We start from the raw sequence: 144,179 nt of genomic DNA, 5'->3' as shown, positions 1-144,179 counted from the left end.
TAGACATAGAATTTTCAAAAATCCCATAGAGAAAAAATCCTAACTATATATACCTACTGGCGACCGCCAGTAGGTAATATATATATATATATATATATATATATATATATATATATATATATATATATACATATATATATATACATATATATATATATATATATATATATATCCAACACGAGTTGCCTGGTGTAAGGGAGCCACCTCAAGTCGGTTTCTTTACGCCATCAATTTATTGTAGGGAACAATGTTCAAAACAGCTGAACTGCCTCGCACAAAGTGGTTGGTGCCGACGCGTGTCGTACTGTCCGTACTTCTTCATGGGCTGCAAGCAAGTAGCAGATGAGTGTCGTGGCAATTTTTGGGGCACCAATTAAATGTTCTAATCCCCGCCCAGTTGGGTGTGGCCACTCGCGTGGCCTTGTGGTAACTGTAGTGTCTCCTGTCTTACTCTAGTGAGTTGCCACACACTTGCTGTCTAATATAGAAATGAAACCCTCAGTGGGTTGCGATGACACCTCATGCCGTTCGTCATGTATATCACCTTCCCACAATCAGCAGACTTGTACTGTAGGCTGCAACGCCGGTTGGCGCAGCAGCCAGACCACACCGAGGCATGGCGGGGCATCCCTCGCGGCTCAGGCGAGGCCGCAATAACACATCCAACACGAGTTGCCTGCTGTAAGGGAGCCACCTCAAGTCGGTTTCTTTAGGCCATCAATTTATTGTAGGAAACAATGTTCAAAACAGCTGAACTGCCTCGCAAAAGTGGTTGCTGCCGATGCGTTTCGTACTGTCCATACTTCTTCATGGGCTGCAAGCAAGTAGCAGATGAGTGTCGTGAGAGCCCCAGAAGGGCAGGGACTATTATACATATGGCAGTGTCGAGATTATTGCCGCTCCGCCACCCCAGTTCAGACATGGCTATATGCAAATCAGTCTGACTAATTTGCATATAGCCAGGTCGGAACTGGGGTGGCGGAGTGGGCTAAAGAACGGTGATGGATCAAACCCAGATCTTTTGACTGGGTGTGAGTGTTTGATTAGTTCAGATGCTCCGTCCATCAACACCCCCTTTTGTACCGTTATCCTTCTCCCAGCACCCCGCCCTCCTCCCAGGACACTGAAAACTCTAGTCCTGGCTCTTCGATGGAGACGTCACATGCACAGCACCCAGATACTTGCAGGGGTGACAGTGCTGCGGTAATTAAGTGCTGATTGATTATTTTAACTCATGTACTGCAAAATGCTGTTCACAAACCCTATTCATAAACCTATGTGCAGAGACCTCCAGCTCCCCAAATGTCCTGAACAGAGAGTGGAGAGCTCTGCAATCAAAGGTAGTAAACATGGACGAGTGGCTGAAAAATACAGAATATTTATCTGCAAATGGGAGGGCTTCAGGGAAATAGAAGGAGGAGTTTAGGGAGAAATATGCTAATACAAATACGTACCCACAAAAGTGCAAGACTATGGCTATTCACAAATTACACTCCTAATGCTATCACAGCCCTAAAGTTATCAAGAAGTGTAAATGTACTCCAGCAAAAAAAAAAAAAAAAAACCCAAGAAAACAAGATAATGAAAGGAATGCTGCTTGAATGAATCTTTGGGGCCGCATTCCAGGTCATCGTTTTTTACCCACTGTGCCATTCCCGAAGAAAGACTCACCTTACGTCTTAGTCCTGCTCAAAGAGGAAGGAACTGTCCAGCCCATGCTGCCAGGGCAGATACCATCCAGATGGGAGCACAAGTAACCCTAGCCCAATTTCAACCTACTTATGTCTAATCTGTGAGGTATAGCTGGAGTCCTAAATCAAAATGAGCCCGGGATCCTCATCTTGGCATAGCCCTCTCAGTTATGGCATCTACTACAAAAAACAAGGTGATGGAGGAATGTTCTAATGTACTCCTGCCAGGCGTGCCATGCCCATAGGGCTAAAGTGGCTTTAGGCCCACCCCATCGTGTATATCAGACCAGGCCGCTGCAGCTTGAGCTGATATGGCATCGGCGAGCAGTGCCTGGAGCCTTATCTCCACCACACCCGAGCTTTTCACAGGCCTTTAAAAGGCCATTTACATATTTACGTGTCTTTTGTGAACTGGTTAACAGGCCTTTGTTTGTTTTGTTCACTGTATTCAGGACCCACTTGATCCCCCCTCTGCCTATTCATTATATTTGTATTTTATTTTTACTGCCACAGTGAAGGAATGCATTTAGTGAAAAGACATCTCATGAGTAGGGATGCCACCTTTCCAAAATTAAAATACCCGCCATTTGCTGCTGTTAAAAGAGTCTGCAGAGACCTTGCCTTGACACTAAAGTGGGCTGTAAATAAAATGGTGAGTATTCACTTGTAACATGACTTTTCTTTCCTTGTTTCCTTTTCTTTAATTAAACTTAAACTGTAATTATTAGTCATGGGTCATTAATGCAGCCCTAGAACACATTTAAAACTGCTTTCTATTTCTATTTGCTGTTTGAAGTATGCACAGAAAAGTGCTAAAAATACCTCCTTTACGTGAATTTGCTTATTTTTGTACTGGCTAGGTCATCAAATTGGTGTTTGTAAAAATCTGATCAGCTGGCAACCTCAATCAGGAGACTGAACGATTGCTGCAGGATCAGCACATTATTTATTTCCTCCACCCCTGATTGATGCCGTGATAGCAATAGTTTAACTTATATGTGAAACCCTACGCTAGCTGTCAATACAATGCTGAGCAACTCCAGGTGTCTGGTAATACATCCTGCATTCAAACAATTCACTTCTCATTCTCACCGCTCACCCTTCATTCACAGCAATCACACTGCACTCACACTGCTCGCCATGCTCACACTCCATTCACCCTCCTTCTACCCTGCACTCATATGACTGTGGAGGCACATGACACTCCACTCACTAGTCACTTTCTCCGCTCACCCTACACTCACAGCAATCACACTGCAGTCCTGCTGTTACCCTGCACTCACACCATTCATCCTCCTCCTACCCTGTACTCACACAAGCACACCGCTCCCCTTGCACTCAAAGCGACCACAATGCACTCATGCCCCTTGACATGAACTCATGGTGCTCTCACTTCACTTACCCTGATGTTATATGAGCACACCGCTCACCCTGTATTCACATTGATCACATTGCACCCACACCACTCAACATGTACTCATGCTTTTCACCCTGCATTTAAAGAAGCACACTACTCACCCTGCACTCATGTGACACTTCACTCACCTGTCATTCACTGCTCACTCCGTAATCTCACTCAAACACAACGCTCACCATGCATTCATTCCTCCCACTCTGCACTTTCACCCTCACCCAAATGTCACATCACTCACCATGCAGTCACTCGTCTCACCCTACTTTTATACTGTTGCATCGCTCACTATGCATTCAAGTATCAAGTAGGCACTCCTGTCACTCAGACAGCTCACCATTCATTTACATGGGCACATCACTCACCCTGCACTCACACCACACAAGCAAGCACAGCACTCACCTTCAAGTCACTCTGCACTCACACAGAGAAACCTCTCAGCCTGCATTCATTCAGGCACACTGTTCATGCTGCCTGTTCACAGGGACAATAGTTTGCTGAAACACCACTCCCTCTGCACTAAATCCTCTCACCATGCACTCATCAGGCACTCTCACAGATCACCCTTCACTCTTGCTGCTCACCCTGCACCATGCACAGGCACACCACTCACCCTGCATTTACACGGCTCACACCACCATGCACTCACTTCTCTCATTCTGCAGCCATTCCTCTCACACAGCACTCACATTGGCCCTTCTCTCACATTGCATTCATGCAGCTCACCTGACACTCACATCAGCACATTTTCCACCCTGCACTAGCGCCACTCACTCTGCACTCACTCACACTACTCAACATCACTCAGCACTTACATAAGCACACCTCTCACAAGTTCTACAAAGCACCTGCTCTTTCTGTGGCACTAGATGCCTACCTAATTCCATCTGCAACAACGGGGCTGGTGCCAGAGAGGCGAGTGAACTGAGAATGTGGAATGGCGTGAGGAGGGGCACCCGGGCTGAGGCTTTGGGGTATGGTGATGGATTTAGGATCGAGTGATACCTTCAGCCATTCCTGGCTTTCCATTCATCTCAATGCTTCATTTTGGGGCATTTTTTATTTATTGTACATTGGGTCTCAAAAAAATGCAAAATGTTTCTTGAAAAAATCCATGGTTGCCGAAGAAGTTAAGCATTTCATCAGATCAGTGTGATGCTGTGATATTACTTGTTGGGATCTGGACTAGTTAATTTCCAATACTGTAACTGCTTCATCCATCTTGTAACCAAATATAAGCCCTGTACAGCTATTTATAGAAAGTGCACTTTTCATTCACATCATACTTGTAACAAATCTTCAACAAGGCAATATTTTATTGTTTTTTAATAGTGTATAGAGAATGTTTTTTATTAAGCTTCACAAAAATGCAATTCAGTTATAGCAGGAGCAGCAGGGCAAGCTTTTCCAGGGTAAAAAAAGCAGATTGACTAATGGAAGTGTGAGTGACAGTGTGTCAGTGTGTGATAGTACAAACGTACAATAGAGTGCAAGAGATATAGCGAGAATGTGTGTGTGAGTGAGTGAGTGTGTTTTGCATGCAGGTCTGGCATACTGGAGTTTGTTCTTGCCTTATCGACAAGGACACAAATTGAATATGAATGGGAGGTGTTACCTATGGAAAACAGCAGGCTCTGTCAAAGCACAATGGTAGAATGCACACAAAATAGTAATAGAATTCAATGTATTGCGATATTCAAGGCAGTGTGTGGGGCGTCCTACCCTAGAACACGCTCCATCCGTGTACGAGAATGTAGCAGTAAAGTTGCTGGTGCCTTGTTAGGTCCCGCAGTCCAGGATGCACAGCTAAATACATGAAACTGATCCAATGATGTTCAACCAGTAACTTCTTATTTTAATTCAGTTTATTCCGCAAGTGGTCCAGATTCAACGTCTAGGTGTTGATTCTATTGCATTTTGGGCTGATATGACCTTCCTCAGGGGTTACTATAGTAAAGAAGAAACACATGAGAACCACGTATCATCCAGCAAAAAAAACATAAATTAAAATAAATGTCTGCCTGAAATGCATTGGGATCCCCACCTTAACGTCGAATTGTATAGGATTGTGAATTTTTTGTGTCTTGGAGTAAAGCCTAGATTGAAACTCGTTGAACTATTGGGAAGTCTGAAAGATGAAAAAAATGATGGTCAAAATCTGGACACTTGCTCAAGAAACTGGATTAAAATAGGAAGTTACTGGTTGAACCTTAGTAGATCTGTTTCACATATTTCGCTGTGTATCCTGGGCTGCGGGACCTGATGAGGCTCCAGCTTCTTTACAAACTGCTGGCCTTGACGTACTTCTATTAAGACACCATCGTTGACTGTGAGGACTTGAACCATCTAACTGAAAAAGCCGCTTGTCCAGTCATACCCAGTGGCCGGGACACAGAGCACGCACCACCACACCTGGGCGAACGCCCTAACATGGTGCACTCAATTCTTAGCATATGGGTGTATCCAATGCAAAATGTTGCAACTGTTATTTGACATAACTCTTGTCATTTGATTTCCTGTACTCATTTTAAAGAGGGTGTCAAATGAAAAATGCTGACCCTTGTATAACAGAACTAATTTTTAGAGGTACCCATGGCTGTGGCTAACGTATCCATGGTACATTTCTGGCAGTGTCTAATTAAATTTACTCCTTGGCATAAGGGTCTCACACATGAAAAAACTGATAACCTTGGTGTAGTGGAAGTAATTTCTGACTTAAGACAATTGAAAAAAAAACAAGATTTACTCCTAGGAAAGGCCAGGCTTCCCTGGTGCACCATGGAAGTACTGGAATATTTCTTGAATGCCCATAAGGATCTGCGGAGTTTCAGAAATCTAATCCTAAGAGTTTCAAAAAATTCTCAGTTGAAAGGTCCAACCTCCCTTATATCATGTACAAGACATCTGTTAAATTGTTTTGCTTGCTGGAATTTGGAGAAGTATCTCAGCCTACCACTAACATAGGTCTTTTCCCTCATATTATAGCTATGAGGTTAGCAGCTTTAATTCCATTTCTGGAAATGCTTGCCCTGCCCCATAGCGGGGAGCAGAATTGGCTTTAGAGCAGTGCAACCAGTTCAGCCGCACCCGGCGTTGACTTTGGCGGGGAGCGCTGTGTTTAAAAATTATTCTTGGTTTGAAAGCATATGACCTTCCATGTGTATGAAGCAGTGTTCAGGCAAGAATAAAACTGTCAAGAAAACTCTGGTGACTATTGTTCCTATTGGTGAGAGTTCGGAATTTTGTCTGGTCACAGTTGTGGCTCATTGTAAAGTAGCGTTGCGGGTTAATGTGCCTGCTGCAAAGAATGTGTACCATGCAGATCGCAGAACTGGGTGTGAGTGAAGAGAGAGGCTATGGAGAGATGAGGTGCACTGTTGGAGACTGGTAGTGGTAGAAGAGCGCAGAAAAAGATTGTAGCACCAGGGGACACCAGCACTAATGCAGGCCCTGGCTGGGAGTCCTAGGCCCCTCCAAAATTTGGGTAAGGGTGCACCCCTGACAATTTCTGTAACTGTCCTCTTGTAGAGAACTTTTATACCCCCACGTGATGTCTGCACTAAATAAACTGCTTTCAGAATTCAGATGATATAAACAGTGAGCATGCGCAATACAAAGGCACAAGTCTAACATAACGTGTCCTACTTCGGAGAAGGCCTGGTGTGTAATTTACAAGTTCTCTCAGAAATAGGAGGCCCAGGTAGTAATCCCAACTCATGCACTTGGTGGAAAATGGTGTCATCCAGGACAAACCATGTATCGGATGTGGTTCAACAGTCAAAAGGGCATATTTACAAGCTCACTGGGCAACCAGTGAGTCACTTTTTTTTAGGCGCATGCAGCGCATTGGGCTTGCATAAATTTACAAGGCCACTTAAAGTCACCCTGAGTGACTTTCCATGGCCTTGTAAATATGGGCCCATTTCATGCATTACACTGCGTGAAAGGGTGTTCCATGGGTGTTCCCATGAAACATCCATGGAACCTGCGGCAGTCCCGGATCTACAAGGTTTTGTAAATCTGGGAATGCGTCAGATTCCTACACCTCCTTAAAGAAGACATAAGGAGGCACAGCAAGGAGAAATACCTGTATTTCTCCTCCTTTTTAGGTCTCGGCCTAGGCAGCGCATGTGCTGTCTCGTCGAGAGATGCTGTATACAGTATAGTGGGGGAAGCTCCGCCCACTTTCCGGCTATCTTTTTAATTAACTGAAATTGTAAATGCCACATTCTGATTGGTGTTCGGCATGTTAGTCCCGCCTCCTGACGGCCATGACGTCATTTTTGTCCCTCCATGCCTATCGGCCCTTTTACTTTCAAAACAGTTCTGTTCCTCTGCCACCCCCGTTCCCTCCCGCAGTCCGTCACTTTTCTGCCCACCACAACACCCACTCCCGTTCCTGCCTTCTTGCACAACCGCAGTTTTGTTTACAATGCAATAGGGCTCGCGTAAATACGAGTCCTATTGCATTTGTAAATGCTTGTCTTCTCCTCTGATTGGCTGAGTGGATTTGCACTCTTTTTTGCCTGACCTGTCCAGTCTCTCGTTTAAGTCATGATTCACACGGCTCCATTACCCGGAAGTGGAAGCATGGGGGCTGTAATGCAAATGCACATCCTGCTTTACCGATGGCAAGCAGGAGCTTGCGGCGCTCTCCATTACAGGACCTCAATAGCAGCTGTAATGCAAATGCGCATCCTGCGATGTGCTTTACAGAGGGCAGGCAGGGGCTCGCGGCAGATGGGGGTCATTCTCCACGGAAAGGGGGTATTCCCCTCCTATTTGGGCACCCCCGGAGCCGCTCTTCTCGGTAGTTTAAGATGGATAATGGTGTTATATATCACTTTCTGCTAGTTGCTGACTTTTGTGTTCTCAGTTTGAAGGTGTTTGGCCGACATCGGTAGTATGGCACCTATGCGATTGTTTTGAGGATTGTCCAAACAGCATGCCTTTTTCCTAGTGGCCCTAACCTTCGGGCCGATGAGGCACGATGAGAGCATGCGGCGGAGAAGGGTGCTGTTGGATTTGTTCCGGTGAGGGCATGGTTTGTATAGTTTCCGGGCAAGGAGTGTGATTTTCCAAGATGGTGTATGTTTGCGGATCGACATGCGGGGAGTCCTTAGGTGGTTTTAGGAGCCCACCCATTTCGATGGGGACCAGGAGATATGGTCCGGCCGTATGTAGTATGCCAGCAGTGCCGTCTCTTGAGTCGGCCCCCATCACTGCTGCAGCTGCACGGGCCCCTTGGAATGTCTTTAGCTGCTGGGACCGCAGGGGTTACCGGAGTCATTCTGTGCATGGGGAAGTTGGAGTACGTAGGGCCATATTTAAAAAGTCCTTTGAGCCACCCGTACATCTCTTTTCCCATGTTAAAAATGACGCAAAAGTGGGGCAAGTGGCTTGTAAATATGCCCCATAGTGTTGATGCATGTGGGTGGGTCCACACCCTATCACCGTAAGCTCCTCGGCATAAGGGGCCATCGCTAGGACAGGCAGAAGTAAGGGCATGAAATCTGTTGCGCGGCCGAATAGGAGACCATGCAGCATAGTGGTGTTTCCATACACACTTTGCTCTGCTCACAGCGTATTTCAGGGTAGTGGCGCATTTGGATCCTGTAGTGCGCACGCCCCTCCACTTCTCTAAAGCCGACTTTTGAAAGTGGAAGTTTCACGTTGGCTTGAATGTGTATGGTTTTCTCTTGGCTCGAATGTGAATTATGCCTGCAATGCTGAGGCAAAGGGCAAAAATGGCTTGATGGGATTTGGGTTTATCCGGCATCTTTTGTGGTAATAGGGGTTGTCGTACCCCCCTCCCCCCTCCAGTCCCCCATGGCTTAAAGGGTGTGGCCAATAGGTGGCACTGCTCCTCTCGTCTCTCAACCAGTCCGAATATTGTCTGGTTTTCAACTCCCAATTGTCCGGTGTATAAGGCTCGCAGGACGTGTTCTTCAGTGTAGCCACTCCAAGGAGGAAGGTTAGGAGATAGCAGCAGTAGGAGGGTTGGCTGTTAGCTAAGTGTGTAGTCGGTGGCTCACGTTCTGGGTACACGGACGGAGTACCGCGCCGAGCATGTTGAATTTTGTAGACCGTGTGCCGGTGATGGAACTGTTGAGTGACTGATCATGAGCTCGCACAACCTCATTTCAGAACTGACGCATGTTCAGTATTCTGACAACGGAGCCACAGTGGTGGCTCACTTGTACAATTATCGCCCAATACAGCTGACTGGCAGGTATGGTGTACTGTTGTGGTAGGTAGCTCCTGTCAGCGTCAGAAGTTGTTGTTAACCGGTCGGCACCACGCTAAGCTAAGCCCCAATTTTCAGCTGGAGGAGCCCTTGTTGTGGCCTTTACTTAGGCAACTATCGCCAACAAGTTTGACTTGTAGATGTGTAGTGTTACTTCGTAGTATGGATCTCAAGGCAATGACAGAAGCCACACATTATCGGTCGGTGGCACACCATGCCCAGAAGAGTCATTATAAGGTGTGTGGTGCGAGGTTATGATGCGTGGACGATTGAGGGCACACTCTATGTCATAAGCCACATATTGCCAATGTCTATTATGATATCTGTACCTGGTTTAGTATCCAGGCTAAGGAGGGCTGAGTGACAACCTGGTGTTTTGAGGTGGTGGCAGGTGGTGCTCAATGAGTGAGCACTAAAATGTAGAGGTGGGTGGAATTTGCGTAATTCACTTTCGCAAACTATCGCGCAAATGTCAAAAATCTCCGCAAACATGCGGAAATATCGCGAAGACGCAGTTGTTTTTTTCCCCGCCTGTTCGAGATATTTTCTGCGTGATCGCGTTGAAAAATGTCTCGCCAACTTGCCCATGCGGTTGCCATCTTGTTTTCACTTGTCCCGCCTGCTCGCGATACTTATTTCCTGTTCGGGGTCGACTCTGACGTGTTCGCGATCGAAAACTCACGCGGGATAGCGCGACCGGCTACCAACAATCCAACATCTCGAGGCGAATGGATGGGAAAACTCGTCGGCGAACGCAGGGATCCAGTAAGTCGCTACCGCGCACGTGAAAACGTATTTTTAAAGCGCGAGCAAGAAAAAACTTCTGTTTCACGGCAGATTGATGGCGCACACAAATGGCGGAACATCTGAGTCAAATAAGGGAGCCTCTCTCAGAACGAGTGCAAGCTAACATTACTAGGACGGAATGAAGTTTGTCATGGGTGCTAAAGTGTGGCTGAGCCAGTATACTGCGCAAATAGATCCCTTCATTCAGCCTTAAAGGCTATGCCGTGCAGCTGTTGCCATTGGCCTAGCTTGCGATTTTGTCCTCAGGTTGAGGTCACTGCGGGCTGCATGGTCTGGGCCCAGTCCAGGTGTGCCTGCGCTGTGCTAACTACACCCTGCCTTTTGGCGACACAAACAGGCTTCGCCCGGCTCGTGTGCCGGGATAGAGGGCAGCTCATCCTGGATGTGCGCTTTCTTCAGCCTTCCCTTGGGTATTGCCAGGCTGCGCTTGTTGGGTGCGGCAGCCCCTTCCCTGCCGGTAGCAGAACAGGGTAGCGCGGCCCAGGAGCCGTAAAATAATTTTACGCCCATATGCATCGACCGTCACCAGTAGGGTGACCAAATCACATGGGTGCAAATTCAGGAGGTTGAGTGTAAAAATTCAGGACAATGGGTCAAAATTCAGGACAAAAATTCGGGACAGGAGGTGAAAATTCAGGACAAAAGATACGTTTTACAGACACATCAGAGGAGGTTGCGCAATAGTATATAAGTAAGAAAATAGACAACCACTTAAGTACAAGTGAAAATAAGTTTACATTAGGTTGAGACAATTGTGCACTTCATGGTTTTTCAGTATGTCCGCAGCTTTAAGCAAATGTGCAGGCCTTTTTCTGGTAACAAAACAGCCCCCACCCCACCATTCCAGCTCCCAGAGAAAACGCCTGAAGCCCGGTCCGGACAGTCTGGCCTTGCTACCACCCGCCAATGGTGCCCCTCATCTTCACATAGAGCCTCTCTCATTTGTATTTAATTTCTTCAATAGTGCTACTCATCCCAAGTATGTAGGGCAGAGTGTCGGTGTGCGTTACAACACACACATATTATATAGAGACAATCACTCATATAAATGTGAAAGTCAATGTATAGGAAGTGTTGCTTAATATAATGGGGCTTGCAATGTGTAATCATACTTTCATCCATCATTCAGTTTTTCACCATTCATTCTTTCCTTCCATCTGTGTGCCCATCCATGTCCATATTCAACCATTTACAAACCTATCCATCACGTACTTCCATCCATCATTTCACTCATTCATCCCTCTATCCACCCTTTTACTCATCCATCCATTATCCATCCATCCGCCCTTTCACCCTATCCATCCGTACACTCATCCATCCACTCTTCCGCCCATCCATCATCCATTCACTCATACATCCAGCCATTTACGTATCTAGCCATCCTTTCACTTAGTTATTCATCCACCCAGTCACTCATCCTTCCACCCATTCACCCGTTCAGTCATCCATTCACCCATCCTTCCTTTCTCTCTCCATCCCCCTTTCACTTAGTCATCCATCCTTCCATCCTCCCACCCATCCATCCACTCATGAATCCATCCATTGAACCTATCACTCATCCATCCTTTCTCGCATCCATCCGCCCTTTCAGTCCTTCACTCATCTATCCATCCTTTTGCCCATCTACCCGCATTTTCACTCACTCATCCAGCCTTACATCCACCCTTTTACCCATCCGGGCATCCATTCACCCTTTCACTTATTAATTCATCAATCCATCCATCATTTCACTCATCAATCCACCCATTCACTCACCCGTCATCCACACTTGCACTCATCCATCCAGCCTTTCACTCATCCATCCATCCACCCATCCCTTCACTTACTTACTCACTTTTTCACATTAATTATGAGCTGAGCCTTTGTCTGCAGAGTTGCAGACAGAAGAGGCCCATCAAGAACTCCACCCTCGCTGTAGTTCCTAAAGCAAGGGGGGGGGGGGAGGGTTCACTATGCCCCTGCACATAGGCAATCTGAAAAAGTGGAAGGCTTGAGTCATGCATGATGCACAGTGCCTGGACGTGAGGCGACTGTGACATGGTGTTATTTCCAGAGCCTTGAGTGGAATTAAAAAACTGGGGGGGGTCTCTCCAACGGGGGTGTTCAATGCAATTAATGGTGTGGATTAAAACCCCTAAGCTAAAATCTGTGCTTAGTATTATGTGCTGCCCGACTGGCATCTTTGTTGCTTCTGTCATTGGATCCAGTTATATAATACAACAAGTAACGTTACACCTAGAACAAGTATCGTTACACCTACAACAAGCCAGGATTATTGGCTTTGTCAATGGTTGTTAGTTGCATGAAATAAAAGACTAGCAACTATGGCTTCCTTGAATATAATATTGAAAATGCGTCAGTTCTAAAATGAAGAGAGACTGAAAGAACTATAATCCTTTCCTTTGAACTTCTTTCATCCCTTCCTTTGATGAACTGGATTCTCACATAGCAGCAGCATGGGCGTTTTTGCACTTCCATGTGACAGAATGCCCTGCCCTAGATGGAGGCTGGAGGAGGCCACCACATGCTGTACCAGCCCAGACTGACCCATTGTTATTTTGTATGTGGCAATCAGCGGCATACAGAATGACAATGGGCGGGTGGGGCTGCTATTGTGCTCAGAGGAGTGCGTGGCTCCCCATCACAGTAAGGGAGCTGAGGCCTTCCACCGGGGAACAGCTCTGATCCCTGAAAGGCCCAAAATTACAGACAAAAGGCGTCTGTAAAAGGGATCCTCATGGACATCAGACGTGAGGTCCATTTTACGGACGGTCCGTGAAATTTACGGATGGTTGGTCACCCTAGTAACCAGAGCAGATAAGGCTGGTGCAGCAGGGCAGGGAGGGGTTCAGTGATGACACACTTATTATTTATTTATTTATTTATTATAGAGTTTTGTATAGCGCGAACAAGACCCGTGGGTATCAGAGCGCTTAACATCAAAGTAGGTTACACATTGACAGTCCAATATCAAATCTAAAAAAAAAAAAAAAGGTATATGGTAAAAGGCGCTCTGGCTATAAGGGGTGCCTAAATAAATATATTCCAAACACATGTGCAGTTAGTAATAAAAGGTGAGAAAGGCCTAGTTCATAACACGATCCATATCAGTAGATAAGGTGGGCCTTGCGAGACCCCAATTGCATGAGGACAAGGGGTTGAGATTGCTTGGTTAACCCGGACTCGTTAAGTACTGTTGCTTAGGAATGGATTAACCATCTCAGCACACTACATCACATTACATCGCGGTAGGTTACACATTGACAGTCAGATATCAATTCTAACAACCACAGATATAAGGTAGAAGAAGCAGGACATGTCACAGCTTTTCCCTAGTCTCAACCTGGTACTAGTATCAAAGCAGCTAGCTCAATTTTATTATGATAATGGAAAGCCAGGGCACCTTTGTGTCAGATGGGTTAACCTAAGGAGCCATTAGCTACACTCTCCAAGGTTATTCAGAAACACTCTGCAGGGCATTCTGGAAGATCCTATTATTATCTACGTAAGGAGTCTTCCAAAGGTTTTTGGAGAGGGATGGAGACCATGTTCACGTTCAGTATTTTAAAAATTATTTAGCTTGTACTTGCTGGGTTCCTGCTTATATTGATAACAGGCAGCCAACACGATCTGCCATGAGAGAAGCATGCTGTATACATGTTGAAGAACAGTAGATGTTTCAGCACCCAGGCTAAGGTGCTGCATAGCTAAAGGCAAGACTGTTTGCATTGCAAATGCTTGTTCCTTTTTTCAATTTCCGTGTTATATGTGTGCTGCATTCTGCAGCACACATAGAAAGAGGAAAACGTCCCTCGTGATTATTTTTGTGCAGGAAGGTGTGCACAAAATAATCACCCTTACAACACAGACACCCTTGCACCATGACACAAAGGTGCCTGCGTTGGCGCATGGCAGCCCATTGCACGCTAGTGCAGGGGAAAAGGACAGGAATGTGCCATCGTATAGATATGGGGCATCCCTACCGTTTTTTACGCATGGCAGAATAGCAGGAAGGCTTGCTGTGCTGCCGTGCTCCAAAATATTGTAAATGAGGCCCGGGAGCGCCTAGATAGGGCAGAAAACCACTATCTAGCACTATGAAGGTAATCTCATACCGGTGAACCTATAACTCGATCCTGAAGCAAAGAGATTTCTACCAAAGTTGCCCCTAAGAGTATTATTAAAGATAACAAAAAAAAAGATGAGGAGATTCTCCTGTAAAAAAAATAATTTGTGCAGTTCTGTTATGAACGTGAGGGACATTTTATTTCGGACGCTCTGTGTACCCTCTAGATACCAGGACGTTCTGTGGTTTTCTCTAATGGAGTGTGACTGGGATACGTAAAACACGAGTGACATTAATTTTATTTATTTACTTTTTAGTTTTATATAGCGAGAACTCGACCAGAAGGTCGCTCTAAATGAGCACCAGTTACATTACACAAGGACACATTCTTTTTTGGTAGCTACGGGGAGATTACGGGATTTGCCGAGAATCACAGGCTGTTGAGCCGACGCCGCGACTCGAACCTTGTTCCCCAGTTCCGAAGTCGGCAGCTCTGGCAGTTGCGCAACATCCTTGAGTTTGCTTCAGTCTCTAAGAGACTATTGCCGTTAGGTTGATTTTAAAGGAAGTTACTGCGTATTTTAACAGTCAGTAGTTTATAGAAATGCTGTATGATAAATGTGCATTAAATAGATTATAGGTTTTAATGCACTAACACTGGTAAAGCATGATACCTCTTGTATTTTGTTTGCTTTTGATAAATGCACAATTGCCACCATTGCCTCACGTAATGTAACGTTTGTTCTTGTGTTTTGAGTATCTTCCATTTAGTGCAGTATTATACCTCTGTTTGTACTTTGTACGCTTTTGTAACATACACACATGTCACTTTTTTCCTCTAGTAACGTATCCTTTGCTACCTCTTGTATTTTGTTTGCTCTTGATACATGCAAAATTGTCACTATTGCCTTATGTAACGTAACCAGGGCTCGAGTCGGGGTACCACGCCGGTGGTCGGCGTCCCCCCACTTATTTTACCAGGGGGACACCGTCCCACCTGCCAAACAGCTGGACTTATCTCTTTGGCCTCTCTGGGACAAGATCGAGCCATGCATGTGTAAGAAAATCCCCACTGACGCATGACGTGTAAGTTTAAAGCCAGGCCCGTCTGACACTCCCAGAGCTGGCTTCTAAGATGCAATCGCATCTAAGGGGAGAGCGAGGGGGTGCAATGATTCCGATGGTGCAAGCCACCTTCCGTGATGTCACTTCCTGTCGTGACGTCACTTCCGGTGACAGCGTCCTCCCCACTTCTTTTTAGGTCTCGACCTAAAGCATTGCTTTGTTTGTCGAGATTTCTAGTAAGCGGTACGAAAAGTCTGCCAAAACGGCGGATTAGCCACAGTTCATGGGATCTATGCGCGTGCACAAACCAGCCACGTCACAAACCACCATTTGTCTTTGCCTCGCATCAGACTTCAAAGGCTGCCGCTCCCCCGCTCCCCCATCAACATTTGTCTGTGCCTCGCATCAGACTTCAAAGGCTGCCGCTCCCCCATCAGATGTTCTTACACGCTACATCCCTTTCCTTCACACTCTGTCACATCCTTAGCTGAGCTTTACCTCACCCCTTCCTCTGCCCTGCCCCACCCACCTCCTTTGCCCACCCTGCCCACTTCCCTCCCTAAAATGTCTTCCTAGCTCCCTCTTTCCTCTCTCGCTCCCTTGTTTAATATTGCCCTCCCACACAATAGCAGCATTTCCCTAGTTGCTTTCCACCGTTGATGCTTCCGCCCGCCCACCACCCTCCTACATAAACACAGCATTTCACTTATTAGATAGGCCCCGACACAAATGCTGTGTTGCGACGCGCAGAACTCTCAGCACACATGGAGTAAGCCTGTTTGTCAACAGTCCTGCTGTGAACCTTGCCTCAGTTTCTGTCCACTTCCTTTCTTCCGTTTTCTGCTTACTGCCTCCGAGCTCCAAAACTGTAGCATGGCGTCCTCATACTAGTTCCGAGCTGCCTCTCTGCAAGCCCGCAGATGCTTTTTGTTGGGGGAGCCCTACCATGGTACTCATACAAAGCTCACTCAGTTGAGAGAGCACCTCTGCGCACAAACGATAAAGACCAAAAGGTCTGGTTCATTTTAAACATAAATGTAAGGACGTTGAGTCAATGTAAGTTATTCATCAGCTTTCACATTTTATTCATGGTTTTGAAAGTGAGAATCCAAGAAGTAATCCAAACGAATATCATTCCAACAATCAATCTATCGTTAGACTAGTAGTCACGCATTCCGATGCATTTTGGGCAAAGCCCTTCTTCAGGGGAATACTCTATGAAAACAATCCAAATGAAAAAGATTCAGTTTGGTGTAAAAATAAAAATGAAAATAAAAATAAACTATACTCAGTTGTATGCGTCATTCATAGTGAGAATAATATATATATATATATATATATATATATACAGTCATGCAACGAAAATTAAACGGCCAGACTGGTAGTGTGTCCAAGTGAATGAAGAAAATAAAAACCTAATGTTCACAAATGGTGCAGACAGTCGGTGCTAAAGCTGTCAACGCTGTTAACACGCTTGGTGAAAAGAAACGGTTGTAAAGAGCCCTCGTTTGCCCGTTGTGATGAAAGTCGGTAAAGAACCGCATGCGTGATAGAAACTAAAGGTCCGGAACGTTAAAAAACCGTGCTCAGAAACTAAAATAAACCAAAATGACATGCAGCATAATATGTCCCAACTAGGGTACTTACATCTAGTAGTCGTTGAACGAGCTCCGCGAAGAGCCGTCAAGTCCGTGAACTAACAGGCGAGCCGATATGGGAACATTCAAATACCGAGGGTGACCCTGGGAAAAAAACCAGAAATAGACGAAGGACTTCAAAACGAAAATAACACCAGGAAGAGTGATAACTAAGGTGAGGGCCATATTGGAACGGTAGATAAAGCCACAGAAAGCCCAAGTAAATATGAAAAATAGGGTGAGGCTGAAGCATGAAAATAACAAACCAACAAATGATGAAACACAAGTTAATGAGTCAGACTGATATGCATAAATCAATTACAGATAACACAAAAATTCCATACGGTCATTAAGACCATGCGGTGCCATCGTGGACATCAAGCGGATCCAGAAGTTTTCTCTTTTTAACAACGTATTCTTGTTGTTCAAAGTGATCTTGACTTGTTCGAACACTTGAAATTTCAATTGATTTTTAGAATCTGATCAAGCACAACAAAAAGAGCCCGGGGGGGAAAAACCCGCCGAGGTAACCGGAAAAAATCAAACAACAACGAAGCCAAAGAGGAATAACCGCCTTTATCCGCATTCATTTTTAGTTTCTGAGCACGGTTTTTTAACGTTCCGGACCTTTAGTTTCTATCACGCATGCGGTTCTTTACCGACTTTCATCACAACGGGCAAACGAGGGCTCTTTACAACCGTTTCTTTTCACCAAGCGTGTTAACAGCGTTGACAGCTTTAGCACCGACTGTCTGCACCATTTGTGAACATTAGGTTTTTATTTTCTTCATTCACTTGGACACACTACCAGTCTGGCCGTTTAATTTTCGTTGCATGACTGTATATATATATATTATTCTCACTATGCATGACGCATACAACTGAGTATAGTTTATTTTTATTTTCATTTTTATTTTTACACCAAACTGAATCGTTTTCATTTGGATTGTTTTCATAGAGTATTCCCCTGAAGAAGGGCTTTGCCCGAAATGCATCGGGATGCGTGACTACTAGTCTAACGATAGATTGATTGTTGGAATGATATTCGTTTGGATTACTTCTTGGATTCTCACTTTCAAAACCATGAATAAAATGTGAAAGCTGATGAATAACTTACATTGACTCAACGTCCTTACATTTATGTTTAAAATGAACTAGACCTTTTGGTCTTTATCGTTTGTGCGCAGAGGTGCTCTCTCAACTGAGTGAGCTTTGTATGAGTACCTTGGTTTTCACACTGCCAGCGCAGACAGTGTTCCTCTCGCTGCACACTCACTGTTAAAAAGACATTACCTTGATCACCTACAGCTGTGCGAGCTCCTGTTCTAATTTAGGAGCCCTACCATGCCCAGAACAATAGCCAGGTAATTAAAACTTCTAAAAAGGCTAAGTTTAGCAGGTCCGATACGCAAGTACAGAAAGTCAGTGTTCAATTCATTTCACACAAAAATGCAAGCTATGTGGAGTGCGATCTTTAACCCAGCTGACATTCTCAAATCACAGCCCCTTCTCTCATGATGGCGCTCGGGGGGCTGCTAAGTAAGTCTGCTGTAATAGAAGCAAACTGCCCCACTGCAACTAAATACTCCACAGAAGCAGACACATGTCACATGTGCACAGCCTGTTTGTTGCATTTTGATGGAAACACACAGCCGTCACATTCGTGAAAATAAGTTAAGAAAAGCAAATTCAGTGGGTCTGCAAACATCCACATTCACTTTTTGAGGCAAGCAGCTTGCCCTCTACGGATTACTTCCTTATTTCACTGTTGACTCTTTTCTTTCACTCTTCAGTGTCACACAGGGGCTGCACTGCACTAGCCGTACTGAACCATGTCTGAGCTCTGTCAGCTGCAGCTGAATCATTGTGGTGTCAACTCCACCCTCCAACTCCACCCTCCAACTCCAACTCCACCCTCCAACTCCACCCTCCAACTCAACCCTCCAACTCCACCCTCCAACTCCACCCTCCAACTTCACTCTCCAACTCCAACGCCACCCTCCAACTTCACCCTCAAACTCCACCCTCCAACTCCACCCTCCAACTCCACCCTCCAACTCCACCCTCCAACTCCATCTCCACCCTCCAACTCCACCTTCCAACTCCAACTCTACCCTTCAACTCTACCCTCCAACCTAGAACTCCACCCTCCAACTCAACCCTCCAACTCTAACTCCACCCTCCAACTCCAACTCCACCCTCAAACTCCACCCTCCAACTCCAACTCCACCCTCAAACTCCACCCTCAAACTCCAACTCCACCCTTTAACTCCACCCTCCAACTCCAACTCCACCCTCCAACTCCACCCTCCAACTCCACCCTCCAACTCCACCCTCCAACTCCAACTCCAACCCCACCCTCCAACTTCAACTACACACTCCAACTCCACCCTCCAAATCCACCCTCCAACTCCAACTCCACCCTCCAACTCCAACTCCACCTCCACCCTCCAACTCCACCCTCCAACTCCACCCTCCAACTACAACTCCACCCTCCAACTCCACCCTCCAATTCCACCCTCCAACTCCACCCTCCAACTCCAACCCCACCCTCCAACTTCAACTACACCCTCCAACTCCACCCTCCAAATCCACCCTCCAACTCCAACTCCACCCTCCAACTCCAACTCCACCTCCACCCTCCAACTCCACCCTCCAACTCCACCCTCCAACTCCACCCTCCAACTACAACTCCACCCTCCAACTCCACCCTCCAATTCCACCCTCCAACTCCACCCTCCAACTCCAACTCCACCCTCCAACTCCAACTCCACCTCCACCCTCCAAGTCTAATCTCCAACTCCAATCTCCAACTCCACCCTCCAACTCCACCCTCCAACTCCACCCTCCAACTCCACCCTCCCACTCCACCCTCCCACTCCAACCTCCAAACCAAACTCAACCCTCCAAACCAAACTCCACCCTCCAACTCCAACTCCACCCTCCAACTCCAACTCCACCCTCCAACTCCACACTCCAACTGCACCCTGCACCCTCCACCCTCCAACTCCAACTCCACCCTCCAACTCCACCCTCCATCACTCAGGAACACCATCATATTACTCAGGGACACCCCCACATCACTCGGGGGCACCACCACATTACTCAGGGGCACCACCACAGTACTCGGGGGGCACCACCACATCACTCAGGGACACCACCACAGTACTCGGGGGCACCACCACAGTACTCGGGGGCACCACCACATCACTCAGGGACACCCCCACATCACTCGGGGACACCCCACATCACTCAGGAACACCACCACATCACTCGGGAACACCACCACATCACTCGGGAACACCACCACATCACTCGGGGACACCACCACATCACTCGGGGACACCACCACATCACTCGGGGACATCACCACATCACTCGGGGATACCACCACATCACTCGGAGACTCCACCACATCGCTATGGGACACCACCACATCGCTATGGGACACCACCACATCACTCAGGGACAACACCACATCACTCAGATACACCACCACATCACTCGGGGACACCACCACATCACTCAGGGGCACCACCACATCACTCGGGGACACCACCACATCACTCTGGGACACCACCACATCACTCGGGGACACCACCACATCACTCGGGGACACCCCCACATCACTCGGGGACACCACCACACCACTCGGGGACACCACCACATCACTGTGGGAACACCACCACATCTCTCGGGGACACCACCACATCACTCTGGGACACTACCACATCACTCGGGGACACCACCACATCACTCTAATACACCACCACATCACTCTAATACACCACCACATACATCATCACTCAGCACCACAACAGCACTGTCCTTGCTTGCTACCAACAAGCATTGCCATAGCCAATAGGACTCACGTTAGGAAAGTGTAAGCTATTGGCTTTGTGAATAACGATGCTATTAATTTATATAATTTCAAAGTCAACACATATTAAAAACATTTGTCATTTACAATACCAATAGCTCATACTTCCCTAATGCGAGACCTATTGCATTGCAAATGCTTATTTTAGGACTTGTGCCCTGAACGTAACGTTTTCTTTTGTAACATGCTCACTTGTAATTTTTCCTTATGTTTCACTACTGTTCCTGTTGTGAAGCGCTCTGACACCTTCAGGTAAAGTCCGCGCTATATAAAAACGCATAAAATAATAAATAAATAAATAAATACACGAAGTGCATTCTTTGCTAATCGATTCGCCTCCCAAAATGACGTAGCTTTGTAAAACTCCGTGGACATTGAATGCACGGGGCCAGATGCATTAATTAGAGGTAAGTCACCGTGTCCTAAAAACGCGGTCGGGGGTCAAGATTTACTAAAAGTTTAAGGGGAAAGTTTTAAAGGACCGGCTACCTGGAAATGTGAGCGCTCCGCTCAATACAACCAGGCAGAGCATCTACTACTATTCATCGTCAGTTCATTTCACGGTTTATATATTTGTGGTAGAATGGCGCTCCCGTGTGGACGTTTACGTGAAATTCACGCGTCTACAATTCTACTACTTTGAATTAAGAAAACACAATCGAGTGTCACTTTTCTTTAATTTATGTTTTTGAATTCCTGTTTGAAAACTATCACTTTATAAAAATAAATACGTCTGTATGCACTGATATGATTAATATACTAAGGTGAAACACTTCTGCATATGAATAAAATACACTTTTTGAAATTTGCAGCCACCTTATCATAGTTTTACTCTTTAAAATGTAAAGTGCCCTTAAAGTTAAGCAGTGCAGGACAACCGATATACTTCCTTTCTAACTTAAATTAGCCTTTAAACAAAGGCGTGCATTTTTATTAGCAATCTTTTTTAAAGTTAATTCTGAGCCCAGTAAACAGCAGCTCAGTGACCAGGACAGGAGGGACGAATGTGGCCCCCGGGCCGTGCTTTGAGCATCACTGGTTTATATCATAATGTGGAACCCAATAAAGGTGCAGTTTGAAATCATGGGGGATGGTTCAAAGTATAAAAAATGTAACATAGATACGAACATACAATGAAGTGGCAGGTACATAATCCGACGGGATGACACACTGAAAGTTGGGACGCTCCAGTATCCTGCATTCTTATGCAACCACCATTGGTTATTGGACACAAAGCTCTGTTTACGAACAGTAGTAGACAGCACTTTGCACCATAAAATAACACTGCTTTGACATTAGCTTGGAGGCATGCTTTTATTTCTCAAAGGTTTTCCAACTTTGCATGTGTGCTGCACTGCAGTGCACACCAACCTCCCCAGAGGGAATCCAATCAATCATTCATGACCATGGCTAGCAAATTAAGTTTCAGCCAGTAGATGCAGGGTTATGAAAAGTGCACTGAGGTTTCCCCACAGGTTTCATGACTTTCAACGCGCTCCTGATTCCTGGTGCAGGTAAATGAGAAACACATTCTCACACTTGAGGATCAAGAAGCAAACATTACTGGCTGTTTCACTCAGGCATCCTTTGGGTGAAAGTAACATTTTCTCTGCCTAAACAGTTCTAAAAAGGGAAACTTTGCCAGTTGGCTGCAGCATGGATGGAGCTCTGTTGTAGGACCTCAAACTTTGGCCCGGCTACAAACCAAACACAGAAAAAAATGTGTGTCTTCTTTGAAGCAGACCTGTTCTTCAAATCTCAACTTAACTTTAAATCACGCTCTTGCCATGCACAGCTAATTACCATAAATACTACATGATTCATGACAAGTTCTATAACAACATTGATAACATGACCCCAACATTTGAAATGGCATCATTGACAAGAAGACTGTGCATGAAGGGGCGCGAGTTATAGTTAACGTAGGGCGCAAGTTATAGTAGTTTTTGTAGTGTACATTATGTTGTCACAACATTTTTCACCTATATACATACACATACATTTTCACCTAGATATATACACACATACATTTGTTAAAAGTTACTGGTTTGGGACCTCCTTGGCTGTAGTAACTTTAGAAGTCTAGTCTGTGAAAATGAAAATGAATGAGATAACTCTTTGTTTATGAGTGTTTGTATTTGCATATCCCTCCCTATACCTCTCCTTATTGCTCTCTAAACCCCTTCTATTTTGTACTAAGCATTCCCCATTTTCCAGCCACTCCCACCTGTTGCTCCCATATTCATTATTAAAACACAGACCTACATGTGTGGAGATCTACGCACATGTGACAGAGGACTCTGTATAGTGAAAGGTAGGAGTGGGGGAGGTCTTCACAAGTAGGTAAGTGAATAGCATTTTGTATTATGAGAAGCACTACTTCACACAGTACATAAAAACTGAGGGACATATTATCAACAACTAGAGATCTTTATCACTAAATACGCTTAGCGAAATTTTTTCTATCGCCGTGCATTGCCGGATTTTATCGCAGAGATAACGTGCTATTAGCAACGTTTATCACAAATGCAATAAAATATCCGGCGAAATGCATGAATATCGCTGGAAATCCAGCGATATTCAGGCATTATCGCTAATAGGGTCTTAACCTGAATATCCACCTCCCATTGGAGTGGTCTGAGCAGGCGTTAGGTGTTGTCGATATTCGCGCATAGCGCAAATTTTTTTATCGCTACTCCTGTGTTGATTATAGGCGATAGCGATGTTAGCGACTGCTTTCATTCGCTAACAGGTTGGGTACGCCCACTTTGCATGTCATTAGCGATAAATATCGCTGAAATGCAAAGAGGGCCCCAAACCGCTCGCTATCACCTAAAAGCTGTCGCTAACTAATGTTAGCGACAGCTTGCTAATAGGGCGATGAAAGTATTGCTGCTTTGCTGCCGAAAACGGCCGCAAAAGCGGCAATAATCTCATATCGCCCGCCTTGATAACATGCCCCTGAGTTTGTGAATAGGCCCCAATCAATCAGTATTTTTATAGCTTAGCACTGCTGCCCCTAGCAGTATCTGGCCATGGAGGGTGCCACATCTCCATTGAAGAGCCAAGTCTAGAGTTTCTTTCTGAAGTTGATCAGGAAAGGTGCTGTTCGTAGGGGGAGGTGTAGGTTGTTCCAGCAATGTTGGAGGAGGTGCTCTCAGTGCGGCCTCAACAGATGTTGGGCGGGTGCGCGGTGGCAAGCGAGGAGGAGCGCAGGTGTCACGCAGTTAGATGGAAATTCACCTGCAAGACACCATTGGTTGATGTAGGATGGTCCTTGATCGCGCAGGGCCTTGTAGGTGTGCATGAAGATATTAACCCCTTCCTCGCGGGGCTAATTCCCCCATGGTGCGGGGGGAGGGGGTCCGCGCGTTGAGCCGCGGAGCTCGTGACGAGTCCAGCTCGTTATGCTGCACAGTGGAGCTGTGCTCATGACGAGATGAGCTTGTCACGACTCCGCCCACTCCTGTGGAACGTCCGCGCAGGAGGGGATTTAGCCCCGCGTGGGTGTTCCGCGGCAGTTATGACGAGTTCAGCTCGTCATGAGCACAGCTCCACTGGTAAACTGGCATCTCTTCTAGATGAGGAGCCAGGGGAGGTTTCTGGGGTGAAGGGTGGTGTCCAGGATGAGTCACGCTGCAGCATTCTTTATGGCCTGGATGGAGTCTTCGGAGTAGCTGGGTGGAGATGCCAGCGTAGCAAGCATTACCATAGTCAAGACTGCTGGTGATGAGGGCCTGAGTGATGGTCTTTCTGGTGTTGACTGGGATCCATCTGAAGATTCGACAGAGCATGATGAGGGTGTGAAAGCAGGAGGAGGCGACTGCGTTGATCTGTCACGTCACAGACAGTTCACCATCGGGGATGATGCCTCGTTGCGTGCGTGGTCTATGGGAGTGGGTGATGGTCCGAGGTCTGCTGACCACCAGCTCTGGACCCAGACAGGAGTGTTCTTCCTGAAGATTTGACTTTAGTCTTGTGGAAGTTGAGTTTGAGTCAACTGTCTTTCATACAGTTGGCTGTGTTGGTCCTGGTATCACAGAAGTTGGTTTTGGCGTTGTAGGCGTCCTCTGTGAGTGAGAGGATAAGTTGGGCGTCGTCTGTAAAGGAGAATATGTTTAGGCCATGTGATGACATCTGTGAGGGTAGAGGTGGGAGTGGGTCATTAATGTGCTGAATAAGGTGGGGCAGAGGGATGACCCTTGGGTTTAGAGCTAAAGGGAGGCAGCCGGACGCTCTGTGTGTGTCATGTAAGGAAGGAGGTGATCCACTTGAGGGCATTTTGCTGTACACCCCGAAGATTCCAAGAGCTAACACTGAGGGATGTTTCCAGACTTACACAGACATCAAAACATAATCTTCTCCCATTCAGGAAATGGCTGAAAACAAACCTGTTTTGAGATTAGTTCAGCTAACTGGATCCAACCTAACCCAATCCATAGCAGATGAATTGCTGAAAATAATAAAGCGTGCCTGCAAAGACTAAATTAATCCTCACAAATATACACTGACCAGTCAGCCCACAGTGGCAACAAATGATTAAAACTAAGGGGCACATTTCCCACTACATGAGAGACTGGTTATATATCTTGGGCCTGATTACGAGTGGGTCTGTGGGTCCTGGCCCGCGAGTAAAGCCTTGTCCGCGCACTGGTTGAAATCACAAATTAGAAGGTATTTAATGTATCCAATAATTATCAAATGTGCTAAGTCCCTTAATTTTGGTTCAATTTTGGCAGGTCAACCCTGCTGCAATTTAACAGAGGAAAGTTGGACGGTATTTACAGCATCATGAAGAGTTTGGTGCGTTAAACACCAAAATCTTCATATTATTCCCCAGAAACTCATAATACGTGCTATTTCTCATACCCAACGGTATCGTCATTTATCAGGTCTGATTAGTAGCACCCATACTCATAAATCAGGCACTTTATATTTGTGCCAGACTAGATACAAGTTATTTCTACCAAGAATTGCAGGTGTGACCCCGTAAGAAACATACTAACACTGTGCATATTGCTCCATATATAATTACCACTCTGTAATTGAAGAGACCTGCCAGCATGCTGCAAAAGTCCAAGTTAGCCTGGCCATTTTTAAGCATGGCATAAAAGCACCCCTTGACCACACTCCCCCTTCTCCCGCTCCCTTGTGCTAAGCCCTTCTTTGGGTGTTTGGGGATACCACGCACTTAAACATTCATTCATTTTATTCCACAAAAGGTATGCATGCCAAACTTGTGCCCGTGTCTTGCAACACCCTTGGGATTTTAAATGTACCCAGGGTTTGTAGATTCCCCTGGGGAGAATAGAACAAATAGCCAAAATATAGCTAAAGTTTGTTTTTTGTAGAAAAAAACATTGTAAAAATGTGCTGGGAAAGAAAGCATATTTTTATCCAAAAATTGCATCAACGCTTTGACTTGCTGTGTTAAGGTCACATTTTGCCAGCTTTCAGGTCAAGCAAAAGTGTGCCAAAAATGTATTTTAACCAGAGTTTTAGATTTTTCTAAGAGGTAGTCCATTTTTACTAAGTTTTGTGATATCAACCTAATTGCAACTTGAGGTAGAAATAGATGTGAAACCCATGGGTGATCCGGGAAAGCTATACATTTCCGAAAAGTAGATAAAACTCAGCAAAGGTCATTTGTGTAGATCCCTCAAGGTTTTCCCCGGGTGTCTTGTTCTCAGAACTGTGTGGGCTTCGTTAGGTTTCCCCAAGTGGCCGCGAGCCGGAGCAGTGCAGCCATTAAGCATGGCAAGTGAGGTGATAATGGAATTTAGCCCCATTCTGCTCCCCACTATGTAAAAACAATGCCCAAAATGTACTCTTGCTTGCCAGAGGGATGGGGAGGCTACAGTCCAAAGGGTAGCAGAACAACTGTCAGGGGGTGGAACCTAATGTCATGATGGGCCCGCACTCACTCATTTATTTTACACTAATAATAAAGAAAAAATCCTGGCATCCAGTGGGCTTTCTGCCTTTGCCATATGAGGGAGGGGTGACAAATGCAAAAACAACGATGGACAGAATGCAGAACAATGTCATACATTATTATTATTATTATTATTATTATTATTAAACCATTTTATAGCGCGCTCTGCTACTGAGGAGTATCCTGGCGCGGTACAGAGATCTGGGCCTATCTCCATCGTTTTTTTGCTCACCATGCCATTCCAGTTTGAACCCAGCCATATGCAAATCAGTCTTGACCCTGTGCCCCATAGGAACAGTCCAGCCGGAACTGCCAAGCTGGGGTAGCGGAGTGAGCTAAAGAACGGTGATGGATTAAACCCAGATCAGTTGACTGCGGGTGAGTGCTTGCATTGTTCAACACTCCGTCCATCATCCCCTTTGGTATTGCTTTGTTTGCCCTAAGTTGGAAGGGTATGCCCAGACGTGGGTCCCTTGCTCACTTTGCCACTGGATTCAAGCTATCCTGGCTGAAGTACGAACCCTCCTGAGGTGGAAGCCGGGAGTCTCTCTGTTTGTCTATTTTAAAAAGTATTATCTGTCACTTACTGCTGATTTTAATAGCACTTACTTGTTTGTTTACATCAGGACTCTGTCCTTTTAGCACGCCGCACAGCCGATTTCACGCTGGTCACGGACACTTCCTAAACAAACTTTTCCTGCCGGGGAGACGCGAGGCCACGCCCACTCGGAGGCCACGCCCCCCTTTATTCTGCTTAAAAGCGCCAATCCCTGCGCCAGCAGCTAGAAGTACGAACCCTCCTGAGGCGGAAGCCGGGAGTCTCTCTGTTTGTCTATTTTAAAAATTATTATCTGTCACTTGCTGCTGATTTTAATAGCACGTACTTGTTTGTTTACATCAGGACTCTGTCCTTTTAGCACGCCGCACAGCCGATTTCACGCTGGTCGCGGACACTTCCTAAACAAACTTTTCCCGCCAGGGAGACGCGAGGCCACGCCCACTCGGAGGCCACGCCCCCAGGCCATCAGCACTCCCTATTTAGAATGTGCTTGTACCGTACGCGCAGCGGACGGGCGCAGTGGGCACGCCGATTGCGCGCCTAAGGCAAGCCCGTCTGTGCCCGTCATCGCCACGACATCGCCTTTCGCCAGTCCCCCTGGTCAAACTTTGCCTCGGGTACCCTTTCGATACAATAGAGATCTCCTCCTTGCCTTAAACCCTGGACAGAGATGTGTTGACATGACAGGCATTTTTTGCCACACGAGCCTCCAATGCAACTCCTGCCACTTCACCGCTGCAAGCCCAAGTAACATTCAAGAAAAACGTTACGCTCCTACCACCTCCCCCCTCACGGTTCTTCAACTTAATGTCAGGTCGCTCACCAAACACCATCTTGTGGTTAACTCCCTCATATTGGACGAGAACCCTGACATTCTCTTCCTCTGCGAAACCTGGCTGCGGGATGGAGCGTCCGCCATTCCCAACCTCACGCTCCCAGATGATTACCACATGTCAACTATAAACCGCGATACGAGAGGCGGTGGCATCGCGGTCATTTATAAAAAGCAATTCACTTGCTCATTTACTAAAGAAGTTCTTCCTGATTGTAAATGTGCCCGATTCAAAATTGCAACTAGCCCACACTTCACATTGTCTGGCCTCTACATCTATCATCCACCTGGCCCTGCTTCCAGGTTTATCGAAGCCCTTCTTGAGATGGTAACCGCTCTTGTGACCAGATCTGCTAATTTTACCATCTTGGGCGACCTCAACCTTCATTTTGACTTACTTGATGACCCCACCATTAGAAATCTCCTTGCTGATCTCTCTGCCCTACAACTCGATTCCCTTATTCAGGCTCCAACCCATCTAGCCGGGCATACTCTGGACCCGGTCCTTACAAACATTCAAGAGGCCACTACAGAGATGCCCATACCAATGGGATGGATGGACCACTACCTCATTAAACTAACTATCCTGGTCTTGGAACGAGCGCACAAAATCGAATCTACCCGCCGCTTTAAAAGACCATGGCACAAATTATCCACTGCTGACTTCCACGACACCCTAGGGAAATTCCATCGGGGAGCTAACCAAGACATTGATACGACCTATAACGCTTTTAATGACTGGATTAAGGGTGGACTTGACACTCTCATTCCAGCGAAATGGACCAAAGGACGTACCACACCCTCCAACCCCTGGTACAATGACACCCTCAAAACCATGCGCAAGGAATGTAAAAGAGCAGAGCGTCTGTGGAGAAAAGACTTTGACTGTAAGGACAAAACCAGCTATATATTGAAACTAAAATCGTATCACAAAGCTATCCGCATGGCTCGTGCAGCTTTTTATGCTGACAGAATCAATGCGAGTCCCAACCCGGCAAAAACTATCTTCAAACTAGTCCAAGAACTTCAGAGTACCAGGTCACCCTCCCCTAATATTGCATCTACTGAACAATGTGAGGAACTCGCTACATACTTAATAGAGAAAGTTCAAAATATCTGCAAAACTTTCTCTCAACCCCCCCTCTACCCTATCAAACCTACTGACTCCACCTCCGACTTCACCCCTTTTACACAAATCCCTGATATCTCTTCTGAAGATCTAATCAAACTTTGCAGAAAGGTGAAATCAGGCTCCCCTGCGGACCCTATGAGCCCTATCCATTTTATGGATTCGCTTGATTTCTTCCTGCCTCCCATGTCTGACATTCTCAACCTCTCCTTCTCCTCCGCTATTGTTCCGGCAGCCTGGAAACAGGCATGGGTGTCACCCATAATCAAAAAACCCACCCTGGATCCATCTAAGCTGGAAAACTTCCGACCCATATCCCTGCTCCCCTGGATGTCTAAAATTGCAGAGGCCCACGTTAACGGCGTCCTCTCCAAACATGTAGACCTGAATGGCATTCTGGACCCATCCCAAAATGGGTTCAGACCAGGCCACAGTACGGAGTCTGCCCTACTGGCCACCTCCGAATATCTCCGGACGATCTTAGATTCCGGTCAGAGTGCTGCGCTGATTCTTCTTGACCTCAGCGCAGCCTTTGACACGGTATCCCACGACATCCTTCTTAAACGTCTGGAGATGACCGGAGTATCTGGCCTAGCTCTGTCCTGGTTCCGCTCCTTCCTTGAGGACAGATCCTTCCGGGTGTCAGCCCTCCCATTTCTTTCCAGACCCCGTCCCATCGCACAGGGAGTCCCTCAGGGCTCAGCGTTGAGCCCTTCCCTCTTCAACCTTTATGTACAGCCTCTTGCTGCGGTGGCCAAAGAATGGGGGCTGACGCTAGTGTCGTATGCCGACGACACCCAGTTGGTCATCACCCTCACGGAAAGCCCCTCCATCGCGGCCTCCAGGTTTAGAAATGGCCTGGCAGCAGTGGCACAATGGATGACGGATAACTATCTGCAATTGAATGCGGGAAAAACAGAGGTGCTGCTCCTTGGCAAAAACACCAGCCTTTGGAATGAGCACTGGTGGCCGTCTTCCCTCGGCTCCATTCCCCCCCCTAAGTCCCTTGTAAAAAATCTAGGAGTTTGGATGGACGCCTCACTCAGCTACCAAACTCACACCAAGAAGGTGGCTGCAACTTGTATAGGCCTATTAAGAAGTCTCAGCTCTATACTTGGCTTTTTTGACCCGAAGGTCCGCCAGCTGATCGTCCAGGCGACTATCCTTTCTCGCTTGGACTACGCGAATGTCCTCCTCCTAGGCGCAAACAAAGGAGAAATTGCTAGACTCCAACGCGTGCAAAATGCAGCGGCAAGAGCTTTGGTCGGCCTTCCCCGCAGATGCTCAGCCAGAGCCACCATCCGCAAACTTCACTGGCTGCCCGTTGATTCCAGAATTCAATTCAAAGCCCTCATCATGATCTTCAAAATTTTCAAACTGGGAAGTCCTACTCTCCTTCAAAATCTCCTCATTCCCTACGTCCCTGGTCGTGACCTGCGCTCCTCTAACCAATATCTCTTGAGCGTTCCCCGCATCTGCATTGGAGGTCGCTCCTTTAGGGTCTTAGGACCTAAGCTTTGGAATGCTCTGCCCCCCAACATCCGTTCCCTAGAAAGCCTTGCTACCTTCCGGAAAGCTATCAAAACCCTCTTGTTCCCCTCTGGTTAGTTCTTCTCTCCCCTTCCCCCTCTTGGTAGGTTTCTGTTACTCTTCTCAGCGCCGGGACGCCTCTTTGCCGGGGCAGCTGTTGCCCTTTACCAAACCTTAGTATAGTATAGTATGACGGCTGATTAGCCAGAAACCGGTCCCTGGATGCTTGTTTCCGGTCCAGGGAAGACATGGCTTCGCAGTTCGGGCTGGACTGTTCCCATGAGGCACAGGGTCAAATTGATTTGCGTATGGCCATGTCTGAACTGGGGTGGAGATGTGAGCTAAAGAATGATGAATGATAGTGGATTAAACTCAGATCAGTTGACTAGGGGTAAGTGCTTGCATTGTTCAACACTCCGTCCATTATCCCCTTTGGCATTGATATGAGGGAGGGAGCATAAAAACGTAGTTGCATCTTTTGGGGTGGGACTATAGCACACTGCTAGGGTGGAACACCCATAGCCCTTTGTTTTATCCAAATCTAAAATCCCTGGTGTCTAGTTGGCTTTCTACCAACCTCTCCCCTGGCACAGATTACAGCATATCTCCCCTATTAGAACATACAACCTATTTACCATAAAGCAGGGCAGAAGGACTCTATTGTCCCTTCTGGGGTAAGGGGTCGGCCCAATGCCAGAGTGGGCCGCCCTATACTTTTGTTTGTTTTGCCGCCATTTTGTTTGTGTCTACTTAGCTTTCTGTCCCCCCGGAGCCATACCCCTTCCCAGACACTTTTGGAGTGGGGGTATGGCCCAATGCCAAGGTGGCACACCTTCACCCCTTTACTTTGCCCAAATGTAAAATTCTTGGTGGCTAGTGGGCTATCAGCCTCCCCGAACGGTGGGTCAACAGGAAAATAGTATTAGCTGTAGGCCAGGGTGGGTCATCCCCTCCTATTTTTTTCATAAATATATACCTGGAGTCTAGTGGGTTTTTTGCCCCTTGGGTAGGTAGACTGGGAGTAACATGCCCTCATCTGCCACTCAGCGGGGGTGGTGTTGGTGCAAAAAGAATGACAGTATTGGGGTGGGGGGGCACAGGTCCTTACCTAAAGGGCTACACTCTCAGAAAAAAAAATGCCTGCTGTCCAGTGAAAGTGCCAAGTGACCACATCTCACTGTTATCACCTGCCACTTTGCAGGGAAAGAGAGGTATGTTTGGGAAGCTGAGAAACTCAGCTCTCCAATCTCGCTTTAGGAACAATCTCTGGAAGCACGGGAAATGGGGTCCTTTTAATCCCCATCGGCACTCCCAGGGAACTCAGAAAGCAGTTTCTTGGGTGCCTGCCCTGCAAATGACATGCAAGAACATACCTGCTACCATATTAGGAAGTTTTGTGATTGACATTGTGCATATGTAAAAAAAAAAATATATATATATATATATATATATATATATATATATATATATATTTTTTTTTTTTTTTTTTTGTAACGGTTTTGTAGAGCACGAACCAGACCCTTGCGGGTATTAGAGCGCTTTACACGGCAAATATAGGTGACATCACGACAAATCAAAATATCACAGGGTACAGTAGAAAAACTTAGAATATTATAGCTTAGCAAAAGTAGCAAATATATACACAAATTGTTTGAGTAGTTCAAGTGAATTTGGCCAAGAGAATAGATTTCACTTCTTCTTTGAAAGATGACGTGGAAGGGTTCTGTCTTGTTTCTGGGGGTAAGGCATTCCAAATCCTGGGAGCCATACCTGAGAAGGATCGGTTGTATGTTTTCTTCTTGTTAAATCGTTGTGGTTTCAGTAGCAGATTGTAGGAGCTCCTCGTGGTTCTGTTACCACATGACGGTACCAATTTCTCAGCTAGATATATTGGCGTTTTGTGATGTAATGCTTTGTGCGTCATACAGGCGATTTTTGAGTGAATGCTAGCCTCTTAAGGAAGCCAGTTGAGGGCACGCAGGTCAGGGGAGATGTGACAGTTACTTTTGGAACCTTTGATGAGTCCAGTTGCTGCGTTGATAGAGGCTCTTAGAGGGGCCGTCGTCGATTTGGGAAGGCCACAAACAGCCACACTACCATACCCCAGTCTAGGAATTACTAGAGCTTGAACTGCCTGTTTAAAGTCATTTGCGGGCAGGAAGGGTTTCAGTGTTCATATGAAAATGTGCTCCTTTTGTAGAGGTACTGATGTGTTTCTGCATGTTTAGCTTATTGTCCATGGTTATTCCCAGCTATTTCGCTGAGTTGATGATGAGAGGTTGACTGTTGAGTGTTGTTAGGTGCTTCATCCAATCGAGAATGATGTTAGATTGGTTTGGGGGGCGATTAGGAGGAATTCAGTTTTGAGGCGGTTTAGTTTTAAGTGGTCACCTTAGGGCTTGAATGTGTGCCACATGTGCACACATGCACATTTCAGGGGTGCAACAGGGTGGACACCCTGGCACCCTTGAAATACCTCCCGGTAATACTCAATGTCTTCACATTCATTCCTATGGGCCTCCAAGCCCATAGGAATGAATGGGTAGGTATTCCTTATTACCGAATCTCAATTACCGATTCAGTAATAAGGAATATTAAGGATTCTGTATTTTTACAGAATCTTTACCTACATAGGAAATACCGATTTCTTAATAGCGAAACGGTAAAATTCGGTATTAAGAAATCAGTATTTCACAATAACCTACATCGGGCCCGAAGTCTTTTAGGTAGTTTGCAGGGAGCGGGTCTGTGAAGTGGTTGGAGGGATTTAGGGCCATGAGCGTTTTTAGGATAGTTTCTTCATTGTAGGTGTTGAAGGAGGCCCAGTATGCGTTGTTTTTTTAGGTCAAAGTTTGCCGAACAACTAAGAGGGGTCCTCAGCGGGGTCAGTGAGGAGATCATAATGGGGTCTGTGAGGGATAACAGATCCTTATTCAGTTCAATTTTTATGTTTTCTGTCTTCTCCATGAAAAAGGAGGCAAATTCCTCACAATTCGGTAGTGTGTCTTGCTTACCTTGGGGGTAGTGGGAGACAACCTTAGATTGAGATTTGAATAGCTCGAATAGTCTTTTTGGACGATTCTTGGCTTGGTCTAAATGTTTACTGAAGAAGTCTGCTTTTGAGCGTCTAATCTTTCTATAGTAGGGTTTTCTTGTGCTTCTTAGTAATTTGAGGTTGTCATGGGATGGTGCAGATCGCCATTGTCGTTCAATTAGTCTTAGTGATCTCCTGTCTTCATTTTGCCTACCATTGTACCAGGGTTGTGAGTCTTTTGTGGTGACTCTTTTTAGTTGTAAGGAAGCAAGATTTTCTAATACCATGTTCATGGAGTGGAAGTAATGATTAGTCAGGTCTTGAACCTCGTCTAAACCGTCAGGTGGAAGGCAGGTGATGGGATTAGTGGTTGCGAGTAAGTTGGGACCAAGGTTTTTAAGGTTCCTCTTCCAGATTTTCGTTCTTGTGGGTTGGACAGAGAGTGGATTGATTGATTAATTGATGTAAAAGGTGATGATGTGATGGTCCGACCAGTCACAAGGGAGGAACGATGCAAGCTGGGTGGAATCCCCTTTGGAAATTACTAGTTTGAGGGTTGAGCCTTTGTCATGGGTGGGGTTGTCACAGATTTGGGACAGATTAATGTCAGATAGGAAGGCTTTGAGGCTATTGACCTCTGGGTCATTAGAATAATTCCAGTGGAGGTTAAAGTCCCCCAGTAAAATTTTAATGATCTGTTGTAAAACATGTGTAGCTAGTATATCCATAAGGTGTTCGAAGAAGGTGTGGTTATCTCCTGGTGGGTGGTAAAATGAATGTAGTGGACAAATTGGTTTGTTAATATGAGTGATGTCTAAGCATAGGTATTCACAGGACGAAAGAACTGGGGAATTGGCGCGGTTCACAGATAGGTAGATCCGATGAATACAAGCAATACCACCCCCTGGCCTGTCAATTCTATCTAGTCTTGTGATGTGATAGTTTGGGGGAACTAGTATGTCGAGGATAGGCTTGGAAGATTCATTTAGCCAGGTTTCAGTTAGAATTAGGTCAGGATCCTTAGTTAGTAGGAGGTCAGCTATATTGGCAGTGTGTCTTGCGGCCGACATACAGTTTAGCAAAATACATTTTAGCTGGGTTTTGGTAGGAGAGGTTTTGGGTTTGTGTAGGAGTGGAACTCGTGTGAGGTTGTTTTCAACTATACCTGTAGAAATATGTCTTGTAACTCTAGAGGCATTGGCTGGGATGCATTGGATTAGGGATGCTTTCTGTGAGTTATCTGAGTGCGCAGTATTAAGGGATGGAGACTGGAGCTCATAAGAATGGAGTAGGGAAGTTAAATCAATCGATGATAGAGGGTTTTCCTCCTAACCGGACGGGATGAGGCATTGGGGTATGGTACTGTTCTCCATTTGGGGAGAACCTGTTTCGGAGAGCTTACGCGTGGTTGATATGCGAGATTTGAGTGGTTGAAGTGGCTTTATGTCTTCGCTTTTACTACGGTGGGCATAGAGTTGGGTTGTTGCAGAATCATGTCATGCTGGGATTGGAGGTCCTGTTTGATTTGATGTAGAGATAGTATTTCATCTAGTCTGGGGTCAGGAGTCTGAGTTAGCATTTTTAAAGCATGGACTGTAGTTAAGGGAGGGGGGGGTTCATCCTTGTGTGACATCCTGGAAGGAGACGTGCTCTGGTTCCCAATGTGGTAGTTTTTCAGTGTGGTAATCAGTAGGGAGGGGGAGTAACGAGGGGACGAGGAGGGGTATTGTTGTGAACTATAGGTGGGACATTCGTGGTAAGGGGAGAGGGTGGGAACACAGGCTGAATGAGTGTAGGGGTGCTGGTGGAAATTGGGACAGTGTTTGTGTTAGAGTTGCTGGGGGTGGAGTGGGAAGTGGGGAGGATAGTGTTGTCTCGAGGGTGAGGGGTGTGTATATAAGTCCTAAGGGAAACCGATGGAAAGTTCTTAATGGAGAGTCGGGTTGGGAGTAGGACAGAGAACTGGGATATTGCTTTGTTAGGGAGGTGTGATGGGGTCTTACAACTTTCTCTTTGAGGAGGGGAAAGATGTTATCCAATAGGTTTAGGTTACAGTCCAATGCTTGCAAGAGAATGATCCCATTATGGTAGATGGTAATTGTTGCTGCAGCATTGTAGAAAGGGGAGGGAATGATGGATAATATCAGACCATGAGCAGTTTTCCTGGTGGATACAATTAGAAATAGGGCGAGAAAAGCTTTCCGCCATTGGGCTCTTCTTTTGGTAAAGAAGATGATGTCGTTGGTTATATGACCTTTGTTGTTTGAAAAGTAGGGATCAGAGATTGGAGTTTCTGGGTGGGCTTTTATTAGGTTATGTTTATATTCTTTGGCTGTTTTTTTGTAAGGTTAGGGGGTATTTGATAGAAAAGGTGTGTAAACCAGTTTGCTCCATAGTAGGGGCAACACTTTTGTAGGATGAGGTAAAAAGTCAGGGAGTAAGAGAGGTGGTGTGTCTTGTGAGGTTAAATAAGAGCAAGGGTAGAAGAGAAGTAACTCTCACCTGTGAGCTTGTGGAGTATGGGATCAGTGATGATGTCTATGTTGTGTGTACCTCCGTTCAATTTGAGTCAGTCAGTCCAAGATGGCCACCACGATTGCTAAAAGTGCCTGCTCCTTTGGGTTAGTCCTTTCACCCTTTCCATTTGTGGGACCTCTAGGGTTGAAGCCCTATTTCTATTTCCCATGTGAAGATTTCCATGCTGGACCTCCAGGGGATTAGTCCTATTTCCCTTTCCTTTGTGATGAATTCCCACGCGACGTGAGAGTTATCGATGGAGTCCTATGTCTCTTTCACCCTAACATCCTTGTCCTGGCAATTCTTTTCATCTTGATTAAACTCTAGTTGCCCTTTTGTGTGAGTTGAGAGGGTAGCTGCTTTCGAATAAGCACAAAATGGTATCCTTATGGAAATTAAGGATATAGTGAAAGCTAATCTTGAACAATGTTCTTGTCTGGGGCAAAGATCTCCCTGAAGGGGGGGCAAAGATCTCCCTGAAGGGGGGGGCTAAGTGAAGTGTGTCAATAGCCTTCCCAGATGTCAGCGCGCTACTGCCCATTAATGTTTAAATCAACGCTTGAGACCGCACTCGAGACATGTTACTATCTTTCTCCGAAGTGGGCGCATTACTGCCATTTAATGCTTAAATATTTGTTTGAGACAACACTCGCAACGTGTCACTGACTTTCCCCAATGAGGGCGCACTACTGCCATTTATTTATTAAGTCTTCATTTGAGACCGCATCCGAAAGGGCGGGGGAGGCGGTGTACCTTTGCGTTGTCGGATTGTTAGCGTGCCTGTCCGCGTTTATGATTGCGGCATGTCTCCTCATTCGGGTTCTTATGGTCCCTTCTGTTTCTGGGTATTAGGCGTGTGGGTCCATGTAGGGGCTCGTTGGTTGACAGTGTTGATCTCCTATGCTCTGGATAGTCCGCCGGTAATCTCAGCACACCCAGTGGGACCCGTGGTGAAGCGCTTCTGTGAAGTCGTGGGCTTTCTGCCGCTCATGCTGCTCCTGGATCTTTGGCCGTTTTGGTCACTCTCAAAATCCTGGTACACTTCAAAGGTTCCGTTGAGAAAAAAGATATCTGTAGATGATGCAGGCAATGTTACTACCGGTTCCTCAGTAAGTTCGATCGCTTTGGTGATATTCAGGGATATTCAAAATTTCAATCCCAAGCCATCAGAGCTCTCGCTTTGAGCTCCTCACCAGTCGGCCACTATTCTTGTTTCCGCATTTCAAACATTTGAATGTATGCACTCGTCTTTCTGCATCTCTCACCGCCCCTCCAGCGCTCGTCTTCCTAAATTGTTCATATCTTCAACATGGGCAACTGTGCAGCCCAATTGTTCTGTCAGAGGTCACTTACAAACATTTTGTCCTGCTGCAAATGCCCATAGCTTCTTTTTTTTTTTAAACTTTATGTCATTAGCATGCGTGGGATGACTTGTGGTGCAACAGTGCTTGCCACCTTTGCTGTAAACAAGATAAGTTTCTATTTTTTTAAGAACACTGGCTCCGCAGGGGCGAGCGGCGCGAGACGTCTCCCCCTGCGGATTTTTGCACAGATGGTAGGGTCCAGGAGCGCGAGGCAGGGAGAGCGTTAGGGCAGATTAGACAGCGTTTTTTAGTGAGGAGAGCAGGCGTAGGTAGATAGAGAGGGCATTTTTTCAGTAAAAACAGAATAGCGAGGGTAGATAGTGTTTATATTGACATTACGGTAGGAAATAGTGTATTTAGTGAGAGAAAGGGAGGTTTTTGTTGAAGGGGAGAAATGGATATGAGTGGAAAATTTAATAGCTGCCTTAAGGGTAATACAGCAGGAAGGCAGGGAGGACATGCTGACACAAGCAGCACTTGAGGAAATGCTTCCCCCGAAGCGCCCACCACGGAGACAAGCGGCAAAAGGGGTTCAAATTGCCATTGAAGCCTGTCAACCGGCTTCTGTCAAGAAGAAGAAGGTGAGAGCTCGGTCCTTGAGCGCGGGTGCGGAAGCAGCCTTAAGAACTGTGGAGACAGAAAGGGGTACAGAGGAGCGAAGAGCGTCTTCCCTCACACGGCAGAAGGCAGCAAGTGACTTTGGAGCTGAGGTAAATGTGCAGGTGGCGGGGGTACCTTCAGGAGCGGCTACGAAGGGTACACAGGTAGCACCGAAGAGAAAAGGGAAGGAAAAAGCGATTAAGAAGGTGGCCCTTACGCAAGACAGAATAGGTGAACAGGGGTTGGCATTACTTTCCCACCCCTTTAGCTGTCTTCCCGTGCGGGATGCGACGGGCAATGACTATATGCAGAGTTCTGCCAGTCAGAACTTCATCATGAGAGGTGGGTTGGGTTCTTTAGTGGCGTATTCAAGCGACAGCGAAGAAGAAATAGTTTATGACACGCAACCCACCAGTGCCCCCCTCATTCAGCTGATTCCTATCCCTATACCTCAGAATAGTGCCAGGTTGACAAGAGTGGTGGAGACTGGAGCGAGGAAGCCTCCATTGGATTCGGCGGTGGGGCATCAGACAGGTCAGCGAGATGGCTCAGGTCAGGGGACTCAGGATGCGAGTGATTCTGAGGTAGAAGAAGAATATTATGAAGAGACTGACTCAGAAGTAGAGTGCGAGCAGGACCAAGGACATGGACTTTTGTTTAGGGATCAAGACGCCGGGCAATGGGACACTCAATATGTTTTTCCATGTGCACGCCCTTCACCATATGGTATTCCACACAGGAAGAGCGCGCGGGGCGAGAGCGGAGACGGTCAGTTGCTTTGGGTGGAGCGCCCAATGTTCACTGACAAACAAGATGTGCGCCATGTTTCCAGAGAGGTGGCTAACTCGAGAGCACAGAGCGACATGGTTGAAGCGCAAATGGTGAATTCTTTGAATGGGCCATTTGTTAATGCGGCTGCCCCTATAATGTCAAGGGATACTGGGGAGCTTGATCAAGTTTACTCTAGCGAATCCAGAGCGGATTTTGTGCGATCAGATAGGCCTCAAGAGCGGAGTTCAAGTCTGATTTGGTCACAGTTTGATGGGGGGTGGGAGACGGGGCTTGCCCAGGGACTAGTGCTGGTTTTCAAGGGAGTGGTGAGTTTAGTCAGGCATCCAGGAGTCAGGCTAGGATTTTCAAGAAAAGCAAAAAGAGTGTAAATTCAAAACAAAGTGTTGGGGGCAATGTGGGGAAAGAGGTCAGGATTGGGGAGGGGGCGACGAATTCTTCTTTGTTGTTCCAGAGGTCAAGTGCGGACTCTTCGGTTCAAAATGTGACACCACGGGACTATCAAGAGCGGATGGCTCCGATGGAATTACAGCGGCGGACAGGACAGCTACCATGCGGTAAGCATCAATGGTGGGCAGTGTGGGATGAGGGAAGGAGCGACAGAGTGAATGTCAGGGAACTACCTGTGGTGGAGTTGGTGGGGGGAGGAGAGGGCAGAAAGATTGTGGTACCGCGTGCAGCGGCAGTTCCAGGTAAGCTGCCGTCCAGTGCAGCAACAGGTACGCTAGATTTACCCCAGGAGTTACCGGTCGTGGTGGGAGGGAATACGAAGGAGGCGGCGTCCGATCAAAGAGTAACTGTTAATGTTGGGCAGAAGCTTCCCTATATGGGTCTGGCGATGCCTTTGGGTTCCCACTTATCAGAAAAAACTAAACAGCGAATTTGGAATCACGAGTTTGTGGACATATTCAAGTTGCTTCACCGAGATCTACAGGCCAAAGAGGGGTCAAAAGAGGAAGAATGGGAGTTGGCGCGACGTCCCAGGGTGCCTCGCACGATTGAGAACTGGACCTCAGCTTTCTTGATTTATGCGAGCATCTACTGTGAAAGGTATCCTGAAAGATCTGTGGCCTTGTACAAATATATGGACATAGTTAGGAAGGCACATTCACATTTTGGTGGATACTCTTGGCTGAAGTATGACGAGGAATTTAGAGCTCGTATTAGCATCTGTGTAGAAAAGCCTTGGGGTGATGTGGATTCAGAGTTGTGGCTTCAATGGATGTCCACGTCTCATCCATCAGCTACGACGCATACAGCGAGTGGCTTGCCAGTCCCATACCGGCACTTTCTATGGCGTCCCGCTCAATTCGGAGCGGGTACAGGGGGAAGAGGTTTCTCTTCAGGTACAGGAGCCTGCTGGAATTACAACAGGGGCATGTGCAACAGGCCATTATGCCGTTTCAAACACGACTGTTCCCATTGTGGGGGACGGCATCCGCTTACGCAATGTAATGCACCGGCAGGGAATTTCGGTGGGTACAGAGGCGGTGACCAGCAGCGGTTCCCAGAGCAGGGGGGCTGGGCAACAAGAGGCAGAGGTGCCCCTTTCCATACTTTCCCGAAAGGCGCCTACTCCAATTAAATTGAACAACTTAGTGCCCTGGTTGAATAGATATCCTGATACTGATTCAGCAGCTCGATTGTTCTGGGGGTTTCAAGAAGGTTTTAAACTGGGATACCAGGGACCCAGGCACCAGAGGTGGGCTGACAATTTACGTTCGGCGAAGGAATTGCCGGAGGTGGTCCGTAAGAAGCTTGCAACTGAAATCGAAGTTGGTAGAATAGCGGGCCCTTTCCGGTATTGTCCTTTGCCGAATCTGATGGTCTCCCCTCTTGGAGTTATTCCCAAGAAAGCTGCTGGAGAATATAGGATGATACAGCATTTATCCTGGCCAGAGGGGGGGGATCTGTCAATGATTTTATATCAGAAGTCGACACATCAGTATCCTACACAACAGTGGATGAGGCAATGGAGCTTGTGACGAAAATGGGCAAGGGAGCTGAAATGGCCAAATGCGATATTCAATCTGCTTTTCGTTTAATGCCAATTCACCCTACTGACTTTGAACTATTAGGAATGTTCTTTGAAGGACATTATTTTGTCGACAAGGTATTGCCAATGGGCTGTGCGGCCTCTTGTGTGATTTTTGAAATGTTCAGCACATTCATACAATGGATTTTTTCCCCAGACGTGTCCTGAGAGTGTCAGTTGTCACTACTTAGATGACTTTCTGTTCGTAGGAAAAGCAAACACTGGGCAATGTAAACAGGCATTGATGCATTTTCAGAGATGGGCCGAAGTTTTGGGGGTCCCGTTAGCACCAGACAAGACCGAGGGACCGGATACAGTCATAACCTTTTTGGGCATAGAGTTGGATACCACACAGATGTATGCGCGCCTACCACGGAGTAAAATGTGTGAGATTAAGGCTTTTCTCCTCACGATTATGGATACCAATAAGATTGAAGTGAGGCAGGTGCAGCGTTTGTTGGGTTATCTGAACTTTGCTTGCCGGGTGGTGAGGGCAGGGAGGACGTTTTGTCGACGTCTAGGCATGGCTTTATCGGGAGCGTATCTTCCACACCACAGAGTGCGAGTGACGAAACACATCAAGGAAGATTTGCGAGTGTGGCTGTGCTTCCTGGACAATTTTAATGGTGTACCTTTACAGTTTGTGGATGACAACTTCATTTGGCAAGTTCAAATATACTCAGATGCAGCGGGATCCAATGGTTTTGGTATCTTCTGGGAAGGCAGGTGGTGTGCAGAGGGTTGGCCAGTACATTGGAAGAGTCAAGGCAGGAGCATAGCCTTTTTGGAGCTCTTTCCACTGATTGTAGCATTGCTAGTGTGGGGCAAAGAATTTCAGAACAGGTCAGTGTTATTTCATGTTGACAACATGGCAGTGGTGAACTTGATAAATAACCAAAAGGCTAAGGATGTTAGAGTGTTGCAACTACTGAGGATGTTTATGCTTTTAAGTCTGAGTTTCAACATGATGTTTAAGGCTAAACACGTCCCAGGGGTTAATAACTCCATCGCTGATGCTCTTTCCCGATTTCAGTGGCAGAAGTTCCGCGAGCTGGCGCCAGGGGCAGATTTCCACAAAACATCAGTGCCGCACAACATATGGGCCCTAGGGGAGTGAGGATACGTCAGATAGTCGAGCAGTCCATTGCCCCTTCGACAAGAAGAAGCTATGTGCAGGCGTGGCAAGAGTTTGTACAGTACACACAGAGTTTGGGCAGAGCTGAGTCAGTGGGGAAGGTCAAAGGTAGTATCTGTGATTTTGTTTTGACTCTCATAGATAAAGGTTTGTCACATACAACCATAGCAGGAAAACTGTCAGGTTTATCATTTTACGGTCAGTTGTTCTGGGGTTTTGACCCGGTTGAGGACCAATTAGTTAGAAGAATGTTGAAAGGGGTACAGAGGGGGTCAAGTGTTGTTCAGCAGCCGCGAGCTCCCATCACGTTTGACTTATTGCAGAAGTTGTTAGATCAGTTAGGTTTAATTTGTTATGATCTTTGGGAGGTGGGGCGTTTTAGGTTAGCTATGATTTGGATGTTCTTTGGGGCTTTCAGGGTGTCGGAAGTTTTGGGGGTGGGAGAGGACACAGGTTTATCCAGTGCTGAGATTTCGGTAAGAGAACACAGATTGGGAATTTGGGTGAGGAGGTCGAAAACAGATCAGCTAGGCCGAGGGACGTGGGTCTTTCTGAGCAAGAGTGGGGTAGCAGATTGTTGCCCGGTGCAAGAGTGGGTTCATTTTGCTTCTGGGGACAAGTTTCAGAGGGGACCGATTTTCATACATGAATCTGGGAGGAAGATTACAAGTTCTCAATTCTTAGCGGTGTTAAGAAAAGCGCTGACCTTTATGGGGGAAAACCCGCAGTTTTTTGCCACACACTCTTTTCGGATAGGGGCGGCTACAGAGGCTGGCAGGTTGGGTTTAGGTGTGGATGTGCTGAAACGCATAGGCAGATGGAAATCTAGCAGCTACAAACGTTATGTTAGAAAATGATTTTGCTGTAGTTTTAAAAAAAAAACAAAAAAAAAAAAACTGATAGGTTGTGTGGGTCTAATTTTCATTTCATTCCAGGTACAGTGCGGGGTGCAACTTCGAAGTTTAAGAAACAGACCTGGATGGTGGGACATTCGTTTATAAAGTGGGCAGCCCTGTTTGCGGAGAAGCAGGTTTATGGATGGTCATTGGGTATCCCTAGCGCGACGCACGAGGTAGTATGGAAGGGTAAAGGAGGAATGAAGTGGGTTGATTTGTTTCCTACTCTATCGCAAATGTTCCACGTACGAGGATGCCCGGATCAACTGGTAATACATCTGGGTGAGAATGACTTGGTTAAAAGGTCAGGACTCACGCTCATCAAGCAAATGCAACTTGACTTGACAGTTTTGAGGATAAATTGGCCGACCACTCGTGTGTTTTGGACTGAGTTTGTTTACAGACAATCGTGGCGGCAGGCCAGGTCCCATGGAGCAGTCGAAAAGGCCAGGAGAAAACTAAATAAAGCCATGCAAGTTTTTTGTAAGGTTATGAAGATTGGGGTTTTGCGACATGAGAGCATCTCGGGTAGCGAGAGCCACCTTTTCCGGGATGACGGGGTCCATCTGTCCCAGATAGGCATGGCCTACTATTTAGTGGAAATAAGAGACGTGCTTGCACAAGAACTACAGGTCAACGTTTGGTGCACTTCCAAGTTATAAACAAGATGTTTGTCCTATTTTAGGTGGGGACAGGAAAACTCGTTGGTTTTCCTGGGTGGCATAAAATCCCCAGGGAAGAGAAGCCTAGAGCGGGCTCCTCTAGTTATTAGTTAGATAGGGGGAATTAGACACAACAATGGAGGGGAAAAAATGGAAGGAAAATGTTGGGGAAGTTATTGATGATTAGTTGATGGTTTCGGTATAAAGTCCAAATTTTGAATGAAATGAGATAAATAAATAAATAAATAAATAAATGGTTTGCGTTCAAATGCCAAAGTTACATGATTGATGATCTGTTGGGAAATTTTATGATTATTTATATCCTGAATAAAGTGGCCTTTTCTGCTATAACAAAGCGAGTGGTCTGAATTCATGGGCAATGGCTCCGCAGGGGCGAGCGGCGCGAGACGTCTCCCCCTGCGGATTTTTGCACAGATGGTAGGGTCCAGGAGCGCGAGGCAGGGAGAGCGTTAGGGCAGATTAGACGGCGTTTTTTAGTGAGGAGAGCAGGCGTGGGTAGATAGAGAGGGCGTTTTTTCAGTAAAAACAGAATCCCACCCGCCCACCCCTTTTTAAAAAAAAAAAAAAAAAAAAAAAAAAAAAAACGCATGATGTACTTGTTGGAAGGCTGGTACATTCATGAGTTAAGAGTTCTAATCTTAGTTGCCACTTCAGGATGCGTTTCCCAAACAGATGGCTGCGGCATAAAATCCCCAGGGAAGAGAAGCCTAGAGCGGGCTCCTCTAGTTATTAGTTAGATAGGGGGAATTAGACACAACAATGGAGGGGAAAAAATGGAAGGAAAATGTTGGGGAAGTTATTGATGATTAGTTGATGGTTTCGGTATAAAGTCCAAATTTTGAATGAAATGAGATAAATAAATAAATAAATAAATAAATGGTTTGCGTTCAAATGCCAAAGTTACATGATTGATGATCTGTTGGGAAATTTTATGATTATTTATATCCTGAATAAAGTGGCCTTTTCTGCTATAACAAAGCGAGTGGTCTGAATTCATGGGCAATGGGCCAGATACACCCAAACACTGGCCACAAGGATGGCCACAAGGATGCACCTATGGATTAACAGGTTGTATCACAAAATTTCCAGTACGGGAGGGGGGTTCCCTGAACAACCTGGCTAATGAATATTCATTAGGTAGAGTGTCATTTGTGACCCCTATGATTGGCTACAAACACAATGGGGCTGATTTACAACCCCCTTGAATCATCCATACGTCACTTTTCCCATGTTAAAAATTACACAAAAGTGGCGCAAGGGGCTTGTAAATAATCCCAAATGATGGCAGACACCATTTCAAAATGGTTTTTTTTTCTTGTTTTTTTTTCTGTTTTAATTTGGAGCCAATGTTACTTATCAGACTGGTGCTGCTTTTAGGAAAGCAACAGAAGGAGCAGGCAGTAGTCTCATGGACAACTGCCTACACCCGGAGGCTTCCGGCACTATCTTCAAAAGAGAAGATGTCAAGATGGTACTTCTTGCTCTTTGCAAATCAGTTATGACACCCTGCCTCACACCTTGCTAATTGTGATTCAGTATTGGTCACTAAACTGATTCTGAGTCAGAAAGGCTTTTATTGTTAGCAAAATACATACACGTTACTTACCTTTCAAAGTGCTCTTGTTGGTGCGTACTCTGTCTAAATGCAGATTTGTCACCATTAGAATATCCCCAGGCACCAGAGTGGAACCAGATAAGTTCTCAGCAGTGCTCCCCACTAGGTGGCGCCATGTGGTTCCACAGTGGCTTCAATCCACTCTTGAAGCGACAGAGTTGTGCGGCACCAGGGCCGGACTGGGAACCAAAACCGGCCCTTGCAAAGTGCTCGGCAGGCCCCCGGGGGGGAGGTTGGGGGTTCGACCGAGCTCTTTGCCGGGGCCGGTTTTCGCCCGATTTGGTTACAGGGCCGATTTTGCAGCAGCCCTGTAACAAAAACGGCCCCCCGGCCCCCACCCTTGCGGCGCACCGGGGGATTGCCCGTGCCCGCAACGGTCAGTCCGGCCCTGTGCGGCACACAAACACAACCTCTGCCCCTAGAATTCAGTTTGTTGCTGGACTCTTTCCGCGTCTTTGGAGTACAAACATTCCTGCAGGACCAAATAGGTGAAATGCCCTTCCGGTCAGACCTGGCTGTCACGGCAGTAGTGCTTTGTGAACTGACATCCACTTTGCGGCCTGACAAAATGAAGAACAGGAACTTTGCATGTTCTTGACAACTGTCACTCAGCCGTCCTGGCACTCACTCTGGGGTGCAGGCTCTCATCTGCCCCCAAACAATGGCCAGAGTAGAGTAAATTCTAAATTACACACTTTTAAGCACATTATGGTGTTGATGTTTGTTAAACCCTTGATGTATTTCAGGAAATGGAGTAACAGGAAATTAATATTTAATAATTAAGGTAGATGGGAGCTACAGTGATCTATTTGTGGACGAACTTACAGCAGATAGGGGTCCAGGAGTCCAAGGGCAGCGTGCTTGGAGGCAGGGAGGAGCTGCTAGCGCCCGTGAACGCTATTTAAGACCAAGTAACTCTAAACAGGAGAGAAGAAGGGGAGGGGGGCAGGGAGCTAATAAAGGTCCAGTGCCTGCGCTCCCATGGAAAGTTAAAACCAAAGCAAGAGGCCACTGTTCCTAAAAAAGAGGAAGGGGATGTCGGTCTAGTAGTAGGAAGGGGACTCAGCATGACTCTTACTTGTTAACCTCACACATCCCAAGGGATGTCATTCTTCATCATAGGGCAGTTGCTCCTTGTCGGGGCGGCGCTGCAATGCCCTACGGATCCCCAAAGGGTCACTTTTTCTGAGATCTATTGATTATTTGCCGTATGATGCATGTGAGGTAATGCTGATAAAGTGGTGAGTTTAACAATGATTAGAGGATATCAGTGCTACGTCAACTTAATAAATGGATTCCTGTCATGAGTAAAAAACCAAAAGGTTGTGGTTGCTAAAGGATTGCAATGGCCCTAAATAGCTAGGTGTAAATATGTGTGAATAAAGTTTTATATTTATTGGGTCAATATGTTTCGTGCCCTTAGTGGTCTCAGGAAGAGATCCCTGCCGCTTCTTCAGGACCAAGAAAAGACAAGAATTTACAATGCAATGGTCTCGGCAGCATTAAAAGTAGAGCTATTGGCATTGCTCATGACATTTCTTTTTTTTTTTTCTTTAAATCATAAATAAATGGCATTGTCATTTACATTGCCAATACACAGCACTCTGCACTCAACAGCACACACCACTCTGCACCTGCACTCACTGCTCTGCACACTCACTCTGCATTCTGCACTCACTCCTCTGCACTCACTCCTCTGCATTCACTACTCTGCACTCACTACTCTGCACTCACTACTCTGCACTCAACAGCACACACCACTCTGCACCTGCACTCACTGCTCTGCACACTCACTCTGCATTCTGCACTCACTCCTCTGCATTCACTACCCTGCACTCACTACTCTGCACTCAACAGCACACACCACTCTGCACCTGCACTCACTGCTCTGCACACTCACTCTGCATTCTGCACTCACTACTCTGCACTCTGCACTCACAACTTTGCACTCACTACTCTACACACTCACTACTCTGCACTCACTACTCTTCACTCCCTACTCTGCACTCCCTACTCTGCACTCCCTACTCTGCACTCACTACTCTGCACTCACCACTCTGCACTCACCACTCTGCACTCACCACTCTGCACTCACCACTCTGCACTCACCACTCTGCACTCACCACTCTGCACTCACCACTTTGCACTCACTACTCTGCACTCACTACTCTGCACTCACTACTCTGCACTCACTACTCTGCACTCACTACTCTGCACTCACCACTCTGCACTCACCACTCTGCACTCACCACTCTCAACTCACCACTCTGCACTCACCACTCTGCACTCACCACTCTGCACTCACTACTCTGCACTCACTACTCTGCACTCACTACTCTGCACACTCACTACTCTGCACACTCACTACTCTGCACACTCACTACTCTGCACACTCACTACTCTGCACACTCACTACTCTACACACTCACTACTCTACACACTCACTACTCTACACACTCCCTACTCTGCACTCCCTACTCTGCACTCCCTACTCTGCACTCACTACTCTGCACTCACTACTCTGCACTCACTACTCTGCACTCACTACTCTGCACTCACTACTCTGCACTCACTACTCTGCACTCACTACTCTGCACTCACTACTCTGCACTCACTACTCTGCACTCTGCACTCACTACTCTGCACACTCACTCTGCACACTCACTCTGCACACTCACTCTGCACACTCACTGCTCTGCACACTCAGTCTGCACTTTTCCTGTGTCAAGCAATTCAAATGATATTTTAGCCACTGGCCACCCACACACTCCTAGTCACATCCAACACGGGCTTGCACTCATATTTAAACTGCTGTTTTAATACATCCACACTGTTTTTGCTGGGATACAATCGTATCTGTATGGGAACTAATATCTTCTTTTTTTGGCGATACAAATTTTACTTGTAGGATATCATTATTTCCACAGAAGAGTAGTCATTAGCTGTATATTTATACTAATGCACTTAATCATTGTATTAGATGTTTAGCTATTGTTTTCACACAAATCAATGTGACTTCAAAACCCAGATGCCACAGTAAATGTAATTCTGGTAAAATGTTTTTCATGAAACATGGAAGATCATTTTTGGGTCAAATATGGATTTCAGTCTACGTGGTGACTAGGGAGGGGGAGCAACAGAAAATTCCCCCCCAGAATCCCGCCACGGCCGCACCGGAAGTCAGGGAAGGTCGCCTGTGACGGGGGCGGGGCCGCGTCCGGACCAGAAGAGGAGGCAGGCGGAGTCAATGTGTCTCGCGCCCCGGGGCTCCTGTGAGCGGTGGAGAGCCCCGGGGCCGCGCCAGCAGGAGGCCGCGCCAGCAGGAGGTTGTGCGCCGCGTGCTGACAGCAGAGTCCCCCGAGATTGGCCAGGTAAGTTCAAAAGGGCTGGGGGGTCTTGGTGCACTCGCGTGTGTGTATGTATGTGTGCGACAGTGACGGCGGTCGCCTTGGTGCACGTGTGTGTGTGTATGTGTGGGGGGGGGTGTGTCTCTGTATGTATGTATGTGCGTGCATGGGCGCTTGTGTGTGTGTCTGTGTGCATGCGCGTGTGGTGTTTCGAGCTTCCCAGGAGACAGCGCCTGGCCACAGCGCGCGTGCGCGTAGTAGTTTCAAATCGCCATGCGCGTGGCCAGGATTGACTCCTGGGAAGCACACACGCCGACAAAAGGTTCTCGGCGGAGACGCGCTTCGCGCGGCTAGCCGAGACCTAAAAAAAAAGGTACGTTGGAGTATGTTTATGACGGCAACCCGAAAATAAATGGTGCCATCTGTTAGATCCTTGTAGTGATCCAATCTAGAACCTTCCCTCGCTGAACTTAGCAGCATGGCCACCTAAATCTCCCTCAGGACTGTATGAACATTTAAGGGAGTCCAAAAGACCTTCCACTAGACATTCCTATTCTTTTAGATGGAAAAGGTTTTATTTGTGGTGTATATGTAATGGTTTCCAGCCTACCAGGGGGCAAGAGGAGGTAATTTTACCTTATCTCCTGCATTTGGCCAAATCGGGTCTGAAGTATACTTCCATTAAGGTACACTTGGCTGCCATTACGGCTACAGAAAGTCTCCAAATTAATCTTCTTTCTACCAGCTCCAGGTGGTTAAGGATTTCCTTCAGTGTTTAAAGAAAGTTTCCCCCCTGGCTGGCCTCCTTCTCCTTGGGAGTTGAACCTGGTTCTTTCCAAACTGATGGGTCCCCCTTTTAAACCTATTCACAAAGCAACCCTTCAGCACCTTACATGGAAAGCCGCTTTTTTGATGGCGATTACTTCAGCTCATAGAGTAAGCGAGATTCAGGCGCTCTGTTCCAAAGAACCATACACGGTTTTTCATCACAACAGAGTGGTTTTAAGGACCCACCCCTCCTTCCTTCCGAAGGTGGTGTCCGATTCCTTGAGGAATTTATTTCAATGCTAAAGTCATTTGAATTGGATTCTTTGATTTTTTTTTTTTTGTTTGTTTTTGGAAGACCTTTATTATATATAACATTGTTGTCATACATTGTACAGTCTGTGTCATGCATGGGCCGATCAGGCCATGTATAGATAGCAGGGTCCATAGTCGAATGACACAGCCATTTAGCCGGTAACCCGGGGGTCCGGCGGCGATATTCATAAAAATACATAGGCAACAGTTTGGCATTCAGCTGCATAAATGATAGGTCAACATTTTATATTTTATTATAAACATAAACATTGCAGAGTAGGTCAAGCTGTAGTTCTAAGTGCTCAGGTCCCCCCTGAGGATCTGCGTACCCGATGTGGATAAACAATGGTGGGGGAGCTGTCCATAGGTGGCAGCTCAGGTGAGTGTGAGTAATGCTGACGCGGGTGCAGTAAGATGCGCGATGGTATAGCTCACTGAGGAGCAGAACAAGTGGTGAAGCTAGGCGTGGCATGCTCTGAGCCATTGTGTACGGAGACCAGGATGTCTGATGGCGCGGAGTACAAGTGTCTCTCCCATAGTATGAGTAGGAGATCACAATGTGAAAGATCGAGGGGCGATGTAGATGTATTGTATGTCCTGGTCATATCCTACCGTGAGTGGGGTTCTAGGGTGAGTCTGCATCTAGCTGCTGTCCTTGGGCGTTGTCGCGGCTTGGTAGTCAGCAGGCGGTATGAGTTCCGTGAGAGGTCCGCTTATCGTCAGTGTCATGATGCAATGGTTGCTTCCTTCTGCGATAGGGGAGGGGGTCTGGTCGGGAACTTGACCAGTAAGGTAACTAATCCCTATGTCTTAATAACTGTGGGAAGGAGAGTTCCGTGAGTGGGGAAGCAGGTGAGATCAGGGGAGGGAGGGGAGAGGGGGGGAGGGGGAGAGCGGAGATCGTTATGGGTTTCGTATGGGGGCGGCTGGAGTGGGGTAGGATGGAGCTGGTTGTCTCGTAATGTAGGATATCGGACATGGGGGGGGGGTCACTCAGTCATGACTTTTGTGGTCGTCTATGTGCATCTACGTGGTGGCAACAGGGCTTGTCGCCTCAGGTTATCCCTCGCTCTAGGCAGGCGCGCTGGTATGTCTTGAGAAGGTCATCCCAGAGCTGGGCGATGGGGAATTTCCGGAGCCTTGCAGTTTCCTCCCTGAGAAGAACTGTGCTTTCCGCGCGCGCCCAATTGGTGAAGGAGGTGTACCAGTGTCGGATGTGCGGGGAGGTCGCGGCTTTCCAATGTTTAGTGAGCAGGCGTTTCGCCGTTATGAGACCCATGTCCCAGAAGCGCGCGTGTACCTTGTTAAGTTTCGTGCGTCTACGTAAACCCAGGATGCACGCCTCCCAAGTGTGGGGTAGTTGTTCGTCAGCGTCCTGGTTGAGTAGCGCTGTGACGCCGTCCCAGTACGGTCGGATATTTGGACAGTGCCATAGCATGTGTAGGAGGTCAGCTCCGCGTTGGGAGCAGCGTTGGCAAGTAGCAGTCGTGGTCGTGAAGTATCTGTTAATCTTGTCGGGAGTGAGGTAAGCGCGGTGCACAATGTAAAATTGGATGATTTTAAAACGGGGGGTTGCGCGGGATGTATGTCGGTCCAGCCAGGATCATTTCCCATTCTTTGTCGGTCCAGTCCCGTCCTCTGTCTGTCGCCCACTTCGCTCGTAACTGTGTCGTCGGTGGTTGTGAGTGTGTCTGTAGGGCTTGCGCTAACCAGTGGATGATATGTGAGCCGTTACCCATGATGTGCAAGTATTGCACAAAGGTGTGCATCGGCAGCTCCACTGTCATCTCGCCCCAGGAAGCGGTGAGCGTACACAAAAGGGACGCATGTAACAGGAACTGGCCAGCTGGGAGGCCTGTGTCAGCCGCCAGGGTCGCAAAGGGGAGCAACTCTCCATCTGCATACAGGTCGCTGAGTGTGTCGACGCCAGCTTGCGTCCAAGCTGCCAGGCGCGTCTCCGTCAGCGCGCCTGTCGGGCTCGGAGTGCCCAGTAGGGGCAGTATCGGGCATATGGTGTCGCCGTACGTGTGAGTTTCAGACACCTCAGAAAGCACTTACGTGCTACTGCAAGGTGCAACTGGGAGGGGCAGGGAGTCTTGGTGAGTGGGTGGAACAGTGTGCAAAATTGGGGTTGCGTCCAGGCAGCGGTGTCCGTGGCAGTGTCATCCAGATGGTTGCCGCTTAGCCATCCCGTCACCCATTGTAGTTGCACCGAGAGGTAATACAGTTCCATGTTGGGGACCGCCAGGCCCCCCGAGTCAGTTGGCATATACAACTTGGTCAGCGCCACCCGAGGGCGGCCCGAGTTCCAAATGAGGCTCCTCTGCAGGACCTCCAGGTCTCGGAACACTCTGCAAGGCACGTACGTGGGAAGATTAGCAAAGTAATATAGCAGTCTGGGCAGTACAATCATTTTGGTCAGCGCTATTCGGCTAGGGACATTGAGGGGTAAGGTGTTCCAGAAGGTGATTTGTGCCCTGATGGAGGCGATCGTCTGCAGAAGGTTCCCTTCCAGGACGTCTGTCGGATCCCGATAGATTCGTATACCCAGATACCGAAAGGTGGTAGGGTACCATTGCAGTCTCCCCCCGCCAAGGCGGATGTCGCACTTGGGTGTGTCAGAATTGAAGGGGTAGGCCCCAGACTTGGCCCAGTTGACTCGTAGACCTGACATCTCCTCAAACGTCCGGAAGACGTCAGTAAGGGAGGTCGGGATGTCAGTGATGTCTCTGACATACAGCAGCAAGTCATCTGCATAGAGTGACACTGCATGTAGGCCATCCGCCAGCGGTATCCCCCATTCTGGTCCCTGCGTCCTTAGAATCGTGGCCAGGGGTTCCATTGCCAACGAGAACAGTATGGGCGATAAGGGGCAGCCTTGTCTGGTGCCCCTCGGTACCCGGATTACATCCGAAAGCAGCGCGCCTGTGCGGACCCGAACTGTCGGTCTATCATATAGGAGGCCCACCATAGCCACGTAGTCATCTCCCAGCTGGCACTTCTCGGTAACTGCTCTTAGGAACGGCCACTCAACCGAGTCAAAGGCCTTTTCCAGGTCCAATATCAGGCACCCTGCCCTGGGCCATTGCTGAACAGCGTACTTTTGTACCCGGAAGAGGCGACGGATGTTGTGGGAAGTATGCCGTGTCGGAACAAAGCCATTTTGATCTGGGTGAACCAGATGGGGTATGTGCGGAGCCAGTCTACGGGCTAGTGTGGAGGCCAGAATTTTGTAGTCCGTATTCAGGAGCGCTAGGGGGCGGTACGAGCCCATCTGTGTGCTGTCTTTGTTCGGTCTAAGGATGGAGATTAGAGTGGCCTCATTTAACGTTGGGGGTAAGGCCGCGTCCTCCACGGCAGCAGCGTACATTTTCAACAGTTCCGGGACAAGGATGTCAGAATTAGCCTTGTAGAATTCGGCCGGAAGTTCGTCCGGACCCGGGGATTTACCGTTGGACAAGTGAAATATTGCTTCACGGAGTTCATCTGAGGCAAGTGTGGCCCCCAAGTCGGTCTGTTGGGCAGGTGTGAGCTGTGGCATGGGGAGGGGGGAGAGGTAGCCAGTGATGTCAGGGCAAGGGGTTGCTAGCCGGGAGCGGTATAGCGCTGTGTAGTGGGTGGTGAACGCATCGTGAATGTGACGCTGAGTATATAGGAGGCCTTGCCCCTCTGCATGTATAGCTGTTACAGGGGTCACGCGATTTTCCTGCGATATCAGCCAAGCTAAGAGCTTGCCTGGTCTGTCGCCCAGGTGATGTGTTCTTGCCGAGTGTGCTGTATAATTAATGTTGCGCAGACGTTCCAGCAGTCGCGTGTGTTCCGTTTGTGCTTCCCGTAGCGAATCAGCATCCCCCTCAACGGCTTCCTCCTCCCTGTCAAGCAAGTCAGTTTCCAGTCTGGTTAGATCGCCCTCCAGTTGGCGCCCTATGCATCCCTGTGTTCTCAAGCAGTGGCCCCTAATCACCACTTTGAATGCGTCCCATTCTACCTGGGGGGAGGACGCCGTGTCTGTGTTTTCCTCGAAGTATTGGGCAGTGCGTGTAAGGAGAGAATCGCGGAAGGCCGCATCAAGCAGTATTGCAGGTTGTAGCCGCCTGGTGGGTACAGGGGGGCGCGGGCGTTCCCAGGACAGAGACAGGAAGTGTGGGTTGTGGTCCGAGTGTGTGCGGCCCATGTATCGTGCATCTGTCACTAGAGGCAAGAGTGCGGCGGACGCCATGAACCTGTCAAGGCGGACATGTAGGTCATGGGCGCCAGAGTGGTAGGAGTAGACTCGCGCGCCGGGGTTGCGCGATCTCCATACATCCTGAAGGTCCCATTGTGTAGCCCATCCGAGTAATGCTTTTGTGGCGACTCGTGTGGGCGCATGAAGTGCGGGTGGGGAGGAGCGGTCCAGTGTCGTGTCCAGAGTGCAATTGTAGTCTCCACCCAGTATCCATGGGATCGCATGCCAGGTCGCCAATGCGGTGGAAAGGCGCGTCAGGAAGATACCCTGATCGACATTAGGGGAGTATAGAGAGACTAGAACCACCTGCTGCCCATCTAATCTGCCCTGTACAGCAACAAATCTACCTTCCCGGTCTATTATGGTATCGGTGGCTGTCCAAGGGGTGCCAGGGCGAACCCACACAAGCGCGCCACGAGCGTACGAGGAGTAGTCTGTGGCATAGAGCTGGCCGCGCCATCTGCGGTGTAGTGCGTGTACCTCTGTCTTGTTCAGGTGCGATTCTTGGAGCAGTGCAATGTTGATCCTGTGACGTTTCAGATAGGAGTAGATTTGGTAGCGCCTAGCCGGTGTATGCATCCCCCTGACGTTCCAGGTGCATAATCGTATATCAGCCATATCTATCAAGTATGTGGTGTCCCCTATCCCCTCCGCGCCTCAGCGTCTCGCGTGTAGCCCCCCGCCAAAGCCAGCGCCCCGCTCGGAATACAAAGAAGTAACCAGTCTTAAATACATTGCGAATCAGTCTCCAGCAGTTTAAAAGGGGGAGGTAGGGAGGGAAAACATATGGCCTCAACATGGCAATAAAGTCTAAAATACCAAAAGATCGGCTGCACAACATGTCGCCGTCCAAACACTCTAATGAGCTCGTAAACTATACAGTCTTGGGGGGTTTCGTGTGGCTTATTCGTGCAGGAGCAATAGTCACAGCTTGGTTCGCGGGGAGTGCAGCGTCCCTCCCCGGACGTGTGAAAAAGGCCGTCGTTGTCTGGCGGGTGCCCAGGCATCGCCAGTCGGTGCAATGTCAATGGCATGCTTCAAGTGTCATTGGTGGGGGGGTTAGGGCCCCCGGGGGAGAACCCTTTTCTCCGGCAACCAGGGCAGTGATGCCTGGTATGAGCAGCCCCAGCAATCATCGCGCCTTCCCAGCGTTTTCTTTCGCGCCCAGGCACCGTCTAAGGCAGTCTGTGGTGTCCCAGCATGTGCAGCATGCAGGAGGGGGGGAACCCCCAAGTTCGGGGGGAAGGGGGGCGCTCGTACGGCATCAGGCGCCTCGCAGTCGCAGCGTCCTCCCGCGAGGGCCCTCGTTCCTGGGCGTGTGCAGTGTGGATAGCGCGTGGTTTGGGCAGCCTAGGGTGGCGTCGATCCCTCGTCGCTGTGCCCCCGGTATGGGGTCCCCGCTTACCTCTGCCGTCAGGATGGTTTGCAGGGCCGCCGCAGGACAAGGCCGCCACTCTCAACTGCCTCCTGCCGCCGTAATGGTGGTCCCAGGTGTCGCGGCTGAGGTGGGGTGCAGGGTTGGGGATGAGCCTCAGCAGAGGCCGCTCAGTCCGTCCCGTAGGATCGCGGCGGTTCCGACGCAGGCCGCACGCCCAGGCCTAGTCGGCCGTCAGGATCCTCGGTCTCGTCCAGCAGAGCCTACCGGCTAGGACGTGAGCAGGTCGGCGTCAATCCGGTCAGCCTCGTGGGAGCGGAGTCCCCGCACCGATCCCCCCCAAAGTCAGGCCACCGGCGGGGAACAAGTGCGGGCGGGTCCGCCAGCAGTTTCAGGCCGGTAGGAGAAGTGTGGACGGAGAAAGGACCCGGGGTAGGGGAGCTTATGCAGGAGCTCTACCCGGGTGCGACCATCTTCGTTGCGTGTTAGGCCACGCCCCCTTGAATTGGATTCTTTGATGTTACTGTTTTTATGGTACTCCTTTGCCCGCAGGATATGGGGATGTGCTTGCTACTCGAATCAAATGCTTATGACTATTGATGAGGATTCCCTGGAAGAGAAGGATAAGTTACTTACCTGTAATCCCAGTTCTCTTCCAGGGGTATCCTCATCAAAGTCATAAGCCACCCACCCACCCACTTCCCCGGGCAAATGATCCAAAATCGTCTTCTCTTTGTGCCCTGACCTCCGGGTCTCCGCCAAGAACAACTGACCTAACTGTCACCCCTGAGGCATGATAGGAAGCTAGGAGTCATGGCTGCCTTGAAGGCACAGTGCCATTTTTGTGATTCTCTACATTTGCTTTCAGTTTCTATGCTATTGAAGTTACAATGCAGCCTATGGGCTAACAATACCTGCCTTTCTCTTTGCAGGACTACATTTCTGCTGTTCATTAAAAACAGTTAAAGTGTCTTTTGGTCTTCCTGGTTTGTTTGTATACGCGCAAAGACAAGATTTTACAGCATGGCGTAGCCTGTTGTGTCTAAACAGCTTCATTGATTGTTGGGAAAAAAAAATCTATATAGAGCTGTATATATATGTTTCCATATATACATTTTAAATATTTTTCGAAGAACCAGCGCATGGGCGGGAATATACAAGTGCTCATGACCATTGACGAGGACCCCCTGGAGGAGAATACATCAATTGAAAGTTCAAGCTGGAACTTCATTTCAGAAGTTGCTGTCAAGGACATTAAAGGAATCATTCCCTTTTTTAAGGTCTGGCTTGAGAGAGCAGCTGTTGCCAGTGTGATCATCACTAGAGAGGGGGTTAACTTCCTCCAACAGTTGGGAGCCAGCGGTACATGTTTTGATTGGGCAGAAATTGTGTGCTTTAACAAAAAAGTGCTTTCCCTCAATATAGCTGTGATTATTTTATTTAACCAGCTGCCCAAGCTTGAACTTTCGGGGACACAAACATTACATTGTAATGCTATAAAAGTGTCTTAGATAAGCTAATTTATGTTGGTTTTCTATGGCAGCAGAACAGATGGGTTAGTCATTAACCTACATGGATTTTTAGGTCTGACTTGACAGTGAAACTGTCACTTGACCTTTTAGCTTACACCAATATAATTTTACAGTTCTTTGCTTCCCACAAATACATATCCATTCCCCTGCTATTTACTTGTAATGCTCCAAATTACCTTACAACATCTCTTTACTGCCAGACATACGGTCAAGGGCAATGAAATCAGCATTAGTTACCTTTAGATTTCTAGTAGCACCTTCCTTCAACAGCGGTTTCAATTAGCAACCCACAGCACTGCGTGGAGGGAATGTTCAGTAGTGGTTAGAGTGTTGAAACTTCTCATACTTTTGGTACAGTGTCCTTGCTTCCTCGGAGCGTGGCAGGTCGGGTCCGAGAAGACTTGCAGAATGAGGTGAAGAGCCAAAAGCAAAGATCAGGCTCACAAGATAAATCTTGGCACACAAATGCCCTGTACTACATATCAGAACATTTTAACACCAGCTCTACCCTGGTGTGAGTATTAGGACCCTTAGTTCTGGGATGGGCCAACTGGAACAGTTTATAATTCCTAACAGAGTGGCTCATAGAAGAAATGTAAATGCTGTCAGAAGACTAGTTATTTATGTAAATGCTGCCAGTAGACATGTATTGTGGGTGCAGGCTGCCTGATCTGGCACCGGGACACGGAGTAGCTGTGCACGTATAAACCCTGTCAACATAACTTTCATGAACATGCAGAAAACGTAAGCACAGGCAGCAACAAATAGGACATGAGAGGTAAACCTTTCTCACTCACAACCTCTTGCAGACGGGAAACGGCCACTACAACGCGGCCTTTTCCACGAATACCTTAACCACGCATGCAGTACAACGCATGCGTGGTTACCACGAAAGCCTTTACCACGCATACCTTTACTACGAGGTTTGTAGTAAAGGCATATGTGGTAAAGGTAAAAAGTAAAAAAACAAGCATTGGAACTGCAATAGGTCTCGCACCATTAGAGTTAGTGTTTTTAGAATTGTTTATGGGTTTTTTTTGTAAATGTTTAGCATTTTTGTTTCCTGTAGCCAATGCTAAAGTATTACAAATAAAAAAAGCCATAAACATTTCTAAAAGCTCTAACTGAAATGGTCTGAGAACTATTGCACTGTGTGAGGGTGAGGGTGAGTGAGGGTGAGTGAGGGTGAGTGAGGGTGAGTGAGGGTGAGTGAGGGTGAGGGGTTGAGGGTGAGTGAGGGTGAGTGAGGGTGAGTGAGGGTGAGTGAGGGTGAGTGAGGGTGAGTGAGGGTGAGTGAGGGTGAGTGAGGGTGAGTGAGGGTGAGTGAGGGTGAGTGAGGGTGAGTGAGGGTGAGTGAGGGTGAGTGAGGGTGAGTGAGGGTGAGTGAGGGTGAGGGGTTGAGGTTGAGGGTGAGGTGTTGAGGGTGAGTGAAGGTGAGTGAGGGTGAGGGTGAGTGAGGTGTTGAGGGTGGGTGAGGGTGAGTGAGGGGAATGAACAGGAAATGCAATAGGTCTCGCACCATTAGAGTTAGTGCTTTTAGAATTGTTTATGGGTTTTTTTTGTAAATGTTTAGCATTTTTGTTTCCTGTAGCCAATGCTAAAGTATTACAAATAAAAAAAGCCATAAACATTTCTAAAAGCTCTAACTGAAATGGTCTGAGAACTATTGCACTGTGTGAGGGTGAGGGTGAGGGTGAGTGAGGGTGAGTGAGGGTGAGGGAGTGAGGGTGAGTGAGGGTGAGTGAGGGTGAGTGAGGGGTTGAGGGTGAGGTGGTGAGGGTGAGTGAGGGTGAGTGAGGGTGAGGGTGAGTGAGGGTGAGGGTGAGTGAGGGTGAGGGTGAGTGAGGTGTTGAGGGTGAGTGAGGGTGAGTGAGGGTGAGGGGTTTTGGGTGAGTGAGGGTGAGGGGGAGTAGTTGAGGGTGAGTGAGAGTGAGGGTGAGTGAGGGGTTGAGGGTGAGGGGTTGAGGGTGAGTGAGTGAGGGTGAGGGGTTGAGGGTGAGTGAGGGGTTGAGGGTGAGTGAGGGGTTGAGGGTGAGTGAGGGTTTGAGGGTGAGGGGTTGAGGGTGAGGGAGGGTGAGTGAGGGTTTGAGGGGGAGGGGTTGAGGGTGAGTGAGTGAGGGTGAGGGGTTGAGGGTGAGTGAGGGTGAGGGGTTGAGGGTGGGTGAGTGAGGGTAGTATGTAGTGAGGGTGCAGTATGCTTTGGGCAGATGAGCAACCTCTAAAGCCAATGCCTACAGTGAGCGGAAGTATAAGTATAAGAAATCATGCCTCATTTGCAAATAATACAACCAAAATGCTGCAGTTGCTACACAAAGAGATAGAATAAACGAAAAGGCTAAATAAATGTAATTTATTTTGCGACTGGAATGGAGGGAACGTATGAAACGTGGACCCCTAGTTACCAGTAAGTAGCCCAACATATGAAATCGATCGTAATAAATACAAACGATAACCGAGAACACCCTCAGAACTTCTCGAAAATCCTTGCTAATAATAAATCAACTACAACTAAACTACAGTCAAAACAAGGGACTAAGCAGTGTGAAAGTATAAAATGATGAATCGGTATATGTGTTTGTGCCAAACGCATCACATCACATCACTCAACATTCAAAGTGTTCATATTAAAAGGTAGTTCACCTGCAAATGTAGCGCAAGAGAAGCATTTCGTTAAAATGGCTTTACAATTATTCGAAGTCCCGGAAAACGCTAACACTTTTAATACTGGCAAAACGCCTATTAAACATCTTTTTTAAAATTAGTTGTCTAAAATCGTTTATAGGTAAAACACTGAGATTTCAAAATGGACTGCGGTCTGAATTGATCATAAAAGAAACGTTTGCAAAATCTAGTTGGTATTTTGAATGGCAGATTTCACGGCAACGACTGGTTTACAAATACACTAACATAGCAAACCGGCATTAAATAAAACCAAAACTCGTAGTCCCCGTCTTTTGCAAACCACACTATAAGCACCATAACGAAGTACACAATAAAATGGAATTTATTTTCTGCGTGGGGGGTGAGAAACGTACGAACTCCCAAAGCAATCAAATGGCTTTTGCATTTAACCCTCATTAACAACAGGATGCAAGTCATTAAGTATTCAGTCGACTTTTTATAGCGAGCCCGGAAGCACTTGAGACACTTATGTCTGTAAATTTACTCCTTGAATTCTAAACTTAATTTCCGCAGGATTCCTTGACAAGGTTTTTTTTTTTCAATTGTCTGTCATCTACCTGCTAAATGTAGAGTGAGCAAAAAATGTAGCGCAATCTTCCGTTCTTGGTAAACCTTCGTATGGTTTCAGGACGAATTCTGTTTTGGGGAGAAAAGAGAGGGGGCGAGGCAGCGAGTGCGAGCTTTAGTTCTGCGCCTGTACACAATTTATGCGCAGACTTCCTGAGCTTCTGACCAAATAGTCACTCGACCGTAGTCTGGTCTTCCAGACCGCTATCCCTATATAGTTACCGCATGAGCACCCTTTTTTGTTCAGAATCAATTTTTAAATTTGCACAAAAAGGACGATTTTTTTATAAATGAACTGAACGGACAAAACAAGCATCAGGCAGACCATTCAAGTAAAACTGGTTTGGTCAATGCCCGGAAGCTAATGAGCAGCTGCTTCGAATTTCAACACCTAGGCGGTATATTGTCAGCTGGAATGTTTTTTGTGTGTAAAAGAACCCCTAGCAATGCAATGTACAATATTAGAAAACAAGTTATGTCCGCGCAGCATCACTCAGCTGTTCTAAAGCATCTCGAACAGCCCTAATGCAGCACATTCGGCTTAGCTGTTCTACAGCTAGAGAAGAGTTATGCACGGCGGGCAGGGGAGGGGGCGGAGCGGGGAGAGCGAGAGCGGCATGTGGGTGTGAAGAAGCCGGGCCTTTGAAGTGAAGCTAAGCTTCACTTCAAAGGTGTCGGAGGAATGCGGGCGGCTGTGCATGCGCTTTTAAGCTCAATGCACATGCGCATTGAGCTTAAAAGTCACGGGCACTGCAAGGAATCGCCACGATTCCTTGCAGTGTGGATAAAGAGTGGATAAGCCCCCATAGTCTCGCTTGCTCGATGCGCATGCGCATCGACAGGCGAGACCTAAAAAGGGGGCTGGGGGGGGGGGTCCCCCCCCCCCCCAAAAAAAAAAATCACCAGAAGTGACGTCGGATATGCAGATAATCATCGTCGTTTAAGAGAAAACGGAAAAAAACTTCCGCTTCCTCTTAACGACGTATGACGTCACCACGCAAGTATTCGAGGAAAAGCTAATGCGTAGAAATTCCATTCCGTTGCAACGCATGCGTGGTAAAGGCATGCGTTGCAACGGAATGCGTTGTAAGAACATACATTCCTTGCAGACAGGTCAAGACAAAACATCTAATGTTACCTATCCGTACAGAAGCAGGCACACTAGCAGAAACATTAGCGTAAATTATGTTGACTAAGCCAAACATGGAGGAGTTAAGATGACACTTTTATAAATAGCATGTAAGCAGGTTTTAGTTGAATGGTACTCAAAAGAAAATAACACTTCCAATTTCAGTGAATCCCCTGTATGAATACTTTAAAAAAAGATGATGATAGGATTTGGCGTTCATAAGTCAAACCTAAAAATTTTAGTTTGACTACAACAGATGACAGTTGACAACACATTGCAAGGTACTACATGCAAGCTTGTAAATGAAAAGTCCGGACCTGTGCAAAAAACACATTGTTAGGCTCATTTTATTGCAAAGGGAGGCTTCTCGAAACCATGGGAACTCGTCCTTGTAACAAGCGGTTTAAGTTATGAATAGACCCACATAAAAGAACCAAAGGCCGCAAAACTAGAATTCACAAATATTCAAGACCTGCGCAAACAAAATCATTTATTTAACAAAAACTGTGCAAGAATTAGTCATATTACACTTCCTTGAACTGGAGATTGTCAGTCAGTGAGTCAAACGTTTGAGTGAGGTATTCCATCAGAGTTCCCATGGCAACATAATAAAGACTGGATCCAGGTCCAGTCAGTAGGGAAATTTCAGCGAATATTGATAGATTTTCATAACACTTAGTTTTTGAAAATAAGGCACTTCAGCTTTTTGAGTAAAATACATTGTTACACAATAATACGACTGATTAATAGCTGCATAGGGGGTAGACATAGGGCACCCCTTCAACAATAATGCCACTGGGATAGACTGGGTAAGGCAGGAGGCGTCCATTCTCATTGCATAAATGTTGGCAGGTTCTTGTGCTGGTCATAGACCTCTGCCTTCCCACTGCCTGAGACATATGAACTGAAGAACAATTTCAGATCGGCTGCAAGCAGAACTGTATACAACAACCCAGACTGTTTTGGACACAAGGAGTACACACCACCACGTTCTAAGTACACTGTATAGATAAGAGAGAGATGCAAACAGACACAGTGATGTTAAGAATTTCAAACATTATTGAGTTGTATCTTGTATTTTGGAAACAAAAAGAACATCACTGGGATATTATTCTACACATATTCTCTCAAGGGTTGCCTATATGAGATGTGTACCAATGAGAAAAAATAAATCAACAACAGTAACTGTGAAGCAAGAACTCTAGCTCACTCTAAATGTAATCTTCAATATTAAACATACCAATAAAGAAAATCAGCTTTACCTGTTTTTAACATTTCTGACGACTACAAGATAGAGGTGAACCTCCTGCAAGCTGCTCTCCTCTGATGTTCTTTGTCAATAGATCCCAGTGACCATTTGTCATAAAAGTGGAGGTTGCAGTGTGATGCCCATCCCTGGCTACCATTCTGTTATCAGTTTCAGAAATATACTGTGGCTAAAGCATTCCAAGGGTGCCCAATTTAAGGGTTGGGGAGGGTGGATCTTTGAGAATAGTGAGCCACAATACATTATTCTTGAATGCAATTGTAAGATCGCACATCTCAGTCCATTGCACATCTTCGAAAGTCAGCATCTTTAAAAGTAAAGCCCCGACAGTAAAAACATACATTAATCTTAACACTCAAAACAGAAGGAGGTACATCTTATAATGATTACCGCAGCATTTTTGGGTTCCGGGACTGGTTTAAACCCCTCATGTACGTACTAAAGATGTATTTCTGTTCAAATACCGGACACTTTGTCATTAATGGATCAAGTTGAGAAACCTTTGAACTATTTTACTAATATTCAAATTCTGAAAATATCTTACAATGTGCCATACGTAGGCACCATACACGTAACCGGTATGCTGCTTCATCTTGCATCGTGTCTCAACTGATTGACCGCTTTAAAAAGGAGGAAGGGTGCCCTGACCCGATGGCGTATTTTCATGACATTGTTTCCACTCTTGACCAACACCTGTGTATGGAGAAGAAGTTGCAACAGTCCGTGACATAACAAATGAGTATTGAAGCGGTCTAGTTAGATTAGCTGGTAAAACTGTATTGAAAAAGCAACCATTGGAATGCTTCAGGGCACACGCCAGCACTCCACGACCTTAGGCGATTGATCAGGAACGGATCCACCAGCTCCAAGCCTAAGGTGCACATGGACGCTCTACACAAGCACTTGTTCAACCCCTGCCAGGCATTCCACAGCATCTTAAGTAGGGGGAAGGATGTTTCTGTGGTTTCATCTAGTCCTCACAACTGCCAAATTCAGTGCGAACGGAGGTCAGAAGATACTTTTAAATATTTATCTTAATGACTTGTACGTGGATTTGATTTCAATGCCTACTCTCGCTGAATATTACATTCTCATAATTACGTTTAACCTAATCTGAAAACCTGCTGCAGTACTAAAGAAAGGTAACTGTACTCAATCAAAAGGAGTACCAGAAGCAGAGGGTTTCAAAAATCACCTGAAGCAGACTGGGATTGTATTCGTCACAACTGCAATCAAAATACTTTGAATTCTCAGTACACCAATCGGTGAAACAAAATGTGTAATGAGCACAAGTTGGAAAAAAATACAATTGTGAATTAAGGAGCATTTCAGAGAGATATAGGATGATAAATGATTTTAAGAAATTTGAAAGTTCTAAATAGTAATTCTAATAACGGAGGTGTTGAAATGCAGATTGTATTATGTATTTTGGGACGGGTACTGTCATATTTGCATGGTTAACTTAAAGTGCACATAGTTTAAATAAAACTCACGAATAATAAAATATATTCATTCATTGGTAAGAAATAAAAGTGCAGCTGAAGGTGTTTGTGGTCGACAGCAGCCGAAACATGTGAATTTAAGTTCTCAGATACAACAGGTCGATTTTTAACATCTGAAATTTCTCCTGCAACAGCACCATTCACTGTGCATTGCTGATGAAGTGAGTGATTTGCATCTTTATGTAGACAAATTTAGAGACTCTGTAATTACATTTATATTGCTGAAGACCGCTTAAAGGAGCAGGTAATCCACTTTCTGATGACAACAACCTTTGAGACCTGTATGGTCTCTGAGGGTACAGTATAACAACTTTGACAGTGAAAAAAGTGCTTCCTAATTTCACAGATGAACCAGACTTCCCATACTAAGGTATATACTTCTTGCTCTCATCAGTCTCGGTACAACCGTTCAGACAAAGGATTTTACATCAAGCCTTTATAAAGGCAAACCTTTATCAAGGTGTATTAACATAGATGTGAGAATTGCTTGTTGTTTCTCAGCACACTGCTCATCAGATAAACACATACAAAGACAGAATTTTAGAGCTATGTCCAAACTCCCATAGTTTTTTCAAGAAGGTGATTAGAACTTTGTTCTTTTGTTTCACTTGTGCACAACTTTGCTACACGGTCATGTCTGCTGCTAAAAAAGATTCAGAAACCACTTCTCTTGATGTTTAAAATGTAGTAGGATTATCCTTTCCTAACTTGATGTAGTCAATCGCTCCTTTAGAATACTTTTTTTCAAGAGCAGAGACCATACTTCCTGAAATACAAAAACGTGCAAGTTTCATTTGTTACAAGGTACAAAATAAGATCAGTGGTTTCGCAAGCTAGCGTCAATCTCAGAGGAAATTGTTCCCTTGAGATCTTACAAACTGGTGAACCATGTTAAATTAATAGCAGCCTCCACAGGTGTCAAAAGCACAACCTGTGCCCCGTTGGACAGAGGAAATGAAAGGCGTTCCAGTTCAAACACCATAAAAATCAACCACAGACAAAAAGCAACCACCGAAATATGTCCTCCTTGTATTCCACTGCAAATCATGGCAGTCCTGCTAGTAATACCATTACTGGATTAGGTTTCCTGATTTTAGAGTTCCATTTGAACACACATCAACCAAAGCATTTGGTAACTGAGGAAGAGGCAGACCCGATCTCCGTTCCTACCCTGGTCTTTTCACCCATGGTCCACTGGTCAGGTGCCGCCCTGCCTTGGTAGCGTCTGCCTACTTGCATCAAGTTTCTCAGTTTCGACAAGATGCTCCATCCTCCTGACTTTCCTCCATGCTTCAAAATCACCACAAAACAGTGATTTGCTGAGAACACATAGCAGGGCATATAAAATGTACTGGACAGCATGGGGACCTGGTTTATAAATTAACAGCTCTAAAATCACAAAAGCCCATCATTTACCTTACTTAGCCCTGAGAAAAAGAAAACATTGTATGAGCTCCAGTAACCTAAAAAACAATCAACCACCCACTTAGCTCCTAGATGGAGAAGGCAGTCTGATATAAATTCAACATTTTACAAATCTTCATATTTGTAAACTCTGAAAGCGGAGTCTGAAATCCAAATTCTAAAAATTAGACAATGGTCTTCACACAATTTTATGTTTGAATGTCTCATTTTTCAAATTCAGTCATCCTCCGAAGTGCCAGACCATTACCAGATGAAAAGGACCACATCTCCAACGCTACCCCAACCTCTTCTTTTCCCACACTCCGCTTTCTCAGTCTAATCTCAGTCTCCCTTTAACCTTCAATACCCATCAATAATCTCCAACTGCTGTTCCTTCCCTGAATTCAAAATAATCAGCATGCATTAACTCTACTTTTCTTGTTCCATTTCACATCTACACTTCACCCATAGTAACTAACAAAAATCTTCAATGGTCACATGATTTTATAAACCCTAACCAGTACTCTAGTTTAAAAGTGCTTTCACATTAAACATGTATCCCTACCCGTTTACCAAGATGACTGGGTACCATGTGGTGGGGGAGGAATTGAGTACAGCAAATTTAATTTTTTTTCATTCGGATTAGTAAAGTGAAATTAGCAAAACAACATGATTTGTCACAATATGTCTGCAAGAAGATCAGCCCACCACACTGTCCTAAAATGTTTCTTCTTTTTTTTCTCCAAAATTGGCACTCATGGTCTTAGAACAACAGCTGAGTGCCAGAAAGTTCCTAGACTTGCAACAAATACTTGTGGGTCATTTTCAAATTGTACGAGCAGCCATGAGAACTAAGTACAAACAACCAAAAAGTAGCCACAGAAGAGAACACTGCATTCAATGACACAGGAGTGGTCATATTAAAGGATACAGACGTTCCCTATACTGCTGAGGGCTCGATTAGTTGCAAAATGATAACTTGACAACTTGATTCAGAACCAAACGAGGAATAAACAGAGTCAAAAAATGATTCTAGACCTTTGGGTGGGAGGGAAGTCCATACAAGACAGTAAACCACTTTAGCAGGCAAAAGGATGCTTCTACCACAATTGGCCAATTTTAGTCAATTCAGGCAGTGAGCACTCACGTTCTGCAACATAAGTTTACTAACACCAGTATCTGCCAGTATATATAAAATAAGCATCTTCATGAGAGACACTGCACTTGCATCTTTTCTAAACAAAGCACAAAGACCTACCACACTGATCGAACAAGAGTGGAGACCTATCGCGCCGTTGAGTATGATCCATCTGTTAGCTCACCCACACTTTACTGCTTGGACCGAGGTCAGATACCTGTAGCTACAATAATTGTTCAGCACTTAAGAGGCTCCTCTGTTGAATACTATCATTTAAGCAACAGAACAGAGTAAAGTGTATATTAAGACACACTCAAGTCTTTTGGCTCCGCATCCATAATTGGCAATATCCTTTTTGGTAGACGTTCCTAGTGCAAAAATTTGCAACAACTATGTTCTTTTTTGTCTAATGTAGAAATATAAAAATGTGCGTTTGGTTTCATTTTTGGAGATCACTGGCTGGAGGTTAATAGAATCGAAAGCATTCTTCATAATTTTCAGCACTATCTTCTGTAAAAATAAAAATAAAGGCGTTCAGCAATCTGTATAGGGAAGAATGCGAAAGCCGATGGAGTTTCACCTCTACAACAGGATTCACCTTTTCCCATCATTTGATTTCCTCTTTTTACCAACCACAGAATGACTGCACGCCTGGCTGTCACTCGCATAAGAAACACTTGGCAATAGTTCCTCCCTTTCCCTGCCCTCACCAACAGAAGGCTCCTCCAGCAGGCTGGGGTGTATCTTCTCTGCGCCTCCTGTCCTCGTACTCAGAGGTAGTCTGCTTAGAGGGAACACAACTTATTCTATGGCCAGGTCATCATATTTAATTCACCTGTTCGTGGTAAGACAAGGACAATAGGTTGACATGAAAGAAAGTTGTAAGTGCTACGAAGGGTCATCGTCTGTGTGCTGTGCGGGTTTCTGAAGAATACGGTCATTTGTCACTCCTTTTAGGCCACTCATTTGCACCCATGTTTCTCTTGCATCAGGAACTGATCCACCATTGCCACAATGTTCTTCGTGGAATCTTACCGGGCTCAGTGCATCTTGAGAACAATCGTTATCAGTTTGTCTTAAGGCACTTAGAACCCAAGTATCTGTTTCCACGTTTCCTGGTTGAGTTCTACTAAAGGTATCTTTGGAAGGCAATGGAGTCTTGCGTTTTTGATGCATACCCGTACCATGTGTGTAAATACCGCCGTCTCCAGCAGCAGATAAGTCACACTCAAGATCCACAGTTTCCTTACTTAAAAACTCTTGTGAGATTTTAACCAAATCAGTAAACTCATCCGATGTTCGCTGTACAGCGGCATGGGTACACTGTCTGCAACCTTCATCACACACGCCTGTACTTCCACGATTATGGGGATTTATTTCCGGTAAAGCAGCGGCTGCAGCATAGTTCCACTCCAGGATGCCCATCGCCTCACTAGTTTCTGGAGATGGCACTACATTTTCAGCTGCAGGTGGTGGTGGTGGTCCCTCGGTGTCTTGGGGTGAAGCGCCCGCCTTCCCACTTGCAGGTTCAGCCCCACTGGCTTCTTGCACTGCTGCTTGCTCCTCTCTTTCCTCGTCTCCATTGGACTCTCCATGGCCTCTCTCGGGGGTCGGCGGATTTACCTGCTGATGACACATGGGACACGTATCTTGAACATACAGCCACTTGCGGAGACAGCCGGCATGGAAAAAGTGTCCACAGGTAGTGATCACGGCAACACTCATTTCCTGCAAGAAAACAGCACAAAAATATTGTCAGCTCCTGATGGAAGTTAAGAAACACAGGCATGCCTTGATTTCATGGTTCAGAAAGTGAGAACAGAAAAGTAGTTTTGTATGTTGGCTGTGCAGAGAGGATAAAGCTCTGCCCTAAAGCATGTTTAGCAAAAATCATCAGATGGGAGACACAATAGAATATAAAAAGGAACTCAGTTTGCTCTTTAAAACAAAATCACACATTTAGACAGTCATCAGTGCTGGCAGTTTTATAGGAGACAATGGAAGTTAGAAAGGGTAAAAAGTCACACAATAAACCAAAGATGCAATATATGTTCTACAACAAACTAGGATTACCATTTTACAGATAGCTGGTAATCAGGGGTAGATTCTATGCCATTGTCAATCAAAAGACAAAGTTGATAGTCTTCAAGCTTGAAAATGAGTGAGGGGGTAAAAGGCATCTCAGAACTGAACAACAGGCAGCAATCTGCAGTGGGGCACTCTATGAAGGTCTCATTTAATCACTCACACATCCATCCAACAGATGAGCAACCTACCCTTGAAGGACCCCCTCCCCCAACCCTGTCTTCAAACGTTAAAACCACAATACACTTTATTTTCAGACGAATAAGAAAGAAAGACCATCCTGAGAGAAAATGTGGCAGACATGTCCAGCAGTTAGCCAAATTATCAAACCAGGGGCCAGCTAGGGAAATGACCAGCTCCAAACAAAGTGCAAGTAAAATTACTACAGCATGAGGCTAAACACAAGAAACCGCCAGAGAACATGAAACATTTCTCTGAATGAACAGAACAGATGCTACTTAAACAAGCATTTACAATGCAATGGTTTCACCTTTGGAAAAGTTAGAGCTATTGGCATTGTAAATGTTAAAATTTGTATTTATGATTTGGTTTTGAATACAGATAAATAAATGTCATTTGCATTTACATTGTCATTAGCTTAATCTTTCGCAAATGTGAGACCTATTGTACCCTACGGACGAGCTCAGCAGACAGCAATTACTACCACACACACACACACCCAGAGCCACACACACACACACACACACACCCAGAGCGCCACACACACACACACCCAGAGCGCCACACACACACACACACCCAGAGCCACAGACACACACACACACCCCCAGAGCCACACACACACCCAGAGCCACACACACACACCCACCCAGAGCCACACACACACACACTCCTAGAGCTACACACACACACACACACACAGCCACACACACACCCAGAGCCACACACACACCCACACCCAGAGCCACACACACACCCAGAGCCACACACACACCCAGAGCCACACACACACCCAGAGCCACACACACACCCAGAGCCACACACACACCCAGAGCCACACACACACCCAGAGCCACACACACACCCAGAGCCACACACACACCCACCCAGAGCCACACACACACACATCCGGTGCCCCACACACACACATCCGGTGCCCCACACACACACATCCGGTGCCCCACACACACACATCCGGTGCCCCACACACACACATCCGGTGCCCCACACACACACATCCGGTGCCCCACACACACACATCCGGTGCCCCACACACACACATCCGGTGCCCCACACACACACACCCAGAGCCCCACACCCACCCACCCAGAGCCACACACACCCACCCAGAGACATACACATAACATGAACTGCCTCTGGTTCCATATTCAGATCTGTCCTTCCAGAGTTGGGCGGTTTCATGGCGCTGTGGTCACTGTTTCAAATGCACAAGTTAGAGCTTGAAGCCTCGAGTCTGACGGTGGGGGAGGGGATGGGAGGGATGGATGTTTCTTCTTAGACTAAGAAGCCCGTGTGTGTGTAAGCGGGCGGCTGGAGTGCTAGGCACTTGATTCCAGCTGCAGCTGCGAGCGCCCCTTGGCCTGGACTCCATTTCCCGAGCTGCTCGATAATAGATGCAGTGTGGAGTGTGCCTGTCCGTGTGAGCTGCCAGGAGTCTCCTGAGACTAGTGCAGCAGCTCAGTCACTGATCACAGCCAGCAGCACCGACAGGTAGAGCTGCTTCCTCACTCTCTGGCGCACACGCAAGTTTTTTTCCTGTTGTTTTTTTCCCCTTTTGGAATCGGGTCCCTGGTGAAGCTTTTCTGCAAAATCGGCATCCAGTGGGACGAGCACCTTGCACCCAGGAGGAGGACTGTGCATGCCTGGACTCCCTCCCGCGGCGACGGCAGCGCACGATGTGCAGGCACAAGAGGACTCGCAGCAGTAAGTAGCGCTCTCCACTGGAGTGCACGTGTGTCTTTTTAACGGGGTAGAGGGCTTGTGGTGATGTCCTGCTCAGGAAGTCAGTGCTGAACTTTTTTACGGCAGTGCACATCTGCAGCGTTGCTGCAGCTTCCTGGCCGAGCATGACCGGGGGCTCCGCGTGTGTACCTGGGGGCTGTGCCGGGCCCGGCTGTGCTGCCCCTGCCAGTTGTGGGGGTCTGCAGGCACCGCACCCCTGCCGCCCCGGAACTCTTCGCCCATTGATGACAGCTCCTGCCTGGCGCTGCTGGTCACGGTCCGACTCGGAACTGAGGCCGCTCATTCAGAGATCTCACCGGGCGGAAACATAATTTAGGTCCTGAAGGAAGATCAATGTTAAAAACCTTGCCTTTGTTGGAAGTCAATTTTCAAGTACTTCAAGATGGGGTTTCAGGAAAGGTAGTACCTATGGAAGTAATGGAATGAGTGGGCCGCGGTCATCAAATGTTTGGATAAGGGGGGTTTTGCTGAATAAGACAAGTTCTTACAAAGAAGTCAAGAACAGAGAGAATCTATAGCTGACTTTACATCTGCCTGAAGGAGACCAGCTTTTACTTGCAATTATTGTGAGTTTAAAGATGAAACCACATGGGATCAATGAATTGAAAGAACCAGCAACAGAAAGATTGCTGTCAGCTGTAGACGCAGATCTTGAGTATGGAGTAAGTCTTTCTAGGGCTATCGAAAAGTTGGATGCCCATTTTAAGGAACTATCGACTCCTGGGGAATTATCTCCTGAGAACGAAGGGAATGTGCTTTGTGGAAAAGAAGAAAGCGAGGAAGAGCGCAAGGATGTAAAAAATGGACATTGGAGCAAATCTGAACGTCCCTGTGAAGTGAAGTAGGACATTGTGATTCACACATGTTTCAGACGTGGTAACAAGGCTCGTGCAGCTTCTGCTAAGCCTTGGCCTGCCTAATCTCAGGCCTGTTTTAAGTGCAGTCGTCAGGGACATTTTGTGAGAAGGAGTCGCAGTGTACGAAAAACCACTGTAGCTCAGCTTGATGGATGTGAATTCAAGGTGCATGATGATGCTGTGGTTTCAGTGAGTACTGCCAGGAATTTGGAAACTTGGCAAAGGTTTCTGAGAAGAGTTTTGAAAACCGGCAGCAGGAGTGTGTTTTTATCTTGTTCTTGGAAGAGGTTGTGTATTCCTACTCACTTGCACCTGGACGGCTTTCACGTGCATAACTTGCCAAAGTGTACAGTCCTGTGTGCGAAACACCTGTGCTGGAGCGCAACGGAACTTACTCTCATTATGAAGAGAAGGAAACATTTTTCCCCATGGAGTAACCCCTTGTAGTCTATATGAGGAAAAGGTACCCCCGGAGTTAAATATAAGGTCCAAGAGTAAAGGGGGGAAATAGCAATTATCAAAAAGAGACACTCTTATCTGACCTATATTTCTTAACTAAATGGCCTCCATTGGGCTCATACTAAAGGCAGGTACACCATGCAACAATCAGGCAGACTGATCATTCAAAAATTATATATATATCTTTTTTATTTTCTTGAATATACAAAATAATGTTTAAGCTATTTTTTTTTATACGTCTGAAAACTTTTTTTTATATAAATTCATATCAATACAATTTGGGCAAACCTAATACAATGATTCCTTGTTATTAAAGTAACCCCTTGTGGTCTCCATCACCATTTTTTAGTACTTTCTCTGCCAGTTCCCGGCCTGAAAATAGATTTACTCCATTCCTTGGCAGGAGTAAATCTGCAGCAACTTCCAGGATGGAAATGAGTTGGGAAAAAGTGCGTGAACCCAAACTTGCAAGGCATTCCCGGGCTGCTTCCTCGTGCCGCAGCAGAGATGTGTGTGGGTGCCTGGAAGTCCCCAGGAGTCAGTGTTCTCCAGAGGCTGGTGGCCGAGGCGAGGATGGGGTTCAAACCCACGTGCATAAGACTCAGGTGAATTTATGGGGCGCCTCGTGGAGTCCTCGGACAGTAACACCCCGCCCTCTAGTGCTCTGCGGTCCACGCTTCTGTGCGGCTCAGGGGCCGAGGTTTATTGCACCAACAAGAGGGGTGAATGTTCACTGCCTTTGTATCTCAGACATTAGAATCCTCCGCCCACCTCTTTGAGGTCAATGTCTGACTTTCTGTTCTTTAGGAGCGAACTGCAAACGGGCCTGTTGCGCAAATGCTTTTGAGAATTTTTGCGGCCTTCGCCTTTAAGTGTTAGGGTTCCGAACTCTTAGCGCCAAGACGCCCTTTGAAGCGTATGTGCGCTATGTAAGCAATCTTAAACCACATTAACATTGAGGTAAGGGCACTCTGCTTCTACAGCTGGCCCTGTCAGGAAAGCCACCCACAGAAGGGCGGCCCGACTCCAGGCCGAGTTTTTTTTTGTGTACCCCTTGCACGAGTGACAAATTTCATTCATGGCTTGAGTGCGAGTCAAGCAGCCCTAAGTAAAGCCCACCACCTTCTTAAGCACCCCCAGCCCCGCCCCAGAATACTCCGCCCCAGCAGGTTTTAGGCTTCAGATCCGAAGACCGACCCCTCCCCGGTGACCCCCACCCCTTTTAATAATTCAGTCTGGGGGAGCCTTTATTTGCCCGCTCCGCCGCAGCCCCCGCTTCCTCGTGGATTCTGGTTTGGGTTTCGGGATTAGGTGAAACTAGAGCGCTTTAAACCGCTTTTGGGAGCTGAGATTAGGCGCGGCTCAGGTGAAGGCGGCTATTTTATGCATGCTTATATTAAACCGCAGGGATGAGGTGCGCGGCATCCGCAGGTGCTTGGAAGGAAAGCAGGCCACGGAGACCCCCCCCCCCCAAAGACCCGCAGACTAATCCGTGGAAACAGGAGCGGGTCTCAGGAGCGCTGTATCCATTGCAACGAGAGCCCTTTGATAACGCGCATTTAAGAGGCTGAAGGGTGACGTGTACCCCGATGCCGTGCACACCCCTGGCTCGGAGCACCGCCTCTGTAATGGATACAGGGATGGCATTCGAGGATTAACTGCGCCCAGGAGCTCCCTGGGTATCCGAGCTTTAAACCGCTCGGACAGGTGACCCCTGCTTCAGTGGCCATCTATGGAAACAGACCCTTTAAACCCCCCATGTCACGAGGTGCACGTGTGTGTTTCACCACCGCATATCACAGTTCACTAGGGTGGAGCTCTGGTGACCAGACAGGCATCGATAGAGCGACAGAAAGACAGAGGGGGCAGGTCGTCAGACAGACACAGACAGATCAAAACAGAGATACACGAACAGATCTAGAAACATAACTTGATGTTTATTGTATTGCACATGGAGGTGTAGGGGCCACACCCAAGCCTGGTGCCAAGCCAGCCACAATTCGGGTTAACTTTATTGGCCGCAGTCATGACGTCAGTCTATGAACCGTTAGGGCAGAGGTACTTCTCTCATACCCAACAAGTGTGTTTTGTCCTACACCAAATCACTGCACGTGTTCTCACCTTCCTCCGCTACAGTTTTCCTGCTCCAATGCTACTCTGAGGCGCAAGCGGCGGAAATTGTTCTTAGCAAAGTAACTGCTGAAAATACACGGAGAGCGGGAGGGGGGCGGGAAACGGACAGGGGCGGGAAACAGACAGGGGGAAGAAGGCACGGAGGGAAACAAACAAAATACACGGAGAGCGGGAGGGGGGCGGGAAACAGACAGGGGGAAGAAGGCACGGAGGGAAACAAACACGGGCTTACCTTCACTGCAAGGAGAGAAAATGGCGGACACAAGCTTCCGGATTTTGAGGATTTGTGGGCGTGGAGGGGGGCGGGAGAGGACACGAACGGCGGGAGGGGGGCGGGAGAGGACAGGGGGGGCGGGAGAGGACACGGACGGCGGGAAACGTGCACAGGACAGCGAGGGGGGGGCGGGGAGGCACACGGAGGGGGGCGGGAATGGACAGCGCATCTGAAATCACTTTCAGTGAACGGCGGGAGGGGGCGGGAGAGGACAGGGGGGGGCGGGAGAGGACACGGACGGCGGGAAACGTGCACAGGACAGCGAGGGGGGGGCGGGGAGGCACACGGAGGGGGGCGGGAATGGACAGCGCATCTGAAATCACTTTCAGTGAAAGGGGAGGGAACGGGAAAAAATGAAACTCCGCCCAGGGAAAAAATCTCGGGAACGCCCCCGAATCTGGTCCGGCCTTGACGGACAGATCCGGCACCCAATGGCTAGCCTCCATTTATGGAGCTAGCCAATGAGAGCCGGGGGACGTTCCCGAAGTCCTTATTGTTAACAAAGGATTTCACCTGCGCCGAAAAGCTGCGCAGAGCGCAGCCTTCGGCAGGCGAAACCCAAAAATGAATCTTAAAACTACTGTAGAAAACCAGTTACTTAAACCATAAACTAAAAAAGAGACTAAAAACACAAAAAAGAAAAGGTCAAGGCACTCTAGACCTGCACTGGTTTTACTTGTGTTCTAGGCAGTATGATTTATTTTGTGATATCTCAAATATATTGGTATGTGCTGAGCACCCTTCTGTTCATAAAAATGAGACTACTATAACGAAAGATAATCCAATTAAGAATGCGCAGGGAAAAGTCACCCGCACAAAAAAGAAGCCAATACTATTCAGAACGTGTGTCAGAAAGAGAGAAATGAAAGACAAAAGCAGAAACACTTTGACTCAATCATACTATCCAAAATCACAGAGAGCACTCGTTCTCATTTGAGAAAAAACAAACCATAGAAGTTTCCCCAACCTATAATAAGGCCTCAGCAAAAGCACTTAGGTGACTCCCAGTACAGAGTTTGTCAAGACCTTTGTCGCCAAATCTGATAAAGAGGCATCTTCGACTGAGATTTCCAAATACATTTAAGAACCAAAGACATTGTAGAATGTGGTCTCTAAACTGGCCCAGAAAAGCTGGGTTTACGGAGTACAGGTGCATTAGAGCAGTGGTTCTAAACCTGTGGTCAGCAAAGCCTACTGACGAGGACAGCAACTGCTTAGAAAATCAAATATTAAATGGTTCATAAAGTTTATATAAATAAAGAAGCAAAACGTACAACTGAAAATTTTAGAACGTTCTGTAAATGTGAAAGAATTTGAATATGGAGCCCAAAAATGAAACTAGTATCTCCAGATGGATTTTTGGGAGCAGCGCATCAAACTAAATAGAGTAAGTATGAGCAGAGGCCTCAACTGATTTTAGAAAAGTTCCAACCCTCTTATTAAAGGATAATGTTACTTACCCAGTAAACATCTGTTCTTGGCATGTACAGCTGTAGATTCACATGCTATGCATACTCCTGCCATCTACTGTTGGGTCCAGATGTTTGCAAGTTATTTTTCTTCGAATAAGTCTTTTCTAGTCACGAGATAGGTGACTCTTCCTTTCGGTGATAGGGTGCATGAGCATTGACTCCATTGTTAGATTGCTTTTTCTGCCATCAAGATCAGACGAAAATTACTGCGCTCCGGTCCGACGTAGTTTTTCCTTTTTTCCTCGGTGCACAAGACACTCACCATCAATGGTATTGTTTACAGTCGCGTAATCCCATTCTCTGCGTATCATATTTAAAAAAAAAACCTTCTTTTGATCAGGTAGCTTGTGGAAGGCCGTCGGGCCTAACCGCGTCGGACTGCCTCGTAGTAGATGGAACAGATTCCAATTAAATTCTGCCATCGGTGCCACGTAAAGATTCTGCGCACAGACTCACACGAAGTGTGCAACCTGTGCTTGTCTCCAGAGCACAGCGAACAGGCCTTCGATGAGTGTAGGGCTTTCTGATAGAAGAAACGTTTCGCGACCATCTGGTTTGACGTAGCGACAGGCAGAGCCAGCACACAAGTTCCATTCCGGACCTCTTCGGAGAAGACTTGGAACAAGAGGCCGGAGACACCATGGGAGCCAAGAGCTCAAGTGTATATGCAACTATTGGGAATGATTAGCATATATTTAACAAGGACCCCCTGAGTACATGGAATTGAGGTTCCTAGACCAGGGAAAAATAAACAATTGGTATGTAACAATCTAGGCAACCCAAGAGATAATAATTGGAAGGGAACTGAGCTACAACGTTAGTTTTTGTAAAAAAAATTCCACAGTTTATTCAGAATTGACAAAACACATACAATGTCACATTACTTGCTAACCATAGCCTTGATATTATCCATTCATATAGATTGCTATAAATCGGTACAACTAATATCATGGCTCTTCAAAACACGTTTGGCTTCACCGATGAAGAATTCGAGTTGCTTGTCGGCACCTCTAGCTCCTTCAATAATACCACAGGTGAATCCAATCGTCACAATGACGACACTAAGAAACTATTAGATCTCAAAAAGAAGCTTACACGCATTGAAGCCCACGGTGAATTCATGTTGGCATATTTACGTCTAGGCATCATCCCAATGGGTCTCCGTGTAAGAAATATTCCTGGTCTCTTTGTTCACTACAAGGCATTTTTAGAAAAATGGAGCAGAATTGCTAGTAGGTGCTCAAGAGACCTTATGATGCTAATAGTCGAAACCGCAAAAGAGCTAGCAGCAGAAGTGAGATCAGAAGTCGATGAACTCGAAGATAAAATCAAAAAAATGGGAAACATAGAGGATGCCATGAAAAAGATTGTAGATTGCAACAAAGAACTCGAATCATTTTCGAGCTATTTAGACAAAAGAAAAAACGACAAATTATTAAAAGATAAACGATTTGTCACGATCGAAAATACCTATCCCTACTTAAAACTAGATTTTTATAAACAAAACCATTTTACTGCAGAAAATAGGGATGAACAACAACGAGTAAATACCTTCTCACAAAGTTCTGAGTCGGAAAATGAGAATGAAGGCTATTATGAACCAGAGCCTAACTATAACCAGGCACAAGGCAGAGGAGCACATAGACACCCTTTTATAGGGAACAGAGGGATGGGACGGGGACGCCCCCAGGTCCATTTCCAGGGACAACCGAGAGGGAATTACAAACCCCAACATCAGCATCAACAACAGGAGGAACCCCAATTCATACGCGAAACAAGAAACAGGCAATATTGGAAGCAGGGAATGTAATCCCTATTTTCAATCTCTCGAAAACTGACTTAGATACATCCAGTATTACACTACTATCCAAAGGTCTCTCTTTCGTCCCTCACTCTACCCCTAATCTCTTTGAACTCTATTGCGATATTATTTCCTTTTTCCGCAAAATCCGCCTTAAGAGGTTTTTCGCAACAGATAATCATGGGGATGAAAAAACTGCCATCATAAAACCTCTAAGTCTTCCATCAACTTTTAGTCCCTCTTTAGAACAACTGGGACCAGAAGTAGCTACCTTTGAGTTGGTAGTTTTAAAAAAACTAGACCAGGCTCTGAGATTTATCCCCAAACCCATCTACAATATAGACAAAGAAGAACATCAAGCCCTATTAGCTATTTCCTCTAATAAAGACTTAACTATTAAAGGCTGCGATAAGGGAGGCGGGATTGTTCTCATTGACACCGCCCAATATGAATTAAATATGTTGAAAATGTTAGACGACAGTACATTTTACACCCCAATCCAAACGCACTCCCCATTAAACTTATCTAAAAAAATAATGTATTTGACAAAAACAGCCTTAGACGATGGATTTATCAACATGAAGGAATTTGAATTTTTAAACCACAATCTAGGTAAAACTGCATGCATATATGGGCTCCCTAAGATCCATAAAAATCTGAATGATCTACCCTATCGTCCAATAGTTTCAACCATAGGCACCGCCACTGAACCACTATCCAAATATATAGATAACTATCTGCGTCCGTTCATATCAAAAATCAAATCCTATGTGCGGGACACGGGTGATATGATACAAAAAACAGAAGGATTAGCCTTTAATTCCAAACGAGACCTTTTAGTCACTATGGACGTTGAGTCCCTTTATAGCAATATTCCACTAGCCGAAGCAATGAAAACCACATCTTGGTTCATTGACCTGCATAACATCTCTTGCCCTAAAACATTTCTACTGGCATGCCTGGAAATTGTTCTAATTGATAATTTTTTCGAATTTGGATCCAATACTTATCGCCAGATCAAAGGCGTAAGTATGGGCGCATCAGTGGCACCTTCGATCGCAAATATATACATGGCGGCATTTGAGGAGAAATACATCCACAATGAGATGGCCCCTTTTTTCGAGTCTGTCTCCCATTGGTCCAGATACATAGATGACATTTTCTTTGTCTGGACTGATGGGAGGGAGACTCTAGAGGAGTTTATCTCTTGGATAAATGAAGCGTACCTTAATCTTCATTTCACGTCGCACACCAGTTGCGAAAAGGTGGAGTTTTTGGATATCGAAATAATAAATGATGCGGGCTACCTTAAAGTTGACTTACATGTAAAGCCCACAGCTAGGAACACCTTGCTGCATTACAGCAGCTTTCATCCAAGATCACAAAAAGATTCCATCCCATTTTCTCAATTCTTACGAGTCAGACGAAATTGTACAAGTTTAGCTGACTTCGACCGACAAGCCCTAATTATGAGAAGCAAATTTATTGAGAGAGGCTATCCTCATCGGTTAGTGAGACATTCCTACAAACGTGCCCGTTACTATGACCGAGATTGCTTACTCAAACCCAAACCCTTGAAAACCAACGAACAGGTTGTATGTATAACAAAACATTCAACTATTGATGCCAAAATCAAACATGTAATAAACTCGAATTGGCACATCTTGAACAGCAACTGTTCCTCTGAACAGAAATTAGCCAAACCCCCCTTTGCCTATAAAAGAAACAAAAATATAAAAGAATACATTGTCCACTCACGTTTTAAAACCACAGTGATTGGAAGAAATTTGACACAAAGGTCGATTGTATCAAACAACCCAATTAAAGGAACCTTTCCTTGCTCCTCCTGCTCCTCCTGCACTAATATCTTGAGAGGAGAGGAATTCACTCATAATGGCCATAAAACAAATGCAAAAGAAATGTGGAACTGTAGGTCCTCGAATTTGATCTACTTTATACAATGCCCCTCCCTCCTGGGATATATAGGAGAAACTTCCCGTATGATCCAGACACGTCTCAATGAACATCGCTCTGCGATTAGAACTAAGAAACTTGCTGCCCCAATGGTAAAACATTTTCTGGAAAAAGGACACAGTGCCGAAGACTTTACTTGGAGAGTCTTAGAAAAAATTCACACCCCAGATGCCAATGGTGGATCAGCAATCAGAAAGAAAAGGGAGGTGTTCTGGATTTTTGTTTTTAACACCTTCCGTGAGGGATTGAACAGTGAACTGCCATGGGAACATGCCATATGCTAAGTCACCGTTAATTCTTTATAGCCCTACTAACCTCCTGCACTATTTTTTAGATAAATTAGCTCCCTTGTATATGAGTTCTCTGTCACTTAAAATTTCAAAGAAACATGAACGAAATCCTCTGTGAAAAACCCTTAATAGTATCCTCAATAGCAACTAACTGCCCTACTTAATAGCCCCTTTTTGGTTGCTATATAAATCTTCAAGGATACATAAATTTTATATTGAAGCGCTATTTCATAGAGGGAGTATAGTCCCCCCTTTGTTGTTACTAGTAGGGATTCTGTTAATATTATTCTTTCTTCTATCTCAATGCCTTGACGCATCATTTGTTCAGGGTAACGTTCACGCGTCAACAGGAAGTTCAGAGAGTATCCTCACCCGGCTTGCTTTAGAAATATAGTCCTCTCTCTATCGCGCCACAATAGTAAGTCCCTTCTTTCTCTCTATACGGAGCACACCTGATGTACATCGGCCAATTAGTCGCATCATCATAAAAACGCGACTCTCGGCGCATCCAGGTATTATCCATCCGGACACGTCTGCAGAAACCCCGCGTCCCGCCGCCGGAAATCGAGAGCCCTGTTAATGTATATTGGGTAAGATCTTCTTATCACTTAGCGTGATATTCTCACCTCTGGCTTACTATTTACTTATACAATTCGTCCCTCTTTACCTTTCAGACAAGAAGTTATTTTAAACCTCATCTTATCAACTCTTTTGGAAGTAAACTAACAAGGTAATTAAATCTATCTGTTACTGCATTGAAAATACCAACAAAGTTCCTGTTGTCTTAAATTTAAACAAATATTTTACTCTAAAATATTTCCCTGTAAAACACAGGAGATTACCTCCAACAAGATCCCCACATCACGAGGATTGCGTTATCGTAGTACCGAGTCACCAAGCCCACCCTTGGCCCAAGTGATTCATAGATTCCGGTTGGCGGGATTAAATGATATTCTGTCAAATTTTTCAGGTAATTTACCGACTTCACTCGATAATGTGTAGAGAAAACGTAATTTCTACACACATTTGGTTAAAATAAATTACTAAACTTCGAAATTTATGTTCGTAGGAAATATAAGACCAAAAAAAACTATGACCTAAAAGCATCAAATAGTAAAGACTGAACTTGGAAACCTATCCAGGACACAAATTGAATTAGGTAAAAATCATCAATTTAAATGCCTTGATATCGAGACACTAATTATTGACTTGTATACAACAGTACCCTTTTTTCCCCCCCCTTTTTTTCTTCTGGTCTATAGTGTTATCTCCAGAAACCAAGAGAGGAAAACCTCTCACTTAGAACCAGATCCAGACATCGAGCTTTACATATTATCCTTCGTTTTCTTGTAAGTGCCTACAATTATTAGATGCATCTTTTTATCTTACGAAACGTAGAAGTTCATTTATTTCCAGAAAATAGGATAGTAAAATCTCTCACCTACAACCAGATATAGCCATTGAGCTTTACATATAATCCTTTGTCTCCATGTAAGTGTCTTACAACTATTGGATGTATCGTACTATCTAATGAAACTTAGAAGTTCCTTCATAATTGGATCTAGGAACTTCCCACTATATATTCCTTTTTAAGCTCATGGATTCTGACTGTTGGAACCACTAATCATAGAAACAAAGAAACTACAATATACCCCATACAGTATATCAATTCTTGTCAGTGTATGCTATAGTTGGAATCACTGCATTAAGATTAATCATACTATCTGTAAACCCGCAAAAGGTCCCTAGAGAATCGCATAGCTTCACAATAATATCCGTTGGCTTGTTCCTACTAGAGGTCCACTTATTTGTTACTATTCCATCATTGCCTTTCAATTTTGTCGATGCCAGTAAAGCAAGGAAACAAAATCAAAAATGTGGATATGTCAAAACATTGTGACTAATGTAAATAGGAAAGTACAATCTGAGACTACTGTTAGAATTTGTAAACTGTATCTCTTAAACCATGCTTTAATGAATACACTTGATAATATGTATAATTTTCCTTGTTACATACATTTCCTTTTAGAAATTTTGGTGGCTGCTCCAGAAGAAGGCGCTGGTTCGCCGAAACGCGCGTAGAGAAATATCTTGCCACACTCTCTCACAATTTTTTTACCTTACATGTATTTCTATATATAATTGGATTTTTTTATATGATGTTCTGATTCTTTTACTGTGTAAAATTCATTATTGTTGATTTTAATTTTGAAATGTGACATTGTATGTGTTTTGTCAATTCTGAATAAACTGTGGAATTTTTTTTACAAAAACTAACGTTGTAGCTCAGTTCCCTTCCAATTACTATCTCTTGGGTTGCCTAGATTGTTACATACCAATTGACTATTGGGAATGATGGCATCTTGCATCATGATCGTTCCCCATGCCAGGCATCAAATGCATCCCTTAAAAGAATGCTTGTCGAGTCAGTGGAACCAATCGCGGGGTCTGTTAATCAATCTAGTGTTGGAAAGCGGCTGTACTCATCACTCTCTGCAGTGGTGGAACACACAAAATGTAACAAAAGAAAGGCCCTTCATATACCCAGTTCCACAGACAATGCTAACAGTGGATGCATCCCTCACTGGCTGGGCTCCTCATCTTCAACACCACAGAGTGCAAGGCCTGTGGAGTCATCAGCAAAAAACTCTCCACATAAACCATCTAGAGGTGCTAACAGTGTTTCAAGCGCTCAAAGCACTTCAGACTCACCTGGTCGGCAAAACTGTCCTAGTTCGTACCAACAACATGACATCTATGTATTACATACAAAAACAGGGGGGGGGAGGGGGCACACTCGCTCCAACTGTCACACTTGGTCCAAGACATTTGGAGGTGGGCCATTCTCTACAAAATCTATCTCATAGCGAAACACCTCCCAGGAGTGAACAATCAGATTGGGGATCTTCTCAGCAGACAGAGACAGCAAATATACGAATGGGAACATCATCCTCAATTTCTCGTCCCATACTTTCAAAGTTGGAGAGTCCCTCAAATAGATCTTTTTACCACACACTAAAATGCAAAACACCCAAACTTCCCCTCCGGGTACCCACACCCGCTCTCCAAAGGCAATGCACTGTGGATGAACTACTCAGAGATATTTGCCTACACTTTTCGCCTCTCCCACTCATTCCATGAGTGGTTCGGAAACTCAGATAAACATCCCTCACACTGATCCTAGTAGCTCGCACATGGCCTGTCAACCGTGGTTCACAACCCTGTTGGAGCTCTCACTAGTTCCACATCAAAAGCTACACCTCACATCCAGTCTCCTCATAGAGCCATGGAGAAATCAGATACCCAGATCCCAAACAACTGAAACCTGAGATCTAGCTCCTGAAATCATAGAGTTTGGTTATCTAAATCTACCACCTGACTGTATGATCATCATCAAAGAGGCCCAATGGCCTACTACAAGAGCCTGTTATGCAGCTAAATGGAAACGTTTTGTGATGCTTCAATACAAAATATTTGCCACCTGTTATACTTGCAGCAGTCAGGATTGGCTTACACTTCTATCTGACTACATCTCGCTGCAATAGCTGGGTATTTACAAAATGGGCAACATTTATCACTTTTCAGAGTGCCCGTAATTAAAGCTTTCATGGAAGGACTTAAGAGAATTATATAACCAAGACTTCCACCTGCCCCAGTGTGGAATCCTAACATAGTCCCCACTAGATTAATGGGCCCACTTTTTGAACCCATGCATAAATGTGAGCCACAGTTTCTCTGCCTTTCATATCAATCAGTCGGTTGAATTACCAGTATTCTTTCCTCAACCTGATTCAGTGGCAGAACGAGCTCTACGCACCTTCAATGTCAGAAGCTCCCTTTTATATTACATTGAAAGGACAAAATCATTTTGTAAAACCAAACAACTTTTTGTTGCTTCTGCTCCACCACACAAGGGCCATCCCATAAACAAGTCAGGTATTGCCAGGTGGATGGTTAAATGCATTCAAACTTGCTATGCAAAAGGAAAAAGAACTTTAACTACACCCCCTAGAGCGCATGCCACTCGCAAAATATGGGCTACTATGGCTTTCTTGGGAAACACCCCAATAGTTGACATTTGTAAAGCTGAAACATGGTCTACACCACACACATTCACCAAACACTATTGTGTAGATGTGTTAGCGAGACAACAAGCTAATGTGGGCCAGGCAGTACTTAAAACACTGTTTCAGACAACTCCAACAGCTACAGGTTAGCTACCGCTTTGGGAGAATACTGCTGTATAATCTATGCAAGGCATGTGATCTACAGGTCACATGCATCGAACGGGTGTTACCCACCCTGTAAACATCTGTTCTTGGCATGTACAGCTGTAGATTCACATGCGCCCACCCGCCTCTCCGGGTACCAGTAACTGTACATCTTTTCTACATACATACGCATAGACATCTCTATTCTTTACTTACTAGATCCATTCTAACCCTCTGGAGGAAAATAATCTAACAATGGAGTTGATGCCCATGCACACTATCACTGAAAGGAGAAGTCACCTACCTTGTGACTGGAAAAGACTTCTTCGAAGAAAAACAACTTGCAAACATCCGTACCCAACACTAGGTGGCAGGAGTATGCAAAGCATGTGATCTACAGCTCACATTCCTCGAACATGTACTTTTTTCTTTCTTTCAATATTTGTCCTTGGCTTCCAGTAATGGCTCAGAGGGAATCTCCGGTTTCCAACAATGATTCAGTGGGGGTCCAGAAATTATTAAGGGCCACAGCATTAGACAATTCTAGAATTCGTAAGATTTAGCTAGCTTCCAAAATCCCAAACCCAAATAAGATTACAGGTATTTTTCTATTGAGCAGACAAAGTGAATGTCTGAACAGTGGCCTTGAAGAACTTGTGTGAAAGAGGTGAGTGCAGAACATGAACGTCTTTCCTTCAGGAAGCATGAACAGCATTCTCTGAAGGTACAGTTGCAATCTTGTGTTTGACACAAATAAAATAATTCTATCCACAAAGTTACTGTTCAGGAGCATACCCCCCACCTTCACAGATTGAAAGACTGTGGTATGTAGTAGCAATCCCAGCATTGTTAGTTTAACATACCGTTTGATTTTAAACTCCACCAGAATTTATTACAAGACGTTCCAATCCGTATACACAAGAGTTTTGTGTTTGTCACAATGTTGAGACTTAGACAGGTAAGGACCTCTCAAAACCAGGGGCGAGGATCTCACCTTGCATATGACAGTCAGACAAACAGATGTGCAACCAGCCTAGCAATAAGATCCTGAGGTGACTAGTAGGGCTACATGCGTGAAGGCGGATTAACTGGCATCCAGATCAGCTTGATTATGGCTATTTCAGTTCTTTGCCATCAGCACAGAGACTAAAGGTCACTTGCAGTTCTCCCTCCATCAACATCTTCATTTGAAGTAGCTTTTACATCAGAAAGCATCCTCCTTTCCAATCACTGAAGGTTTGGCTACCTCCATCCGCCAAATCCCCCAAGCGGCTAACAGATTAACCTCTCACTAATTTTCTTCTACATTACATTTCATCCGCCGTTCATAAACTATCATGGAATTAACCCCTAGGTTCTCAAATATCCTCTCCAAATTCCCCATTTCTCATTTCAACAACACCCACCTCTGTGACTGAACTACAAAGGACGTGCAGTGACTGGCATCACATCAATTTAGTCTACCTTCACATATCACGGAGTCCAATCACTACGCGATAATCCTGAACTGGTCATGTTAGCCCTTCCTTGCTCTGTGGCACCACAACCCCCCTACACTGGTCTGACCATCTGTTTAACCCACTGCATGTTGGTTTCCATTAGCAACATAAACACACCAAACGAGTCTTGGGCCACTGTATAAAAGTCAACCTAAACCATCCATAATCACAGCAAACTAATTTTAAAACCTCCCTGTGGACTGTCTCAAACTTTTCCCTCTATCCACACCAACTTAAGATGCGGATACCATTATCCCGTTCCCAATAACTATTGAACCATTGATAGAAAAGATCCTCTCAGTTAAAAAGAAACCAACAGAGACCAACTTTCACCACCTTGGTAAACTTAAAACAAACTTCAACAAAAGAGTGATACACAAGTTCAAAAAGATGTTATAGAAAATCAAATTCCCTGAGAGAACCTTGCATCCCTCTACAATCCCCACAACTCTCACAAAAGCAACATGATCTCAGACAAATAAAGTGATTACATCACCGGCATCCAGAAGCCCAACAATGACAGAAAAAACTGTTTCTAAATTGTAAAACACTGCTGCAATCATCCACTTACCCACTTCCAGACAGGAAGATGAGTTGGCTTTATTTGAACAAATGCTGAAAGGAGTAAGCTTGATTGAGGGTGTGGTGCAGATTTACTTAGAACCCCAAATTTCTAATTATAATGTTGAAATGACTTTGGTCTTAGAAGATGTCACAGGAACTTAGAGAAAGGGGTGGTTTATAACACATTTAGATCAAATTCCGTTGGGAGGATCATTGAGAACGGGTATGGTGGGGTTGACTGTGGTAGATCTCAAAATTAGAAGGTCCTCGTGATCTTTAACTGCCTGAGGCTCACTACGGAGATGCACTAGCCTCCTTTCCACATTTCCTACCTGGTACTACATATCACAGTTCGTCGTTTAAATGCGTGCCTCTCTCTCTGCAATTTAACTCCTGTAAAGCATCTAATTTCCCGATAACCATGTCAACCATCATGGTTCACATGAGGAGGTACCATGAAGCTTCACGATTCAGAGACTTTTATACTCATGTGGAAAGCTTTTACACACCTGGACATGAAAAAAACAGAGTAACAATATCTACAACCTGCATGCCAAACAAAAACAAAATAAATAAAAGTGTCATAGCAATAAAGAAGTGCATCCTTTTGGACAGGAGAGACAGATTGAGATAAACAAAATTCCCAAGGTCAAGCAGGTAAAGAGACTATATTTCCCCAGATCATTAAAATAACAGAAAGCTGTTAGTCTCCTAATAATAAAGGAGAAAAGTGTATAATCCCACTTTGAAGTGAAACAGAAGCGGTGGTCTCAGGTAATAAGAACTTCAGATTTCGTAGCCTAAGGATATAATGTCTCTAAAGGTGCACAACACAACAATCCTCTCTTTCAATACACATGGACAAGTATTTTCTAGCCATTTACTCTACTAAGGTTGGGATACTGATTAATGGTACTAACAAATGAGGTATAAATTGGCAGGTTTAACGTAGCTGCACTCGAAACAGCAACAACTCTGAAATTAGCCCCAGCCAGAGGTTAATGCAAGCCAGTTTACACAGAGCTGGGATATCAAAGGTGACTGCAGGAATTTTCTATTTACCAACCACTGGTGGAACCAGGAGTGGGATTGAAGTAATTTTTTTATCAAATTATATATTCCTGAATTGTGACAGGATAGGTAGAAGAAAAAAAGATTCGATGACACAAATGCCAGATGGTTAATATTGGGAGCCGTGAGAGAAGTTGAAGTTAAAAGTACTTATAAAGCGCACGGCTACCAGGCGGTTTCTTGGCGCTAGGGATGCAAACCCTGGATGGCAGAAGTGCAGGTGCTAGGGCGAGAAGGCTTGTGAGAAGAGGAATGTCTTCAGCGCCCTGCGGAACTCAGAATAGGAGGCGACAGACCTGATGGTGACAGAAAGGGTGTTCCAAAAGGTGGGGGCGAGGACAGAGAACTTCATGCCCCCAGATTTTTTCTTCCGAAAGCGAGGTACAGAGAGAAGGGACTGAGAGGAGGAGCGCAGCTCTCTGCTGGGTGTGTAAATTTTAATTTCGGAGTTGATGAAGGCTGGAGCAGTCCCAGCGCAGGCCTGGAAGGTCGTGCAGCCCAACTTAAATAGAGCACGTTCTCTGATTGGGAGCCAGTGCAGGGCTTTAAGCAGAGGAGTGACGTGGTGTGATTTGGAAAGGCCATAAATGAGGCGAGCAGCTTGGTTTTGGACCAATTGAAGGCGCCGGAGGTCATAGGCGGGAAGACCATTATACAAAATGTTGCCATAATCCAGGCATGACAAGACCATGGCCATGAGAATGAGTTTCAGAGCCGGGAGGGAAAAGAAACGAGATATCTTACGAATAGTGCTAAGGATAAAAAAACAAGATGAGACCACTGTGCTAATCTGGGAATGCAGAGTAAGGTGTTGGTGTTATCCCTAGTGTATCGGCGTCGAACTCCCTACAATTCTTGCTCACGTCTCAAATATCTACCCCTAATCAAATTCAGAGCAGATCACGGATAGGTGGTCACTGAGGAAGTATGAAGAGCAACAAAAGTAACTAAGGACCAACACAGGGAAAACTGTACCACTACCTGCAACACAAAATACATGTTAAAAGCAAATAAAAACAAATACAGCTTATAAGTTTTAAATTCATTCTATAAAGCATGCTACACAGCCACAGAGGAGGCCGTTCCTTCTTCTACCTCGCCACTAAGTCGCCCCCCCCACCTCCGAACATCACCCTTATTAGCGGACTTCAGAAACAGACTCAAAACCTGGCTTTTCGACTGAGCGCACCAACCCAGTACCTGGAAACCCTCACAGGTGACAATCTGCACTTCACATATACTGATTGAGGGTCTATTGGGGTCAAGAGGAACTGCTTTAAAAGATGCTCTGGTTACCTGGAAGCAGATTGCGCACACGTCGTTGTGAGCAAACAGCTGCTCTTTGGTGGCATTAGGAAGAGAGTTGATCTTTTTGGCAGCTTCTCTCCGCAGCAGAAAACTCTTCCAGCCTGACTGGGCCCGCAGCCAGACATTCAGGTAGGAGTGTATGATAATGACCGAGGCGCCCATCCAGCTCCATTCACCAAAAATGGACTCCCATGTGCCATATCCAACCACACAGACGGCCACCAGGAACTCCAGCACCCTGCTCACAGCGTTGACGTAATAAATGATCTCGTCCATCTTCTCCAAGGGGTTGTCCTGGACCAGCTCGATCATGAACAGGGTGTAGACAAAGATGGTTCCCATCACCTGCAGGAAGAGTTGGCAAACATTAATGGGATCATGACTATTGAAAATACAGCGATCTGGTTGACACCAAAGATAAGAGATTCTCAGAGGTCAAACTCCAAGGACCAGGATTCAGGAAGTTCAGTTCCAACAAGAGTCTCCTGCACACTTGAAACCTTCAAAGACAAGTCCATAAAGAAGAAAAATACTCATCTTCAAGGAACAGACGAGAAGGGGTCACTTTAAGCTGGAGGCAAAAGTTACAATCAAAAACAAACATTGAGATAATAGAATAAAATCAGTGAAAATACGCATCCAGATAGTGGTAACCAGCTACAAAATTTAAGGTACCGACAATAGCCTCACCTGTAGAGAGGTAAGCATGCAGCTGGAGACCAGAATAAGCAACCAGAAATCCATGTGGAAGAAGCGGGATATTTTGTATGCCATAAACGAGGGAAAAATCAACAGGAAGAGACACATACTAACGCCACGGATATGCTTCCAAGGACTCCTGGGGAAAAACAAAAAGGTGGGACACTAGATCAGTTCTCTTGTAGATCCTTTAAAATGTAGACAGGGGGAGTAAAAAGACAAGCACATAAAATGCAGACCCAACCTATGTGAACCCTTTCCTTCCGAGCATAACTGGGCCAACCTACAGTAGATGGTGGCTTCATATTTACATTCAATTATATTGCACATTCTCAGAGCCCCTAAACACTGAAGATGCAGAAAGGTGCAGTACATTCTTCTCCCCTGTTAGCTGTACTGCACTTACTGTACACTTGTAACATGGCTAGACTGTTAGTAGAGGCTGCTTTCACAACTGTATACACTGAGGGATGCTCTCTTAGATGCACTCTGGAGAGGGGTTTACTCTTTCTGTGTAAGACCAGTGATAATAGATTACCAGATCACCCATTCGGGTCTTCCTCCTAGTTTTACACCTACACATCCATGCATACGTTTCCTCATGAGGGCGTACCCTCACCTGAAGGCATTACTAAATCTTCCTGCATTGAGCAAGTATGTGATGTCCTCCTCCCTCATCACTGCCCTCATTTTAAGCCTATATTTATTTTTTACCTGTTGCGAGATGCGCCCAGCGACAGCACAATGGGGTCAGTGATTTCAATCATGGACTGCAAGGTTGACGTCACAACGATGAACAGGATGATGCTAAGGAGGAAGGTTCGCTGGAGAACCTGAAGATCGAGCAGTCCAGTCTGGAGGGCCAGAAGCAGCAGGGTCACCCCTTCTGTCACTCCCCTGTAGATGGAAGGATCCTACATTAAAGGTTGTGAAGGAATTACCCACAGTCACTCATTATAAACACTGAATACAAATACATCCATATATTTGTCACTCGCATGGACAGTATATATTAGAGTGGTCCCAGTGTAGTGGTAACATTGGAGTAAGAAGGGAAGGAAAAAATTCAAAACAACATACAAGATTAACCCCTTCGGTGCTGATGACGGCTCCCGGTCGTCATCAGTTACGGTGGGCGTGTGCTGATGACAGCCGGGAGCCGCCATGACCACGTCCGCGATCGGAATGTGCCGCACAGGCGCAGAATTCCAGCCGCAGCCAGGGGGTTAGATAAACAAAGCGGCTATTATCCCAGTGTTATTTAATCACAATGGAAATATGCATCTATGCAAAGAACAAATCTTGAGTCAACCTATAAGGGTAACAAAATTCAAAGTAACAGTGCCCGGAAAGGAGGGAGATGGGGATTGAGATGTGAAAGTGAAAGTACGTGGTGGGGACATAAAATCACAAGCAATTCTGGAATATATTCTTTATATGTCGGGTACAATTTCATCAAAGTACACAAAATATATACACAATTGCCATGTAACACAGAAATTCACAGTATATTCATTACTGTTGAATGAATTAGTAAAAGTTAAAGTGTTGACGTTTCACATTGAGGCAGTTTCTTAGATTGATTCGTGAGCGCAGCAAATCAAACAGAATATAGTACGGCTGATGAGTGGCCTCAATTGATTTTAGAAACGATCCCACCCGCCTATTAGTTTGTTTTTTTAATATATCTGTCCCCGGCACTCAGTAATGACTCAGTGGGGGTCTCCAGATCTCCTAATTTCAGCAAGGATTCAGTGGGGGTCCTCTGGATGCAGAAATGATTAAGCTGGAGCCCACAGGGGTCAAAAGGTTAAGGACCACAGCATTGGACCATGGAAGAGCAGTCTTGCTTATCTATTGCTAACACCCACCCAATACCAGATTCACAGCTTAACCCATCACAGTACATGTACGCGTACAGTGTGCTCAGACACCCAACTACCCTCAGAGAATGACCATATAGTCATGCATCATCAAGCACTCACTTTACCCAAACACTCCACAGTTTCACCAACAGAAAAGAATCCCTGTCTATCCATCATTTACTGATAAAGACCTGGAATGCCTTTCCCATACACAGACTCCACAGCCCTTTAGTCCCTAGGCACACAGCACATCCGTACCTCAGACAAACTAAACTATTCACACAGTCGAAAGGAGTACCGCAAACCCCAGAGAAGATTATGTGATATACTTCTAAATACCCACTCATACAATGACTACCAGTCTCCTTTCATTAAACTTCAAAATATTACGCCTCAAGACATTCATCCAGAAACAAATTCAATTGCTGAACCCAATCAGCATAAAATACTGATTTCTAACTAATCAGTTAATTACAAACACATTACACTCAGTGCTCAATAGAGAATTGTATAGATACAGAAATGTGAACTTTGGAGCTGACAAGCACAGCATGTATGCGCACACGCATGTATGTATAGTAATACTACTAAAAGGACCACGCTCATGAAGTAGAAGCTGTCCAGGCCTGTTGAACATGGTTCAGAGAAACATCTGCATGTTACAACCCTCAGCGGCACAGGCAGTTTCTGCTTGTTCCTATGCTGTTGCCACTGTGTGGGTCTCTTTCCAGTCCTAGGGGTGGCCGAAGCGAACACACTGGGGCCATAGCCAATAGCAGCTAAGCCAATTCAGCGATCTAAGTCTGTATATCAGAGACTCTCCCATCTGTATCGCCAACACCAAGAGACAAGGGATCCATCCTTTAATGCCAAAATAGACTGCAAAACACCACCACTTTAAAAAATGTTGTACAAAAGCAACTACTGAAATCAATATGTGCAGCACTTCTGAAAGAACGGGTTTCCAATGGGAGTGAATGCTGAAAATACAATACAGCTTACCACACCGAGTACTTTGGGTCGAGGAGGGAAGGAGGTGTGATGAGAGCACTCACCTGTGCATCACATTGCCATTCTGGAAGGCACTAAAACCCACCAGGTAGAACTTGCAGAGATTGAGCAAGCCCAGAGCGAGGTAGGAGACAGTAAAGGTCAGTCCAATGAGGGAGTATGGCGTAGCGCAGCACTCTGCAACACTGGCAAAAGAGAGAGAGAATAAATGGCCGTCAATCTCAATGAATCATAAACAGAACACAAGTCAACAAATGCACAGCACACAGACATCGCTATACAATCCCCGCAAACAGTGTTCAGCTTTATTCCAACATCAGGTAAAACAAAGGGCTAGATCAGGCAGTGTGATTCCTGAGCCCTAGTATTTATGAAAATGATGACTTAAAAGGTTTTGTATTTCAGCAACAGTGTTCTCTTACACTAGGGCCCTCATTACTAGTGGCTGTGTCCCACCAGAGCACTAACTCCTGAGGGATACCTCCCTGAGACATTACAGGACGGCCCGCATCTCCAGAGCGAATCATCCCAGGGTAAGAAACGAGGTCCAGTTGCTGATCCGCAGGAGGTATCGGGGAAGTGGCAGAAGTACAGCCTTGCCCTGGCCAACACCCACTAGAGAGAAGACCAACCTTAACTCGCCCTCACCAACCCAAATCCTATGTCCCTGTTCCTCGGGTTAATCATTTCTGCCTGCTCTTGAGCAGGCCGATAATGTCAGGAGATTTCCACTGTGCAATACCCGATTTTGATATAGGGTTGCCTATGGTAGGAATTTACGGTTGGTCCGAAGAATCACTTTGTTTTGGTGTACTTGTAAAAATGGTTCCTCTATGGTTGGTGACTGAAGCTCACCTACTCTCCCCAGTGATGTGATAGCTATGAGGAAAGCTACCTTCCAAGTGAGAAATATCAGTTCACATCTATGAAATGGTTCACGGGGTCAGTCTTGTAAGGACAATGTTAAGACTCCACACTCGAGCAGGTGGAAGCCTTGGAGGAATGATTCTTTTAAGTCCGTCCATAAATGCTTTAATAGCAGGTACTCTAAAGAGAGACAGATGTGTTCTGTTCTGCAGGTACGCAGCTATTGCAGCAAGATGTAAGAGTATGGAAGAGTACGCTAAATTGGAACGCTGCAGATGTAATAAATAGCAAATAATGTTTTAAACTGAAGCGTCCAGCAGATCGATTTGATTGTTATTGCAATATATTTCAAATCGCTTCCACTTTGCTGCATAGCATGCTCTTGTGGTAGGACTTTTAGCCTCTTTGATGATGTTCATGCAGTTTGGTGGGAGATTAAGGTAGCCAAGCTCTAAGATTTCACGTGCCAGATCGCAAGATTGAGATGACGGGGATCTGGATGTCTTATCTCTCCATGGCTCTAAGTGAGAATATTGGGAGTGAGATGTAGTTTTTGATGAGGAACTACAGAGAGCTCCAACAGGGTTGTGAACCAGGGTTGCTGAGCCCATGTGGGAGCAACTAGGATTAGTGTCAGGGACGCCGGTCTGAGCTTCCGAACCACTCATGGAATGAGTGGGAGAGGCGGAAAAGCTTGGACAAATATCCCTGACCAATTCATCTAGAGTGCATTGCCTTGGGACAATCGGTGTGCGTGCCTGGATGCGAAGCTTGAACATTTTGCGTTTAGGTTTGTGGCAAACAGATTTATGTTTAGCAAGCCGCACATTTGGAAGAATGGGAGGAGAACTTGAGGGTGGAGTTTCCATTTGTGGATCTGTTGTCTTTGACGACTGAGCAGATCTGCATCTGATGGCTTACTCCTGGAAGATGTTCTGCAAGGAGATACATTTTGTGATGTCTAGCCCATCTCCAGATGGTCTGTGCTAGTGGTGACAGCTGGAGAGTGTGCCTCCCCCTGTTTTTGTATGTAGTACATTGCTGTCATGTTGTCTGTATGGATCAGGACAGCTCTGCTTACTAAATGTACCTGACTAGAAAAATCGCTAGCAGCTCTAGATGATTTATGTGAAGCTGCTTTTGCTGCAGGCTCCACATGCCCTGAATTATATGCATCTGGGGACAAACATAAAACATAAACAAGTGCATAAAACACAGCATAGGGTTCCCTTAACCAACTTTATTTATAGGGAAGTGATTATATGCTGCAATACTAAAAAGGCTGGTAGCTATTCATGCATACCATTACTGGCAATAGGTAATGGTATGCATGAATAGCTACCAGCCTTTTTAGTATTGCAGCATATAATCACTTCCCTATAAATAAAGTACCCTATGCTGTGTTTTATGCACTCGTTTATGTTTTATCTTTGTCACTAGCAGATGCCTCTGCTTTCCACTGTTTGTCACATACCTTTGGTTGTTTGTTTTGGACACTTCTTTTCTTACTTTCTTTGAGAAACAAGTGACTACCGATGATGAGACAGGGGCTTGTCTGGAAATTACATACCAGTTACCCCGTTGGTGGTGTTTCTGTGAGGTGTCATTTGTTTCTCACACATTTTTTCTAAGCAGAATTCAGTCCAACACTGTTGGTGAGGACCATTGATATTGACTTATATAAGTCATAGTACGTGTTGTTCTGTGTCACTGTCAAGGAGATTAGGCTTTCTTTTTTAATGTTAACTTGGGCGGAGTACAGTGCAGTGTCCCCTCATAAATTGTAGAGGATAGCATTAGGTATCAGTACATATTGACTGTTCCTGATTTAGTCACCGATATGCTTTGACGCCCGTGGACTGGGTCTTTTGTTGTATGACTAAGTTTGAGTGGAGGGCGACCCTTTCCTTTTTCCCTCTGAGCTTCCGTTGAGAATTTCACAGAAAGGAATATCCACACAATTCATAAAGGGGGTGGTGATGGACAGAGCATCTGAATTAAGCAGAACACTCCTACCCAGTCAAAAGATCAGGGCTTGATCCATCACCGTTTTTTAGCTCACTGCACCATCCCAGTTCAGAACCTGGCTACATGCAAATTAGTCTGTCCCTGGCCCAGTGCATCATGGGAACAGGGCAGACCAAACTACCAAGCCAATTCTTTACTGGAAAGGAAACAAGCTTCCGGGGACCGGTTTCTGGCATTACAGCCGTCTTCGGCCCGGCTTGCTAGAAAAGAGTGTTCTGCTTAATTCAGATACTCTGTCCATCACCACCCCCTTTATGAATCGTTTTGGCCACCACAATTGTGGAAGGGTATGCTCAGATGTGAGTCCCTTGCTCACTGCACCATCAGGATTCAAGCAAGCCGGGCTGAAGACGGCTGTAATGCCAGAAACCGGTCCCCGGAAGCTTGTTTCCTTTCCAGTAAAGAATTGGCTTGGTAGTTTGGTCTGCCCTGTTCCCATGATGCACTGGGCCAGGGTCAGGCTAATTTGCATGTAGCCAGGTTCTGAGCTGGGATGGTGCAGTGAGCTAAAAAACGGTGATGGATCAAGCCCTGATCTTTTGACTGGGTAGGAGTGTTCTGCTTAATTCAGATACTCTGTCCATCACCACCCCCTTTATGAATCGTTTTGGCCACCACAAGTGTGGAAGGGTATGCTCAGATGTGAGTCCCTTGCTCACTGCACCATCAGGATTCAAGCAAGCCGGGCCGAAGACGGCTGTAATGCCAGAAACCGGTCCCCGGAAGCTTGTTTCCTTTCCAGTAAAGAATTGGCTTGGTAGTTTGGTCTGCCCTGTTCCCATGATGCACTGGGCCTGGGTCAGACTAATTTGCATGTAGCCAGGTTCTGAGCTGGGATGGTGCAGTGAGCTAAAAAACGGTGATGGATCAAGCCCTGATCTTTTGACTGGGTAGGAGTGTTCTGCTTAATTCAGATACTCTGTCCATCACCACCCCCTTTATGAAAAGGAATATCCACACAGCCTATGTAGATGGTAACCAGAATTTTAGACATTCCTGGCGTCACGTGATACTGCGTAAGCATGACCCTGCTGGAGATGCGATAGATCTGGTTACTCAATGTGCTTGTAGAACCTGAGGTGTAATGCATCAAAGTTAAGACTCTGAAGAAGAATCCCAAGTGCTCAAAGTAAAAAAAAAAACAGAGTGAAACACATAAATGGCAGGCACCATTATGTCAAAACCCTTGAGGCTAAAGAGTGCCATAAGAACGCCAATACTGCGTGCTCTAAGACGGGCACCAAAAGTGTCTGTGCACTTTTCGGCAAGATAATCTGTATGAGAAATATGTGTCCAGGCCAGGAAGCCCACTCAAGGTTTCTTCTCCAAAAGCAATCCGGAGTGACCCTGAGAAGCACACAGGTTGGACATCAGTCAAACACTCTTCCAGTCTCTCAGCGGGTCACGTTTTCTTACTTGTAAATGTACTTTTGCTTGGAGCAATCCAGCTGCACATTACCCAGCACAGATTAGTTCTATTCAATGGTTGCTTTGAGGAAGTGGTAGTTTTTTTTCAAAGTATTGATTGTTGGAAATTGATATTTTTTTACCACATCACTAATTTGTGATTTCACGTTATCTATGAAGTAGATGATAGTTTAATCATTTTGGACCATACGAAAGGGGTAGTTCACTGCTCAATGCTGACATCCATCATATCAAACCATTCACATGGAAACTGCCAAGTAATTTTCGAAATCGTGATCCTCGATCAATAGATTTCCCTTCTTCTTGCTGACAAGTTTGAAGCCATGCACTGCACTAAACTAAAAATAAACCCAATACATTTGTGAACATTTTTGCATTGTTTGCTTTATAGTAGACCTACACACCTGTGTTTGTGAATGTATGCTTTTACATTTAAATGGTAAATTAAAAATTAATACATACATAACTTGCGAGTGTTCACACCTACTATAGACAAAATTAATTCTTCATTTAGCCGTTTCTAGCAAAAGAAAAAAAATGTAAGCTAATAAATAAGATGGTCATTTCTATGAAACCAACACAATGACAAACACCTGTAGGGATAGCTGAGAGAAAGTGCTGAAGAACATGATGACAATATACAAAAAAAAAAAAAAAAAAGTGTCATTAAAGTTATAAGTAGATAAATCCGAGATTCAGAGAGGATGAGAATGGCTTTTACAAACTGCACTCCACATATAGGCATGGCAAACACCAGTGAATAGAATGAAAACGTACGAAGCTTTACGAACCAACATAAGGAGCAGTGTTTCATGTCGCAGGCCTGCTCATTATTGTTCTAGTCTAAAATGCGAGGACTGCATGGATTGTATCAGTTCACTAAACACTAAAAGAAGCTTGCTTCATAGGACCCCACTTCCTTTTCCAAAATAATCTTCTATAAACCGCATGCAGCACCAGAGGCGGCAGTCAAAGTTAACACATTCCATGCACAAGGTCAGCCCTTACTAATGCGCAGATGTACTCTCTGCCCTCTTATATGCTGTGGCAGCTTGATACCTGTTCAGGAAGATGAAGAGCAGTCCCTGCTGGGTGAGCTTGCTGTTGCGCGACGTCAGGAAGAAGTAGACCTGAAAGGTGTACAACACCAGCCAGAAGACGAGGAAAAGAAGGGGGACGGCCAAGTGGGTCCAGAGCATCATTCCCAAAGCGACCAGTCTGTACACTTCCAGCACCTGCAAAGAGGACACCTTGGTTACACACCAGGCCATACAAAAACACACCAGCCATAGAAAAAACTACTTTCAGATGAGCACGGTGTATAATGCAGCAGAGAGAGCATGAAGTGACCATCATAACTGTCAGCATGGCACAGAATGGAAGGCCTGGAATGGCATAATTTAACACAGCAATAAGGAAGTAGAAACATGGGCACAGAGTAGCACAGCCAACAATAAGTGGTGGGGAGTATGAAGCAGAACTCTCAAAACCTAGTCCCACAAAGTGAGATTTTTATTTGGTTATTTGCTTGTTGTTACTATCTCTGCAAGCAACACGTTGGGAAATGCAGCCCCATTCCACCTACATAAGCAATACTACAAGACTTTTTAGGCAAAGGTGTGTTGGGAGGGAAAGACATCAAGTCTTCCAGGAGTGGGTATTCAAGACCATATTATCTATCCATATTTTTTGCAGTCTGCACTCAACAACAATCTTCAAATTCAAAGGGACTCAACATTTTTATTGAATAACAGCCTTCAATTTTACTATTACAGAGTCCCTGTTGTGCAGTAAAATGGCCAGGTGTCCATGCTAGACACCGAGAAGAACAACCTAGAACACATGACAACTTTCTCCTTTCAATAGTGGCGGGGCAAGGGGCAATGCAGGTCCAGACAGACAGAGCCAGTAGGAACGCAGGGAACAAGCTCCAGAGTAATGCCTTACCTGCATCACCTCCCTGCATGCAGTCTTGGCAAGCTTCAACGGCACAAACAAGTTGACCGCCACCACATACAGCACCTCCAGACTGGTGAGGATGGTGGCAAAGGTATTCACCACTGGGAGAGTTTGAAGTGGGATGCCACAGAGACGAGCTATCAGAGGGAGCATGGGCGCTGAGAAGAGCCATGCATGTCTAGTCCTCATCAAGAGGGAACAGAGTGTGCTCACGATTACTTGACCTGCAAACCAGGAAAAAGAAATAGTTTTATCAAAGTATGTACACTCTTACTCGTGAACAAAGCAGAACCCAAACAAGCCTCCTATGATTCATCCCTCAGGTCTGCATACAAGATGAGGCAGCCAAGCAAAATTACTGGTAGACAAAATGTAGAATGCACACGAGCGACAAGATAAAACGCTGGAGAGGTATAGAGGCTGAGCAAAAATGTTTTATTATCCAGTGGCCAGTCAAGACTAGCTATAGCATCAGAACATTATTGGGAAATCAACTAGGCAAGGAACTTGTGTGACTCGAGCAGTCTTCATTCATATATGGCCCATATATGGCCCCGTGTGGAAAAGGCGGCTGCTCAAGGCAAGGAATGACTGTAGGAAGTTGGCTCTTTATGTGATATATCAACAATCTGATATATCGTGTAAAGAGTCGAGGGGTTCCCTTATGAGTGGACAGGGTCTTGCTCTAGCAATCCCAAGGTGATCTGTTAGGGGGTAGTGTGGTCGAGCAGCCTGAAGGAAATGGCCTAAATAGGGTCACTCACAACCACCTATCAGGCTTCCATACTAAATGAAGAGTCGGTCAGACAGTAGAGAATACAAACCAATACTTATTTATTCTAACACACTCTCCCGGTCTGCCCAGTCACTTAGGAGTGCTGCAGAGGGACTGACATCAGCAAGCTAACAATACATTATGTACACCTCGAAACCAATGAAAGCGCACCCACCATGGAATTTTCCAAGCAGCTGCAGCCGGACAGTAACTTACAAAGGAGTAATTTCCGATTCTAAGGCCGGGCACATGATCTGTTACTCAAGGTCATTGTCCCTGTACCCGCAGCTAGACAAGTGGGAGAAGGTCTACATCTAACAAGAAAGACATGCATTAATAGGAGCAGTGTATTCATTAACAAAGCAGAACTCAGCTTCAGAGAAACATAACCTGGGGAAAGCCGTTTCTTGGAAATGGCAAAGGATTAGTTTTGATTATGACTTAACTGCTTCGACGCTATTGACGGAACCGTTCCGTCACGGCTCGCGGGTGAGCTGTGCTCATGACGGAACGGTTCCGTCACGGCCCAGCCGCCGCGCCTGCGCGGCGCTGATTTCGCGCCTGCACGGCGCGTTTCATTAAGCGGGCGGGGCAGTGACGGAACCGTTCCGTCACAAGCACAGCTCACTCGCGAGCCGTGACGGAACGGTTCTGTCACCAGCGCAGGTGAGCCGCGCGCCCCCCCCGCGACCGTTAGCGCTGCGGCAGAATAGCCGCCACAGCGAAGGAGTTAAAATGGAGGCTGTACATAAAATGGTGCTGCGAATACTAACATTACGTGAACAATACAAAAGCATGTTTTTCTATTCTAACAAGCCTTAGGCTTAACTTAGAGGAGTGCAAGACATCTGCAAATAAACACAGTGATCAATAAATGACGCACACGACTCAAGGAGAGCCACACCAATTTATAAAACATGGCAAGTATATTTGAATATGTTTAGGCATCTGAGAAAAATCGTAAGTACGTTTTTAAATAGGAATTCTTTTCAGCTCAGAAAGTGGACACAGTGCAATTTCTGAGTTCTGAAATGTTATCCTATGGAAGGAAGCACAAATTCTGCAATAGATTCAGTACAGCAACTTATGGGACCCTTCTCCAGGAGTTAAGGAGGGTGGGGGCAAGGCGGCCGCAGAACACCACGAGCGGCACGAGGGCAGCCTGGTGCAGAGGGTGTAAACAGCATTAGGTACCCATTCTATGGAGAACAGTCGCAGTAAAAAGAGGATGTGGGCCCTGACTGGGAGGCCAGTCGGGCTGAACTAACAGAGGGGTTCACGCCTCACGATGCTCGGGAACGAGGCAGCAACTTTGGTGCTCTTCTCCACGGTTCAGAGTGGAGAGGTGTCGAGTTTCTCTTTACCGGAGCAGTTGCGGTAGAGGGGGCCTGCGTACAGAGGCTTCAAGCGATGGAAGGTCTACGAGGGGTGAAACCACAATGGACTCGGGCACTGGAGGGCTAGTGCACCACTGGCCCACTTACACTCGGGTTGGAGCGACTGATGCAGTTTTCAGGTTTTGGTGGTTCCGGAGGCCTCAGAGTCCTTTCTTTGGAGTTGCTGCAAGATGCAGGGAACAGTTCCGTTGGCCCAAAGGAGGTCTTGGTTCTTTATCAAAGGCAGGCAGTCATTCCAAGTTTCTGGAGTCAACAGCTGCAAGACGCGTCGACTGTGGAGCAGTTATCAATGAGGAACGCAGACAGGCTGGCAGGGTTGGTACCAGGTGAGCTGCTTCTTCTCTCCTCTCTACTTTTGTTGCTCTTCGGTGTCCTCTCTCTTCATTGGTCATCAGGATCTGCTTCCCAGGTGCTATGCGCTCTCCTAAATACTACATTTTGCAGCCTTAGGGGAGTGTAGGGTAGTAGCCAATGGTCTACTGACCATTGGGGTCACTACGCCCCCCCATATGTTCACTTCTTGGGGGAAGTTGGCATTACCCTGTCCAGGAAGGCTTAAGGTTGCAAACACAAATACGGCTACCTCTGAAAAGTCTTGTCTACCTCAATTTAGACCACCTTAGGGGTGGTACTAGCCTGGGGGTGGCACGCATACTTGACTAGCTAATTTCCCAACTTGTCCAAGTGCCAAAGGAACCTGGACAAAGGGGGTCAGCTTCCTCTCCTGTGAGGGGAGCCAGAATCGCACTTCAGAGGTGACAGCTTCTTTCAAGTTAGCCAACACAGAAAGGCTAATCAGCAGGGTATCCTCTGGGATGGGGTGAGACGCCCTCCACCTGTGCAGGCTTTGTTCCTGAACTCCTATGAGCAAAAGGCTCTCACCCTAGGACGTCCGAAAGTTGTCACCTGTGGCAGGCTGATAGAGACAAGTCAGCCAACACCAGAGGATGGTAGGTTTTCAGGGGACAAATCTAAGCTGCCCTCCGATTGTATGCATTAATAAATCCTACACTGGAGTCAGTGTGGGTTGGAAGGTTTGCTGTAGGGGTGACTTACAAATACTACATGCAGTGTTAGGGGACATGGCACACAGGGATGTGTGACATATCATATTTTCACTTATCTGCACCAAAACGAGCAGCCTGCAGTGGCAGTCTTGCATGTGTTTGGTGAGAGGTCACTTAGGTAGGCACTATTCGTGTTGCTAACCTTAGGAACCCTCTCTAGTATCTCAGGCCCTTGGTAACATTTACTAGGAACTTAGAGGGTGCTAAAAGGTAGTGGCATTCGTGATGAACACAATGGCACCGTTTTTGGGGAAGGAACACTGGCACTGGGGGCCTTGTTAGCAGGGACCCAGTACACTTTCAAAGTTCAATCTGATACCAGGCAAAATGTCAGGGGGAAGGGGGGGGTGGGAGGGAAAACTGCTACAAGAACATAGTTTCCTACAATCGCTTGAAAGCAGGCTAACTGGTACATAGAGGAACTCCAATCAACAAAGAGATACTGCAAACAACTGGAACAAAAATGAAGTCTTAACCAGAATTAATCGGACAAGATCACCTACAAATTTGCACCACCAACTGAATCAGAGAAACAAAGAAGAAAGCCCTCCAACAGCAGCAAGGAGATCTTCGCAATCATCGAGGACTTCACCGCCCCAGCAGCCACCGCCTACATCACACCCATTCAAGTCCTATATGACTACAGTTATAAAATCGCAACTAGCTTCAACCATTTCGACCCTCAACCAAACGCCATGACCACATGGAACCCAATTACCACAGAGAGATGGCTACCATCATAAGAACCATACACTCTGGGGCCCCGGTGGATCAGTGCCCCCACCACATCTGCAAAATTGGACCTTGGTGATCAGCAAAACACTCACCTGCATCCTAAACACCTCCCTCGCCACTGCCACCATCCCAGAAGCCTGGAAACATGCAGCAGACAACGTACTCCTAAAGACCCAAACATCGCACCAAAAGAATACATGAGGGTGATCATTGACAGAGGGGAAATAGCTGACTCCATATTGCCCAACCTCTCAGCGACTTTCAACATGATCTCCAACCTCCCACTCAGCCCTGTTCAGAAGACAGTAAGGGAACGCCATCCAAGGACGCGCACTCACCTGGACGTGCTCGTTCCTATCCGGTTGAACCCCTAAAAGTCCACATGCCATCTTACACTTTGGAAGCCAGGAGCCTCATCTGTGGAGTCCAAGGATCTTCACTAAGCATGTCTCTGTTTAACATCTAAATGACTCCACTGCCACTATCATTAGTACCCACTGAATCAACATACTCTCCTACACAGACGATACGCAACTAATATTGTCCCTCACAAACAACATAACCAGAACAAGAATCAACTTCTCAGCCAGCATGAATGTAGTGGCAACCTGGATAAAGTCCAACTCCTTCAAGCTGAACTCGGACAAGACCGAAGTAGTGATTTTCAGTAAGACCAAAACGCGTGGTGGGATTCCACTTGGTGGCTGACAGACTTAGGTCCCACACCATCCCCTACTGCCCAAGCAAGAAACAAGCTCGACATGATGACCCACATCATCTCAGTTTGCACAACCTGCCTCTATATCCTGAGGATGCCGTGGAAAATCTTCAAGCGGCGACCAGATAACAACAGAATAATGGTCACACAGGCCTCATAACCAGCTGACTTGACTATGGCAACACACTATACACTGGAATCATCAAACAACTCCTGAACAGACTCCACACTGCCCAGAATGCAGTGGCCAGACTCAGCCTTGAATTACAGCACAGCATCCACATTACACCATGCCTCAGGAAACTCCACTGGTTCCCCATACACAAAACACACTCATTCAAATTCCTCACACATACAAAGCACTAAACAAAATAGTCCTGCCTATCTCAACAGCCATATACACTTCCACCAACCATTCAGACACCTCTGCTCAGCCAGACTCCAACTGTCACGTATACCCCGCATACACAACAGGAGAGCAGGAGGTCGTACATTCTCATACATCTAACCCCAAAGCATGCAAAGATCTCCCACAGCACACGAGAGTCTCTTCATCACTTCTTGAGTCCCGCAAGAAGTTGAAGATCTAGCTTATCAAATAATCTCCAAGGAGACCACCGCCTACCCACCTTCAAGGCGCCAGAATACCCTCACGGCGATTAGCGCACCATAAACAATCTGTAGAACATAACAATTTGCATAAAACTCTTCTTCTCTTGTCCAAGACTTTCCACAATGAATGTACCAAGATTGAAACAGGCTTTCTGCCATTTCACACATGCACAATCTGACAATTCTCCTAAGTCACATTCCCATGAGGCACAAAAACGCACATGCTTCCATTCCTCACACTCTCATTAAGACCTCAACCTCTTCACTTTCTTATCATTAAACCTTAATAGGACAAGACGGAGGTTTTGCTGCTGGGCAACCACCCTCACTCATGCGGGTCCTGATCTACGGCCATCAACTATGGGTATCAGTCCTTCACCTGTTCATGTGGTAAAAAAATCTGGGAGTATGGCTCAATGATAAGTTGTCTATGAGCCACGAGATCATTAAAATAGCTGCCACTTGCTTTGGCATCCGAAAGTGGTTAAGGGACATCTTGATATGCCTCCTTGTCCACACTCAAAGAACTGTAGTCCAGGCTCTGGTACTCTCCAGACTGGACTATAGCAATGTATTAAACAAGGGTGCTGCAAAATCGCTGCTTAAATGGCTTCAGACCGTACAAAATGTGGCAGCGCGGCTTCTTCACCCACCCAGATTCAGTATGATAAATACTCTTAACTGGATGCCAACTGTGGGTTCAATTCAAAGCCTTATGCTATATGAATAAGTGTCTTTGCAAACCAGGGCCCATGTATCTGAGATCATTGGTGTTGAAAGTTGAAAATATTTATAAAGCGCACTGTGACCAAGCGGTTTCCTGGTGCTGGTCACACTGGTGTCTTGGTATACACCCAAAATCTCGCTAGGCTCTAGCCATCAGGACCTGGCAGTGGTTCCTAGAATCAAGATTTCCTGTCAAGGTGTTTGGGCATTTGCGTATCTGGGTCCAAAGTTGTAGAACACCTTGCCACAAATCACTGAAGCGTCTTCAAACTGCTCACAGCTTTCTGAAAATTGCTCCAAACATGGATTTTTCCACCTCTTCTTTAACAGTTATCCTTGGCTGCCTTTGTTTAGTGAGGAGGTTGGCACTGGAAAAACTTTTTAGGTAGCCATGTGCTCTACAAATCACGTATATAAATAAAATGAATAATGACTGCACACCATTCTTTTTGCTGTAATGTTCTGTATGGGAGTACACCAATTTCCTTTCCCGTTATCTTATTTCAGTATGTAGCCACATAAAATAAATAGATTGTTTTGCTCATCAGGCGAGTTTTATATTGTGCAGTTTTCAATCACACTATAGTGAAAGCTACCTTACATTTGAACACTCGATTAAACTATCATTCTTTTTGACTGACCCCTTCAAATGAAGAACAGAATACTTTGCTGCCAATATGAGAATTCCAAGTTATTACACAAAGCCCCCTAGGTCGTCATCTCACCTGTCAGCGCTGTGAGGATGCGGTGAAGGGCGATGCTATCACTGTATACAGCCCCATGATACTCTGACTCCATTTCTTGCCTGATGTAATCCCTAAATAGGTGGAAAGAAGAACAGAGGGTTACCAAGGAAAAATGAGGAGCAAAGGTCTAATATAACTTAAAAATACATACTTTATTTACCAGCAACGCAAAGCAAAAGATACAGGCCAACTCACAAAAAAATGTGCGAGTACGGGAAATAGCACTCCATTAGTACTACTTTATGTAGACGCAAATGTTGTTCACAGATATCCACCAAGAGACTTACACCTAACCCTCCTATTCGCAATCTCTGCCCAGAGAGCTACGCCTGTCCTAGCTCTTGAGGGCAGATTTCTCCGTCAAGGGTGTAGACAAATTCGAACATTGAGAAACCTTTTTGTAGTAAATGTGAGAGGGACAAGTCTGAGTTGCTGGAAAATGGAGACTATCTACTAGTCTGTAGGTGTGGTTAAAGGACATTGAAGGAAGGGATTTAGGAGGCAGTGCAAATACTAAAACACACCCACAAAAGATGAAGGAAATTGCCATTCATGAAAATTACACCTGCATCCACTACAGAAGCACTACCGATATAATAGGCTCAAATGTACCCCCCTCAAGCATTGGAGTCCATCATGTACCACACATGGGCAGTCACTGGGACAGCAGTGCAAGGAATAACACTAACACAACTTAGGTTTAAGTTATATAAAATACTTATTTCAACAAGATTACAAAAACATGCAATAAAACTACTACAGCCACATCCATTACAGGTGAAAGACAACAGCAACCAATCACACACAGCCTGCCCAGATAAAAGAGGAAGACACAGAAAAACACTTACTTCACCATGTGGGTGAATCTCTTTGCTGCCTTCCCTCATTTGAACAAAACATTACCTATGGAGAAGACTGGATTGACAGGCAGTGGATCAACATCTTTGGCATGCACAGGGAAGCATTTATTGCCAGATGTCGCCTGTCACTTGATGCAATCCGTGTTGTTGCAGACTGGAAGCAGGAGTAAAATTCACCTACAGTCAGGCCCAGGCCATACCGGTAAATATGAGGATAATTGCCTCACGATGCTGCGGCCACTGGACCTTTGTGTGGAGACGATGTAGAAAACTCACAAACAAGCTAATCACGATGGTTGTGACAGGTACTGAGACGCATTATTTGTGGAGTGTACCCTACCACTGCCAAAACCAGTCCTGATCCAGCTTCTACTAAAAAAAGCACCAGACATGGAAACTGTATGTCAGAAAGATAGTGTGACCTGAGGCACGGATGGGATACTGGTGGGCCAATTCTTAGAATACAATAATATACACCAAGCCATCACCACCCTCTGGGCGCAGGGACCTGTGGAGCCAAAAACATCACTGTCATTACAAATTATACTAACACACGAGAAAAGCTGCCACTGTGATATACAGCACATTGTACGCACAACAATATACAACAGAATTGCCGGATGAAGCTAAGTGGGCAGCAGACCTTGGAACTGAACGGACAGATAAGAAATTGTTGGGTGCTAATCATAAGCAAAGGAAGTCTCTAGAAATCAATGATTCTGCAATACACAATTCAATTACTCACACCAGACTTATCAGACAATGAGGCACATTCACTGTATGCTTCCAGCGGCTTCATCTGAGTGCCCGAGATGTTTCCATCAGGATGCTGGTTTCTACCGTATAGTGTGGTACTGCCAGATACTTTGGCAAGCGTGGAGGGAATTGGCAGTTTTTCTCTCAGAATTAGTAGATCGTATTAAACTCCTCACCCCAAATACTGCCTTCTGGGTAAGTATTAAACAGCAAATTAACTGGTCTGTCGCTCCTGCCATTGGCAAAAGTGATACGTGCCAAACTTCTGCCAACAACTGCCTACGCAAGTGAAGCTCAGAAAGGAAGAGATGCAAAAACTCTTGACAACACAGTTATAACTGCACACAGGGTTATTCTTGGTTTGCCCAAACATACTTCACCAGAGCAAATCCGGCTAGAGTTTGGTATTCAGAAACAGTCTTTGGCAAGACAGGGGGTGTACATAACCACCCGGGACAAAGTGCGGAAATCCAACCAAGGAACTCTAAATGAATATCTATAGAAGGAGTTACAGCAAAAAGCCGCCTCACCAGCTGCCAAATACCTCAAAAGCAGTCTGGCCAATACCGGCCTAAACCAACTCTGGGATAATTCTATAAATAACTTAACACTCAAAAAAATTGGTCTGGAAGACGGTCAAATACCTCTAGTGGATCGAGGACAAGGCATCCCTCTCGAAAAGGCCACACGAGTGGATGACCCTGAACACGTACTCTTCGTCAGCAGCTCAGAATTATCTGGACTTGGGTTACACCAAAACCACTAAAATGAAGTTCCTGAAGTACAGACTTTGCCCCTGTTACCCTGCATTCAGTATTTTACGCATTGGCAAAAGGAGAAGTAAGGCTCCTCCTGCCACTTATGCGGCTCAGCACCAGAAGACCTGCTGCATCTGTTATGTACCTGTAAAGAACTCTTGGAAGAACGAAAACTACTGCTAAAACGCCATTTCAATCATCGAGGTGTACGCTCCAGAAGACAAGCAGTCCTTGCCTGTTTTGCCCCGAATGACCCACAGTTGAACTGCAACCTGGTGAAGTTCATGAGGGTATTGGAAAAGAAAGTGCCGGCACCAGAATCAATCTATTACAGGACAGCATCCAAATAAAACAGCAATTCTATCATGGAAGCTCAAAAGAGGACAGTCCTTTTACTTGTTCCCACTGGGCTTGGCACCAAAGCACTTTATTAAAAACTTTTAAGTACTCTAAATATTTAGAAGCACTGTTATTTATCTCTGGCAGAAGAAGTGACTGGAAGAAGTGGGCTTTTAACTAAATAACTCGACCACTAACAGTTATTAAGTTACAGTATTGGTTTTAAAAAGAAAAAAAGATGTAAATTATGAAATATCTTCTTAATATTGTATGCAGAATTGTTTTGACTTGATGTTTTTTGTATTGCAATGGTTTTTATTAACTATGCAAATTAACTTACTTACTTACCTTCTTGGTATCAGACCCAAAACAAAAGAAGACCGATATATCTGTAGGCTCATTGAGTTGGCCCTGGTGCTTTTTAAGAACCAGATAGCAATGTCCTGGAAGGCCAGTGCTGTGCCATAAACAAAGCGTTGGCTAAGGCAATTTGTTAAAATGGGTTAGGGCAGAATCCGATGCCATTACCAAGGCCTGACTCTTGTGTAAAAGGGGGCCGGTTCACACTATCTGGGACACATATATAACAAAACTGGATGCTAACAATGACGAGAGACGACCTTAGAAGGAACGGACACCAGGAATGATTAGTGTATACTGAATTGTTGTAATCCTAACAACCTGTGAACCCTAACAACTTTATTATTTCCTATAACTGAGACATAGCGTCACCCGAGGAACCAATCCAAACGTGACTTTATTGTACGTTAACTAAACTATGCTCAAGATCTTTGGTTCCTTTAGCAGGAAATTGGGTGATGGACTTACGCCCTGTACAGAGGACTGTCTCGAATCTGTCACTCCAACCCCGGTGGTAATGCAAGGGCTTGGGCCCATTTTGTTGGCTGTTTTACTCTTAGGTTTTGTGAAAAACCAATAAAGGAATGTAAAAAAGAAAAGAGAATACAAAATACAAAACAAGACCTCAGGCTCACTGGGCAAGAGTTTCACAGACAGAAAGATCAAAATGTGCTGACGGCTTGAAAAACTCACCTTGATGTTTGGTGCCCAACGTACAGAAGCATTAAAGTAAGGAGATACACGTACAACTTCACCAGGTATCGAACAGGGAGCATGAGCAACACCACACACATCACATGACCTGAAAGGAAACAAGTGCAACATATTAATAACCCATAGAAAAACAGTTATGAAGTAGCAAAAGCAACACTCTTACATCACTACAGATTGACACATTATCAATATTTGGAAAGACAGAAGATTTAAAACTAGGTACAAATACATTTTCATCTATATCCATGCTTAGACAAGTGAAAAGTAGCTATTTCAGTGGGTAGAAAAAGAGAAGCGGCACCATCTGTGAAGGGAAGGTCTGTGGAAACGGGTATGAATATAAGGTACACACAGGCAGCCTTCTTTAGGGGCCGGACTGACGTGGGCATGTACGTGGATTTGAGGAGTAACAGCAAACGGGCCTCAGTCTTTAATAAATTCAAAGATAGCAGTGGATGCAGCAAAGGTACCACCATACCAAATCACACCTACCCGTAACTCGATGTGGAGCTTGCTATCATGGGCATATCACATGAAGGTCAATGATAATGCTTAAGTAGAGCAAACACTTTATCCGAGCGCAGAGCATCGAGATGTCAGTCTTTGTCGTTAGCGGACTGCAGAATAGGATATGATATTTACGTGAAACAAACGTAAAAAAGTGGGAATTCCATAGTGAAAATGTAAACGTACACACCAGTGGGTCTGCTCAGATATGGATTCTAGGGTACAATCCCTGAATTAAGGACTGCAAGAGTGCTGCGGGTTTTGCTAGTCATGGGAAACTCAGCAAATCTCTGCCCTGCATTAGTGAGAGGGGAGCAATTTCTTTACTGAATGAAAAAAATGGGCATTTATTTTTGTAAGGATCTCAGTGTGTGTTCAGAGACTGGGTGAAGATCGCCTTCCTCTAAAATTCTAGTTTGACGCATTAAGAAATTGTGGAAATCTATAGAACACATACATACACAAAGCATTCATGCATCGCAGAATGTCATCTGAACAATTGAAGAATAAGAAAAAAATAAATGTTCAAGACAAAGATAGTGAGATTTAAAGTTTTGTGAAGTACTGCATGGGAAACTCCATACCCAGGACAGGAATCCATTAGACCTGGGCAGAATTAAAATTCCGCTCGCGGAATTCCGATAACTCGTTACACTTGCAACCTGAAATTCCAGCAAAATTCCACCAATCAGTGGGTGGCTGAATAATTCTGCCATTTGCGCCTCGCAAGAACAAGAGGATCAACAATGCGCGCTTACAAGTGAGATTGGTGCCATTCATGCGGATTTTCAGCGCTTCCCGTGCTAAATTGCAGAACGTGCAGCATATTTTCCACTCGTTGGCAGAATTTTTTGAAATTTCGCTGATTTTTTCTGTAACTGCGCCATTACGCGAGATCCATCCACCCCTAGTATTCATTATCACTACAAATCTCTGATCCATCCGACACCTCCCCGAGTACAATGCAAAGAAAAAGAAATAAAATTTAACAAAGAGCTAAACATTACACAGGAGTGAAGGGGAAGTCATGAAAAATGTTGTTTCTTATACTTGAATCATTCATGTGTTCTGAAGTTATCCACTGACAGTTTTTGGTTTCTGCCCAACATGAAGCACCTCCTCTGTCTAGAAATGCTGGAAAGAAAGATATTAGCTGATAAAAAGAGGGCGTGCTATGAGGGCTGCGCCTAAATCCAAGCATGAAAATACTGCTGTGTGTGTGTGTGGCAGGTACACTCAGGGTTGCTTGTAGATTGAACACCTCTAGACCAAGAAACATACAGAATAATGTTCTAGGCAAGAGCTTTACGAAGAGGTTCTAAAAACTAACTTATGAAGGTAGAGTCATCAGCCTGCTGCATAGACATCACAGAGTGAACCTTATGCAAGGGCATCAATTGTGTGTTTGCATCACTGATGAGTTAGTGTTGCTCTAAGGGCAACTACATTATTAGTATTTGTTTTAATTAAATAACAATCACTGATGCGAATCTCACGCAGGGCTTGACTGATTATGCGAAACTGGGGCCTACAAGGACACCCGCTCAGACAGCAGCAGCTGTCAGCAACAACCGCAAGAGAGCAGAAAGGTACAATGTATTCTAAATGTTGTACACTTACAGCATTTTAATGTAGAGAGTTTAAAAAAATGTAATTCTGGGTTAATTATTTGAGGCTTTAAGTGTCTCTACAAAGTCGGGCTCACCGATGGATCCCCGTCCTGCTAAGTTTCTCGCTAAAATTGCGCATGTCATCAACCCTATAATCAACCCAGTTCTTAATCAATCCCTCATTACGGGCATCGTTCCTCATTCCTGGAAACAGGCTCTCATTCTCCCTCTCCTAAAAAAACCTAATCTGGACCCCCTTATCCATGCAAATTACAGACCTATTTCTCTTCTTCCGGCCTTTGCTAAGGTCGTGGAGAAATATGTCCATTCCTCCCTTTCTAATTTTTTGGAGACACACGACATCCTCCATCATACTCAGTCAGGATTCCGCTCAAATATGAGCACTGAAACAGCGCTGTTGGAGGTCTCGGAATCCATTAAGGAGATCCTGGATTCCGGAGGAAAGGCGATGCTGGTGCTGCTGCTCTTATTGGCGGCATTTGATACCGTCCCCCACAACCGTCTTCTTTTAAGACTCCAGGAGATTGGTTTGAGGGGGACGGCCTTCAGTTGGTTTGAGTCTTTTTTATCTGACCGCCAACAAACGATCTGGGCCCCTCCTTACTCAGCCTCAGTGCCTCCACTGGAGGTGGGAATTCCTCAGGGGTCAATCCTAAGCCCCACTCTTTTTAACGTCTATATGTCCCCATTGGTAGCACTGGCTGAGTCCTATGGAGCCCAGATTGTATCGTATGCCGACGACAAGCAGCTTCTTTTCACGTGTGAAGAGAATGCGGTCTTCAATGGCGAGAACATCAAGGGCTGTCTAGGGGCCGTCTTTTCCTGGTTCCAATTGAATCATTTAAAATGCAACTTGGATAAATCAGAGGTTCTCTTTTTTGGCTGTCCCCCAGACCCCCACTGGAAGTCATGGTGGCTGGCGGATATATTCCCTCCCTCTGCTGCCACGTCTTTGGCAAAAAATCTGGGAGTAAAAGTGGGCAATGGGCTGACTCTTAAATCTCAGATCCTGGGTCTAGTGGGGCAGTGTTTTGGTCTTTTAAAAACTCTGAGGAAATTTCTTCCCTTCCTATCTTTTGCCCACAGGAGGATTACGGTTCAGGCCTTGATTGGCTCACAGCTTGACTATGCCAACATGTTATACCTGGGCCTTCCAGAGTAACATCTTTCACGTCTTCAAACGGTTCAAAATTCGGCCGCACGAGCGATCTTTGGCCTCAGTCGCAGGTCCAAATCTTCTGCTCTTCTTAGAACACTTCACTGGCTGCCTGTACGCAAACGCATCTTTTTTAAGACCCTTACCATGGCGTTTAAAGCCCTTCATGGCACCGGCGCGCTCTATCTAAGGAAAAGAATTGGCTTCTACTTTCCTTCCAGATCTCTTCGTTCTGCTTCGTTAGCACTGGCTACTTTGCCCGTAATCAAGCGAGCCCGTATTGGGGGACGCTCGTTTAAACTTTTTGGCACCGCAACATTGGAACAAATTGCCTTTGTCTCTTCGGAAGTCGGATAGCCTTCTCTCCTTTAGGAAGGAACTTAAAACATAGCTGTTTGGACAATAACCTCAACGGTCTCGTGGTTTCCGCCTTTTTGGTGTGTTAGCGCCGGGACACTCCGCCCGAGTAGCTGAGCGCTTTTATAAAACTCCCCTTAACATAACATAACATACAACGTTTCAGCTGCATAACTTTCACGTCACCTACTGAGGTGCGCAGTGTGACGCAGCTTCCGCTCTTCCTACGTTTTGCCCTCTCCATCTTCAGACGTACGTGTTGCCCCATTTTATAGCTTTTTGTTGACAAATGTAGTGTATGTTTTGGTTTTACTTTTTATATTTGTTTACTTCCATGTCTCATATTCTTGGTTAGCTATAGCATTTCAGACCCAGAAAAGCTGATTTGTTTTTATGTTCCAATATTGGGCTCTCCGACAGCCTGGTATGAGATATGTAAACCACACAAAATACACATTTTAAAAACATGCATGTAGGTCGACTGTGTGCTTGTTATTTGGAGAGATAACTAGCTAAAGCGGATATGCGCCTTTGGGTGCGGGCGGGGTCAGAAAAACCAGGAATGTGAGCTCAGTATGCGTGCTGCATGGTCATTCGGCTACAGCAGCTGAAGAAATGTCCTTACAAGTTTAAGTACATTTATTTCAAGCCCAATACACTGATCTTTTTAAGGAAATGAGTGGTTGGAAGCCACGAAAAGGGCGCTGACCGAGCCGCATTGTAATGCATTATGAAGTTTAAGACATGACCACTTCCTTCATGCGATCAGTGGTGGATCAGAGGCCACCATGAGATGCGTACTTAGCTAAAGCGCAGAGGGCACATACTTGCCCCACTGGGTCTGTCACTTGCGTTGCGGGGGATGTATTACCGATGACTGCGCCAGCGCTAGTTGTCGCTGTGCGCCAAAGTATTATGTGCCTCAATACAATATGCGCACAGAAACACAGAGTTCAAAGTCTGCGCCAACATCATGATGGCATTACAGACCGGTCCTCTGTAATGCCGTCGGGTGCATACCCTGGCGCACAGCGACAATTAGCGCTGGCGCAGTCATCGGTAATACGGCCCCAGGTGTCCTAAAACAAAGTTCCAATCACCTGGATTGATTAGGAAAATAGATCAGGAATAGATTTACTGATCTTTGGTAGAGGGGCGGGGGGGGCATGGTTTCTGTAATATGGACCCTGAATGGGTGATAAGGCTCTGCTCTCGCAGAAATTCTTAAAAGAATGGCTGCTCTCCTCTACCTCCAGTGGGGTTCTGAGAGATCGCTTTTCACCTTTAAGTCACATTTCTTCCCAGCTCACTTCAAAACCACCCATGTGGCCTACTCTTTCCGGAAGACTGGACTCCTTCCTTTCACCTGCCCGCAAGCTACAAATCTGCTTCCTGCAGGGTTAGTCATGCAGGTTTGCACAGCCCGGCACACTTTACGCCAGCAGAGCCCTTCGCAAACAACAAGCTGTAACAGGAAAAACCTGCTTCTTCAATGATTCAGAGTATGCAGTCAACTGGAAAGACCACGTAGACGTCCAAGAACCAACCTCTTATGTGGGTTCATCCAATGGTCACAGATAGAGAAAACTAGGGCAAAGTCACATACATGCCAACCCCTGCTCATCACCACTGCCAAGACACTGCTGTTCCCAAGCTGTGTACAACAGCCCAGGCGCCACACTGCCCTGGTAAGTACTGAGCAGCAGCGCGCACTGGGCACTGTGGCTCAGAGCTAAACCTTCCACCAATGTAACACGAAAGACCAGAGTCAAACAGACCAAGCATCCAAGGAGAAATAGAAGAAAGATCTTTAAAAAAACATGAACTGCGCACGTGCGTGGGGATAACGTAATGTCTGTAAGTAAGGCCACAACCAATAAAACCACATTCCACCTCCTGCTATTAGAATGACACTGCAATCCAGGTACTTTCAGCAAATGAAGATACTGTGTTGCAATTGTCGAGGGAAATGTAGAAACCAGTATGGCAAGATACATTCAAGGGTGAGTGGGGGTGCAGAGGATGCACGTGCAATAGAAACACTGGCATAGCAACATGGAATCTAAGAGGCTAGCCAAGATATGAAGCAGACTCTGGTGAATCGGAGCAGCACTCCTGGCCAGCTGTAGTAATGAGCAGCATACTGTTCATTAGATGCCCAATGAATATCTTGAAATGCTTAGACGCAACAAATGGTGCCTTGGCAACTTTTCAGGAGCTAATAACTTGACTGCACAGGAACAATGTACATTATACATTTGGACAGTAATTAAAACTGGTATAATTTTTAATAACAAACATTATGGCTGGCACTGCACAGGAACAATGTACATGATACATTTGGACAGTAATTAAAACTGGTATCTGCTTTACGGATGCGGCATAAATGTGTATCTGCAGCGTTTCCAATCAATTGCACAACTTTCCCCTGCAGAAAAATAATGTTTCGGTCTACTGTGATATATCCTGAGCTAGTGGAATAATTGTCTTTAGTACCTTTGACTTTTTAAACCCCCTTTGACTTATAAAATCAATTATTGTGGACAAAGGACATATCAAATGCATCCTTCGCTCCATTTTCCCAGAATTTTCAGGATACATAGAAGAGGGCCACAGGCTTGATCCACCCACTGCCAAACCCCCTCTGGGGGAAAGGCCCAGCGCACTGATCACCTCGAGGAGCATTTGAATATCATACAAGTGCCCCCAATCAAGTTATGAAAGATCTAAGGCATTACAGATTATTTCTGGTAAATTGTGCTGCAAAATGCACCCAATGACCTAATGTAGCTCCCCAATGATCTTGGGTCCCACATTAACACACCAAGCGTTCTCTTTTCAAACCTGCGCTGGGTGCAGGGATACGGTGCAGACAACTAAAGCTTTTGCGTGGAATTTCATCTGGTGTAGTGAGAACTATTTCCCAAAAATTCAACCTAAACCAAGCTGTTTTTAATAAATAGAAGGCTAACTGAATTTAGGGTTGATCCAAGGGGGTAAATTGTGATGGATGTCTGCTATAACAAGCATTTGCAATGCAATAGGTCTCGCATTAGGCAAAGTTTGAGCTTTTAGTATTGTAAATGGCATTGGCTATTTTTTTTTGCAGTAGTTACGTTTTGTTTTTATAAAAAGGGACATATAAAATATGTTGCATATTGACATATAATGATGCAGCCCACCTATGACTTATGCAGCAGCAAAATGGAGCAGCATTGAGATCAGAGTGCAGCTCTGGAGGCCACATGTCCACCCACATAAGAAATGTTAGAGGTTGTCCACTGACAAGTTTCCGAAATGGCGCCACCTCCTCTTCGTAACTGAATAATAAACAGATACAGAAAATACACACCACTCTTGAACAACAAAATATCCAATACTATAAAACTGCGGAAGGAAATTAGGACAACTAGAAGAACAAAATAAAAACCGAGCATAAGGAGCAGAGTGAATGCAGGGCGCTTGGCAAAACTAAAAAGTGCAATGGGTAGCTTGAGACACAAAGGAAGACAAGTATAATAAAAACTCACCGCCGCAGCCCGGCTTGTACAGGAAGCCAGGCAACCTGTGTTAGGACGGGGGCAGGGCCGCAAAAAGACAGGAAGCCGACGGGCGCCTACCCCGCGATCCTGTGCCGAAGCGCTCCTGTGCCCGTCAGCCGGAAGATTGCCGGAAGATTTGCGTGTCAGCTAGCGGGGCTCCCGTGCTCGTGGAGAGCCCCGCCTGCTGCTAAGGATGACCCGCTGCCTGCCGCTGCCTGCCGAAGGAGAGAGGGACACAGGAAAAGAACTCGGTGAGTGGGGTGGGAGTGGGGGGGGGGGGACATGTGCGTGCGCGCGCGCGAGTGTGTCTGTGTGTGTGTTTGTGCCTGTGTGTGCGCGTGTGTCTGTGTGTGTGTGTATATGTATGCATGCATGCATGCGTGTGTAAAAAGATCCGATGACTGGTGGGGGGATGTAAAGTGAAAGTAAGCAGCGCGCGTGTGGTGGCTGGCTGTGTGCGCACGCGTGGAGGGAGGCGACGTTCGCGCACCCGAATCCAGGATGAAAAGCTCGTGCACCCTCTGGTCCGTCCTTCCCCCCAAAGTGATCGCTATTGGTCTCCAGCTGGATGCATCCTTCGGATGCATTGCCAGCGATGCCCAAAAAAGGGGGGGAAAGACAACATGTATCTACTTAAGCGCCTACACGTGGCAGCCGAGTGCTAGGAATAAAACCTTCACATTTGAAAGAATTACCGTTGAATATACATAAAACATCAGGGCACGTGGGCTTTCTAGCAAGCACTTATGGGGTAGTTTGCTTTAATGCGTATCACAGAAAATTCTTACTGACGCAAAGAAAAGGTACTTTTGGCTTTGATCTTAAGAAATTGTTTACACACACAAGGATGGCTACAAGTAAAAAGAATAGAGAACAGAAATTAAAAAGCATTGGCAAATAAAGTGTTGCCCCAGCCCTGGGACTGAAGTAACTTCTGATTAGGCCGGTGTGCACCTGCGGTCGGACAGACTGCAGCTGAAGAGGGCTGACCCGCCGCCCACAGGCTGCAAAGGGTTAATTACAGCAGCAGAACAGACCAAAGGTGACCCCCAAAGTCCCCCATCTCTGCCGTTAATGATTTTTCGATTACATAAGGCTAGTGAAACATTTAAAGCTGATTCAAAGCCAGACCTAAAAATTGCATTTCATCAGAGGAGGCGTGGCCGTGAAGCGGCTAAACATGGAGCCATCTGGGGCTTTAAACTTCACAAGTCACCGTGTAACATTCCATATCAATTACTTTTAATCGCGTATATTGCCACATACCTGGCTTCTGTTGTGCCGCATACTTTAGCTATGGCTACGACTAACCCAGGACCCCATCGCTAGGCTCGACCAGGAAGAGGCGACGCTTAACTTCTCGCACTCTGTCAGGAACTTGTCACATCAACCCGCCTTGGGACCGACGGACGCGCATCAGCCGGGCACGCGCACACGAGGCCGCGCGGGGGTGTACACCCGGGCCAGGCCCACTCTACTCACACCCGGCTGGGCTCTGGTCTTAGTCACTCCTGTGCGCTTCGGCCCCACGTACAGTTACCCTTCCCACTTGTTGACTGGCTAGGTTGGCGCTATACAAATACCACCTACAAACATATAATAATTCCTCATCGGACCCTCTGCTCATGGGTTACTGAGTACCTTTACCGGAGTGACCCCGGTTGCATAGGTAGCTCAGTAAGTCAATCCCCTTGCTGCAGATCACTTCCATGGGGCCTACTGTGCCCTCCATCCTGCCAGTGTTCGCGATCAGTGAATGACATTGGAGCCTGTGCTTGTCGCGGGCTGTAGACGTGTGCTGTGTGACAGCACGTGTTACTGTTACTCACGGGGCCTCAGAGTCACGTCTGACATGGGTGCATCCGTGGGGTGTCTGTGTGCACATGTCTGTCTGTACGTGGGGGGAGGGGTGGCGCTCAGAGGGTGAATGCCCGGAGGCTGGCAGGGTCTGTCTGTAAGGAGGCAACTGGCAACTGGGTCTGTGGAAGTCGCGCGTCTGCGCCTGTAAGGAGGTGAATGTCTCTGTCGGGGGTGGCGGTATGACGCTCTGTCTAGTGCTTCGATGTCTGTCTCGAGCTTTAAGCCCCTCCTCCTGTTAGTCGTATGTTTATCTATGGGTTAAGGCCCTGCCTGTCTGAGGCTGGATGTCTGTCTACAGTTGGACCTCAGAATATCTGAAGGGCAGCTCAGGCAGTTCCATACTCGCTGCTGACAGCTGCGGTGATCTTTACCTAGCAAGGCCAACTCCGACGTCAATCCTTCCATGGTCAGTAAATGAAAACAACCATCCCATTGGATGCTGACAATGCCTCTCACTAACAGCACAGAGAGGTGCAAAGCTGAGCTGTACTCAAGATTAATGCATTAATATGGGGGGGGGGGTCGATTTATGTCAGTCTGGAAGTGAATGTCTGTCTGTCTGACGTGAAGTATGTGCTTGCATGCCCGTAGTAAACGGAATGTCTGTCCAGCTGAAGTATAAGTATGCCTACGGAAGGGGGGGGGGGGGGAGGTGGGTGAGGGGGGGGGGGTGTTAAGGCATGCCTAGGTTTATGGACGTCTGCCAGTAGGGGAGATGGATGTCTGTCTGTCCGAAGTTATTTATGTACGCCTGTCTGTACGGGGGGCGGCAGCTTGTCTATCTGAAGTTAGGGATATGTGTGCCTGCTTGTGAGGGAGTTTAAGATGAGTACAGAAACGCCTGCCCGTATAGGGGGTTGCATTTATGTTAATTATAGGCACAGATACAGTAATTATGCAATTTGGCAGCTGCGGCGTCTTCTGCATGATTATAGCCCCTCCCCTCCACATAATTCATCACTTGCCAAATAATGTATCACTTGCCACATAATTCATTGCTTGCCACATAATTTATCACTTGCCACATAATTCATTACACATAATTTATCACTTGCCACATAATGTATCACTTGCCACATAATTCATCGCTTGCCACATAATGTATCACTTGCCACATAATTCATGACACATAATTTATCACTTGCCACATAATTTATCACTAGCAAAATAATTTATCACTTGCCACATAATTCATCGCTTGACACATAATGTATCACTTGCCACATAATTCATCGCTTGCCACATAATGTATCACTTGCCACATAATTCATGACACATAATTTATCACTTGCCACATAATTTATCACTTGCTCTACAATTTGCAGATTTTAGCAAAAGCAAACATTCCTTTGTATCTGGAAAGGATCAGAAGTTACTACAGAAGCTGCCCCTGGCATTGCCACGCACCGATGACCCTCTGCAAACATGAAGGGCTCTCCTCTCGGGCCGGGGTTGCTGCACGCGGGTGTGAAGCTGACCCACTGAGGGACACCTTTGCCCAGATTGTGTTAACAAGTACAGACACGATACAATTGTGAAGCGATACTGCCACAAAACGCGCCACAAAATGTGCCTCTAAATAATTGCCGCATAGTCAAGGCCACATAACTTGTTCCCTCCCTGCCGCATACTTCCGGTGACCCTGATTACTGGGGGGAGTGTGGGGGGGGGGCTGTCTGGAGGGTGCGTCTCTACCTCGGGTTCGATGTTTCGCGCCCTGCCCAGGGGTGGGTGTCTGCCCATAGCTCTGAGTCTGTGTGTCCAGCTAGGAGGTGAATGCGTGTCCTTGATTACCTGGCTGATATGGACTGGTTGATCTGTTAGTCTGGGCTCAGTCAGATGTCTGTCAGTGCCCTGGTGTCTGTCCGTGAGATCAGACGTCCGTCAGCGCCGGGTCTGTCTCAGCACTGACAGTCAGGCTGGCTGTCTGGGTGTCCGGGTGTCTGTCGTGCTGAGGGACCGGGGCCTGTCTGTCTATCCGGGTGAATGTCTGTCGGCCTGAGGAGGGGTGAATGTCTGTCGGCCTGAGGGGCCGGACCTGTCGAGCTGTCTCTCCGGGTGAATGTCTGTCGGCCTGAGGGGCCGGACCTGTCTGTCTGTTTATCCGGGTGAATGTCTGTGGGTCTGAAGGGCCAGTGTCCCTCTGGGTTAAATCTTAAATGTCCGATTGAGGAGCCAAGGTTTTTCTGAGAGTCAGTGTCCCTCTTTCTGAGTTGAATGTCCGTCTGTTTGTCTGAGGGACCAGGCTTATTCTGGGGGTCTGTGTCTGCGCATCTGACCCCGGTGCTGGCCCGATCCGGTCTGGTTCTGTGCCGCCCGGGCTCCCTTCGCTCTCCCCGCGCTCCCCGCGCACTGCCCGGGAATCCAGCTCTGGGAGGACCAGAGAACAAGCACAAGCGCTGTCAGGAGGCGGCAGACGGGGAAAAAGAACCCGAAGCAAGCCCAGACCACACAAGGAACAACAGGGCTAATAAAGGCAGGAGGAACAAGCAAAACAAGTGACGTCAGGCGGGCGCGTGCACTTCCGCGCAGGCGCAGAGTGTTCTTGGTCGCTTCTCCGGCACCCGCCCGCCCGCCCATCCATCGGGAGCCGGGCAGAAGGAGCCCACATGAAAACAGGACAAGAAGAGAGCCTGGTGAGGTGAGGTGAGGTAAGGGGGGGGAGCGTGTGTGTGTATGCAGTGTGTGTGTGTATGCGACGGCGGGTTCTCTGTATGCGTGCGTGTGTGTATGTGCGCTCGTGTGTGTGTCTCTGGTGAGGTAAGAGGGGAGCGTGTGTGTATGCAGTGTGTGTGCGCGCATGTGTGTGTATGCGACGGCAAGGGTGAGTTCTCTGTATGTATGGGTGCGTGCATGGGTGCTCGTGTGTGTGTGTGTGTCTCTCTGGGTATGCGCATGCGTGTTGGTGCTTGCTTCCGAGGCAGGAGAGGGGCACGGCGCCTTGCGCGCCCACGAGGTGCAATCTGCGCTCGTGCACCTTCTCGTCCGTCCTTCCCTCGAGACAGCTAACTATACGTCTCCAACCCTGGAAGCATCCTTTGGATGCTAATTCCAGGGCGAGACCTAAAAAGCATTAAGAAGTTGCATCAGTCAGAACCCATTTCAGGTGGCCATGGTGCATGCAAGGGCAACTGGGCCCAAATGTGGTAGTTGAGGAAGTTTACTCCTGTCTCGAGCCTGACCTACTAATGATCCTGAGCAAATGGGCCAAGTACCCCTTCTGCATTTGACTCACAGCTATCACCGAGGATGAGAAGTCAAAGGCTCCCTCAAGGGACAGAGGGGGTGAGTGTAGGTACAGGTGAGTGAACACGACTACAATTACCTCAGAGTGCACACAATGTTTTTATAAGAAAAAGTTGTATTTTATTTCTAACCCTACACACGCAAAGGAATATCAATATGCACAAGCCACACAATCCCCTAGAGGTCAGGGCTCTGGTAGTGGTCAGGTAAATCCATGTCCCACCCGCTCACTTATAAAGTGCTCAGGGTTATTCCCCATTCACTGGTGGCCACATCCAGGGAGTGCTCACTATTAGACCATACTCGAGAGTTCCCCTTCGCCTCTTTAGAAATTAGTCAAAAGCGTGCATGGTGCCGCAGCACTATTAGCTGCTAGTTCCCGGGGCCCAACAGACCCAGCTCAAGTCTTATGTGCTCCTGCAGCACAGAAACGTTCAGTATTGCAGCAAGTGCACTCAGCACGAGCACCCACAACTTCTCATCCTGCTCAGAGAAATCGGGAAATAAAAGGACCTTGCGACACAAGCTACCAGAATTTTCCAGTAAGTCGAAATGCCCAAGCAAGGGTGGGGGAATCCTTCCTTCAGGCCCCGACTAAAGCCCAGTGAGGATGCAGTCCTCAGAGGTCAGTCGGGAGCAGCTCTCTCAATGTGCGGGCTCTACCCAGCGAACTCATCCTCAGTCTTTTCCTCAGGCAACTGCCCAAAACTTCTTGGCAAAGTTGGTACCGGCAGCCCCTCGTGGCATACAAGGTTGCTGTGGTACTTTACAGAACAGACGCAGACTCCTCAAGTGAAAACGGCTCTACCACTGTGATTAAAAGTTTCAGCGATCTCCTAGTAGCAACTTTTACCAGTGGCCTTTCTGGCATACAAAGTCAATGCAACGTGGCGGTACGGGTATGGCAAGTCTCGTACGCACGGACTCATGGCTCAGCCCCTGGCGGCCCTTTCCTGGCATATGGGGGGTCACCAAATGTACACTGCACACAGGTAATAACAAAATCGCAGCACAGCCGATCCCTCATACCTCGCTCAGGAAATCCTCTCTGCAGGGTTTTCCACTTGGCCTTACTCTATCCAATGTTCTCCTCTTCCTCACAGGGCACTCGTCTTGACAAGCAGGCAAGTGCTGGTGCCCAAGTCTCCAGGCCAGTGGGTCTTGGTTTCCCTATATGATGTCCTCTCACCCAGCAGGGAGACTAGCAGGCCTTTGTCCCCAGGTGGCATCACAGGCAGAAATCTTCCAGAGCTTCCCCTCCTCACGCAGTCTTTCTGACTGCGTAGCAGTTTACACAGTACGGCATCTCAACCTCCCTTTCTTATAGTCCCATTTCCGGACACCAAAATTTTATTTAGGGTCAGAGTCTTTGAAGTTTTATGTTGAGGTCTTCTTATTTCAAAGTGGGCACGTCTCTTTTTCTTCTTTCTCCTTGAACGCATTTCATTCACAGCAGGCAAGACCTAATGCTTATTGACCCGCAATACAGTTCATGGAAGTGACCAGAGTTCATACCTGGATGTCAGCCACAGTGATATTTGCATCGAAATGTTAATCCCAGGCTCCCAGCCTATGCTTTATAATTCCCTTGTCAGACCCATCTCCTTCCTGAGATGTGTTCAGGGGTCTTCCTTATGATCTACCAATGAATCAAAAAGCAGTCTTCTCAAATTTAAAGGGAGTCTCTCCCTCAATTCCTCCAGTGTGTGTCCCACCCAGATCACAGGAATATAGCAATACACAAATCGGCCTCTGTGGGAGTGTGGGGGGGGGGGTGGGTAAGGGGATCCTGTACTCCCCAAGTCATGCAATCCCCTGTCCTCCAAGTAATGTACCATTGCAGAAACACTTGCACTCAGTGAACATTCACTGCACATTTACAGACCAGCACTGTTACATCCTTGCATTGTCCCTGCTACAGACACATACACACATTAAGTCTTCGCGCATTGTTCAGTACTGAAGCTTTTTTATAGTGTATCAGGGAGTGCTATCTGCAAATACACACACTCACCATGTGCATGCTGCACAACATTTCACCCTTCATATTGTACTCCACGTACAATCGCCATGTCCGTGCTGCACAACACTTCACCCTTCATATATGTGACAGGGTGTGCGGACAGGACACGACTACAACAACGGACTGGTGGTCCGCCACCCCCCTCTCACCTTGCCCCTTGTCCAAACAGCTACCAGAATGCACTTGGACAGAAGACCCGGAATCAGGCTGGCCGGCTGATATCCCCACACGCAGCCCCTTTAACTGTCCGGACAGCGAGGAAGAGACCACGCCCCTCAGCAGCGTCGGAACGTCAAAAGGAGGAAGTAGGAGAGAGGCGACGGACGGCGTTTCCCAGGAGGAGTCTGGAGCAGGAGACGGAGTAGGAGAACGACGAGACCTTGAGGATACGGAGGAGGAAGAAGAGACGGGGGTTCAGAAGCCAGGAGGCCAACGTTTCCGCGCTTCGCCCCGCCACGTTCCCACGGGAGGAGCGTGGCTTCAAGAGGTACAGTCGTGTGGCGGGCTGGGTGGGGCGGAAGAACCAGCCCGTGTGTAAATTTGTAAAGCCCCCCCTGTAAAGCTTCCCCTTCCTTCCCTTCACGTGCACTCTTCCCTCACGGACTGTACATAGAACCTTTAAGCAGCACTATCACTGGTTCCCCTCACCCCCGGCCCTGACTAATGCATAGTGGTCCTACCAGTCACCTGATCCGGTTTTCCTTTCTTTCCTGCACCGGAGCTGAGGAGAGCAGGGGGAGAGACGTCCCCATACCGGAGCCCACCAGTACCCGTCACCATCCCTGAAAGAAGAAAGCACGCTGGAGCAAGCTACCATTCCCTCTGATTCCGCAGCTCATTCCAGGGACCGAGCAGCTACCTTACAAAGAAAGAGTTATATCCCAATAAAACCCTCACTTAAACCCTTACTCAAGGAGCCGGTGTTTCTGTTTAATCCTAAGCCCCCTGTCAGTCAGACTATCTTAACGGAAGACCCTGTTACCCCGGCCCCCTTGGGACAATATTGTACTCCAGACAAGCACATATACACACAGCACATACTTTCATTGCACATGCACTGCATAGCTCTACATCTCTCATGTATTGTATTCCCTGCAGGCTTACACACACACACACACACACACACACACACACACACTCAGTACATGCACTTATCAAACATATACTACTCTATCCTGTACTGCACCCTTCTAAGACACACATACATCCAGCGCAGATTTACTACTCCTGCGCAGCACTAAGCATCTACCAGATGTAGGCCAAGAGAGAGATAAGCACCCATCAGCGGAACTCTTAAAAAGGTGAGTGAGGAGCGGACAAGTTACAACAACAAAATGTAAACATGCTGTTGCTGTACCATCTGCACTGAGTGCTTGTGATGTGCCTTTCATCAATGAGTAAAACGTGTTGTCCGGATGACAGTGAGAAGTGAACTTCCTGAAGCAAATATTGGGAGTAATTATAATGTAGGATCAAAAACAGACCTGAGGATTAAGCAGCCTACAGCAAATCTGGAAGGAGCCGGGGATGTTATTTGGAACTGTCGGTGATGAAACTAGTGGGAACAGGCCTCCATATCTGCATTTTGTTTGCAGTTGTATGTGGCGCGAACTAGATCTGAAAGAATTGGAGCATCATGTGTTTTTAATGCAAGGGAAGATTAAGTGATTTGCCCAGAATCACATGATGTTCAGCCGACGCAGAGGCTTAAACCAGATTCCAGTTCCATGGTCGGCAGCTCCGGCGGCGTATGTATCAGTCAACTGCCCCGTTATAGAGCCGCTACACCTCCCCCCGTAATGCACACAGGCTGTGCTTCCAGAATGATCTCTGTGACTCCACGGGTTGCTAAATATTTTCTTTTCAGGGTACCTTTGTCTATTGCAGGACTGTTGAGAACATTTCTGAAGCATTTATTGGGCTTTTAAACGTTTTGGTAGCAGAATCGATGCGGTATGGCATTTAATCATGTTGCGCAAAGCCAATGGCTGAAGCACTTGCGATAATAACACAGGTGCAAGTTGATACTCACTATGTACGGAGTCAAAAACTACACTTCCAACTCTGTCCTGCCCTTCGGCTGAGATGGATTAACAAACACAACCAAGGACTGACTTGTGGCGAGGGGGGGATGGGTGCAGACACAGAAAAAAATAGCTCCCCAAAATGAAACAAGCACAGAAGCAAACATACTTCCCACTGGGCGGGGCCACGTGGGATGAAACAAAATACAATAAGGTGGGACAAAGAGGAAGTAATAACTAATAGCAAGCAAGCATTTTAGAAGAGCAATTGAAGGGTTGAAGAAAAAGGCTAGGGGCGGGCTGGAAGCCCACAGAGTGATACAGCATGTCCCGAAGAGACAGCGCATGCGTTGCCTAGGCTCGACCTAAAAAGCTAGGAAATAAGTTTACTCTGTTGCAAAAGAGCACCTTTTTATTTTTGTTTTTTAATGGTCGCAGAGTTCAAGTAGTCTTCAGCTCCAGATATCTCTAATCGGTGTGCACCACACTGAAGTGCGACAATGCATTTCTCAGCTCACTGATTTATTACAAAGTATTGAAAAAGTGAGTGGTTCTTTCCAAACACTGGTTACTCCTACTTAGTTCATCTTACATCATTGTGCAAATATCCTCTTTCTCTAATGTTTTTTTGCTGAGGATTTTACCTTAGTATTGTGAAATTAAATAAAGAGAAAATAGATCAATCAAGTTTGAGGCAAGTGTGATACAGTTTTTATTATCTTCTGTAAATATTGAAACATGAGTATAAGTTTTATTCTACACTTTATCATTAGAAGAAGGGAGCATGTGATTGCCCCAGACTGTCCATTAAATTGATTCTTTAAATAATTAAACTAAATATTATAACCTGTATGCATACAAATTCTAGTCCTAGCAACTGAATGTAGCGCTCAAGCAACAGACACAGTTCCACACATGTCCCTTCCAATACAGAGCAAGCCGTCAAGCACACTTCCCTTCAAATCATTTAGAATTGAGCTCAAACTTTAATTACAGTGTGGACATTCCACATAAAGCAATCAGGGCTACTTTCCACTTACAACTTTAAACAAAACTCTAACAGAGTATCCTTTGTAGGTGCCACTAAACCTACAAAGACCAATTACAGCCATAAGAGCATTCCCTCTTACAATATCAGTGTCATTTCTATACAGTGTTGTTCTTGATTAAAAATACCAAAACACTTATACTATAGGACAAAACCAAGCCTAACATTGCAGATGTGCCACTTAAATTAGGTTTTCGTCCAGAAAACAATTTCTATCATCAACCGATTTTCCTTCACAATTCCTCTTCAACCTATTGGTTACTGCAGACAGACTTCAGCAGGGTTCAAAACAACTTAATAATGTGCACAAAGCAAAACGCCATATTGTTTATATTTGAAGTGGGAATTCAAACATCTGTAGTAAAACCTTTAGTAGGCCTGCAAATTATAGTGCAACATAATTACGGACAAGACCTTACTTGAGGTGGTTAGGAATTGCTATTTTGTCAATAGATGGAGTCATCAGCAGTCAATGTATTTGTATATTTTCAGGGCACAGTAAATCACTCTATGCAGTAAACCCTTAAACTTTCTTCTGAATAGCTTGCTAATATTTCAGCAGAAATCCAGTATTTAGGTTCAGGGTCTTTGCATCTGCTTGTATACAAAAGTTAAGCACTCTGCATCGGCAGGGCAGGAAATGCTGCCATGCTTATTGAAGAATCTTGGGGCATATTACCAAGGGCCTTATCGCCGCTTTAGCGGGATTTTTTCCCGCTAAAGCGGCGATAATTTTATCGCCCTATTACATAGCTGTCGCTAACGACAGTTAGCGGCAGCTAGTAGGAGATAGCGATCATCTTGGGGCCCACTTTGCATGTCAGCGATATTTATCGCTAATGACATGCAAAGTGGGTGTGCCAAGATGTTAGCGACTGGAAACAGTCGCTAACATCGCTATCTCCTATTACCTACTTTTGGAAATAAATGCGCTAAGCGCGATCATCTCCAAAAGCTAACGCCTGCCCAGAGCAGTTCTTAGCCATGTTATCCAATGGTAGGTGGATAACATGGCTAAGAGCATTAGCTCTGTAATGCATGAATATCGCTGACTTTACAGCGATATTCATGCATTTCGGCCGATTTTTATCGCTTAGGAGATAAACCTTGATAATTGCAAGGTTTCTAAGCGATAAAAATAGGCGAAGCACGGCGATAATATCATTGCCTCTAACCAAGCTCAGCGATAATTTTCGCTTATTCTTGGTAATATGCCCCCTAGTTCTCCAAAGGTAAAGGTTTCTCTCCCTTTTGCTTGTAAAAGATTCCACGTCTACCTGATAGATGCCCTTTCACACTTTAAAGATAGCATCACACACATGTAAATGTTCTTCCCCCTCACCAATACAGATGTACCCTTTCTCACATAGAAGAGGGCCCTTCACATAGATTCCACTCTACATTGCATCATATGATCTCTCTCGGTATTGCAAAAAAGCAATAGCAAAGTCACTAGATCGAAGTGTAATTTGCGAAAGCATGCAGCACATTAAAATTCGACTGAGGAGGGAGCCAGCAGGAATGGGTAGAGGGTTGTAGTTGTAAAGTATTTCTTCATGAAATTCAATGCAATCACGCGAGTGGAGGTGGAAGGATACATTCAAACTGCCAATAACATTAGGTGAGAAATGAAAACTCCATTAGGGCATGTCAAATTGGTTCAAACCAATGACTGAAAAAGGCTTTCCACACAAAACCGCACAGGTGAAAGAGATGGACCCAAAACCTAATCTATATATTGATAGCAATAGATATGTGTTGTTGCTGCATTGTTCAGTCAAAACCCAAGCCTAAAAAGCAACCTCGCCCCATGTAGTAAATTACAGTTCCCCCAGTTTCAAGGTTCCCATTTTCTTTTAAAAACAGCACCCTCGCCAAGCAGCACAAACCCATCCCCTCTGAAGAGGACTCCCCATCTCACTTTGCAGATACCTCTCATTGGTTACATAAAGAACCTCTCTATAGTAGCAGCTGTTGCTCTCCCAATTGAAAATGCTCTTCATCCCTTTCTGCAGATATAAGCTGTTACTCCGCATCTTCAGGGGCAACAGTTTTCCTCCACCTTGTCCTATTGAGTGTGGCTCAATGGTTAGAGCGGCAGACCCTGATGCAGAGGTCTGGCCTGGACCAGGGTTCAATTCCCGCCTCGGCGGGTCTTGGGCTCAATTTCCTCGGACCTGATAATTCTCGCCTCGGTGCCTATTCTAAGCATTGGTCCCACTCTGCAAATCTGGGCAATAGCTTGCTTAATCTCCACAACGGCCCCAACAGCGCTAGGAAGCCTGGCTTCACCTTGGGGGTGCCCAGGAGTGGGCACTTCACAGGGAAAGGCCAGGAAGGGTTCCACAGCGTGATGTGTACAGCGCCTTGAGACCCCTTCGGGGGTGATACGTGCGCTATATAAGCACTACATTTACATCCCCAGGTAGGTCTCACTGGCTCGATAAGTCTACCTAAAGACTATGCCCCTTCCCAAGGTAGATCTAACTGGTGCTACAAGTCTTACCATGCACTCCTCCCATGTAGATCTCCCAGATGCTACAGGTCTCCCCAGGCACTATGTCTCTTCACAGGTAGGTCTCATTGGTGCTGCAATTCCCCCCAGACACAGTGCCTCTTCCCAGGTAGATCTCATCAGTGATACAAGTCTCCCCCGCTAGTATGCCCCTTCCCAGATAGGTCTTCCTGGTGCTACTGGTGTCCCCAGCCACTGACTCTTCCCAGGTAAATCTCATCAGTGCTACAAGTCCCCCCGGTACTACGCCTCTTCCCATGTAGATCTTATCAGTGGTACAATTCTGTCCAGGCACTTTGCCTCTTCACAGGTAGGTCTCACTGTGGCTACGGGTCACCTTAGGAACTATAACCCTTCCCAGGTAGATCTCACTGGTGCTCCAAGTCTCTCCAGGTATATCTCATTGGTGGTGTACGTCCGCCGGGCACTGTGCCGCTTCTCTAGTAGATTTCACCGAAGCTAAAAGTCTCCCCAAACACGGTGCCTCTTCCCAGATGGGTGTCCCTGGTGCTAGAAGTCTACCCAGGTACTGTGAATCTACCCTGGTAGGTCTCATCATTGCCACAGGTCTCCCCAGGCACTATGCATTCTCCCATGCAGGTCTCACGTGTGCTACAGGTCCCCCCCAGGCACAGTGTCTCTTCCCAGGTAGGTGTCATCAGAGCTGCAGGTCCCCCCAGGCACTGTGCCCCTTCCCAGGTAGGTGTCATCAGAGCTGCAGGTCCACCCAGGCACTGTCCCCCTTCCCAGTTAGGTGTCAGTGCTGCAGGTTCCCCTAGGTACTGTGCCCCTTCCCAGGTAGGTGTCATCAGTGCTGTAGGTTCCCCTAGATACGGTTCCTATTCCCAGGTAGGTCTCCCTAGTGCTGCGGGTCCCCCTAGGCATAGCTCGTCTTCCCAGGTAGGTGTCATCAGAGCTGCAGGTCCCCCAGGAACTGTGCCCCTTCCCAGGTAGGTGTCATCAGAGCTGCAGGTCCCCCCCCCAGGCACTGTCCCCCTTCCCAGGTAGGTGTCAGTGCTGCAGATTCCCCTAGGTACTGTGCCCCTTCCCAGGTAGGTGTCATCAGTGCTGTAGGTTCCCCTAGATACCGTTCCTATTCCCGGGTAGGTCTCCCTAGTGCTGCAGGTCCCCCTAGGCATAGCTCCTCTTCCCAGGTAGGTGTCATCAGTGCTGCAGGTCTCCCCAGGCACTGTGCCCCTTCCCAGGTAGGTGTCATCAGAGCTGCAGGTCCCCCCAGGCACTGTCCCCCTTCCCAGTTAGGTGTCAGTGCTGCAGGTTCCCCTAGGTACTGTGCCCCTTCCCAGGTAGGTGTCATCAGTGCTGTAGGTTCCCCTAGGTACGGTTCCTATTCCCAGATAGGTCTCCCTAGTGCTGCGGGTCCCCCTAGGCATAGCTCCTCTTCCCAGGTAGGTGTCATCAGTGCTGCAGGTTCCCCCAAACACTGTGCCTCTTCCCTGGCAGGTCTCCCTAGTGCTACAAGTCTCCCCAGGCATAGCTCCTCTTCCCAGGCAGGTGTCATCAGTGCTGCAGGTCACACCTGGTACTATGTCTCTTCCCAGGTAGGTCTCACGGGTGCTGCCAGCCCTCCACTCCCCGGGTTATAACCCCTCTCGCCCCCGCTGACAGCGCCTCACCCAGGTAGTAGAGCGCCCAGACGGCCCTGGCCTGCAGCAGGGGCGGCTGCTGGCCTCGCAGGGACCCCGGGAAGCTCTGCACGTCCCAGCGGTAGAGCAGGTCCAGCAGAGCCAGGCCGGGCACCCGCAGCAGCACGTTGGCCGTCTTCTCCATGCCTGCCCCGGTGCGGCGGACACATGAGCCCGGCTCCGAGGGTCAACAGAAGAGGGCAGCAGACACCAGCACTGCCCGAGCAAGCAAGAGCACACTGACACTGCGCACGCGCAGCTCCGGAGAACGGGGCGTGGCCACGGCAGACTTCCCCAGACCAGGCAAACGTCATAATGCCACGCTCGCCTACTCTCGTTGCGAAGCGCATGCGTCGAGTAAGTTAGCAGACACAAAAATAGGACAGGAGAACGGTATCCAGCCACTGTCCTTTCTTTGTGTCTACTGCCATGCTAAGCGTCTGTGTCTTTAACTATCATCTGCTGCATAATCTGCAGATACTAACATTTAAATTTAGTTGCTAGCTCAAACCTTTCAAATGTTAAACTTGTACATTTGCAATTTTCTCTGTTTGTATATCTTCCTTGTGTGACCTTACAGCTTGTACATTTGCAATTTTTTCTGTTTGTACCTTTTATGTAACTCATGTAAACCTAATCCTTATGTATCGCAACTGGTTCTTTTGTAAAGCACTCTGACACCTTCAGGCAGGCGCGCAACACCCATTGGAATCAAAGGGCCTCAACACCCATCCCCCCCCCCCCCTACCCCCCCCCCCCCCCGTCGTGTGTGGCAGCCCGGAATGAGACACATCGCGGGCCCGCTCACAGCCGCACCCGAGCACTTCACAGGTCTTTAAAAGACCATGTGCATGTTAAAGAGGCTTTGTAGATGTTTCACCCCTTCTATGAGCCCCTGCAGCGCCACTCTACCTGCTGCTTAAAGTTTCAGCCCCCCCCCCCCCGAAATGTTTTCTTAGCCCCCCCCCCGAAATGAGGCTCTAGTTGCGCCTCTGCCTTCAGGTAATGTTCGCGCTATATAAAATCACATTTAAATAAATAAATAAATAAAGTGTTAACAAGTTTAAAATTGACAAAAAATGAAGTAATACTATCACAAAATGTGTTGCATAAAGCCACATAATTTGTCTTTCCTTGCCGCGTAATTGACTCAACCCTGTTGCATAATTTGACCTTCCCCTGCCACATAATTTCAGTGTCCCTGACTATCATCTGCGAACTCGTCGATCATTTTAAATAAGCATCCCTCCCTCTGGAGAAGTGTATGGCCACTCTAAAAAATCTCAGGTGGTTTTTCAGTTTGTAAAATAGCATGTGCCAGGGCAGCTGACTTTGGAGCTGTGGAACCAGGTTCGAGTCTCAGCGTCGCCTCAAATTCTCTGATTCTGGGCAAATCACTTAATCTCCCTGTCCCTAAATTTTTTTTTTTATAATAATGAATGAATGTGACCTTATGTAATTCAACTGGTGCTGATATAAAGTGCTCCAATACCTTTGGGTCAAGTTTGCGCTCTGTAAAACTGCATTTAAAAAATCATGTCCAATTCGATGGTTGCAACAGTAATACTGCTTTATTGCACTGTTATATTTCCGCAAATCCTTACAGCATGCAGTAAATATTAAAAAGCAGACTTAGAGAAGAGTAGTCCACTAAAAAAAGCTGCTACAGTGCACAGCTCCTTGCTTCTAACATCGTCATTTTAGTGCCCCCAGATCTCTGCTATCACTTAACCTGTAGCTTGGCTGCTTCAAATAACAATGACCTACAAGGTAACAGCTATTTCTCAATCTGCGGAAAACCAAAGAATCTGCACATTATGCTACATTAACACTCTTTGGATAAAGAAATGGGAATGCTAAAACAGTGTTTATCCGAAAAGTGAAAGCAACAGCACAAGTAGTGGAAAAAAACTGAAAAATAAATATTATGTGCTGGCACCTGGGGCATAAATTCGAGGATACACATGAGTAGATGGTGTCCATGCACTCATTTCACAGGGTGGACTGCCAAGGAGTTGGGCCCCATTCAAATATGCTGAAATCGACCCGGTGAGATTTTTCAACACTGCAGCACAGTAAGCAACGCCTGCATGTTGCCTGCTTTCCTTTTCCAGACCCTGGCCTGCTGGCTCCCTGACCCTGCGGAGCCCCGTCCTGTCCGCTCTGTCGCTCAGAAGCTCAGAAGCTCCGACCGGGGCCACGGTCAGGTGTTTCCACCCAAGCAACCCACAGTCGCAAACTAGGCCCAACTATGCCTAGCGACCAGAGTCTGGTCTGGATCATCCCCATGCAGTCCCCCAGTTCATGACCGCTGAGCCATTTCCTCACACTTCACGTTTGGTGGCACAGAGGGGCCAGCACATGGAGCTTGGGCCCCGCTGGGCACTGACCGAGGGCGCAACAACAGCCTCCCTCCCTGTCTGCCGGAAGAGGGGGGAGCGGGCATAGCGGCCTGCCACTTACCCTTTGCCAGGCTCCGCTCATTTATTTATTGATAAGATTTAATATAGCTCAAACGTGACTAACGAGGGTATCAGAGCGTTTTATAGAATATAGTTATGAAGACATACGAAATGAGGTAGTATTCACGCATTTGATAGTCATCATTACTTACAAAAGAAGAAAATATTATAAGATAACATAGGTGACCAGTGGACAACATATGATGATCCCAGAGGGCAACAGAACATTATATTATATACAGTTATTGTGCCTTAGGTCAGTATTGAGGAAATAAACAAACAAATAATGTTCTCTTTCAATCCACAAGAGGTAGCCAGTGACATGAGGATCATATCGGTGACTTGATGTCAGCATAGAGTCAAGACTTAGGACGTGAATTTATTAATTAGGAGTATTTTTACCTCTTTTTTGAAGCCGGTAAAGGAAGAGATTCCCCGTACCACTGGAGGTAAGGAGTTCCAAATCTTTGGAGCAATCCCTGAAAAAGCCCTGCAGCCAGTTCTCTTTTTATGAAAGGATTGTTATGTTATGTTATGTTATTTGAATCTTGTATAGCGCACGGCTACTCATAGAGTGTCCCGGCGCTTTATTGTAACTGAAATCACAACATAACAGGCAAAAACAGAGCAGAAAAGATAAACAGAAGACCTAACTAAAAAGAGAGAAACTACTACCTAAAGGGTAACGAGCCAAGTTTTGAGGCCCTTCCTAAACGCCAACAAATTGGAGGTACTACGCAGTGCCATTGGCAAGGTGTTCCACAACTGCGGAGCCAGCAGACTGAAAGACCGACCTCCAATGCGTGCCCTTTTTATCCGAGGAACCACTGCAAGGCACAAAGATCCGGGTTGGAGGAAGATTGTGGTTTCAGAAGTAAGGAGCTCGCGCTTCGTAGTTGTCTGCATCCTCCTGATTGTTCTAGCTTTAAAGCTAGGTAACTGGGTGCATTGTTATGTGGTGCTTTATGGGAAATGCAGGCAACCTTTAGTTGTATTCTAGCTTCATAGGGCAGCCAGTTCAGCGCTTTCAAGGTCGGAGAAATGTGGCTTTTTTTTTAGATCCTGATATCAATCTTGCTGCAGCGTTGAGAGAAGCCCTGGAGTGGTGTTTCCATAGTCTAATCTTGGTAGCACTTAGGCTTGCACTGCCATTTTTAGGTCGGTCTGAGGGAGGAAGGGTTTAAGTTTCCTTAGTAAACTCATCTGGTGATTGGCTACCTTGGTGGCATTACTGATGTGTGACTGCATATTCAGATGTTTGTCTATCGTGACTCCAAGGGATTTCACAGAGTCAATGATGAGGGAAGCAAAGTCAATTGGGGGTTAGGTGTTTCAACCATTGCTCTATCTTTGGTGTGTGATTGGGGGGGGGGTAGATGAGAATGAATTCTGTTTTTTTTTGCATTAAGCATGAGGTGGTTTTTCGTGAGCCAACTTTGCGTGTTCTGGAGAATAGCGCTGAGGGAGATGAAGTCTTCTGCAGTGGAGATTTTCAAATACAGTTGGGTGTCGTCCGCATAAAGGTGATATAGGATATTCGCTGAATTCAATGCATTTTCCAGGGTTCCATTAGTAGATTGAAAAGAATAGGTGATAGAGCTGAGCCCTGGGTAACACCTATGTTGACCACAGAGGACTGAGAGAGAGAATTCTTCATCTTGATTCTTTGTGTTCTGTTATTAAGGAAGGAGGAGAACCAATGTAACACTGGGCCCGAGAGGCCTATCCTTCCTTCCAATAGGGACATTAGGTTGTCATGTTTAACCGCTTCGAAGGCGGTTGTCATGTGTAACCATTTCGAAGGTGGATGATAAGTCAAGAAGTATCATTAGGCACGATTCGTTGCTGTCAAGCATTTTTAGTATGTCATCCAATATGTGGGTGAGTGCAGATTCTGTGCTGTGACCTTGACGGGAACCAGATTGGTGATTATCTAGGAGGTTATAATTCTCAATATATTTGTACACATTACTCCAGTCGTTTCGCCAAAGTGGGGATGTTGGATAATATAGGGCGGTAGTTGTTGAGATCTGATGGGATGGCATCGGATTTCTTTAGTATAGGTATAACCCGCCCTATTTTAAGACAGTCTCGTATGGAGCCTTGTCTTAGAGAGGCATTTCCAATTGTTGCCCATAGTGGTAGGACGGATGTTTTTATCATTTTGAATAGGGCAGAAGGAAGGTGGTCAGAGAAGTGATTGGAGGAATTGATTGCTAGAAGAGTGTTATAGATTTTTTGTTCAGAGATTGGCCAAAGGTGTTCCAGGAGGCATTGTTTTTGTGACTTCCCCTGGAGAACTGAAAAGGACCTTGAGTTGTGAATATCCCTTAGCATCAAGGGCCACCGGCTGTTGTAGGGCCTTCTTAGATTGGATGTCGATCTCGATGGCCTTTATCTTTTCATGGAAGAAGTCGGCAAGCTCATCGCAGGAAGGTGTATCCAGGTCGTTTAGATCCGTGGAGCTAGCCGTGTTGCGAGCTTGTTGCTTGAAGATTTCGAAATGTTTTTTTGGACGGTTGATTTCTTGGTTCAATCAATCAATCAATCAGGTCATTTATAGAGCGCACTACTCACCCGTAGGGTCTCAGGCGCTGGGTTGGGGGGGGGGGGTGCCGTTACTGCTCGAACAGCCAGGTCTTGAGCTTCTTCCTGAAGGAGAGGTGGTCTTGGGTCAGGCGCAGGTCGGTTGGGAGTGAGTTCCAGGTCTTGGCGGCCAGGTAGGAGAAGGACCTTCCTCCTGTTGTCGCTCTTCGGATGCGGGGGACGGCGGCGAGGGCGTGGCTGGTTGATCTGAGGAGGCGCTTGGGAGTGTAGAAGTTGATCCGGTTGTTGAGGTAGCTCGGGCCTTGGTCGTGTAGGGCTTTGTGCGCGTGGGTGAGGAGACGGAAGGTGATTCTCTTGTTGACCGGGAGCCAATGCAGATCTCTCAGGTGTCCGGAGATGTGGCTGCATCTGGGGATGTCGAGGATGAGTCTGGCCGAGGCGTTCTGGATCCGCTGGAGTCTCTTCTGGAGCTTGGCGGTGGTTCCGGCGTAGAGGGCGTTGCCGTAGTCCAGTCGGCTGGTGACGAGGGCCTGGGTGACCGTCTTCCTCGTCTCGGTTCAGCTGGGGTCTGAAAAAGTCTGCCTTGGCCTTTAGAATCTTCTAGTTGTATGAGTTCCGTAATGTTCTAAGAGGCTGTAGGTGAACGTCGGTGGGTGCTAATTTCCATAATCGTTCAGCAGCTCTTAGCTTGCGTTGCTCAGAGTTCAAGGAGTCATTGAACCAAGGTTTGGCAACTTTGGAGGGCACATTTTTTTCTTGGAGGAGTGCTGTAGAGTCCAAGATTTCAGGCATCATGGAATTGTAAAAGGCTGTGATGTCATGGTTGCATTGGTTTACCAGGTGATGGGGTTGATGCTGTTGTAAGTTCCTTTTCCATTGTTTTGTTTTTGATGGTTGACTCCTTTTTCGAATAACCTCGATATTGATGGAGAAGAAGATGCTGTGATGGTCAGTCCAGTCGGAAGGAGTGATGGATTCTAATGAGACGACGCTCCTTTTTGCTCTGATGAGGTCCAGTGTCTCTCCCTTGTTGTGAGTTGGACTGTCACAGAATTGGAGCAAGTCCTGGTCTGCCAGAAACGCTTTAGGACATCCTACACCTTGATCGTTTGTATTGTTCCAGTGGAGACTAAAGTCACCCAGGAAAATTTGTGGTACTTGTATGCTTAGGAGAATGCTAAGCCTTGCTCCGGGGCCTGCCGACTGTACCTTCTAGGTGGCGCAGGACATCGACAGTCGCTGCCAATTGAGACTGGGCTGAGGCATCTGCTGAGGGCTTCTCTGAGCTCTCCTGGGCTTGTGTTCCAGCTCAGCGCCCCGGGGATGGGCCTTCATCTAGGGCAGGTCTCGGCTATTTATCCCAAACCCAGGACAGGAGCAAGAGAGTGTACACCAGGTCTGCAGCCACCCTGCCCTGGGTACTGACTGTCACCACCATACCGTGGGCTCACGGTGCTGACTTGGGTGGCTGCCTTCCACCCTGCTGCAGACCGCGGAGCCAAGGGTTTAGTCCAGGCCACATCCTCTCACTGTGGGCCTGCCTGAGAATCCCATTTTCCTTGACTATTAAGCCCCCACTTCGCAGGGGCTTACAGAACCCTGGGGGGGACAAACGTTGGAGTTAGCTTAGCCGGATCGTCACCTGAGCTCATGGACTCCAAGCTCATGGACTCGTAAAGCCTCTGAGGAGTCACCCGAGCTTATGGACTTATGAAGGGTCTGAGGAGTCACCCGAGCACATGGTCTCATAAAGGCTTCAAGGAGTCACCTGAGCTCAAGGACTCATAAAGCCACTGAGGAGTCACCTGAGCTCATGGACTTGTAAAGCCTCTGAAGAATCACCTGAGCTCATGGACTACTGCTGTGTTGTTTTCCTTAGCAGCAAATCCTACTCAGTGGTCCTTCGCCAGAGGGGTATCCAAGGCCCTAGACCTGTCTTCAGGTACTGCCTTCTGCTTCGTACCACCGGAGAGTTTCAACTTCTAAAAAAGAAACTACATCCAAACTTAGAAACCTTCAACGTGGCTTGGACTCAAGGCTCCCCGTAGACAAGGCTCCCTCCTCAGACACCTCCTGCTGCCTTGCCGCTTTGAACTTGACCTTGTCAGAACATTTTTCTTAAAATGTCATCTAAGTCAAAGACAAAAATTTCTTTTTATTCTCTAAGTCCGAAGGCAAGCGCCGACCGGGCCTAATCCACCCATTTCTTGTATCCAAACCATGCGCCATAACGGTCAGCCATATTTCTTGACTGTAGCCCGGTCTTGGGCGACTAGATCTCCGTAGTTGGCACTTTGATGTTTTAGGTGCAAGTTCTAACTGAAAATGTTAAAAATTGATAACTCTGGTTCTACTGATTAGATTTTTGTCATTTTGGTGTCAAACTATTTATCAATATTTACTCTATTTGTCTAAGTTGGTGTGGAATTTTTCTTGTGTTGTGTTTTCACTTTGGTAATGTTTGTGTGTTGCTTAAATACTTTACACATTTCCTTTAGGCTAAGCCTGACTGCCTTTTTATGCCAAGCCACCCAGGGTTAAACACAGGTTGATTTAGTGACTTTTTGTGGTTCACCGTACAAGTGATTATGGGTGTAGCTTGACTAGAGCTCACACTCCAGTCAACCAACAACCCAATTTCTTACGGAGCTCATGACTGAATTGCAGCATTAATTATAGCCTGTCCATTGCAGCGAATACAATGCGAGGCTCGGGTGAGCAGTAGGCTGAAACTTCAACAAGCATTTTCAAGCCAATAGGTCTCACCTATGCAAAACCTCTTGGCATGCCAATGTGATTTAGCCATGCTGTACACTAGAGTGACTGCTGTTCAGCATGGCTAAATGTTAGTGGCATAGAAGAGAGTGGCATAGAGTGGAGTGCAGTAGAGTGTCGTAGAGTAGAGTGGCGTGGAGTGGCATACAGTTGCGTATAGTGGAGTGATGTGTGGTGGAGTGGAGTAGAGTGGGGTGTCACAGAGCCTTGTAGATTAGATTGTTGTAGAGTGGTGTGTCCTGGAATGCCATGGAGTGGAGTAGAGTTGAGAAGGGGGAGTGGTGTAGAGTGGAGTGGTGGAGAGCAGTGTTCAGTGGAAAGAGCGTACAGTGGAGGGGCATAGAGTGGAGTAGAGTAGTGTGTCATACAAGGGAGTTGCATAAAGTGTTGTTGAGTGAAGTGGTGTACAGTGGAGTACAGTGGTGTGTCGTAGAGGGATGTGTCGTAGAGTGGAGTGGTGTAGAGTGGAGTAGAGTGGCATGAAATGCCATAGAGGGAGTTGCGTAGAGTGGAGCTGAGTGTCGTAGAGTGGCATCGCACAGAGTGGAGTAGGGCATCATATAATGGAGGGGTGTTTAGTGGAGTAAAGTGTTGTGGAGTGGAATGGAGTAGAGAATTTTACAGTGGAGTAGAGTGGCGTGGAGTGGAGTAAAGTGGAGTGTCATAGAGTAGAGGGTTGCAGAGTGGAGTGCCACAGAGTGGCTTAGAGTAGCGTAGAATGGAGTGGCGTAGCATGGAGTGGAGTAGGATGTTGTAGGGTGGAGTGGCATAGAGTAGAGTAAAATGTTGTACAGCAAAGTGTTTTAGAGTGCATTAGGGTGAGGTAGAGTGGCGTGGCATAGAGTAGGGTTGGGTGGCATAGAGTGGAGTGGCGTAGAGTAGAGTGGCATAGAGTGTAGAAGAGTGGCGTAGAGTACAGTGGCATGGAGTGGCTTAGAGTGACATAGAGTAGAGGGGCATAGAGTAGCGTAGAGTGAAGGGGCATAGAGTGGAGTGGAGTGTCATGGAGTGGCGTGTCGTTAAGTGGGGAATGGCTAGTGTGGTAGTGCACTGCCATTCAAGACAACACATTTTAATCTAAATGACAATTTCATTTGCACAGATATACAGTTTTACTGATAAAAATATACAGCACAGAAACAATAATGTGTGGAAATGGCATAAACTAGTGTATTGATGGTATTAAAATATTTGTTACTAGCACACCTTAGAAATACCAAAAAACTAGCTACAGTTGTCCTTTCCTAATTCTGATATATTTAGAAATATTTACAAGTTCATTTACATACATTTACATTTTTGTGCGCTGGAAAAATGCCTGTCTTTTCACACACCCAAATTGTTAAAGAAATCCTCTCACTTTGAAGTTAGAGGAAGAAAAGTAAACACTACTCTTCCTCGGAAGATAGAGCCTTTCATTTGACTTCAGTCTTTGAGTGCACAGCACATGTCACAAAATAAGAACAAAGTGTATAGGCCTGTTAAGAGAAAGCGATCATTTGTAGACGAATACAGTAAACTGGTTATGCTGTTCGGGAGGGCGCTACTCAAACTGCACAGCCTACAACAAATAAAGCATACAAATAGAAAGCAAGCAATTGTGAGTTACAAAACACCAGCCCAATGGTAGGCAAGGAGCAGAATGCATTCGCAGGGAAGCTTTCAGAATGTCCCTAACAAGTCTTAAGCAAAACAGACAGCTACTCTGTCTGGCAGGCTTCCATCTAAAATGTTGAAGGAAGGGTGGGAAAGAACAGGTATTCTGATTGGCTGAATGCGCACAGGCTCGGACTGCTGTACCTGGGTTGCAATCAGCCAATTAGATGGCAGCTCACTATTTTGCTTTCCTTCAAACATTCAGTGTGCTGTTGTTTACACATTTCTCATTGGCTGATTACAATCAGCTAGGGTGCTATGTAAACCCTGAGATGTGTGTAAACTGGTTTTGCCAGGCCCTGCGTGTGGTGACTCAGTGCTCTGTAGCAGACTGAGGTGGCAGCTTTGGACTGGCTAGGCACTGCATAGCACTGAATTCCAACCACACTTGAGAAATGGCCACACTGTTGTTAGCAGTAATCCACAGAAGCGGGTGCAGCTTGCTCTCCTCCTGGGCCGCAAGATATCAAGGAAGTCATCCTTCCTGCCCCTCCAGGTGGCATGACCCAGGGTCAGTGCCCAAGCAGTTGACAAGGTGGGAAAACACAGGGTTTATGTGTCAGGGCCAGAAATCAAGTCATTTAGCTCTCTTAAATTGTGATATATCAGTGAGCTGAGGCTCTTATGTCACAGATACATCTCGAGAGTTCTATTCAGTGTTTATTGAGCAGGATGTGACTGTACGACCTCTCTGAGCCACAGTCTGACATAGAAATGCCCACTGCCAATCACTGGGAGGTGCAAGAATCTGGGACCTAGACTTGCTCCTTTTTCATGTATATATTCAACGTTGTTGATCCAGCCCCAATACCAATAATTGATCAGGGATCGATACTCAACACATCACTACAATGGCCCATAAACATTCATACAGTATCCCTGATGCGCTGGGGTCAATTTGTTTTCGTTCATTACTTATTTCTCTTAAAAATCTCCTAGTAGATTTGTTTAAATAATTAATCTTGACATCAACTCTTCTTCTAGTTGATCGATGGACCAATTAGTCGAATAGTTGATGGTAATGATAAGACGCTAACTCACCAAACATTTGTCAAAAATTAATTACAGACTCTAAGTATGGTTAATAAATGAATCTTTATCTCAGAATTTAAAGTAAATGCTCATCGGCATCAGGTCACAATTACAAACATTGAATCTCACGACCAGAGAAATGATGCAATTTACACAGACTCATTCTACAACGACATTATGCAATGAAGGAGTGGATAGAGTAAGAGATAAAAGGGTTCAGCAGAATGATTATGCCAAACAGTATAATACCTAACAGAGGGATAGATGAAGAGACAACAGGTTCATCTAAAAATAATGCATTTCAATATATTGTTGACGGAGTGGACAGGTGGAGAGACAAAAGATTCAGAGATGAATGCATTAATACTAAGAATGACATAGGCTAGATACAAACCTATCAGTCTTTAGGAAAACCACCCCGTGAACCCAGGAGATGTTGGAGGTTCCCCAAAAGGTAATCAGGAAACGCAAGAAATTTCAGTCAGGAATAGGACAGGATATGAACAGCAAAGCCTCTCTGCAAACCGACGGACAGCGATGCATCTCCCCTCTTCTCTCCTGCCAGCCTAAGCCTTCCAAACCGCACCCCTAAAGGCACCCCAGATATACCCTAAAAGTGCTATGACCAACCCACTAATGCTGCATTCTACATTCAACTCACACAGGGATTGGTGAGCTGAGGGGTTGGCGTTGTCACACCACTATGACTTCGCATTTATTCAACAGCTTTATTGTGTAAGAAAGTTCCCATGATCCAAATTTCAGTTTATTCATGCGTTCCCCATATACCATACATTTTATTACATTCTTCTTTCATCAGTCAATATTTCCACAGAGCACATCCCAGGTCTCACGCTCGAGTAGAACAATTGGCAGTCATCTGACGCTGAGGTATTCACTCCTTCATGTCATCTGCGATGCTCAGCACATCTTGCTTGTCTCATGTCAGAGCAGACTCGCTACAAGGAATCTTCCCCGTCCCAGTTATATCAATCTTTAAAAATAGATGCTTCATTCAGCACACTAAAGTAAATGAAAACAAACAATTATTAATTATATGACAATGAAACCTTCACTGTTCCCCACCCACCTTGCACTACTTTGCCATTAATGTTACATAGCATAAGCTTAGTGCAAAAGCATCATTAATAATTAACATTTAAAGCAGGGTGCAACGTGCAAAGCACTGATATACATGCGGCCTACTTGTGTAACTTCTTTGTTTACTTTCAAAACACAAGGTTATTACAATATTATTTATTTACGTGTTATTTCAGGCATGCGCAAAGCAATTCCCCTATTTTTATGTGGGTGTACATTAGATTTTGTAACATCTACTTACTGTTAGTAGGTATTATGGGGTTATTCGATTCAAATAGGTTTAATTTTTGCGAAACCCTGCTCCATCAATTCCCCCCTCTGATGGCTTTTAGAAGCCATCATAAATACCTACCATACCGAGTACCATCTTTATTTCATTTTTAAAACTCCGTACTCTTTTCTCTTTTTATGATATCCTCATTTAAATTTTTCATTAAATCATAGTATACTCCCTTCATATCTTCTAATGTTATATCTTCTCTTTTTCTCTTTCTTGCTCTTCTTTTATTCTTTAATTCTGTTATTTCTTTTCTTTCTCCTCTCCACTTACAACATTTATGTGTCGTTATTATTACTAAAGCTATTATTACTATTGAGACGATTTGCATTATTATTTTACCTAACAGACTACTTCCAAAAGTAGAAAACCAATTACTTTTTGAGGAGAAACTCTTACCAAGTTTCTTCCAAACAGCGTCAACCTCCAGTTGGGTGAAATCTGTATGTAATTTAGTAATATTCTTTATATATCCTCAATTCCTTTACTTTTACCTGGGATATAAGTGCAACAATGTTGGACCTTCGACATTCGACAGACTCCACCCTCTTTTGCCAATAAAATGTCAAGGGCAAGTCGATTTTGCAAAACCATCGTTCTGATTGCAATCATTTTCATGTCAATCATCAAAAACCCACCAGCAGTATCTGTAGACAATCACTGTGGACAATTTTCAAATTTTGTGTGAATTCAGAACAACTCCAACTGAGGGTATCAGTGCACCAAAAATATCACCTACTATTTCTAAAAAACTTGCTCTTTTGTTACGTGTTAGTCCTTGCTCTATTTCATTCAGTTTGTGTTTGCTTTGGTCCATGTGATATACCTTAGGAAAGACAATAGCAAAATAGCTACTTCCATACCAATGTGCAGGCAACCTATAATATGCTTTCTTGCCACACAAATAATAAACACCGGAAAAGACAGGATCAGTTCCACCCTTCAATCCCCAACCTCCAGTAACTTGGAAGGTATGTTCACAATCACTAGAACCAATAAAGTAGTTATTATAGTTGGTCTTTGTTCTAAACAGACAAATCTTCTGTTTCTGTGACCATTCCAAAGACATTGCAGCTTATTTTTCACCCTTTTCATAATATCCTTCCCTAAAGTCCCATGGTGGTATTCGGGACTTTTGTTCAGCAGCTTTCTTTTGGAAACTTTCTCTTCTATTTTCTATCATTTCTATGAATACTTTTTCTTCAACCCTTAAACTGCATGTTAAATTATTCTTATAGGTATATTCTACGTCTAAAATTTTTGTAATATGAAAAAATTCACCCATGTATTGTGCATTCTAGCACTAAACACTTTATTCAATTCCTTAATAACAGGAATTTCTGAAAATACTAAAGGGCCGATTCCGATTCGGGAAAAAAAGAGACTGTCCGAATCATATCCGGAGCCCTCTCCGTACGAATCGTACACCTCCGTCCGATTCGCGTAGTACGATCCATATCTCGTCAATCCATCCGAATTGTCGCGAACCGTACGAATTGCAAGGGTGAAACCGTACGACACGGACCCTCACAGTGAACCGTATGATTCGTAAACATGCTGTACGACCCGACGAGTATGATCCGGACCGGGGTTGGAGGACGCGATTTGTACGGTCCACGTCAGGTAAGGGCGATTCGTACGGACAACCACACAATCACATACAAACCTTACGGTGCGTACACCCCATGATCGCAGGGGTACGGTACGTAC

At 46.1% G+C, this 144,179-nt stretch overlaps 1 protein-coding gene across 1 annotated transcript; it reads right to left on the bottom strand.

Annotated features, from left to right (window-relative positions):
- Window positions 1-61,867: 61,867 nt before the first annotated feature.
- Window positions 61,868-130,871, bottom strand: LOC144817762 (RING finger protein 145-like). Its single transcript, XM_078674553.1, has 10 exons — window positions 130,611-130,871; window positions 109,047-109,155; window positions 105,260-105,351; window positions 98,493-98,728; window positions 97,605-97,780; window positions 92,267-92,407; window positions 90,061-90,243; window positions 89,338-89,485; window positions 88,636-88,992; window positions 61,868-68,433 (listed from the first exon to the last, which is right to left on the bottom strand). Exons 1-10 carry the CDS (start codon window positions 130,762-130,764, stop codon window positions 67,594-67,596), a joined length of 2,436 nt encoding a protein of 811 aa, XP_078530679.1. The 5' UTR covers window positions 130,765-130,871; the 3' UTR covers window positions 61,868-67,593.
- Between the last annotated feature and the right edge of the window lie 13,308 nt (window positions 130,872-144,179).

The sequence above is a fragment of the Lissotriton helveticus genome, chromosome 2_1, assembly GCF_964261635.1.
Source record: "Lissotriton helveticus chromosome 2_1, aLisHel1.1, whole genome shotgun sequence".
Taxonomy (NCBI): Eukaryota; Metazoa; Chordata; class Amphibia; order Caudata; family Salamandridae; genus Lissotriton; species Lissotriton helveticus.
This window is presented reverse-complemented; position numbering and strand designations above follow the sequence as displayed.

Excerpts from the sequence above, each read along its gene's own strand:
- LOC144817762 (XM_078674553.1), bottom strand. The coding sequence starts at position 130,764 with ATGGAGAAGACGGCCAACGTGCTGCTGCGGGTGCCCGGCCTGGCTCTG. Across the intron at positions 109,156-130,610 it reads CTGGGCGCTCTACTACCTGG|GTCATGTGATGTGTGTGGTG; the intron begins GTGAGGCGCTGT and ends GTTTCCTTTCAG. Across the intron at positions 90,244-92,266 it reads AATGGCAATGTGATGCACAG|GGGAGTGACAGAAGGGGTGA; the intron begins GTGAGTGCTCTC and ends TTCCATCTACAG.